Here is a 144179-nt window from a genome sequence, read left to right as displayed (position 1 = left end):
CTGCAGCATTTCACGGGAGAATGCATAACCGGAGTCTGACTGTGAGGATTCATGAGACAAACCTAAAATGAAGGATATTCTTTTTTTTTTTTAAGTATTGGTTGCAAAGCACCAATATCACAAAACACAATGATAGGCTATGGATATGTTCCAGAATTAAGGAGAACGGTAGATTAGATAAAAAGCATTGTATCCATGTTAAATTTACCAAGGATGATAAGTGTATTGTGATTACATAAGGTAATCCCTTTTTAAGGAAGCACACACTGACATATTTTAGGGGTAAAAGGTCATGATGTATATAACTTATCCCCATGTGGTTCAGGAAAGAAAATGTTTTCTTGTGTGTTTGTACGTGGGAGGCAGAGGGTGGTCACACAAATGTAAATGAGGCACAATGTTGACAACAGGTGACTGGATAAAGTGTCAATGTCTATTCATGTTCTATTTTTATTTTTGCAGTTTATGTCTAAGTTTGAGATTATTTCCCCTGTAATGTTGATGCTTATATTCACAGGTTTTATATTTGCAAATGAGTCTTCTGCTAAAGTTTATCTGTCAGCCCCAACTCAATACCAGAGGCACTTTCACAGGCACCAGCGGGCTAGTGTGGAGCAGTGAAACATCTGAGTCGCCCAATGCGCATGTTCCCAGCTGAGGTCAAATGAGGCCATACTCTGCCTTCTGGGTTCAGCTCTGGTCCTGTAAACGAGTGTCCCATCTGCAGTCTATTTAGTGCCACGTTCTTCACATTTTTGCACTTTTTTTGTTGATTCTGTTGTTTCAAACGGCCTCCAATCATAGTGCTGAAGAGCTGTCTAGTGGGCCTAAGCACACAGGAAAGCTTTGATGTGCCTTACAGAAAAAAATACACGTGTTAGGTGAGCTTTGTTTCAAGCATGAGTTACAGTGCTGTTGGCTATGAGTTCAATGTTAATGAATCGACAATATGTATTAATTAAGATGTCTTTAAAAGAAAAACACAGAAAATAAGGTTGTATAGTACATACATTGATTGGACTGAAGAAAATACTGTGAATATACTGTAGAATAATACTGAAGAATAACTATGTCACAAATATTATATGGGATATGAACAACTAAGGTGTCACAATGTGCAACGAAAAACTAATGATTGATGCTTCTCATCTCATGGAAACCTATCCCTACATTTCCCCTGGGAGCCATCGTTCAATATCTGCTCATTCAGCGTTCATGGCAAGGTAAGTGTATAGAATACAACTACCATGAATAACAACAATCAACTGTTTATATATGTGTATTTCTCCACAAATGATAGAATACAATAGCCACTGTTCTGTACCTTATATATTTTTAAAAATATTTTTAGAAGTCATGCTGTTTGTTTATATTCATTCTTCTGAACAGATGAGTGATATCCCCAACATGGATATACGCTAATGAATCTAACTACTAGTGACAAACGTTTGGATTTTATCTTTTCAAAATGCAACCCTGACCATGTTACGGTCCTGATTGATTTAAAGCACTTCCATGGCATCTCTTGGCTCTTCGGTTAGACACTGAAGTCCTTCCCCATGACCCACCAGACACTCCCACAGAGTCCTTGCCTCTGCGTTTCTCCCCTCCAGCGTTCTTTCAGCCCCCAGTCTCACCCACACTCCATCCACCACAGAGCATCTGCACAAGCTTTCCCATGGGACAACTTCTTCATCCCTCACCCTTGACTCGATGAACTATTTTTTTCCTTCAAACCTCAACTTCACAGCTCAGTCTTTGTTCATCAATGAACCCTTGGGCCTGGCACAGAACCTGGCATGTAGAAGATGCTCTTATACTTTTCTCCAACAATCGAAGGGATGAGGCAGGAGGCAAGCGGGAAGGCAAGCCAGAGGCTGAGGATTATCTGGGTCTCTTCTTTTTTTTTTTTTTTTTTTTTTTACAGAGGCAGAGATAGACAGGACAGACAGACAGGAACGGAGAGAGATGAGAAGCATCAATCATTAGTTTTTCGTTGCGCGTTGCGACTTCTTAGTTGTTCATTGATTGCTTTCTCATATGTGCCTTGACCGCGGGCCTTCAGCAGACGGAGTAACCCCTTGCTGGAGCCAGCGACCTTGGGTCCAAGCTGGTGAGCTTTTTGCTCAAGCCAGATGAGCCCGCGCTCAAGCTGGCGACCTCGGGGTCTCGAACCTGGGTCCTCCGCATCCCAGTCCAACGCTCTATCCACTGCGCCACCACCTGGTCAGGCTCTGGGTCTCTTCTGATCAAACACTTGGTCTTAAACTCTTAGTGGAATAAAAACTGCACAGCGGCCTTCTCCTCTCTTCTCAGGCTCTCAGTTCATCAGCACTGAAGTGATTTCTAAACTAGACAAGCGATGGTGACTGGAAAACAGTGAGTCCTGCAAAACGAACCTGAGGAGGTTGCCATGCCTTTCTGTGCCAGGTCCTCATCCATAAAAAGGGTGATAATGTCTGGATCTGGCTGGTTGTGAGTAACCCGCCTGGCACTTAGACACGTGGCAGGGGCCCTCTTCCCTCTCTCCATCTTCAACTCTCTGTAAGGTGTTGACCCTGTCCTCTGAGAACATCCTCAGTACATTGGCTCAGAACAAAAGATCTGAAAAGAAAGATCCAGTTACAGGTATCCATTCCCCCAACCATCCTCCAGCCAAGAGATGTCTGGTGGCCACAGGGGAAGGAACCAAAAAGGAAGTGTCACCGCAAAGTGTTTCCTCAGCTCTCTAGGGGCTGATCACCGTGTCCCTCAGCACAGTGTTTCCTCAGCTCTCCAGGGGCTGATCACCATGTCCCTCAGCAAGGAGGAGCAGAGCTCTTTCCGGGCTGTCACCTGAGCTTTGGCTCCTTTCTACCTTTGAGCAACTAATTCTATTCTCATGGATTCTCTAAAATGATAAGAAAATTGTGGTGAAACCCATATCCTTCCTGTATGCCGAAAAGCCCCTAGCCACATCTTCCCAATGGCCATCACCCCTTTTCCTCTGATTTTCGTTGCAATGAATCAAACTAAGCTCACATAAAAGGTGAGAGAGCGTGCGAGAGAGGGAATACAGAGGGGATATCATAAACCCAGAATCCAACCAGCTACTTCTCACCATCCTGATCTAATCCACCCTCATCTCTTACCTGGTTTATTGCAATACCCCTAGCTGATCTTCCTGATTTCCCCTTGATATCCTAAAATTTTCTCCATGTATATAATAAAATACAGGATACTCAGTTAAATTTGCATTTCAGATGAAAAAATATATATATATTTATTTTATTTTATTTTTTAAATTATTATTATTATTTTTTTACAGAGACAGAGAAAGAGTCAGAGAGAGGAATAGACAGGGACAGACAAACAGGAACAGAGAGAGATGAGAAGCATCAATCATCAGTTTTTCATTGCTCATTGCGACACCTTAGTTGTTCATTGATTGCTTTATCATATGTGCCTTGACCGCAGGCCTTCAGCAGACCGAGTAACCCCTTGCTCGAGCCAGCGACCTTGAGTCCAAGCTGGTGAGCTTTGCTCAAACCAGATGAGCCCGCGCTCAAACTGGCTACCTTGGGGTCTTGAACCTGGGTCCTCGGCATCCCAGTCCAACGCTCTATCCACTGAGCCACTGCCTGGTCAGGCACAAATTTATTTTTAGAATAACTATGTCACAAATATTATATGGGATATACTTCTACTAAAATCTTCATTCATGTGAAATGCCAATTTAACTGGACATTATAAAGTTTTATTTAATAAATTTGGAAACCCTCTCCATGTAGCAACCAGAGTCATTCTTTTAAAATGTAAATTATTAATAGCTCAAAATCCTCCAACAGCTTCTTATCTCTGAGCAAAGTCCTAACCATGATCTGCCTTCCTCGGTATGTCACCCCCTACCACCCCCTGCTTGCCTCTGGGTCCAGCTGTACATTCCGGCTTCCTCGCTGCCCCTTTCCCAGAGAGCTGCATCGTTAGCTCTTGCTTTAGGTTTTTGCTCAGATGATAGCACTCTCTCAGTGAGGCATTTTCTGAGCACCCTTTAGAAACTGGAGCCACCCTTCCTTCTGACGCCTCTCCCTGCTTTTTCTCGGTCACATGAGCCATCTCCACCTTACACAGAGTTACTGGTTTACTCTCTGTCTCCCCACTAAAATGTACGGTCCATGAGGACAGGTACTGCGTTTTGTTCAAGCTGAATACCTGCACCAGAACCCTGCTTGACATATAGTAGACACTCAATAAACATTTGTCGAACTAATGATAAAACCCAAGGGCAAGAAATAACACCCAGGACAGTTCAGAAACAAGGAGGTTTTGCTTTCCTTTCTCAGCAGGCTTGGTCTAATCTTTCTCTACTCACTCATCTTGCTCAAGGTCCCCTTTGGCCTCCTTCCCATGTCTCACCAGGACTTTTCAGGGAGCCATCAAAAGACTGGGATACTCTGATTGTTTCAGTTCACCCTCTATTTCTCCCTCTTTCTCTCTCTCCCTTCTTTTCTCTCACCCATTCTTCCCTATCTCTCTTTGTCACTTATTTTTTTATTGTATAATTCCATTTATATAAAATGCTCAAATAGGTTAACCTATAAAGACAGAAGGTAGATTCATGGTTGGCTAGAGCAGGAGTGGGGGGCTGAGGGCCAGGATGGGGAGTGACTGTTAACAGATATAGGGTTTATTTTGGGGGATGATGAAAATGTTATAAAATGGATTGGAGGAATGGTTGCACAAGTCTGAATATTCCAAAGCCACTGAACTGTATGCTTTAAAAGGGAATTATATGATGAAGCTGTTATTTTAAAAAAGTAATGGGGAAGGAGTCAGGCTACATGACCATATATCAGGGGTCCCCAAACTACGGCCCGCGGGCCACATGCGGCCCCCTGAGGCCATTTATCCGGCCCCCGCTGCACTTCCGGAAGGGGCACCTCTTTCATTGGTGGTCAGTGATAGGAGCATAGTTCCCATTGAAATACTGGTCAGCTTGTTGATTTAAATTTACTTGTTCTTTATTTTAAATATTGTATTTGTTCCCATTTTGTTTTCTTACTTTAAAATAAGATATGTGCAGTGTGCATAAGGATTTGTTGATAGTTTTTTTATAGTCTGGCCCTCCAATGGTCTGAGGGACAGTGAACTGGCCCCCTGTGTAAAAAGTTTGGGGACCCTTGCCATATATAATACATACTCTGACAAATTACAACCAAAATCGGCTGGGAAAAGGCCCCAGAAAGAAGAGCAGGGTCTGTCATAATTAAGAGATTGAGGGCATCTTTTAATAAAGTTTTTAAAACATCAAATAGATTCTTTCAATTTTTAAAAAAGATTTTATTTATTAATTTTAGAGAGAGAGAGAGAAAGGCAGTGGGGAAGGAGCAGGAAGCATCAACTTGTAGTAGTTGCTTCTCATATGTGCCTTGACTGGGCAAGCCCAGGGTTTTGAATTGGCAACCTCAGCATTCCAGGTCTATGCTTTATCCACTGTGCCACTACAGGTCAGGCTCAATTTTTAAATTATCATTTGGGGTGGGGGGGACATAAGACTTCACATCCCCGTCTCCTCTCAAGTCACCCAGCCACCCTCAATCAGAAGAGCTCTCACATGCATGATGCTTATGGACCTGTCTGATTCTACAACTAGACTATGTGCTCCCTGATACATCCTCCAGGGGCAAGTTCTCAGCAGATCTTTTTTTTTTTTTTTTTTTTTTACAGGGACAGAGAGAGAGTCAGAGAGAGGGATAGATAGGGACAGACAGGAATGGAGATATATGAGAAGCATCAATCATCAGTTTTTCATTGAGAGACCTTAGTTGTTCATTGATTGCTTTCTCATATGTGCCTTGACCGCGGGCCTTCAGCAGACTGAGTAACCCCCTGCTTGAGCCAGTGACTTTGGGTTCAAGCTGGTGAGCTTTGCTCAAACCAGATGAGCCCGCGCTCAAGCTGGCGACCTCGGTGTCTTGAACCTGGGTCCTCCACATCCCAGTCCGATGCTCTATTCACTGCGCCACCACCTGGTCAGGCTCAGCAGATCTTTAGTACATGTATGTTGAATAAATAGAGGACCAATCACTTAAAAGTACCTGATCAAGTAATGTCCAACAGCCATGACAACAGATGTGTGAGGCCTCCCTCTTAATGGAACCCAGACTGCCACTTATGCTTTTAATTTTTAAATAAATGAGTTATATTTCTAAAAATATACCTTATTTTCTTAGTATGCCAAGTAGGAAGAGAAATTATTTGGGGGTTCTGACAGCCAAGAACAAATGCCACTAAACATTTTCCTGGTGTCTTTTGCCAGGTTCAAGTTCCCTGCAGAGAATCACCAGTTCTGTGTGTGTGTTAGCCAGGAGAAGATAAGCTTTACATGTGGTAGCCTCCAAATTCTCAGTCACATAAAACAGAAATTTACTCCTTGCCCATGGTACGTGTCCAAAATGAATTGGCAAGAGTTCTGCTGTACTGAGTCTCAGATACTCAGACTGATGGGGCCCTTATGAATTGTAGTTGGGTCATCTGGTCACCCTACTCAGAGCAGGGAAAGAGATGGAGGGACACACCCTGGTTCTTATGTGCATCATTCTAGAAGTGAGGATCATTACTTCCACTTACAACCTTTTGTCCAGAATTGGTCACATGGCTCCACATAATTGCAGGAGGGTTAAGAAATGTGGGAAAGCGGCCCTGGCCGGTTGGCTCAGCGGTAGAGCGTCGGCCTGGCGTGCGGGGGACCCGGGTTCGATTCCCGCCAGGGCACATAGGAGAAGCGCCCATTTGCTTCTCCACCCCCCACCCCCTCCTTCCTCTCTGTCTCTCTCTTCCCCTCCCGCAGCCAAGGCTCCATTGGAGCAAAGATGGCCCGGGCGCTGGGGATGGCTCCTTGGCCTCTGCCCCAGGCGCTAGAGTGGCTCTGGTCGTGGCAGAGCGACGCCCCGGAGGGGCAGAGCATCGCCCCCTGGTGGGCAGAGCTTGGCCCCTGGTGGGCGTGCCGGGTGGATCCCGGTCGGGCGCATGCGGGACTCTGTCTGACTGTCTCTCCCCGTTTCCAGCTTCAGAAAACAAAAAAAGAGAAAAAAAAAGAAAAAAAGAAATGTGGGAAAGCATATAGATATTTGGTAAGAAATAGACGTCTCTCCCCCCAGATACAATCTTGGAGAAGGGAGGGAAAGGCACAGTGGGTAGGGGGTCCGGTCCGTTCAGATAGAGATATTCATCTGCTTACCCACCGCACCTCTCAGGCTCAGAGAACTCAAATGAGCCTTGTCTACACAACAGGAAGTGATAAAATCCAAGTCAGCTCTAAGCAACCGAACCAGGCCAGGTGGCAGTGAGGGAGTAAGATGACTTTCTGGGCAATGCAGTCACCAATTGTGCCCCCCTATTTCCTGATTCCTGATCTCATAGCTGCTATGGAAAATAATACCATTACCTCTTATTTCTCCAGCACCAGCACTTTTCAAAGACCTATTCCCCCCACATGGATGTCATAAAAGGAAAGCAGGGATTATGACCTTTTTACAGAGGAGAAACCAGAGGCTCAGAAAGGTTAAGAGAAGTGCCTAAGGTTGCAGAGCTCATAAGAGGCATTACTGGGACTTCAGCAGCTCTGTTTGCCTTTACTTGGTCCACAGCTCATCGTCACATCATAATTCCTTTGAAGGACTTGGCAGTGGGGAAGGGACGACTGGTCCCCCATGGGGCTCCTCAGTCACGCCACATACATGGGAAACCATCACTGCTGCCTCCCTGTTATAGGTAAACAGGGCAAGATATAAACATTAGGCAAAAGTTAGCTCTGTTCAGGAAACAGCAAGCATGTTATATCACGTGGGCGATGGGGAACTGATGGGGAACAAAGTGTAACGACTTTCAAAGTGGAAAAGGAAACTTCCAAAAATCACACTCTTTCCAGGTCTACGTGGGAGCTAAGTTGTAGAGTTGAACTGGCTGGTTACAAGGAAGGCTGCCCTGAATTTGAATCCCGGCTCTGCCACTAACTTGCTACATAACCTTGAGCAAGTGACAACCAAACTAAATCACAATTTCCACATTTGTAAAATGACTATTGTAACATCCACTTCATAGACTTTTGTGTGGACATAATGGGTAGTGAGATTAAGTGGTACTCAGGAATAGCTATCATTCTGTAAAAGTCTCTGTTTAGAGCCGTTGGATGGGGAGAGAGGAAGCCAGAGGGCCCAGAAGGCTCAGAACGAGAAGCAAAAGGAACTGGAGAGCAGGGGCTTCCTGGTTCCTTTTCCGTTCTCCCTCTCTTCTTCCTCCCTCACACTATTTTATTTTTAGTTATAAAGACAGCAGAGCAACAATATTTCTAAAGTTTAAGAGTAAAGAAGAAAAAAAATGCAAAAGAAACACTGACAACCTCAGTATGGTAACAGAAACATCTGCTTTGTCCCTATTTATAACTAAGTTTGCATTCTTTACTGTGTTTTGAGACTCTTCCTATGTTGCCAGTTAGGTAGAGGATAGGTTATGCTTCAGTATCAAACAACTCCCAAATCTCAGAGGCTTAATATAATAAAGGCTTATTCCTTATTTACCCAATGTCCCTGTGTACCTGAGTGATTCTAACTACCATGTCCACTGAGTGCAGCTACCCATCATGTGGTGACTTAGAGGTAATAATGCTGCTTAAGACTAAGAACTTCCATCTGAAAACATGACCATCTCCTTGACTGTAATGGAGAATTGTCCATGGGCTCTAAAATGCTCCTTCCCAGAAGAACATTTATCACTGCTTACTCATGGGGCCATGCAAGGCAGAGTGTGGGGAGGCCTGGGAAATGGAGTTTTCCGGGTATCCTACAAGAGAACCTTGAGGCCCCGTGAGCTATCTTTTCAACTTCATGTTTCCACGACTTTCTATTACCTGCACACCCCATAATTTATGGTTAGGCATTTAGGTTGTTTCCAATTGTTCAGTATTATAAACATACTTAGCATTTCCCAGTTTCACTGTGTTTATAATTGGAACCACATTGTCATTCATACTGCTATATTGTCAGTTCTGAGTCACCGGCCATTCATATTGTGCCTCAGCTCTCATTCCCATTCACCCAGATCAGCCCCAACGATTTCCCATAGCCCTCAGGTAGGTGATGACCACTCAAATCCTTCTCTTCATTCAGAAATAGGCATTGAGTGCTTGATATATACGAGACAATATGCCTGACATATATCTGGGGATATAGCAGAAAATGAGGTAGGTGTAGTTCCCACGCACACATACTCCTTTATGCTCTCATCCTCTGTCCACACCATGTCTGCTTCCAGGAACCCCGTGGAAACTGCGGAGAGCTCCACACCCAGACAGTCTGCTGGTCTAATGGTAGAGGAAAAAGGGCCGGAGAACGCTCTTACCTTTCACTCTGCCTGGCACTCAACCGCGGGGCTCTGCAGCTGCACTGCTTGGACATGGAGTGTCACACAATCCTTTGTTAATTCTGCTCCTTCTGCTTCTCCCACGAAGCATCCAAACCAGTGAGGCAGCCAGTCCTGGGGTGGTGGAGACTCAAACCCTCCCATCCTCCATGGTCCTCATCTTTATCCTCCTTGGGGAGGATAAAAACCCCAAAGTTGTTATGTATGTCAACTAATGCAAACACATACTTGTGGAGAGGGATGTCACCCACCAGGAACATTGTAGAGTCAAGGCCAGGTCATCTGGACCCCCCTGCAATGGCAGTAACACTCAGGGGACATCACTAAGACAAGTGCTTTCTTCTTTCAGGTTATTTCTCTAGGATAAATTCCCAGGTATGACATAACTGGGTCAAAGTATTAAGATACTTTTTATGGCTCTTAAGTCAAGGTAACAAATTGTTTTCCAGGATTTGCATGGAGTATAAGCACTATCTATGATAATACCAGTTTTTTAACTGTCACCAAGATTAGGAACTATTGTGGTTTTTTTTTTTTTTTGTATTTTTCTGAAGCTAGAAACGGGGAGACAGTCAGACAGACTCCCACATGCACCCGACCAGGATCCACCCGGCACGCCCACCAGGGGGCGATGCTCTTCCCACCAGGGGGCGATGCTCTGCCCCTCCGGGGCGTCGTTCTGTTGCGACCAGAGCCACTCTAGCACCTGGGGCAGAGGCCAAGGAGCCATCCCCAGCACCTGGGCCATCTTTGCTCCAATGGAGCCTTGGCTGTGGGAGGGGAAGAGAGAGACAGAGAGGAAGGAGAGGGGTAGGGGTGGAGAAGCAGATGGGCGCTTCTCCTGTGTGCCCTGGCCGAGAATAGAACCCAGGACTTCTGCACGCCAGGCAGACGCTCTACCACTGAGCCAACCGGCCAGGGCCAGGAACTATTGTTTTAATAATTTGTTTTACAGTATTGCTTAATAATATTTAATAAAACTTGTATAACATTGTTTTGTCACTGTGATGAGCAGAAATCATACTTTTTTCTTGTTTAAATCTGTTTTTCTGTGATTACCGCAGGCTTTAATCTTTTGCCACATTTGTTTATGGTGATATTTCTACTTTGATTTGTGAGCACAGTTGTTGGCTCATTATTTATCCCTTAACCTCTTAAACCAATTTTTATAAATACTTTTTCTACCAAAGACATTAGGTTTCTGGTCGTGGCAATTGTATCTCAGAGCCTCCACCCTACTGCTCCGATTCTGGTCTTTTTGAATTTTTATTTTGGTTATTTTATTTTCATAGTTTTTGCAGAGGTTTTGCATCAGTTTTGCACTGTTTGTGCAGGAGTTTCAACATTTTATTTATTCAAATTCATCAGTCTTTTCCTCTGTGATTTCTTCTTTTTTCTTTTTTGTTTTCATTTCAATGTTTACAAATATATTTCCTGTCCAGAATGTTGATCAATATTTGATTCTCTTTTCTTCTAGTTTGTCTTCTATGATTTGTTTTTTTGATATTTAAACTTTTAACTCAAATTAAACTTACTTTAATGCTGTCCCATTTCTTTTTCCAACAAGTAGGAAACACAAGACTTCATATAATTCCTTAAGTCAAATAAATACATTTTTAAAACCCCAGCACATTAATAAATGAATAAAAAAATAAAAGTGAAGTTTGACCAAAAATCTCTCAGAGCATGTGAGGTCTGGGAATGGGCCTGTGTATAGGAATTTATCCCACCCCATTCCCTTGTGTTTCTGATGAATGAACAGTGTTGGGAATGGCCCATCAATTCAACTCCTTTGCCAACAGAGCCCCTTCAGAGGAACAGAATAAACTCCAATTGGTAAAATCCTTCTTTCTTCTTGAGAATAACACCTACTGAGGTGAGAACTGGTGGGGAAGATGGAAAGTTAGTGTAGATGCCTTTGTTTCAGCACTCAAAAGGCTGTATTGTTTCAAGTTGTCTCTAACAGTTAAATGGTTGGGGGTTTGTGTCACGGATTAATATTGTGATTCACATCATTGGGTGCATTCAGGTCTCTATATTAAGAAGGCTGTGTTGGCCCTGGCTGGTTGGCTCAGCGGTAGAGCGTCGGACTGGCGTGCGGGGGACCCAGGTTCGATTCCCGGCCAGGGCACATAGGAGAAGCGCCCATTTGCTTCTCCACCCCCCCCTCCTTCCTCTCTGTCTCTCTCTTCCCCTCCCGCAGCCAAGGCTCCATTGGAGCAAAGATGGCCCGGGCGCTGGGGATGGCTCCTTGGCCTCTGCCCCAGGCGCTGGAGTGGTGGGCAGAGCGTTGTCCCTGGTGGACGTGCCGGGTGGATCCCGGTCGGGCGCATGTGGGAGTCTGTCTGACTGTCTCTCCCCGTTTCCAGCTTCAGAAAAATACAAAAAAAAAAAAAAAAAAAGAAGGCTGTGTTGTGGCTGCCCCCAGCAAAATCTTTTAAAGTGGAGACAGGGTGAGGGATGAGCCCAAGAGGTGTGTGAGTGCCAGGGATTTCATTACAAAGAACAGAAACTCACTTTGATTTTTTTTTTGTCTTAATTGAGGTGGAGAGATGACTTACTGCTAATATAATAGAGAACTTTAATATATCATTCTAGTCACCAATACAAATTTTACTGTAAAAATAGCTATGAGGGTAAAGTAAATCCAGAGTATCTACGGGAACTCACTTCCTTTGCACCTGAATTTCCGTAGTTGAAAAATAGGATCAGCTTGGGATATTATCCCCCTCATATTAAAAAAAAAAAATGGAAAAGATTATATCACATAAAACCTTGGAGTAATGTATATTCATTTGAATACTTACCTTTTAGTAAGTTAATTAAACTAAATCTCAGGTTATATTTTTCACATAACTCTTCCTTTTAAAATCCTGTCAATGAAACCTCCCAAATATCTACCAATAAGAAATATCATGTGCCTGACCAGGCGGTGGCCCAGTGGATAGAGCATTGGACTGGGATGCAGAGAATCCAGGTTCGAAACCCCAAGGTCACTGGCTTGAGCACAGGCTCATCTGACTAGAGCATGGGGTTGCTGGTTTGAGCATGGGATCATAGACATGACCCCATGGTTGCTGGCTTGAGCCCAAGATCGCTGGCTTGAACAAGGGGTCACTCACTCTCTGGAGTCCCCTGGTCAAGGCACATATGAGAAAACAATAAATGAATAACTAAAGTGCCAATACAAGTTGATGCTTCTCATCTCTCTCACTTTCTGTCTGTCTGTCCCTATCTGTCCATCTCACTGTCTCTCTCTCTCTGTCTCTGTCAAACAAACTATGCATCTGTAAAAAGTAATCAGAAATATCTAAAGAAAGCTGTCATTAATTCCTTATCTCCCTGAATGCACCTGCTGCTTCTTATGTCAAGATAGGAAATCTGATCCCCCTGCTCTGGCTGGCCTTTGTGAGTTGCTTGCACAATCCCCTTGGTCATTTATTTTTTGGAATCCAACTGCAATTATGTGAGAAGCCCAAGTCACATGGAGAGGTCAGATGTAGGCTCTGTGGTTAATAGGACTTGCTGAGCTCCCAGCCAGCAGCAGCGTCAATAGCGAGCCACGTGAACGAGACATCTCAAGCGTCTAGCCCGTCAAGACTTCAGCTGACAGCGGTAGAGCGTCGGCCTAGTGTGCGGAGGACCCGGGTTCGATTCCCGGCCAGGGCACATAGGAGAAGCGCCCATTTGCTTCTCCACCCCTCCGCCGCGCTTTCCTCTCTGTCTCTCTCTTCCCCTCCCGCAGCCGAGGCTCCATTGGAGCAGAGATGGCCCGGGCGCTGGGGATGGCTCTGTGGCCTCTGCCTCAGGCGCTAGAGTGGCTCTGGTCGCAACATGGCGACGCCCAGGATGGGCAGAGCATCGCCCCCTGGTGAGCAGAGCATCGCCCCATGGTGGGCGTGCCGGGTGGATCCCGGTCGGGCGCATGCGGGAGTCTGTCTGACTGTCTCTCCCTGTTTCCAGCTTCAGAAAAATGAAAAAAAAAAAAAAAAAGACTTCAGCTGACTCGAGCTCCAGTTGTTAGCTGACTGCAACAGCATGAAAGGCCCTAAGAAAAGACCATCCAGCTGAACCCAGCCAACACCTACAATTGTGATCAATACAAATAAATTGTTATTTTAATCCTCTGAGTCTTGAGGTAGGTTTTTACAAAGCAATAGAAACCAGAACAAATGTAGGTAGGGTGCCAGATGCTGGGGAGGCTACCAAATACTGCCAGATATTGGTAGAGAACATATTAAATGTGTGATCAATAAATAATAAAGATCAAGTACCATACAATTTTGGAGGAAGCTATCATTTCTGGAGGCCAAGGAGGGCTTCCCTGGAGAAAGTGAGTCTCAAAGGATAGGTAGGCTTTAAAAGGTGAAGCATAATGAGAATATATCTGAAAAAAATAACAACACATGAACAACAATAGCAAACCAAAAGAATGAAGGGTAGGTAAGAACTGTGGGTGGAATTTGTTGAAAACACTCATCTTTTGTCCTGGCCGGATGGCTCAGTTGACCATTGTCCCGATATGCCAGGGTTGCAGGTTCAATCTCTCGTCTGCGCATATAAGAGTCAATCAATAAATATATGGATGAGTGGAGCAATGAATCAATGTTTCTCTCTCACTCACTCTAAAAAAATCAATAAATAAACCAAATTTTAAAAAACACTCAACTTTCAAGATTCAGTGCAAGGCTGCCCTCTACCAGGCACTGATTGCCACTCCCTACCCCTTTCTTCCATTTCTTTATTTTCTGCCTTACCTAAACTAATTTTTCCACTTGTGTAATAGCACCAGGAATACTTTCGCTACTCTCTCTGTCTCTCCTTCTCTCTCTTACTTTTTTAATTTTTCTGTTATGGCTAAGGTAAAGGTAAGTGTCTATAACAAAGAGTTCTCAAAATACAGCGGTTTAACTTATGTAAATGTGTATTTTTCTTTTCCATATAATAGTTATGAGATGAGACCTGCCCCTCACAGTCATTCAAGAACCCAAATCCTTCTAAGTCATTGTTCTGGTATCCCCTTGAGTGATGTCATTAACTGCGTGATATAAACTTGGTTACCATCAGATCCAGCATTGGCCAATCTGGAAGATGGAAGAGAGGAGGAGAAGGCAGGCCTGGTGTCCTGGACCTGGAAGTGGCACACATCACTTTCAGCACATGCCTTTGTCAAGATCTTGGTCACATGGCCTCATGTAGTCCATCTGGGTAACCATATAGAGCAGTAATTCTTTTACTAGGGAGAAAGGAGATTTGGAGCAGGCAGAGACAATCTGTATTCATCTTCTTCTGAGTCTAGGAGCTTCCTTGGGGGTGGGGGGAAGAACCACAGTTTCTTCATCTCTGGTCCCCAGGACTGGGTTTGCTTCCCGACACGTAATAGTGTTCAGTCCATGCCTGCTGAATGGATGAGGCTGTGGCAGTGGCCGAGGCTGGGTATGGTAAATGTTTAAGCCACTGCTGGGACCTGAGAAAGGAGAGAGGACAGATTTGGAAGAATTTAATAGGGAGATGCATGAGGCTTGATGAATTTTGCCCGAAAAGAGAGCTTTAAATGTTATGATCTTTTGTGATCTAAGTTGACAGCTCTTTGGCACAAGTTTAAAGAACTTGAACTGAATACCTCACTTAACAGAAATTTATTGAACACATTCCAAAGTTAACAAATTCCTCAACTGTTTCAAAATCACTTAGAAAAAATCATGCCTCGAGCTGGAAGAGTTTCAAGGTTCTTGTTCAATACTTGCCTCTGCTACCGTTAACAGGTTAGAGCACCTAACTGCACATCTGGGCTTTCACCTGGCGACCATTATACACATTTGACCACACCTTCCAACAATACCTTTCTGGAGTAAGTACTCACAGCTCCCCGCCTCCCATAATGAGAGTGTGTGTGCTCATTTACTAATGTCAAAATACTATCTACTTTCTAGAAATCAGGCTCTGTGGCTAAACACAGTTTTGTCATTCTTCAATATCAGCACAGGTTTTGGAATCAGTAGAGACTGAGTCTGAATTCTGGCTCTGCCGTTTATTACCCATTTTGGTTAAGTTACTTGTTTAAATCTCAATTCCTTTACCTGTGATGCAGGGGTTGTAAAGGAGCTCCATCACCTGGTGTATGAGGATTTAATGAGGTTCTGGGTATAAAGCACTTGGCCCTTAGTAGGTACCCAATAACAATAGCTCTTAAACTGTTATGACAACTAGGCTTTCAGGTCTCTGTGTCCTCTTGAGTGAAAGGATATTAACAAGTACAACAGAAATAATAGCCAGTTATGGTCATTCACAAAACCCAAGTGTGCAAATTAGAATCTTAGTCATTTCTTAAACTGCCCATAATTTCTGAGCCTGTTGTTCTGTTCTGGCTTCTGGAAGACAATCTGATCCCGGTGCATGCAGTCCTACCCCATGACATCTTGGCCAAATTTGGGTTGATTTTCACATTGGAGCTCAGAGCTCCATTTCCACTTTCTCTGTTCCTCCTTGGTCTGGCAGAATCTGAGAACTTTGAGCATTAGCATAGTCACCATGTAGAAGAAAAAGTGTCTTTTGTTGGTCTCCTATCTCCCTAGGAGCCATGCTGTTGTCAGCTACTGATGTCCTGTGGTCTGTGGTGCTCTCTCAGAGATGACAGAGTGGTGACTCTGGTCAGTGGCACATTCTGCTCCATCTCAAAGAGACCGACTTCATCCTTCCCTCACTTCTCAGGAACAGGCCCATCCTTACCTCCTGGGGCAGGCCAAGCTCATTCCCCAAGCAGGCCAGCTTGGGGCTCCCTGCCAGCTAACTAGTGGCTCTCTATGAGCTCATAGAAGCCCTCCAAGCCACACTTGGGCCTGTGAAAAACTAGAGCCCACCTGCTTCCCTTATCGGAAGGTGCAAGACCCATCTGAGCGACTGTAGCTGGGAACCTGAGCTCACACCCCATCAGTTTTCCTCCCTCTTGGATCCCCCTGTCCTTCCCAGAGCAATGCTGTCTTTCCTTCCCTTTCTCCTCACATCAGAACTAATGGTAAGGGAGAGGAGTTATTCTTCCTCTGGAGTTCTGTCTCCTCTTTCTCCTTCCTCCCCCAGCACAAAGTTCCTTTTATATAGGTGGAAAGGATACACACAAATACACACATACACGCTGGAAACCAGTTCTCCAAGTTTGTGCATACTTTCCAGACTGTTTTGTCTCCCATTCACCAGAGAACAGAACGTCTTTGAAATGATAAGCTAGCCAGTCTGCCATTCTTGTTGTTAGCAGGCTTTGTGTGGTGGTTGAAGGGAACGAACATGCTATTTGATGTCTCAGCGATTATTCTGCTGCAAACGAATACTTTGTGTTTGATCCTGTCTCATGCGGTACTTCGCGCTTTACTCTGTGAATATAGTTGAAAGAGGTCTACCAGGCTGCTCACCTGCAGTGGGCAGGACCCTTTCCTTGCGCTCCCTCTATATCCCATGCCAATCTTTTATTTTAATTTAATCAAAGTTACAGATATGTATTATTTTAAAAGTCAAACAATTCCCTAAAATGCTAGAAAAACAGCAGTTTTCTGGTCCCCTCTCCTGTTCTCCACTCCCAGTCTCCTTTTAGCTGATTATTTGGACGTTTTCTTCTATATTGCAAAAGAATGCAATTATATTGCTACTTCTTGAATTTTAGGCACTATTTACTGATTTCCAAGTTTGAGAGATGAAAATTCAGCTCTTTTTAAAGACTCCCATACATACTAACATCTCTTTCGCTCATCAGTATTTAGGGTTGACATTGTTTTGGCAAGATAAATACTAATCACAGGTGGGCCCTACAGTGTACTTTAATTGCCTTTTTTTGTGTGTGTGTGTGTGTGTTTTTCTGAAGTGAGAAGCAGGGAGGCAGAGAGACAGACTCCCGCATACACATGACCTGCATCTACCTAGCATGCCCACTAGGAGGCGATGCTTTGCCCATCTGGGGCATTGCTCCATTGCTCCATCCTCAACACCTGGGCCAACTTTGCTCCAATGGAGCCTTGGCTGCAGGAGGGGAAGAGAGAGATAGAGAGAAAGTAGAGGGGGAAGGATGGGGAAGCAGATGGGCACTTCTCCTGTGTGTCCTGGTCATTGCCTCTTGTTTTCCAACATCTTTTTGTTTTCCCTGTAGTTAATCAGTGCCCCTTTCCTCGCTTTGCCTTATTTTTCTATGTGTTTACTGCTAAATCATTGCCCTTTTCTTGGAGACTGCCCCATGATCCTTCTATCTAAACATATGGCTGGTCCCTCTCTTGGTCTGCAGTACAGCTATTGTCTCATATTAATTCTCTCATCTCTTTTATTTTCTTCCTCCATATTTTTATTTTACCTTCTGGGATATTTTTTAACCTTTTTTTTCTTCTTCTTTTTTTTTTTTACAGGGATAGAGAGAGAGCCAGAGAGAGGGATAGACAGGGACAGACAGACAGGAACGGAGAGAGATGAGAAGCATCAATTTTTCGTTGCGACACCTTAGTTGTTCATTGATTGCTTTCTCATATGTGCCTTGACCGCGGGCCTTCAGCAGACCGAGTAACCCCCTGCTCAAGCCAGCGACCTTGGGTCCAAGCTGGTGAGCTTTGCTCAAACCAGATGAGCCCGCGCTCAAGCTGGCGACCTCGGGGTCTCGAACCTGGGTCCTCTGCATCCTAGTTTGATGCTCTATCCACTGGGTCACCGCCTGGTCAGGCTGAAACTTTTTATTTTAACTTTTATATTGGCTTTTAAATTTTACTGTCATAGTTTATTTTCTAACAGTGGTCTTTGTCTTTGTTTTCCTTTTTCACTTTTTTTTTTTTAAAAAGCAACTTGTTCTTATTTCATGGATTCTATATTATCTCTAATTTCTCTAGGAATATTATTATGATTACCACATTTTAATTTTTTCTTCTATTCTCAGCATTGTCTATTTTATAGATATATATTTTTCCCATTCATTTTGGTCTTTGCCTTTTATCTTGAAGAATGACCTCAATTGCCTAGTGACTGTTGATGTCTGTTGCCTTTCCTTTAATATTTAGGAGTGAGGCTAAAAGTCTGATTCCTCACTGGTAACCTTTACCTCAAATAATAAAGACGGGAGGGGTACCAAATGTCAGTATCTTTAGATATGTTTTTCTGGACTGATCAGAGTCCCTGGAGAAAGTCTTCTAATCTCCCAACTGGCTGCCAGTGTCTGGGGCGGTGTGTGTAGGAAGAGAACTGAAGGTGAAGGGGCTGGGGGCTCTCCTGTATTCAGTGTACAGACTGTCACCGTATCCTCCTGATTTTAGTATGGTACCTTGGCTCCATCAGTGCCTGATGTCCTGTAGTCTGAAGACCTCTGTTGTGTCCTTTCTAGATCATAAACTTTCAGCTTTGTACTTGCTGGGGAGAAGACCTGGGGATCTATCTACTTCCCAAAGAGATGCTCGATCGACCCTCCCATTTGCAGTCCTTCCCTGCTGCGCTCCCCTTTCCGAGACACTGGTGCCTCAATTCCTGGCTTAGATTTCAGCCGAGTGAGCTACCACTGTTCCTCTGCTTTCAGCTTCCACAAAACAGTTACTGTTGTCTCCGTTCCTATTTCCCTTTGCCATTTGGGTTTATACCCTTAAAAAAAAATCCCTTTCCTGTCATTTTCGTAGGGTTCGTGAAGATGGCAGAGATAAAAGCTGTGTTCAGTCTGCCATCCTTAAGCAGAAGTGTCTCATTCTATTTTAGGTCTTCCAGTTTCACTTGGAAATTATCTAGGCTAGACACCATGATATATCTTCTCCAACCTTGCTCCTTCTTCCACTGCTCTGGAATGTCAGCATTAATAACACTCTTATTCTCTATCCACCATGATGGTACCACCATCACCTGGTCCTAGTTCAAACACTTGGTATTCATCCTTAGCCTCTGCCTCCTTCCCGCAATCTTCATCCATCTATCATCAACCCTACTGATCCTATCCCATCCATAGCCGTCATATCAGGTTCCCCATTCTTATCCCCGCTGCCCTGTCCTGTGCAGTCCCAATCCTCTCTCACCTGCTTTATTGGAGCAGTCACGCGGCCTGATTCCCCAGCTCCGGTCTTATCATTTCACCTCTAGTCCATCCTCTAAATCTTCACCAAAATGATCCATCTAACATGCTTGTCTGACTGGCTTGTCTCTCGTAGGCATATTTAAGCAATAATTCTAATTGAAGCAGAGAGGGAGGAAAGCTAATATTTAAAATCATAACAGACTGCAGCTGCAGCTTCCCCTCCGGCATGCATTCCTTCTGAGCACAAGGCTCTTTGTTTGACAAAACACCTGGGTGGATGTGGAAGGTGAACAGTTGAGAATATAAAACAAAGAGATAGTTAAACTCCTCTGCAGAGGACATAAACCAGAATTGGGGAGTTAAAAGGCATCCTGGAAGGGAAGAGAACTGAGTAAATGGGGGTTAGGGGGGGCGATACCATCTCACCATTTCAGGGGGTGGCTGGAGAGAAGTGGGCAGTGGTAGGAGGGGGACAATCACGTAGAGAATAGAAGTATCTAATGCATCTTCCCGAGATTTGGACCAGTCTGCGTCGGTCCAGAACCCTTCTCATTTTGTCCTCAACCCCACTGTCCTTTACCTTACATCAGGGGTCCCCAAACTTTTTACACAGGGGGCCAGTTCACTGTCTCTCAGACCGTTGGAGGGCCGGACTATAAAAAAAACTATGAACAAATTCCTATGCACACTGCACATATCTTATTTTAAAGTAAAAAAACAAAACAGGAACAAATACAATATTTAAAATAAAGAACAAGTAAATTTAAATCAACAAACTGACCAATATTTCAATGGGAACTCTGCTCCTCTCACTGACCACCAATGAAAGAGGTGCCCCTTCCGGAAGTGCCACGGGGGCCGGATAAATGGCCTCAGGGGGCCGCATGTGGCCCGCGGGCCGGGCCTTAGTTTGGGGACCCCTGCCTTACATCTTAATAACGTATATTACATAAACACTGCCCGGTGTGATCCTCCAAGTGGAGGAAAGGGGTTGTTCTGTCTGAATCTGCTCTGCACAGAGAACTAATTGCAGAGGTGGAGGGTGCCCCTGGTGTCTGTGGGAATTCTGGGTAGGATAAAGTTGGAGTCTGCAGATCCTAGGAACAAAAGGGCAGCTTTTTTTTTGGTTTTGTTTTGTTTTGTTTTTGTGGGTAAGCCTCCTGGAAGCAAACATGGGATTTCAAATTAATTATATTTAAATTTCTAAGAGTGTTGACATTTCTCCTCTGTGTGGTATCATCACTATGGCAATAATTTCACAGCTACATTTCCTGTGGGCCAGGACACCAGTTGGGTGCTTTGCATGCACAATCTCTTGTCATTCTCTCTGAATCCCAGGGGCAGAACTGGTGTTAACTCTGTTTACAGCTAAGGACCGATAACTTGCCTGCAGACATAGAGCTGGAGATTGTTAGGGAGTTGGGGTCTCAGCCTTGATCTGTCTCACTGCTATTCAGTGCGCTCTCCTCATTCTTTTTTTTTTTTTTTTTTTTTGTATTTTTCTGAAGCTGGAAACGGGGAGAGACAGTCAGACAGACTCCCGCATGCGCCCGACCGGGATCCACCCGGCACGCTCACCAGGGGCGAAGCTCTGCCCACCAGGGGGCGATGCTCTGCCCCTCCGGGGCGTCGCTCTGCCGAGACCAGAGCCACTCTAGCGCCTGGGGCAGAGGCCAAGGAGCCATCCCCAGCGCCCGGGCCATCTTTGCTCCAATGGAGCCTTGGCTGCGGGAGGGGAAGAGAGAGACAGAGAGGAAGGAGGGGGGGTGTGGAGAAGCAAATGGGCGCTTCTCCTATGTGCCCTGGCCGGGAATCGAACCCGGGTCCCCCACACGCCAGGCCGACGCTCTACCGCTGAGCCAACCGGCCAGGGCCTCTCTTCACTCTTAGATAAATTCTCAGCTACTCCCAAAGGCTCTCCCATTTTCTAATTGTGATCAGATTCAATCTCAAGTCTGAATAAAAATACCAAGTCTATCCACCGTATTTTGCAAATTGGATAAGGTTACTTCAAGGAAGCACAGTGACCCTGTCAAGGGGCCCAGTAGACTAGGACAACATCCCCTTCAATCCAAGCCCACTGCTCTCCTTCCACTGCACCAGTGTCTTGAACTTGTTCTGTAGAACTGGAGATCCAATAAGTGCACCATGAGAAGCATCCTGTGATGAAATAAATAGGGAAATTATTCAGTTAAGTAAAGTTTAACAGGACTTCTCACAATCTTCAATATGTCCATGTTCATTTGATTCTCCAAAACCAAGCATTGGTGTGCCATGTTTCCCAAACTTACTGGAAAAACAGTTTGATGGAACGATCTTAACCTCTTCACACCTACAAGCTGGGGTGTTGTAGAGTAGAGTTTGGGGACTCTGGCTTCCCTTGCAGAGAAGCACTTTGAGGAAATGCAGGCATTGCATTAAGCAGGGGTTTTAGGTGATGCAAATTGACCACATGTAAGGTTGATATTTTCTACAGGAAGAACAGGAACTCCTAAACTCTGCAGGGTCTCATATATTTCCACTGATAGAATTGGGTGAAGACAGATGCTGAAGAGAAGGGATATTGTGAGTGAAGGGAGGAACTCCACAGACTTTGAGAGAAAGGACAGAATCTAGCAGAAGGAATCTGAGGAGAATGAGGCCAGATCTAAAAGATCACATACATAACAGGTAAGGACAACTCCACAGTATTTAAGTGGCAAGGACGACATAAATCTTTATGTTTCTCAAATAAAACCTGGTTCTGAGGCCCACTCCTAATCTCATAATAGTTGGTGCCTGACTGGTGGTAGCACAGTAGATAGAGTATCAACCCAAACACTGAGGTTACCAGATAGAAACCCTGAGGTCACTGACTTGAGTATGGGCTGGCCATCTTGAGCACGGGGTTGCTGGCCTGAGCACGGAATCATCAACATGATCCCAAGGTCGCTGGCTTGAGCATGGGGTCACTGGCTTGGCATGAGCCCCCCCCCCCCATCAAGGCACATATGAGAAGCAGTGCAATTAATGAACAACTAAAGTGAAGCAACTACAAGTTGATGCTTCTCATTCTCTCTCCTCCCTGTCCCTTCCTTCCTCTCTCTCTAAAATCAATCAATAAATTAAAAAAAATTAAATAATGGTTGGCAAGAAGTCTTATACCAGTCTTTTTCTGTGACTTTTCCCCTTCCCTAAGTCATAGCAGAATCCCAGGCTTATCTAGTACAGAACAATAGGGAAAGATAAGCCTCTGGTCATAGTAGACCACTAGCAGGATGACTAGTGTTACTACTGCTGTGCAGATTTGGACTTCAGCTTGGACCAGCACTGCCACTCTAAGCAGAACTCTGAAATGGCCATTCCAGACAGGCCATTCCAGTTACAGGGGTCCCTATGGCAATCAGAGCCATCATTCAATGTCCACAGACATTTAGCTTCCTCACAGAATCTGAAACACTTCTCTTTCGCAGTCTCCACCAGGTTTTCTTGGCAGCTATATACATCCCTCCTACCCTGGAAGCTCTAACTTAACCCCGGGGCACCACTCTCAATTCATTCAATTTAGCTTCTTTAACCAAGTTCCTGAGAGCACATGTCTGGTAACTCTCTCCTGAAGATCAGGATAGCCAGGCTGACCTTAAGCATTTAAGGATACCATGAACTAAAGATGCTCTTGAACAAAGTGAAAACAATGCCTTTTTTTTCCTTTGGCTGATGAATCGATAGTAGGCACCCCTAAATAGCACCATTGAAAAGAGAAGATACTTTTCACCTGACCTGTGGTGGTGCAGTGGATAAAGTGTCAACCTGGAAACGCTGAGGTTGCCAGTTCAAAACCCTGGGCTTGCCTGGTCAAGGCACATATGGGAGTTGATGCTTCCTGCTCCTCCCCCCTTCTCTCTCTCTCTCTCTCTCTCTCTCTCTCTCTCTCCCCCTATAATGAATAAATAAAATCTTTAAAAAAAAAAAAAGAGAAGATACTCTTCAAGAATGCATCGTGTCACAAATATACTGTTTATTTGTTATGATTATATTTGTAGTAAAAGAAAGGAAAAGGTTAGAGACAACTTCAGTGAAACAATGAAGCCCGGGAAGGAAAATTCAGTCCAATCAGAGGTGGATTAAGGTCGGTTGAGGCCCCCGGCGCAGAAGAAAATATTGGGCCTCTTAAAAAAAAGAGAGAGGGAAAATAAAAATACATGTTAACCATATTTTTAAATAAATAAAAATACTATGTACTATTAATGTTAAAATTGCACATATGAAACCAAATTTGGTGTCATTAAAAAAAAGTGTAAAGTTGGGGTTTTGCAGGTCCTTCCGAAGTTAGGGCCCAGGGCCTGCCCTCCGTTAAATTTGCCTTCAAGTCTAGTGACAACCAAGGCCCAGTGAACCTTCCCCCTGTGGGACGGCCATGGAAGTGTTTTTAGATGCCATGAGCATTTAAGTCAGTAGATTGGGAATAAAGCAGATTATCTTCCAAAATGTGGGTGGGCCCCAATCTAACCAGTTGAAAGCTTTAAAAACAAAGAGTGAGGCTCCCTGAAGAAGGAATTTGGCTTCCAGGCTGCAACATAGAAATTCCGCCTGGGTTTCCTGCCTGCAGATTTTAGACTCAAGACTACAACAACTCTTCCCTGAATTTCCATCCTGACAGCTTATTGTACAAATTTCCAACTTGACAGCCCCCATAATCACATAAGCTAAGTCTTTAAAATCATTCTCTATTTGTAACTCTGCCTCTGTCTCTACCTCTACTTCTACCTCCTATTGGTTCTGTTTCCCTGGAAAACCCTGACTAATACAGTTGGTTACAATGACTAAGAGTGGAATATTCAATAAATACAAGAAATAGTTTTTGAAACAAATGTCTCCCCATATGGAAAAAATAAAATCATGTCATATGCCATATATAAATATAAATTCCAGATGGACTGAGGAGCTCATTTTTTAAAAGAGAAGTACAAAACATTAGAAAAATATAAAAATTATTGATTGTGGAGTCCTTCTTAAGAAAGACACAAAATCCAGAAGCCATAAAGAGGAAGATCAGAAGATTTACCTAAAATAAAAATACAAAATGAACCCTGGCCGGTTAGCTCAGTTGGTTAGAGCATCATTCCAAACCTCAGAGGTTGCTGATTCGATCCCTGTCAGGGACATCTCTCTTTCCCTCTCTCTTAAAATCAATAAATTAAAAACAAAATCCAAAATTGAAATTGAGCAAAGGACATCATAACCAAAGTTAAACAAGAGGAGATATAGTGCCTGACCAGGCGGTGGCGCAATGGATAGAGCGTCGGACTGGGATGCTGAGGACCCAGGTTTGAGACCCCAAGGTCACCAGCTTGAGCGCAGGCTCATCTGGTTTGAGCAAAGCTCACCAGCTTGGACCCAAGGTCACTGGCTTGAGCAAGGGGTTACTCAGTCTGCTGAAGGCCCGCGGTCAAGGTACATATGAGAAAGCAATCAATGAACAACTAGGGTGTCGCAACAAAAAACTGATGATTGATGCTTCTCATCTCTCTCCATTCCTGTCTGTCTACCCCTCTTTCTGACTCTCTCTCTCTGTCTCTGTAAAAAAAAAAAAGAAAGAAAAAAAGAAAAGATATAGTAAAAGAAATGATCTACAAATTGATAAGACACAAACAACCCATGAGAAAAGCAGTCAAAAGATGTGGACAGGTATTTCACAAAGTAAATCAAATGGGCAACAAATATATACGAGAAGATGTTTGATCTCATTAGTGAAGGAAATGCAGATAGAACGAGTTATTTTTCTTTCCTCAGACTGTCAAAAGTAAAATAAAAATCACTGATGTATTGTATTACCTTGTCTCTCTCACTATGCCATTGGTGGTAGTATGTATTGGTAAAATCTTTTTTTTTTTTTTTTTTTTTTTTTTTTTTTTTTTTTCTGAAGTTGGAAACGGGGAGGCAGTCAGACAGAATCCGCATGCGCTCGACCAGGATCCACCTGGCATGCCCACCAGGGGGCGATGCTCTGCCCATCTGGGGCCTTGCTCTGTTGCCACCAGAGCATTTCTAGCACCTGAGGCAGAGGCCATGGAGCCATTCTCAGCGCCCGGGCCAACTTTGCTCCAATGGAGCCTTGGCTGCAGGAGGGGAAGAGAGAGACAGAGAGGAAGGAGAGGGGGAGGGGTGGAGAAGCAGAAGGGCACTTCTCCTGTGTGCCCTGGCCAGGAATCGAACCTGGGACTCCTGCACGCCAGGCCGATGCTCTACCACTGAGCCAACCGGCCAGGGCAAATCTTTCTCTTTTTTTAATTTTAATTTTAATTTTAATTTTTTAGTGAGAGGAGGGGAGGCAGAGAGACAGACTCCCACATGTGCTCCAACTGGGATCCACTCAGCAAGCCCACTAGGGGGCAATGCTCTGCCCATCTGGGGCCATTACTCTATTGCTCAGCAATCCAGACATTTTTTTTTAGCACCTGAGCTGAAGGCCACAGAGCCAAGGCCAACTTGCTCGAATCAATCGAGCCATGGCTGCCCGGAGGAAAAAGACAGAGAGAGAGAGAGAGAGAGAGAGAGAGAGAAGGGGAAAGGGAAGGGAAGGCAGAGAGGTAGGGAAGTGGATGGTCACTTCTTCTGTTTGTCCTGACTGGGAATGGAACCCAGGACATCCACATACAGTGTGGACACTCTACCATTGAGCCAACCGACCAAGACCAGTAAGACTTTCAAAGGGGGGCAATTAAGTAGAATTCATTAACATGAAAAGGTAACTCCCTCTGACTCAGCAATTCCACTTCTGAGAATCTAAATATCTGCATAAATGCACAAAGAAGCATGTGCAAGATTGTGCAGTCTATCATCAGAACTGTGAAGTCTATCATGGTCCTTCCTAGCTAAAAGAACACCATCAATGTGCCTTTGTATGCCTTGTCCTGCAAGAATGCTAGACCTCAACTTACTATGATCAATGAAAAAAGCAAATTGTGCAGACTATTACTTTTTGTCTGATTCCATTTATGTAAAACTTCAAAAAAACGACACACATGTATAGTTGCATTCTAAGTGCATATATATGTAGGTAAACGTCTCAGGAAAGGGCTAAAGAACGTATACCAATCTGGGAGGTGGGGAAGAGAGAGGATGATTTGTGTCAAGGAGGCTGTTCATATTTCATTCCATGTACTTCTGTGCTGCTTGATTGTTTCATGACACAATGGGTTAATATATTCCTTGTGGAAGGAGAAGTCTTGAAAAGTGAACTGCCCTGTAGTACACAGAGCAGCATCTCCAACTGCTCCTGGCAGAGGAAGGGGCTATTTCCAGAACTTAAGAGTCACCCCTATCTAGATGCCTTCTCTAGCTGAGTGAGCACAGTTCAGATTGAGGATTTGTGCCCAAGGCTCTCTGAGCTGGGTGTCTATTCTTGTGGACAGGAGCTGGTACTCAAAGTGGGGCATCAGATTTCATACACAAGGTACCCTAGTAATTTCTATTATCCCAAAGGCCTCACCAGTTACCCCCTCCCCCACAAGCATTCCCACCCACCCTGCTGCATCTCAAGCCCAAGGCTGACCTTTTCTAAGGAGTAGTGAAAGAAGTCCTGATGATGGTATTTTTCAGTCCTTCTGAAATCTGACTCCTGGAGGAGCAGAATAAGGTCAACCACAATGAAAAGCCAAACCGAGAATGGGGGCAATGCATAGAGTATGGTGGTGACTGTGGTCTTCATTTCCTCTAGGCAAAGAAACCTCAGGAGGCTGAGGTCAGGGCTTCCTAGCATTTTCTCGCTGAGGCTTATTGAGAAATGTCAATGTTGCCACCCACACCTTGGTTGGAGAGGGAGAGGGGACTCCTTCTCCAGGGATGGGTTGGGGGCTGTGGGAAGAACTTTGTGTGAGACCAAGTACCCTGCAGAGTCAGAAGAGACTGGGAACCAGTTCCTTTTCTGGAAGTTCACAATTTTAATCTTATTCAGAAGTTAACATTTAGGAATAGATTTGAAGAGGTGAGAGATGAAGCCACGTGGATGTCAGAAGGAAGCACGTTCCAGGTTGAGGGAATAGCAGTGCAAAGGCCCTGAGACAGGACTGTGTCTGGTGTGTGGGAAGTACAGCAAGGAAGCCATTATGGTTAGAGCTAAGTGAGCAGAGAAAAAATAGAAGGAGATAAGATGAGAAGGGAAGAGAAAAATGTGGAAAGTGAGCACTGCCTTAATATCTTTTTTAAAAATGGTAGGTGACTTATTAAATAACTGAATATCTTATATGGACTTGGCCTTTTATTCTAAATGAGTTAGGGAGCCATTGGCAGTCTAAGAGCCAGGGAGCAACATGACCTGGCTGACGTTTGACAGGATGGTTCTGACTGCTGGGTTGAGAACAGACTAAAGGAGTAAAGGGGAAAGCAAGGGGGGGGGGGGCAGTGGGATGACAACTGCAGTAGCCCAAGGGAAAGATTGTAGAGCTGAGTTCTTCTTGACAGTCTGGCCAGCATCACCTGGAGGGCCTGTGATGCTCTTTGGGGGACAAGGACTCCTTAGAACAAATGATAAAATGTGTATGCCAGTTCTCCTGTGCATTCCTAATAGAAGTTGCTACTTCTGTTGGTCTGGGGTGGGACCTAGAAATTTGCATTTCTACAAGGTTTCAGGTGAGAATCCTGCTGTTCTGGGAACCACAGTTTAAGAACTACTAACTTCTTCTTCATAGCACTGATGATAATGTGCAATAAATATTTGTTTATGGTACATCCTCAGGAAAGCACCATGCTCACCTCCGTGTCCCTGTGCCAAGTGTGATGTCTGGCACGAATGTCTTGAGCTCAGCTCTGGGCCAGGTATGGTGCTATATTGAATGAAGCTCTTTGGGATCCCTCGTTTGAAGGCTTTGGAGGTTATCGGTGATGGGATTTTCCAGAAAGTGGTTATTAGAGGGAAAGGATTCATTGTAATAGCAATAACAATGGGCGTGACTGACTCCGGTCCGGAGTCTGCCTACGTGTTTTACTCACATCTTCTCCAATGAAATCTTGTAAAACCCTGTGAATCTGCTATCATCACCCCAGTTTTGTGAATGAGAAAACCAAGGCTTGGAGAGTTTAAGAAAATTTCCCAAGGCTACACGGTTAACATATACCAGAACCCAGCCAGGGCTGACCCAGAGCTGGCCTCTGTTTACATCAGACCAATCTCAAGAGGTCACTGATAAGAGGAGATTGCCGTGAAGACTGCAGCTTCCTTACTTGGGGACTGTAAGTTCTTTTCAAAAATTCAGGAAATATGCCATCCTTTTAAAAAATGCCTTCTCTCAGAAATGGGAACCCTGTTAACACAGCACACTCTCTGCCTCCGAACACTTTCTGATAGAGCTCTGGTCCCCGAATAGGTAGCAGTGTCCGCTCCAACATAAATAAGTGTTTTTGCTGACCTGTGTGGTTTTGATCAGTCTCTGAGGGAGCACTTTTCCTCAGCCCTCATGCTCTGCTCAGCCTCCTCCTGCACGAGGTGCCGGATTGTGTTGCAGGGCTTAAGCCAGGTAAGTCCAGCCCAGTTTATCTCTAAATGAAACCCATCCCTCTCACTACAGTAGGAGAAAAATCAAGTCCCAGGACTTCCGGCCTGATCAGCCTCTCTCTTCCCCCCAGCCTCCCCAGAGGATAAAAATAGCCGCCCCTAGGGCCTCACTGCGGTGGAGCGATTGCGCATAGAAGCTGCCTGGCCCGGGACCAGCTGCTCCCCCAGGCGCCAACCACCGGGAGGTTTGGGGTCAGGCCCAGGACCTGCCCATAGGGGCGAGGTGACCCGGGCCGGGCAGAGACACTTGAAAACATCACCAATACAGGGGGAACCTGGAGTAAATAGGACCGCGATGGTAGTTGGTTCACATAAATATGTACATTAGGAGGTTTGGAGATCCTCGCATGGCCTCGCTGGGCTGCCTCTAAAAAAGACCACGTATCCGTCATTCTTAACCTCACTGGGGGACAGGGACTCCCTGCAATACCGGATGAGATGTACTTTTTCGTGGTGCTAAAGCATGCACTTGCATACACAGAGACAGAAGTATGCAGAAACAAGCACACACAGACACATTTTTGCACATAGTATTACCTTTTTAAGAGAAGGGATTGTCAAAACCTGGCATGGACCACAGGTTAAGAACAACCTCAGGTGCGGAACACAGGATGACTATAAAAAATAAAAATTTGTGACGTTTAACAATAAATAGGTTACTAAAGTTTGCTAAGCTCTTTTTGAAGAATAAATGCATATATAGCATATATGCATGAGAACTGAAACGTTAATGTTGACCTCCGATGTTGGGATACAAAGTGATTTATATTTTTCTCCATTTTCTTACAAAACAAAAAAAGCAGGTTTCACTTTTGCAACGAACAAGAGCGGCCTCATTCAGGCATTACCCTGGATCTGGAAGCCCACTCGGCTGCACGCGCGGTCCGGGCCTGCCTGCCCGCAATCCCCGCGGCGGTGAGGGTGTTACACACAATAGACAAGCAAACATCAGGCTGGTGACAACGTGGAGCGGGGGAAGGCTCCTTCAGAGAGGATAACCAGAGAGCGCTTCGCGGGCGCCTGCACTTGAAAATCAAAGCTCTCTGCGTCAAGCCCCGACCGGCCCGCACGAAGCGGGCGATGCGTGCGCGCGCGCGCTCGGGCGGCGGAGACGCGCACGGGCGCGCCCCCGCGGCCAGTCCCCCACAGTGGACGATGCCGCCGAGAAAGCGGCGGCGGCGGCGCGCTCCGGCGGTCTGAAGCAGCGGCCGGCTGCCACGGGCCGGCGGCGCGATGAGCTGGGCGGCCGCCCCCGGCTCGGGGCTGTGAGGGGCTCGGGGCCGGGGGTAGGCGGCGGCGGCACGGCGGGCGGCCAGCGCTCTTTCCTGGCGGCGGCGGCGGCGGTGGCCATGCGCGGGACAGCGCGGCTGGGGCCGCCGCGCCGGGGCTGCCTCCCGGGGGCCCGCGGCCTGAGGGCCCCGCCGCCGCTGCTCCTGCTCGCGCTGCTGCTGCTGCTGCTGCCCGCGCCCGGCGCCGCCGCCGCCCCGGCCCCGCGGCCCCCAGCGCTGCTGCCTGCGGCCGCGGGGCCCAGCGTGAGCCTCTACCTGAGCGAGGACGAGGTGCGCCGGCTCATCGGTGAGTGGGGCCGCCTGCGCCGGGGCGGGCAGGTCCGGCCCGGCCCCTGCGGCTTCCGGCCGTCGGCGGCCCAGTGCGCGCGCGGTGCACCGCGGGCGCGTCCTCTCCTTATTCCCCGGGGCTCCCGGTCCCGTCCCACAGCTCTCCATTCTGTCCCGGAGCCCCGGCCTCCGGGCCCCGGCCTCTGCCTTCCGTGCTGGCTGGGAGGTGTGGTCCCTGCCCGACCCCCGACCCCGGTCATCCTTCTCGCTTCTCCCCTACTCCCTCGCTCCTCCGCTTCGAAAAGACCGGGGGACCCCGAGCCGCTGAGAAATACCCGGGATCCACCCCACTCCATCCTTCAGTCCTTTACCTTGTTCCCCTTACAACTTTTCTTCCCTGACATACCATCTTTCTTTGACCCTTCCTTATGCGTGTCACTTCAGGGCCCAGGATTTTGGATAACTCGAAATCCACGTTTTATGTAGAGTAAATCTGTAAGCCCTTGGCGATGGTTTTGATGCCCCAGCAGAGGCCACACTAGTGAGCTCATACTTTCTGGTTATCATACTTTAAAAAAAAAAAATGAGAGAGAGATTATAAGGGCATTTCATGTTCGTCTGCAAGTCTTGCGACCGATAAGCATACTTTTTAAATAGTGAATGTCCAGGTAGCTTGCATCTTTCAGCTTCTTCGGGACCTTTTTGAATCTTGTCTGAGATGTGTTGGAGTTTGGACTGATCCTGTATTTCTGGGCCACTCCTACTTGGAATACCTTGTAGGGGAAAGGACAGCTTGGCTTTGGGTCAGTTGGTTCTATTCTACTTAATTAACTTTGTCGTTAATTTAAAAAATAATGGTGTTCTCTTGTGGGAACTTTCTGGATTCCGGAAACGACCCCTTAGAGGAAGGTCTGATAGAAATGGCCCCAAATGGGAAGTCTTTGGTAGTAGCAGATGCCTAGACATTTCCTTTTTTTGTGTGTATTATGACAATTTCTTTATTTCATCTCAGGTTTATGGTACATCTGGGTGAGGGGGGAAAATTAGTCTCTTAAGCATCGATTATGGGGTCAGTTTTATTTATTTTTAGTTATAAGACTTCCTTGAGGTCTGTTGAGGAATTGCTTTTAGCAGACTGTTTAGACATTGTTACATACACGGGTTTGCAGTCTTTAACCAAAGAAGAATGCAGTGTTTTTATAATGTCTTGCACTCATAATCCTCTTTTTAGTCTAGCTAGCTGAATCAGCTGAATTTAGGTTAGCTGAATTAAAACTGCAAATTGGGTTAGTACTTGCAATATAAAACTAAGGTTTAGGGAAAATAACTAATGCTTATAAATTGACTCATATCACATTAATTAAAAATTTTTAATGTGTTATGCATAGCATATAAAGGTTTTTGTTGTTGTCGTTGTCAAAGCATGTATATAATTTGTGACTTTGTTTATATGTAAGAAACCAGTTTGGGTGGGAGTAGGGGACAGGGAACAACCAGAGGCTGACATTGATTGAGTTCCTGCCATGTACCTGCCCCTGTGTTTTTATATACATCATTTCCTCTACTTTTCTTGTAACCCAGTGAGGTAGGTATCATTATTCCCATTTTAGAGATGAGTAAAGTAAAGCTTTAAGTAATTTGCTCAAGGTCACACAATTTATAATCGTTTGTTTTTAAAAAAAAATGAACATAGTGTTGACATAGGCTGCAAAGTTTTATTGAATGAAAAGAAGATACTGTTTCTACTATAGAAGTTTGATTATGGCATGGTTGGAAAAGAATGCTTGCTAATTAATACTTAAAATGATGTATTTGTTACCTGATTGATGGGCAGGAATGGGCTCTTGGGAGCAGAGAGAGAGGATTGCCTTGCTGATCACTGTCGCCCACAGACCTGAATAGTATTTTCTCTTAATGTAGATAGAGTTCACCTGCTACTGTGGGTTTCTTGACTGTCCATCCTTCCAGATGTTGGACTCCTTCCACCTCCTTCCCATGTCCCTTATACAGTCTTCCTTTAGAGTTTTTCTTGTCTGCACCTGCGTGCAGAATAGCAAGCAGGTAGGACTGAGGAGTATACCAAGCATCCTGAGTTCTCAGAATGCTGTTTCCTACAGAAACTCTTACGATATTTAAGACTACTTGAAATAATACTTTGTACCATATTTTTGTATCTTTTTGGGTTAAATACCTTCTGAAAGCTGACTTGGGAAACTAACCATCATTTTATAATATTTCTAAGACAATGAGTTTGGAATTTCAAGTAAGAAACTTAGAAATGAAGTTGATAGTACAACTTGATAAATTGAACTAATTGCCCTCAATATAAGACTAAGTTGTTGTTTTAATCGGTTAGTACATGCACATCATTTATAAAAAGGCAGTCTCCTGTCTTTGACCTTTTAATCCTCCAGGCTCTACTTTCCAGTAGGAGCTACTATCTTAAACTAGTTCTGTTTATTTTTTTTCCTGTTTTTTACTTTCCTCTTTCTAAGTCAGTGTGACTTCATAGTGTCATAACTGAGTACTTGCCCTCTTCTCTCCCCCTAAACCCCCAGTATAGCTATGTAACAGTTTCTGGTAGAACCAGCAGTCAGTATTTACATTATGTATTTATTGCTCACTTCTGTGTTAAAAAGTGACCAATGGTTATGTTTTCTCTCTATATACATTTTTGTTTTTCCTGGAGCAAATTGACTTTTAAGCTTTTTGATTAGTTCTTTTAAATGTAACTATGGCTATATTCCCTCAAATACTCCAAGAAATATGTTAAATGCCTTTTGATTTTTTCCCCCAGGTAACACATCGAATCCTCTATCAGTTCCACTTGGTTTCTTTCCCCTTAGAGATTTACCCCTCCAGAGCCTCCCATCCTCTTACTGCAATCTGGACAGTAGGCTTGTTTCTCCAGTGACTTCTGTTCCCTTCTTTTTTTTATCTCAGAGCCTGTGTTTCCTAGATCCTCTGTCTTCCTTTTTCTTCATTTTTTTTTGTTACAGTGTATCCTCCTTAGAAGGGGTGTATGGAAGTCAAATTATTTGATGCCTTGTGTGTCTGAAGGTGTCAATCTAGTCTTCATGCTTTATAGATGATTTGGCTAAATTTAATACCTTAGGTTGAAAATAATTTTTTTTTTTTACAACTTTGATGGCATTTTCACACTGTTTTCTAGTTTCTGATGAAAATCCAAAGCCATTCTGATTCCTTTATTTATTTATTTATTTATTTCCTTTTTCTTTCTTTTTTCTTTGAAGTCTTTTTCTATGGTGCTCTGAAGTTTTATGAACTTCTGTATAGATCCTTCCTCTGTCTGTCCGTCGCCCATCTTATCTTAGTGAATCAATCTAGAGCTGCATATCCTTCAGTTTTCAAAAGTCTGTCATTTCTTTGATAGTATGCTACCCTTCATTGTTGTTTGTTATTAGTGAGACGTGTATTAGTTTGGTTATTGAATCTCCTGGGATTGATCTTCAGGTTTTCTTATGTTGCCGCTTATTTATATTTTTTATTGGAGGTGGGAAGCGGGGAAGAATTTCTTAATTTTGTCTTCTAAACTTTTATTTATTTTTAAAAATTTAATGATGTTTTGAAATTTTAGAAGCTCTTTTTGTTCTCCATATCCATTTCTATTCACTACATTTTCTGTTCTATTCTTATTTTGTGGATTTATTATCTTTCCTTATCTTTGAGGTGTGTGTATGTTGTTTTTAATTTTTCTATATATTTAATACTTTTTTTTTTTTTGTATTTTCTGAAGTTAGAAACGGGGAGGCAGTCTGACAGACTCCCGCATGCACCCGACCGGGATCCACCCGGCATGCCCACCAGGGGGCGATGCTCTGCCCATCTGGGGCGTTGCTCTGTTGCGACCAGAGCCATTCTAGCGCCTGAGGCAGAGGCCATGGAGCCATCCTCAGCACCTTGGCCAACTTTGCTTCAATGGAGCCTCAGCTGCGGGAGGGGAAGAGAGAGACAGAGAGGAAGGAGAGGGGGAGGGGTAGAGAAGCAGATGGGCACTTATCCTGTGTGCCCTGGCCAGGAATCGAACCTGGGACTTCCACACGCCGGGCCGATGCTCTACTGCTGAGCCAACCGGCCAGGGCTTAATACATTTTTTAAAAGATTTTATTTATTCATTTTATAGAGGGGAAGGAGGGAGAGAGAGAGAGACAGAGTAAGAGAGAGAGAGAGAGAGAGAGAGAGGAGGGAAGGAGCAGGAAGCATCAACTCCCATATGTGCCTTGACCAGGCAAGCCCTGGGTTTTGAACCCGCAACCTCAGTGTTCCAGGTTGATGCTTTATCCACTGAGCCACCACAGGTCAGGCTATTTAATACATTTTTAATATCCTGCTTCTTCCAGTGTGCCTGTTAATATCAGGGTTCTTTTTCTGTTTGTTTATATCACAAATGCCTGTTGATCCTTGACTGACTCTAAATAAGAGAGTGATGCTGAAAAGTTGATTAAGAGAGAGAAAGTGTGTGTGCGTGCTGTTAGTCTACTGTGTGACTACCCTTGGGATGCAGGTGGAGTCTACCCAACATATCAGCATTTACACATCTTTGAGACTAACTAGTACCTACAGGACATCTCCAGTTTCCTGTCTCTGGTATGTTTGGTGATGTACCAGCAGTTTGGGTTGGGGTTTAATTTTTGACTTCTGTTACAGTGCTACTGCTAAAGTGGTTTAGTTTCTTCAGAAACAACTTTGGATCTCATGTTGGGCCTGGAGACCCAAATGCTTTGAATACCTCCTTCAGAAGCTCCCCTTTTGTCTGGCCTGAGCCCAGGCTGGCCTTGGGTGGCTCCATTGCTGAGCCCCTCAAGAGTCCTGAGGGGCAGTGACCACTCCTTCAGCTGCTTCTCATCTTGCAAATGTTGTTGAAATGTATGATGTATTGTTGTCTTCTTTCCTTTCTGCTTTGTCTTTGTGGTTTGATGTCTTTGATTGCATTGCTATCATTTAGGGGAGTTTGGGGAGGAAATGGGGGTCAAGGCTAGTGGTCATTCCACAGTGTATAAAGGCAATTCAGATTGGGCTTTGACTGTTGAAGAGCTGGTGCCATGGAGCAGTTGTTTTGTAATAACAATATTAAGAAGACTAGCAGTGGTGGTTGAAGCAGCAGTAGATAGTTTTATTTTATTTTATTTTACTTATTCTTTTAAGTGAGAGAAGGGGAGACAGACAGACTCCCGCATGTACTCCTACCAGGATTTACCCGGCCAGCCCCCTATGTGGGGTGCTCTGCCCATCAAGGGCTGTTGCTTAGCATCTGATCTATTTTTAGTGCCTGAAGTGGAGGCTCCATGGAGTCATCCTCAGTGCCCAGGGCCAACTTGCTTGAATCAATTGAGCCATGGCTGTGGGAGGAGAAGAGAGAGATAGAAGGGGAAGGGGAAGGGGTAGAGAAGCAGATGATTGCTTCTCCTGTGTACCCTGACAGGGAATTGAACCCAGGACATCCACACGCCAGACTGACACTCTACCACTGAGGCATCCGGCCAGGGCCAGTTGACAGTTTTTAGAATGCTTCTGATGTGTTAAATCTTTTGCCTGTGTCAAGTTCAGAGGTAATCCCTGTGTTAGGCATGTACTGTTATTTCTGTTTTACAGATGAAGAAACGGACTTGGAGTAGGTATGTAAACAGTCCAGTTACTTGGGCATGCAGTCCTTATGGAAGTCCATTGGTACAGAGATCCGCACACCTCAGAGGCTTTTCATCCTGTGGCGTCCCTGTGTCCCTAGGCCAGGCGTGGCCAACAGTTTTTGCTCCCAGGCCAGATTAGAAAGAAAACTTTTTTAATGGGCCAGACGAAATATTAAAATTAAAAAGTGTTAAATACAAAAATGATTCATTTAAGTAAACAAAATTTTATTATGTAATTTGTTTATGAATAAATGTGAGTGAAAAAATTTTAATATACAATATTGTTTTAATAAAAATATATTTTATTAAAAATATAATTACATACCGTATAAATATCCAAACTGTATTGCAATCAATGGAAACAATATTTAATTAATATAATGAGCTTGAAAGGGTTATATCGCAAATAAAACAATTTTTTCGTTTTACAAACAGCCTGGACACGTTTTCAGTTATCAACTGCAGCTATTGTCTATGCTACAATGCCACTTGATTCAGCACACTTGACCACAATCATAACGAATTGTTTGACCTTGGGTGCGCTCTGGCAAACTCCGCCTAAAAGAATGTGGGTTTCACATCGCCGCTAAACGTCAAACAGTTCATAGCGAGTACAGATGAGTACAGAAGTAAATCTTCATAATGGAATTTTTTTTAAAAATGAAGTATCACGAATCCATTCGACCAATTATTGGAAGATAACCCTAGATTAGTCACATGCAGAATTCTTTTCTGTGTATCACTATCTTCTTAAATATCTCGATTTTCAATAATCAAAGACGCTTCCACTTCTGAGTAGCTGAGATTTTAAAGTAGCAGAGAATATTAAATATTTAATTGCGGGCTGCATAAATTCATTACTCAGGCAGGATTTGGGGGCCGTATGTTGGCCATGCCTGCCCTAAGCCTTGCTTAATTGCTCTCATTTACTCTTTTTACTCAGCTGCATTATAGGTATCCCTTTCCTTATTTTACTGATAAGGACCTTGATTCTGGGCCTTTTTGGGTAGTAAGGATAGTGTCAGGTCTTGACTCGGTCCTGCCTGAGTTTGGAATCCATACTACCTCCCTGTCAGCTCTGTAGGAGAGATTAACCAAACTACTTGAGGAGTATAATCTGTAAACCTGCTGCTACATGTGCTTGCTTGTGGTCTGGATCATTATCGGCATCCTCCCATGTTCTCTATCTAATTGAGTTTCCTAAGTCCAGAGCCTGTGAAAGGGACATGTTGCTGGAGCAGTAAGTGGTAGGGGCTTGAAAATCAAATGCTAGTAAGTGGGGGGTATGATGTAAACTGGTCATGGCAGTAGTGTTGGTGGTGATAGAGAATCTGAAGGGGACAGCGAGACTCCTAAGAATAGACTCTTCCTCCCACCAATTAGAAATGTACTTTGGATAACTTGCTTCTCTGTTAAAATAAATTACCCTCCCCCAAAGAGTTAAGCATGGTTCACATTTTTTTTCTTCCTTTTCCTAGTGAGAGGAGGGGAGATAAAGAGACAGACTCCTGCATATACTCCAACTGTTATTCATCCGGCAACCCCCTTTTGGGGCCACGTTTGCAACTGAGCTATTTTCAGCACCTGAGGTAGAGGCTCAATGGAGCCATCCTCGGCACCCGTGGCCATTGTGCTTGAACCAATTGAGCTATGAGTGGAAGGGAGAGAGAAAGGGGAGGTGAAGGGGTGGGGAAGCAGATGATCACTTCTCCTGTGTGCCTTGACCAGAAATCGTACCTGGGACATCCACAATCTGGGTCGATGTTTTACCACTGAGCCAACCAGTCAGGGGCAAGCATAGTTCACATTAAAAATAAGGCCAGGAAAAAATTTTGAAGCCCATATTGTAGTAGAAAATAGGGATTCAAAATTATTAAATTTTTCTTGAGGAACTTAGGATTTTGTAGGGAAGACTGTTCTATCTACAACTATAATACTGAGATAAGAGTTATATTGCTGGTTGATATAAGTAAGTTATTGTATGAGTGATGACTTTTGACTATAGAAGGGGGGAGGAGAGAGAGGCTTAGAGAGTTCTAGGAAAGGTGTTCCAAGAAAGGAGACATTTGAGTATCATATTGAAGGATAAATATGGTGGGCAGAAAAGAGAAACAGTTCAAGCCAGGCACAGAAAATAGTATGACCAAAGCCATAGGCCTGTGGAAGCATATGTGTGAAATCAAGGAATAGGAAACATCTAATGTGGCTAAGATGAGAAAAATTGGCAAAGTTAGGGAGTGGTAGAATATAAAGCTGGGAGGCAGGTTGAGATTGGAGTAGAGATTTGAATTTTATCTTATAGGTAATGAGGAGCTGTTCAATTTGGGAAAGGAGAATGCACAGTCAGAACTGAGTTAAAGGAAAGATAGCTTCAGCCCCAGTGGCTTGCAGACTGAAAAGCTGCATCTGGGAAATGGGACAAAGTCAGCCTTGTGATAAGAGGGATTAGCAGTTGAAGGGGTAGGATGGATTTGTGAGGCATTCACAGGGAGTTTGCAGGAGATTTAGTGGAGACTTGAGGGTTAAAGAAAAGGGAGGAGTCACAGAGGAATCCAGAGTTTCAGATTTGGGCAGCTGAATCGAAGGACTTTCCTTTTGGGAAGAGGTTGAGGGAAAGAAAAAGGAGATGAGCCATGTGTTCCTCTTCTCCCAGCATCTTTCTTTCCTCTTCATCCTCATGCCAAGTGGTTGGTGGGGGAGGGCGGTGAGGGTGCTCTCTCTGTTGGTGTGTCTGGCATGACTTAGCACTGCTGAAACCCTGAGGAGGTGGGGTGCTGGTGGAGATGGGTTAGCACCCTGCAGCCAACTCTCAACCCTGGGCGCCCTGGGGGTGGGGTTGGCTGCACTGACGCAGCATCTATTTGAATCCATGTGTTCTTCATTGGGAGAGTGAGGCTGAGTGAGACATTGTGCAATTGTGGGTTTTGAGTTATTTTTTTCTTCTCCTTGCTACACATGTGGGAGAACTCTATTCAATTAGAGCTAAACCTGTCCCCAATGAGTCACATCCTGAGTTGACGAGTTAGTTTTGAAGGTGCTGCCTAAAATACTGTTTGGATTTTAAGGGTCACTTTAGAAACAAATGAAAACATGTAGGTATTTTTTGAGCACCGTAAACTGAGAAGTTCCACAGCATTACTTTTGGGGTTTTAATGCAGTTATGCCAGTGTTCTGAAAAAACTTTCCAGCAAACACACTAAAAACTAAACAAGACGAAAACTTGGACATGAAACAGGGCCATTAACTACTCTGAAATTGTACCACACTTAAAAGTATGCTCTTTTTGAGTTATTCTTGTTGATGTAAATCAAGGACAATATTTCTAATCAAAATGTTATTAAACAGCTTTCATTTATGTAGGGCCTCTTAAAATGTGATGTCCTTTCCCCCCAAAAAATTCATGTGCATTGCTGAGTTACATAATAAGCACTTACCGAAAGGTTCTTTTTACTGTGCCTGGCAAATGACAGTGCTGCGTGATAGAATATTTCTGAAAAATAATTTTATAGATCCTGTTCTTATTCGTAAGAGAGATCTGTAGTATCTTGTTCATAAGTAAATGTGTTCTTGTAAATATGTGTGGTTTAGTAACCTCTTGCTAGATGGCAAGTTCCTCACATGTGTTCTCTTTATTTTATCCACCAGAGGAAGTAGGTGGCATTGACTTTTTTTTTTTTTTAACAGATAAAGCTGAGGCTCTGGGAAATTATAGAATTTACTGGAGATCACAGAGATGTCTGGGGCTCTGTGACTCCAAAGTGCATGCTTTCTCCACTCTGCTGCCTCTGAGGGTTAGTAGTTTACTTGGTCTTTAACCAGAGTCACCTGAGGGATATAAACAAAGAGACAGTTTCTAGACCTATGCTGAGCAGTTTGTTTAGGAGATCTGAGATGCACCACAGCTAATGCAACTTTTTTGAATGCCACATTTCATTGATTATAAGATGTATATAGTTTTTCTACATTTGAACCATCTCTGAAATTGGAACCATTTTTGCAGTCGCTGGAGAGTCATTGGTTAATTGACGGTTTGTTTTTCATTCACAGTAGCACAAAAAATAATGGTGCACTTTATATGAAATATGGTATTATAAATAGATGTTATTATAAAGGAAATATACACATAATTTATGATTTTCCACCTCCCCCCCCCTTTGGAGGGTGCCTGTCATAACATTCAGAGTTGTAAAATTCACTGGTGGTGTTATTTGCTTGTGGAAATGGCTGTGCAGTCATGTCCTTGCAGGGAGTCCAGATGATTGCATTGAAGTATTACCATTAGGATTGAGAGCAAAAGCAGTCCAGTTTTTAGCTAAGAATTGCTGGCAAGGGAAATGTCAGTGGATTTCAGCCTTTTTTATGAAAGCCTTAGGGCCTTTCACTAGACAAAGGCATAGATACCCACACATAATTAAGTTTTGTGTACTCTGCCAGGGGATTTTCGACTTTGGGGGCCTTGCAGGGACCCCTGATGAAAGCTTACACGGGTACATCTGAGTCCCACAAAAGCTGGTTCTGGAAGGGGCATCTGTTACAGTCTGTATTTCACTGTGGGATTCCCTGACCTCCTAGAGGATTTTTAAAACTTTGCATATGTTAAGGTTCATTCTGTTTTATGGGCTTTGACAAATGCACAGTGTCATGTATCCACCAGAGTATCATACAGAATAGTTTTACCACCCTAAAAAATCCCCTGAAGAGAGGGCATTTATATTTAGAAGTATTTCCTTTATTTAAATAAGTTTCTTTTTTAAAAAAATGTATTCATTTTGGAAAATTTCAAACATTCATAAGTGGACACAATAGTATAATGAACCTCTGGGTCCCCATCATCCAGCTTCTGAAATTAATGACAATTTTGTTTTGTCTATACCACTCCATTCCTTACTCCACTCCCTTCCCCCATCCTTCACCTTTGATTATTTTGAAGCAAATGGAACCATAAAATTTTGTAAAGCTTTTTATTTTTTTAGAAGTTTTTTTTAAAAATTTTTATTTTATTTATTCATTTTAGAAAGGAGAGAGGGAGAGAGAGAGACAGAGAGAGAGAGAGAGAGACAGAGAGAGTGAAGGGGGCAGGAGCAGGAAGCATCAACTCCCATATGTGCCTTGACCAGGCAAGCCCAGGGTTTCGAAGGTCAGTTTTTTAGAAGTTTTTAAAAAAAGATTGTATTTATTCATCTTAGAGAAAAGAGAGAGCAAGAGAGAGAAGGGGGGCAGGAGCAGGAAGCATCAACTCCTATATGTGCCTTGACCAGGTAAGGTTTCAAACCAGCGACTGGTCGATCTCTGCGACCTCAGTGTTCCAGGTTGATGCTTTATCCACTGTGCCACTACAGGCCAGGCCTGTAAAGCTTTTTATTATGTATCTCTAAAAATGACGACTCTTTAAAAAAAATTTGTAACCATTATCATACTTAACAATGAACAATAATTAGTAAATATCAAATATCTAGGCTGTTTAGATCTTCCTGATTTATGAATGAATATTTATGTGGACACTCTTGTCTGACACTGCTTTCTCTTTTAACCCTGCCCCCCACTGTACCATGTGTTTAGTTCTCCGTTGCCACGCTCTTTCTCACCCAAGCGTCTGCGTTAGATGAGTGCTCTGCCTCACATACCTTTCCCCAGATCTTTATATGGCAGGAGCCTTCTAGATCTCAACTTAAAATGCCACTTTTCTGGCCCTGGCCAGGGGGCTCAATGGATAAAGCATTGACCCGGTGTGCCAGAGATTGTGGTTTTGATTCCTGGTCAGGGCACATATGAGAAGGAATCAATGAGTACATAACTAAATGGAACAACTACACTGTTCACAAAAATTAGGGGATCAGGGAACGTGCAGATACTCCAGTACTTTGAGCCTTTTGTATAGTGCATTTTCACCAATGAAATAAAAGTTGGGTTTGCATCTCATCTGCATAATCAAACAACTTTCTTTGACTTGTCGTTTGCTTTTCTGATCTTGTTTAATTAAAAAAATCAAATGCTTTTTTTTAATTGCTTCCTATTCATTTTGAAATATCCCCTAATCTTTGTGAGCAGTATAAATGAAACATTGAGTTGATGCTTCTCTCTCTCAATCAATGGGAAAATTTATTTTAAATGCCACTTTCTCAGCAAGTCTTGTCTTTTTAGGGTTGTACCACTCTGTTCTATCGCCCTTATCATCCTGTGTTAAGCCCTTGATACTTTTGTTGTTTCTCTACTCTCTCCTGTCTGCTCCCCCCCAAAAAAAAAGTTTCTTCTTTTTGAATAGAGAACTTTTTGTATTGTTCCACTTCATATTCCTGGCACCTAAAACAGTACCTGTTATGTAGTAGATGGTCAATAAAAGGTCAATGATTGAATAAGAGAATGAATCATGCTTTTTTTAAAATTCATTATCTCATACCTTATGGGAGTCATCATCCTTTTTTTTTTAAATTTATTGATTTTAGAGAGAGAGAGAGGAATATTGATCTGTTCCTCTATGTGCCCTGACTGGGGATCGAATCAGCAACCTCTGCACTTTGGGACGATTCTCCAACCAAATGAGTTATTGGGCCAGGGCGGTTGTCATTCTCTTGATCACTTCTCACTGTCTGATAAGTTATTATCAAAAGGGGAATTGAGCTGAACTTATGAATGGAAGTAAATTAGTTTTTAATAGCTTATTTTCTTTGAGGTTGCTTGATTTTCCCAAGTCTCTGTCCTTTGTACCTCCCTGTCTGAGTAAGGTGCCCCCCCCCCCCCCGTCTTGGCTTCCATAGCTCTCTGTACCCTCTACAAACCAATCTGTTCCACAGTACCCTACACATTCTATCTTGCCTCTCCTGCATTAAGGCCACCTCATACCTTGGCACATAGCAGTCTCTCCGGAGACTCTTAGTCTACAGTTAAAGGATGCGAAGCATTCAAGAGAGATTCTGGCCTTTTCTGGTTATTAAAAGCTGGAAAATATAATTTCTAATCTTTTCATCTGAAATGCCTAACCTGCTCTTAATTCTATGCAATGTATTTTTTCATCTCATAAGTTTGGTTTGGGTCTTTTTTATATTGTCCATGTCTCTACTTTTGATCGTGTGGATTATAGTTGTAATACATAGTTGTTGCAAGTTTTCTCAGTGTCTTTGCTAATTCTAACATCTGTGCCAGTTCTGGGTTGGTTCTACCTCCCTCCCTCCCTCCCTACCTACCAATCAATCATGCCTGGTAGTCTTTGACTAGATGAGAGGTATTGTGACTTTTCCTTGGTGGGTGCCGGATATTTTTGTATTCCTATAAATATTCTCGGCTTTTGTTAAGTTCCTTGTAAACAGTTTCTTCCTTTCAGGTCTTGCTTTTAAGACTTGTTTGATAGGACAAGAGCAGTGGGGCTATTATTCTCTACTACTCTTGTCAGTCAGGACCATTCTGTGTACTGTACTTTATTTGGTGACCTGTGAATCATGAGGCTTTCCAGTCTGGCTGGTGGGAATAGGTGGTATTCCAAATCCTATGTAGGTGCTAGACACTTTATCCTTTCTCTGTGTTTGCTCTGATCAGTACTTAGCTGAAGACTGGAGGGTAACCCTCCGCAGACCCTGGAAGTTCTCTCTCTGCAGCTCTCTCCTCTCTGTTTCTTTTTCCTGCATACTGTCTTTGTCCTTCTGAACTTTCATATATTTATTCTGTTTTTGGTCATTTCAGATGATAGGGTTAATCTGCTCCTGTTATTCTGTGTTGTCCAGAAGTGGAAATGGCCAGGGATTATGTTTTTGATTGTTTGGATCTTTTTTAAAGTTAAACTCCTTATATTATTTGTTAAAAGAGAGAATTTCACCTAATTTAAAGAAAGAAGTTGTAAGGTCTGCGTATGTGTGCATACACAGGTACACAAATATAGGTATATGTATAGTATATAGATAAGATGGTATGGGACAATATTGGATATGGAAACTGCATATTGAGTTTTAATTCCATCTTCTGTATGTAGGTAGGGAAGTGATTAAGGTTTCTGATTGTTGGTTTCTTCATATATAAGATGCTTTTCCACCAACAATAGGATGTCTGTTACCACAGTTGCTATAATGTATATGAAAATACTACATAATCCCCAAGACACTTTATTTTAATTATTGGTGGGGGATTTGTATGTTTTCAGATGAAAACCAAAATCATAGAATGATAGAAAGAGAGGTCATTTGGCTATCACATGGTTGATTGATTGCCTTCAGCAGCAACATTTACCACTCCCTGACCAAACAGTTATTTATTATTGAGTGTATACAGGTCGTATTTTAGGGGTTTGGGAGATATTCTGGTGAGTGAAACAAAGGATGATCTTTGCCTTCATGGAACTGACTTCTAGCAGAGCACTAAGTAAGTGACTTGCCTGAGAAAAGAACTCAAGTTGCTTTGGAACTAGATTCCAAGTTAGCACTTTGCAGTGCTTCCTGCTGCTGGCAGGGTGAAGTAATGTTTGTGAGTTTTTCGTTGTGCTCTGAGACCATGGACAGACCAGCGAACTGTAAGTTACTAATGGCCTCCACAGCTGCTTGTGGAGCATGCTCCTGGTAGGAGTTGCCTATGAAAGAAGTTGATTATGGTTAGTGATTAGAAAGAATAGTGATTATGCCAAACTCTGAGTAAATGACTCCAACTCTGTTACAGGGCCGTACCTGCAGTGCTTGTGTGAGCTGCTCAGATCTTTTTCTTTAGGTAGGGCAGGAACCAATGACAAATTATTTTCCAGAATATCTTTTTACCAGATACTAGAACATTCTGGCACTATGGCAGGACATGTTCATATTTTATGTTATAGTGCTAGAGATTATGTTATGTTTTTGTTCTTTGTTATCTCTGGATAGAATTTGGGACTCACCTTTAACATCTCTGTAGTTGTGGTACAAATCACATCTTTGGGGGAATTCTTTAATGGACTTAAAAAAATGACAAATATAGGTCGTTGGTTTGAAACCTCAGGCTTGCCCTGTCAAGGCAAATATGGGAGTTGATGCTTCCTGTTCCTCCCCCCTTCTCTCTCTCTCTTCCCCCTCCTCCTCCCCTCTCTAAACTGAATAAATAAATAAATATTTTTAAGTATGACATATATTAATTAGATGTGAAATCTTGTTTGCTGATCCTGCATTTTAGTGTCTAGCTCTTTCTGTAATTTCTTACCATCTGCCATAGTACTTTCAGATGGGGAAGGCGACTGCATCATCATCTGAGTCATCCATTTGAAATCAAAAGTGACCATACTGTCCCTCTGATTTCACATAACTTCTCCCAAAGGTGATACACCATCACAGGAATTAGAGAGGCAAACCTAATCACAGCATTGGTGGTGGATAGCTTTGGGCTTCCATTTTCAGGGATCAGGGATTACAGTGAGAGTTACAATCTGAAATGTAATCTCTGGATTTTTGCACCCTGTAGCTTGGTTTGTTATTGCTGTGGCAACTAAGAGCGACTCGAGTGGATTGTTATTAACTAAACTATGGATTTTTACTTCATATCCTGTTTTCTTCCTGAAGTGCAAAGTGGGGAAAGGTGCTTAGTGACTTCAGATGCCTGGCTTTGCTTTGGGAACATCAGGAAATTCCCTTCCTTGAAGCTAACTCCCGAGATGCCTCTCAGGGACTGAACGGGGGTATGTCCTATTACCTTTCCTTTGAAGAGACCAGTTTTAGGTAGGAGATGTGGAGGCACCCTGGAGAAAGGGCAGCGGAGGGTGGTGGCATATTTACCTTGTCTTCTGTTGTCAATCATGCATATCTTCTTCCTCTTAGAAACTCATGTTAGTTCTTTTTATACTGTCTGAGTGCACATGTATATATATCAACCCAGCTCTATCAGGATACAAGGTTACATAAGATGGCTAGGAGGCAAATGCTGAGTGGACAGAGGATTACATGAAAATCTTATTTAATTTACAAGATTATTGTTTAAACAACTATGGTGGTTGAAGATGTATGTGCTTTAAAAAAAAAAATGAAATAATGCCCCCCATGTAACTCTTAGCTAATTTTCCTGGTATAATTTGACTATAGATTTATTGGATTCTGATGGTCAAATTTTTATTATATCTATTTCAGCTTGTTAGTTTCCATAAACTAGAGAAATTTGAAATAAGAGCTCCATATTTATTATCTTTTTGTGTTGACTAAAATGTAGAGGTTTTAGTGGTTTCATATGTAATAATTGATTTTGGTTTTTCCCCGTCTGGTTCAAATACCACACTGTTCCTTAGAAACTAGAAGATTATCTTGACTAAATTTTTTAATCAAGTTTGACTAGCATTTAGAACTAGATGATATCATAGAATAATAGAGTTTTAGCTGACATTTGGAAATCATGGATGATGTCATAGAACAATAGGATTTTGTGACTGAAGGGGGACATTTACATCATCTGGTTTACCTCCCTTGTTTTATAGCTGAGAAAATTGATGCCTGGAGAAGGTGGTTAAATAATTGATTTGCAGAGGTCACTGAGCTACTTATTAGCAAAAACTCTGCTTTAGTTCTCTTTCCATATCACTATTATTTTCTTGTCTTAACTGATTTATGACTTTTATTTAAAATAGTAGCATTTCATCAAAATCCATCTTTGATATAGTCAGTGTTTATCAACAGCCAGCCATTCATGCATTTAACATTTGACTAGTCACCATTTCTAAGACCCAAACAGACATGCAATCAATTCCCTAGAGTGCCTTTCCTAAAGTGCTGTGAAGGCCACTCTTTTAATAAAGGGAGATGGTTTGCTCCTTGACACTAATCAACAATTGTTGTAGCTTTGGGAAACCAGTAGTTTTTTTTCTTTCTTACTTTTCCAAATGAGAGGAGGGGAGATAGACACTCCCACTTGCGCCCCAACTGGGATCCACTCAACAACTCCCATATGGGGCTCTGCCCATCTGGGGCCATGCTAACAACTGATCTATTTTTAGTGTGTAAGGCGGAGGCTCCATGGAGCTGTCCTCAGCACCTGGGACTGAGAGGTTTCTGTGCTCAAATCAATTGAGTCATGGCTAAGGGAGGGGAAGAGAGAGAGAGAGAAAGAGAGAGAGAGAGAGAGAGAAGGAAGGGGGAGGTTTGGAAAAGCAGATGGTCGCCTCTCCTTTGTGCCCTGACCAGAAATTGAACCCAGGACATTCACACTCTGGACCGACACTCTACCACTAAGCCAACTGTCCAAGGCCAGGAAACCAGTACTTAACTTTTAAATCATTTGGAATTTTTTTTTGAATTATTAAACTATTTGAACTTGAGCTAGACAGGCCAGGTTGTGAAGAATATAGACCTGAATTAAGTTTGAACTTAAGATAGCCTAGGGAAAAGGAGAACTTTTCTTAATGAGTGTTGAGAGTTTGCACTTAAGATTGTCTAGGGAAAAAATTTTTTCTTAATAGGTGTTGAGAGTTACCAAAGCAGGGTAACTTTGGTATTTAAACTTGGATTTTGGGTGTTTAAAATTATGAGCCAAATGTCATATTTTCTAACAAGAGAGTAAATTCCTACTTTGCTGGAATTGGGAGTCTGGTAATGGTAACTGAACAGCTGGGTTAGAAGAGAAAAGTTCTGTGCTTTCTAATGAAATGCTACCTCTTCAGTCCAAGGCTGTCCACTGCTGTTCCTGTCTGCCTTCCAGCAGAGCCCTTGCTGCCCCCCATCCACTCTAATCCTCCGGGTCTGTCTCTTTTCTGCTGGCCTTTCACCTTTATCTTGCAGACCTCTGGTTCTGTTTTGAGGTCTCTCCCAACTCTTTTCATAGTGCTGCTTTATCTCTTCAGCTTTACTGACCCCTGATTTTCTCTTGTAAGGGATAGTTTCCTCATAATCCTTTCAAGTCACTGGAAGCCAGTTTTATTACACTCCTCCCCGTTTATGGGTCATGGACTAGCTCTTTTATTTTCTAAAAATAATAATTTGTTGAAGTGAAATGCACATAACTTAAAATTAACCATTTTAAAGTGAACAATTTAGTAACACTGAATGTGTATACATGTAATTACATCCACCATGTCTGTATAGTTTCAAAATATTTCCATTGTTCCAGAGTAAAACTCCTTACCCATTAGGCAGTTTCTTATCTCCCCTTTTTCTTAGCTCCTGCCAGTGGCCAATTTGCATTCCATTTCTGTGAATTTGTCTATTCTGGATATTTTATATTAATGGAATCATACAATGTGAGATCTTTTGTGTCCTGCTTCTTGCATTTAGCATAATGTTTTAGAGCAGGGGTCCCCAAACTACGGCCCGTGGGCCACATGCAGCCCCCTGAGGCCATTTATCCGGCCCCGCCGCACTTCCGGAAGGGGCACCTCTTTCATTGGTGGTCAATGAGAGGAGCATAGTTCCCATTGAAATACTGGTCAGTTTGTTGATTTAAATTTACTTGTTCTTTATTTTAAATATTGTATTTGTTCCCCCTTTTTTTTTTTACTTTAAAATAAGATATGTGCAGTGTGCATAGGGATTTGTTCATAGTTTTTTTTATAGTCCGGCCCTCCAATGGTCTGAGGGACAGTGAACTGGCCCCCTGTGTAAAAAGTTTGGGGACCCCTGTTTTAGAGGTTCATTCACATTGTAACATGTATTAGTACTTTATTCCTTTCTATACTGCTCACAAAAATTAGAGGATATTTCAAAATGAATATGAAGTGATAAAAAAAAGAAGCATTTGACTTTATTTTATTAAGCAGGAACATCAGAAAAGGAAACAAGAAAGTTGTTTGATTATGCAGATGAGATGCAAACCCAACTTTTATTTCATTGGTGAAAATGCACTATACAAAAGGTTCAAAGTACTGGAGTATCTGCACGTTCCCTGATCCCCTAATTTTTGTGAGCAATGTATTTCCCCCTCCTTTTAAGGTGAGAGGAAGGGAGATAGCGAGGTAGACTCCCATATGTGCCTGAATGAGATCCACCTGGCAACCCCTGTCTGGGACTGGTACTCGAATGAGGAACTATTTTTAGCACCTGAGACTGAAGTGCTCAGAGCAGCCGAGCTATCCTCACACCCAGGGCCATGCTTAAACCAATTGAGAGCCACTGGCTGTGGAAGGGAAAACGGAGAGAAAGGGAGAGAACTTATGTGTGCTGTGACTGGGAATCAAACCTAGGACGTCCATATGCTAGGCTGACGCTCTATCCACTGAGGTACTGGCCAGGGCCACTTCATTCCTTTCTATGGCTGAGTAATGCTTTATGAATATACCACAACTTGTGTATTTATTCATCTGTCGATGGACATTAGCACATATTCAAAGTGCTGATGAAGCTATGAAATATTCCCTAATTTTTGTGGACAGTATACTATTATTGTAACGCTGTCATGAACATGTGTATAAATGTACTTGATTGAGTACCTGTTTTCAAGTTTGGATATATACCTAGGAGTGGAATTATTTAATTTCTTGTTTAACTTTTGAGGAACCACCAACTGTTTTTCAGAGTGGCTAAATCATTTTGCATTTTTACCAGCAGTGTACAAAAGTTCTAATTTCTTCACATTCTGGCTTACACTTGTTATTTTCTGGTATTATTTTAAATTGGCACTATCCTAATATGCATGAAGGGATATCTCATTATGGTTTTGATATGCATTTTTCTAATGACTAATGATGTTGAACATCTTTTTATATGTTAGTTGGCCTCTTATGTATCTTCTTTAGAGGAATGTCTATTCAAATCCCTTTTCTACTTTTTAATTGAGTTGTCTATTTGTTGTTGAGTTGTAAGAGTGTTTTTACAATGTTCTGTAGGCAGTTCCTCGTCTTCTTATTGTCTTTTGAAACACAGTAGCATTAGTTTTTTTGGGGGGGTGAGAGGAGGAGAAATAGGCAGACTCCCACTTGTGCCCCCCCTGGGATCCAGCCGGCAACCCATCAGGGGCCATGCTCCTGTATGGAGCTATTTTTTAGCGCCTGAGGCTGATATGCTCCAACAGAGCTAACCTCAGCACCCGGGGCCACACTCAAACCAGTTGAGCCACTGGCTGCAGGAGGAGAAGAGGAGAGAAGGGGGAGAGGGGGAGAGGGAGGGAAAGAGAATTAGACGGTAGCTTCTCCTGTGTGCCCTCATGGGGAATTGAACCCAGAATCCATATGCCAGGCCAACGCTGTATCAACTGAGCCACTGGCCAGAGTTGCCTTTAATTTTTATGAAGTCCAATTTACCTACTTCTGTTGCTCGTGCTTTTCATGCCGCATCTAAGAATCTGTTGCCAAATTCAAGGTCACGACGAAGCCCTATGTTTTTTTCTAAATGGTCTTGGCACCCTTGCCAAAATCAATTGTCTAGAAATATATAGGTTTATTTCTGGACTTGGTCAGCATGTCTGTAGTTATGTCAGTACCACACTGTTTTGGTTTCTGTGGCTCTCTGGTAAGTTTTGAAATGGGGAAGTGTGAATCCCTCAACTGTGTTCTTCCTTTTCAAGATTGTTTGGATCTTGGGCCGCTTGCAATTCCATGTTATTTTGAGAATCTGCTTTTCCATTCCTGCAATCAAACAACAAAAAATTAAAGATAGTTAGAATTTTGATAGCGATTGTACTGATAGTTCGCTTTGGGTAGTATTATCTATCACCTCAACAATATTAAGTCTTCCAGTCCACAAAGATGGAATATCTTTCCATTTATTTAGGCCTTCTTTCCCATGGTATTCTCATTTAGGTAGTGAACAAGGGTAGTCTGAGAATTTCCTTCTCATTTTAGTCCTGTTGTCAATGTTGAATGTGGAAATTCTTCCTGAGCTTTGATCATCTCTTTTCAGTTCCTAGTGCTTTGCCAAATTTTACCTTTCAGTATATTTGGGTAAAGTTGGAAGAAAGTGTTTTGGTCTTTAGTCATTTATCATTACTAGTGTTAAGCTTGATATATCACAGCTGTTACTTTTACCAATGTGACTTTTTTAAAATTGAGTTTTGTTGTTTGAAGGCTTTCTCTCTAGTTCCCACTGGCTTTTATGTATTATTTTAGGCAGTCACTGGATTTTTGTTCAGTGAATTACTGCAGCTGTATGTGTATTTCTTTAAACATTTTTGAAAACTAGTTTTTTTTTTAGTTAACTTAGCTATCATAGAAAATTTAAGAGAAGAAAAAAAATAAAAGCATGCAATAAAAAATAATCCATAACACTGGGGAACAAAATTTTTGTTGCATCCACAAAAACACTTGTTCTTACCTAATTCGAGTGTGCTGATCTCAAATCTGACATTAGTTTTTCTCTGTAAGCTACAGTTTTTTTTGCAATTCAAGATTTTAGGTTTTCATCTTATTGTAAAATTTTCAACATTTAGTTTAACACAATGAAGTTGAATGTCTTCTTGGGCATCATCTTTGTGAAAATATAATAATTTATGTAATGCAGTAAATACACTAATACACTAAAAGATATGATTGCATCAGAATTTGTCTACAATTTTGAAATAGAACATATTAAAACACTTGTTTTAATCATAAAATTTGCACAAAACTTATTTAAATTCTATTCAGGCAAAAATTTGCGTTTGTAGCTCTTGTGTTTGTGTACTTGTTGAGGACAATCTCGTTTGATGCTCCAGCAGTAGTCTGCTCATCACTAACAGCTCCAAGATTTTTGGGAAACTTATCAAGGTGACTGTCCAGGAAGTGAATCTTAACGCTCATGTTATACATCCAATGTCGCAGAAAGCCAACAGCATCCTTTGAACCAGAAGTTCATAGTTTTCTGCTTTTTTGTTGCCAAGGAAGTTCTTTGTAACTGCCATAAAAGACTGCCATGCTACTTTCTCCTCCTTATTCATCTTCCTGGCAAATTCTCCGTCACGTATAAGGGTTCGAATTTGAGGTCCATCGAAAACACCTGCTTTTATCTTCTCGAAAGACAAGGCAGGAAAAGCAGAAATAATATGTTGAAAGCATTCACTTTCTCTATTCAGAGCCTGAACAAACTGCTTCATTAAGCCAAGTTTGATGTGAAGTGGGGGAAAATGATCCTGTCTCGATTAACTACAGGTTTATTCACAATATTTGCATCTCTACTTCCAGAGCTTCATGTTTCGGCCACTCCTTCTGTGTCCAGTGTTTCTCCCGAGCTCAGCTGTCCCACAAACACAGAAAGCAAGGATACTTCGTGAAACCTCTCTGTTGTCCTAGCAGGAAATTTACCATTTTAAGATCCACACAAATGATACAGTTATGCTCCTCATACTTCAGAAAGTCGAGGGCAATTTTTATGTCATTCTTACTAAGTCATTCAATTCGGTTTGGCTAAACTGCTGAGGGGTTAATGACTGCTTGGCATCAGAAGAAGACCCTTCAGATTCTACAACCATTTCCTGATGCATCTTATCAAAATACACTTGATCACTGTATTCATTTTCTTTGTCCTTAGAAGAAATAAAACCATTGAGAACTGGAACCAGGAGTGTCTCAGAGTGTGAGATAGGTCCTATTGCTGAAGGAATATTAGGATATGTGATCATATGCCGTTTTTTTCTTGCCGATGCCCTTTGTATGGATCAGACAGAAATAACAGTCACTGCTGTGGTCCTTAGGTTCATGCCAAACCATGGGAATACCAAAAGGCATTCCTTTGCGTTTTCCTTTTGTCCAGTCATGAAGCATTTCCTCACAATTATGACACACGGTATGAGGAGCCCAATTCTTGTCTTGATCGCCAAGGGGAATTTGAAAATAGGCAATATATGCACATGTCATAAATGATGAAGTCTTGCGCCTTTGACGTTGAAGTGTGTAACAGCCACATATATAACAGAAGGTGTCAGGACTATTCTTACATTTACGCCTACTCAAAGAAGCCATGATTCAATCTTAAAACAAAATAAGAGTGTGTTTTTATCACATAATAATTTTTTACATTTAAAAACAACTACAATTATGTAAAAGTGATGTTTGTAAAACATTAATTGCCTTGTAGTTATGTTCAATCCAAGGTTCGTTGCCCTTTAACTCCAATTTAAAAACCAATGCATGCCATTAACTGTAACAAAAAGAAATTAAAATTGCATAAAAACTAGAGCATGCACCAAAAAACGGACTTCAGATTTGAAATCAACGATGCAGAAATATATAGAAACAGTTCTAAAACCTCATGCAACAGAAAATGAAAAAAAAAATTGTTCCCCACTATAATTGACCATTCATAATCAACCATTGTTAATATTTTTTTGGTGTTTCCTTTCTTTTTTGAGAAATGGAGCACACACTTGGGGCATATGCATATACTTTTTTATTTTTATTTATTTCCTTAAGTGAGAGGTGGGGAGGGAAAGAAATAGATAGACTCCCACATGCATCCGGACTGGGATCCACCTGGTAAGTCCTCCATAGGGCAATGCTCTGCCCCTGGGGCAATTGCTCTATTACGCAGCAACTGAGCTATTTTAGTGCCTGAGGTGACGCTATGGGGCTGTCCTCAGCACCTGGGGCCAACTTTGCTTGAACCAATCAAGCCATGGCAGTGGGAGGGGAAGAGAGAGAGAGAGAGAGAGAGAAAGAGAAAGAAGGGGGAGAGGGAGGGGCAGAGAACAGATGGTTGCGCCTCCTGTGTGTCCTGACTAGGACTCAAACACGGGACTCCCACATGCCTGGCCAATGCTCTACCACTGAGCCAACTGGCCAGAGGGCCCATATACATATACTTTTTAATTTAATCCACTGGACATTTATTATTACCTATTATACGCAAGAACTGTAATAGTGCCTGACATTATTAAAAATTTGCTGTGTATAGTTTGTATCTTGCCTGCTTTTATTTAATGTTACATTCTAAGCAAAATTAAAACTTATTTGTAACAGTCCTGTTTATGGTTTCATAGTCTTTTTCAATGTTTTTTGGTCCTTAAACCTGTCTTCAAAGGGGAAGCTCAATATATATATTTACATAGATGAACAGGGAGAGAGTTGATCCAGTGGATATAGTGGCTTTGGGTATCACCTCCAAAGAAAGAGAAACTATTGTTCTCTGCTTATTAATCAGTGCTCTACTACCAGTCACGTTTTTTATTCATTTTTAAATAGTACTTTGATTGATATGTTTTTTTTTTTTTTTTTTTTTTAAATTTTTTATTTATTTATTTATTTTAGAGAGGAGAGGGACAGAGAGAGAGAGAGAGAGAGAGAGGAGAGACAGAGAGAGAGAAGGGGGGAGGAGCTGGAAGCATCAACTCTCATATGTGCCTTGACCAGGCAAGCCCAGGGTTTCGAACCGGCGACCTCAGCATTTCTAGGTCGACGCTTTATCCACTGCGCCACCACAGGTCAGGCATGTTTTCTTTTTTGCAAGAGAGAGAAAGAGAGAGAGAGGCAGACACAGACAGTAAGAGAGAGCAAGAGGAGAGGCATTAACTCATAGTTGTGGCACTTTAGTTGTTCATTGATTGCTTTCTAATATGTGCCTTGACTGGGGGGCTCCAGCTGAGCCAGTCACCCCTTGCTCAAGACAAGTTTGGGCTTCAAGCCAGCGACTTTGGGCTCAAGCCAGCTACCATGGGGTCATATCTATGACCCCACACTCAAGCTGGTGACCCTGCACTCAAGCCAAATGAGCCTTGTGCTCAAACTGGTGACCTTGGGTTTTGAACTGGGTCCTCAGCATCCCAGGTCGATGCTCTATCCACCTGGTCAGGCTGATTAATATCTTTTTATATAAAAGTTTGTATGTATATTTGGTTTCCTTAGGATGGATGTTTAGAAGTGGAATTATGGGATCAGAGTATAAATATTTATAAAACTTTGATACATATTCACAAACTGCTTGCTTGCTATATATCCTGCCCAAAATTTAGTATTATATTTAAAGAATATAAGTTCTTCTGTTACAACATCAAATACATTATTTTTTTAAAAAAACCTTTAAGGCCTGACCAGGTGGTGGCGCAGTGGATGGAGCGTCGGACTGGGATGCAGAGGACCCAGGTTTGAGACCCTGAGGTTGCCGGCTTGAGCGCGGGCTCATCTGGTTTGAGCAAAAAGCCCACCAGCTTGAACCCAAGGTCGCTGGCTCCAGCAAGGGGTTACTCGGTCTGCTGAAGGCCTGCGGTCAGGGCATATATGGGAAAGCAATCAATGAACAACTAAGGTGTTGCAACGCGCAATGAAAAACTGGTGATTGATGTTTCTCATCTCTCTCCGTTCCTGTCTGTCTGTCCCTGTCTATCCCTCTCTCTGACTCACTCTTTGTCTCTGTAAAAAAAAAAACAAAAAAACAAAAAAACCTTTAAGATTGCTTATTCACTAAAAGTAACAGGCCTTATGGGAAAAATAAGGTTAAGGGCAAACCACTCAAGACCTCTGCAATTTTCAAACCAAGTACTAACAGAAACATAATTGGTACCTTATGAGATAACTTGGACAGCTGAGTCAAACCACTTACAATGGCTGAGGCTGCCTCACAGGAGAGTTGGCCATTAAAACATAACAGGATGGAAATTGCTGGCTTGCACAGTCATGAGGTAGTGCAGGCGAAGGTTTTCTGAGCCAGTGGGGCTGCCATAGAGGTGGCACAGAAGGAAGGACAGCTTGCTGAGGTCCAGGACTGGTGCAGAGGCTGGCAGTGCTGCTCTGAAGAGCAAGCTCAGGTTCAGGTGCAAAGTTTTTCATTTTCCTGCTTGGTAGTAGCTGAGTTGAGTAAGGGTGTTTCCTTTCCCTCTGAAAGTTATAATTCTTTTTTGTTTGTTTGTTTATTTATTCATTTTAGAGAGGAGAGAGAGAGAGAGAGAGAAAGGGGGGAGTAGCAGGAAGCATCAACTCCCATATGTGCCTTGACCAGACTAGTGCAGGTTTCAAACTGGCGACCTCAGCATTCCAGGTCGACACTTTATCCACTGCGCCACCACAGGTCAGCGAAAGTTATAATTCTTGACCTGCTTTTCCATTTCCCCTGGCCTGGGAAAATTCAAATGGGAACCGATACCATTTCTACGCTATACTGGCATTGTTATTTTACTTACTTAGAAGTTAGTTGTTGTTATAGGAACCTGTTTTATGTCAGAACAGACTGTATTTGCTAATTTGATAGGCAAAACTTTGAATCTCATTTTAATGGTTTCTTTGAAAACAATTCAAACCCTTTCCAACTAGGAAGTAATAACCTTAGTTAATAGTGTCTATTTCAAAACAAATGTTTTCAAATCTGTAGTGAGAAAATAGCAATTCTGTTTTTTGACGTTTGAATTACAATTTCAATACCTCAGTCTAGGACAGTGAATTTCAAAATTTTAATCTATTTTGGTGAGTCACAGGGCTCCAAACTGTGAGCAGCTTATGAATATTAATTTATTTGTTGAAGATGGAAGTTATGGTTGTGTAGTGACTCATTCGTGGGTATGACTTCATCTAGGATTATGCAACATTCAGGGCTAACACCAGAGAAGACGGAATAGGAGAGTCAGGTCAGTCAATGTAGGGTGTTTTTCATGGTGGGTATGCATATCTGACATAGCCTGGTGGGAAAAGGTTGAAGGTACTAATAAGTAAATATTAAAGTGATTGGGATTGAGGCTGGTAAGAAGAAAATGAGGAATGATTGGAAGGGGAGAAACCAGAGGATTATGGACACTAGAGATTTGAGCCTAGAGAACAGCTATTTAACAATAAAGGGAAGAGTTAAAGAGTTATTAGCTGTTGAGATATTACAGTTCAAGAATTTGGAGGTAGAGCAATTTACATATTGCTCTTGTTCATAGAAATGGATTGATTTGGTTTAGATCAGGGGTCTCAAACTCGCTGCCCGCAGGCCGCATGCGGCCCGCCGAACAATTTTGTGCAGCCCGCAGACTAATCCACGAAGTTCAAGAAAAGTGTTGCGTAACAGTTGCCTTTTGTAGACCTAGTGCGGCCCGCAGAACGGCTGTGATCTTGCTCTGCGGCCCACATGCTGAGTTGAGTTTGAGACGCCTGGTTTAGATGAAAGTTGTTAGAGTTAAGGAAGAATAAAAGGACCACTGAAGGACAGGTTGGGAGCGGGTTAGTCTCAAGGACATTGGGGTGTTTGCCATAGTAAGTCACAGGAGAAAAAGGATATGTAGAAACCTTATAAACTGGATCCAGAATCCTCAGTGAGGTAGCTGAGATACTGGGGAAGATAGAAGGTGGCATAGTTTGATGGCATATGCCTACATGGACATAGGAGTTTGTTTGTGTTTTTTTTTAAAGATTTTTATTTTATTTTATTTTATTTTATTTATTCATTTTTAGAGAGGAGAGAGACAGGGAGAGAGAGAGAGGAGAGAGAGAGACAGAGAGAGAGAAGGGGGGAGGAGCCGGAAGCATCAACTCCCATATGTGCCTTGACCAGGCAAGCCCAGGGTTTCAAACCGGCGACCTCAGCATTTCCAGGTCGACACTTTATCCACTGTGCCACCACAGGTCAGGCCAACATAGGAGTTTTGATAAGGACACCCAAATAATCCTCTGAAGTGGTCATAGGGATCCAGGGCAGTGCCAAATGAGGGTCAGAGAATGGGTCCTTTGGGCTCTACAGGGCTGGCTATGCTTCAAGAAGGTGAGGAAGGAAGTTATGGAAGTCACAGTGGTATTAGGAGATGATAGTATGTATACAAAAGGGTCATTGATGAGAAGGGGTCAAGAATAGATGACCAGGTAGTAAGCATGCCAGCAAAATTTTGAAGTCCAAATAGGTTTTTGAAGCCTGAGAAAGTTATGTACTACAATCTGCCCAGCCCTCAATTAGAATGTTGTGAACTTGCTCTTATGTGTTCCAAGAGAATGTTTACTAGTTAGGAACCATGGTTTCTATCTAGAGTTCGAGTTGGGTTTGAGTTGGTAGAACAGGAGAAGCCTTGAGCAGTTCAGGTAGAACAGATGTCCCCAGTTTGGAAAGGGAATTGGCTATATCCCTCAGTCTCATGAGAGGTAAGAATTCTAGGACTTAAATCACAAATTATTAAATGACTGAATGGCTTGAGGATGTCCTTGTCTCTTTGGTTTTTGTTTGTTTTTATTGATTGATTTTAGAAAGACGGAGGAAGGGAGAGAGAGAATGAAGCATTCATTTAGTAGTGTATTATTCATTGGTCACTTCCTATATGTGCCCTGATTGGGAATTGAACCCACAACCTTGGTGTTTTGGGACAATGTCCTAACAGACTGAGCTAACCAGCCAGGGCTGGATGTGCTTGCCTTTTTGTTCTTTACTTCTTTTCTACTTACAGCTCTTTTTAACCTAGTTATTTAAGGGAGTTGAATTTACAGAACCCCTAGGTGTTCTTGGTACTTCAAACTGTGTCTGGAAAACTTACTTACACATTGTTGTTATTATTACCAGTAATAACATTATAACTGTTATTTATTAGGACCAGAGTTTTTTATTTCCCTGTGAAAGATGTTTGAAGTTTATGCCTGACCTGTGGTGGCTAAGTGGATAAAGTGTCAACCTGGAAACGCTGAGGTTGCCGGTTCAAAACCCGGGGCTTGCCTGGTCAAGGCACATATGGGAGTTGATGCTTCCCGCTCCTCCCCCCTTCTCTCTCTCTCTCTCTCTCTCTCTCTCTCTCTCTCTCTCTCCCCCTCTCTATAATGAACAAATAAAATCTTAAAAAAAAAAGTTTAAAAAAAATGTTTGAAGTTTAAATTCAAAGTTGTTGATTACTTGTTTAATTAGTTTTTCCTAAAACTTACTATGTTAGTGCTATGGTATGCAAGCTTTTTAATATTAGAACAAAGGTGTAAAAACTGTTGTGGATTCCTTTTCCCTTTTTAAAAAAATTTTAATTAAACTACATAGAATGAAATGCGCTGATTTAAAATATATAGTTGCTTGAGTATAGGAAAATGCATACATTACCCCAACTAGAAATAGAACATTTCCATTATCCCAGGAAGTTCCCTGGTGCCCCTCTGCAATCAATCAGTTCACTAGTTCCCTCCCATTCCCCTTCCTAGGCAACCACACTGATCCAATTTCTATCAGCATAAATAAGTTATGCCTGACCCTGGCCGGTTGGCTCAGCGGTAGAGCGTCGGCCTGCCATGCAGGAGTCCCGGGTTCGATTCCTGGCCAGGGCACACAGGAGAAGCGCCCATTTGCTTCTCCACCCCTCCCCCTCTCCTTCCTCTCTCTCTCTTCCCCTCCCGCAGCCGAGGCTCCATTGGAGCAGAGATGGCCCGGGTGCTGGGGATGGCTCTGTGGCCTCTGCCTCAGGCGCTAGAATGGCTCTGGATGCAACAGAGCGACGCCCCAGAGGGGCAGAACATCGCCCCCTGGTGGGCATGCCGGGTGGATCCCGGTCGGGCGCATGCGGGAGTCTGTCTGACTGCCTCCCTGTTTCCAGCTTCGGAAAAATGAAAAAAAAAAAAAAAAGTTATGCCTGTTTTAGAGCTTTATAAAAATATAGTAGAATTATATAGTGTATACCTTGTGTATAGCTTCTTACACTCACACAGTCTTTGAGATTCATCCCTTTTGTTACAAAAGCTCAATAGTAAATCTTCATTGCTGGATAGTGTTCCATTGTACAAATATACCACAATTGGTTATCCATCTATTGATGGACATTTGTATTTTTTCTGTTTTGGCTGTTCAGAATAAAAGTTCTGTCAACATTCATGTACAACCTTTTTTTTTTTGACATATGTTTTCATTTCTTGTGTATAACGACCTGGGAGTAGAATTACTGGGTCATAGAGTAGTTATATCTTTAACTTTATAAAAAACTGCCAGTTTTGCAAGTAGTTGAACATTTTTACACTTCCAGCAGTGTATGAGAATTGCAATTGCTCTACATCCTTGCCAACATTTAGTCATTCCCGTAGGTGGTAATGGTATTTCATTATGGTTTTAAGTAGTATTTCTCTGATGACTAATGATGTTTAGTACCTTTTGATATACTTGCTGTTCTTACATATCTTTCCTTAAGAATGTCCATTCATATCTTTTGCCCATCTTACTTAAATGAGTTGTCTGATTTTTGTAGATCTTTACATATTCTAGAAGCAAATCCCCCCTTTTTAGGAAAATTAGATGTATTGTGAATATTTTCTCCCAGTTTGTGACTTGAATTTTGTTTTCTTAATAATGTCTTTTGAAAAATGGGCATTTTTAATTTTAATGACAACCAAGCCCTGGCTGGATAGCTCTGTTGGTGAGAGCATCGTCCTGAAGCACAGAAGTTGCCAGTTCGATCCTGACTCAGGGCACATATGGGAACAGATCTATATTCCTGTCTCTCTCTCTCTCTAAAACTGAATAGAAAAAAAAAAAAAGTCAGAAAATTTTTGATGATAGTCAACTCATCAGTTATTTTCTCTTTTGGTTCAAATTGTATGACCGGTCCAACAAATCTTTGATTAATCAGGTTGTAAAAATGGTCACTTATATTTTCTTCCAGAAGCTACATAGTCTTAGCTTTTTCATTTAGGTCTATAAATCTATCTCAAATTAGTTATTGTGTAATAGTATATAACACCTCCCCTCCCTTTATCTAATTGCTTTAGTATCAATTTAATTGAACTTCCTTGGTGTCCTTGTTAACATTTCTTTGGCCTAGTATTTGCTGGTTTATTTTTGAATTCTGTTCATTGATAGGTCTACCTTACACCATACCACCACCCTGTTTTGATGACTATAAGCTCTTCATTATGTTATGATATCAGGTAATGTGAGTCTTCCTACATTGTCTTTTCTTTTTCATGATTGATTTTCTTTGTATTTTTTACTTATTTATTTTATTTTTTATTTTTTTGTTTTCTTTAATGTTTTTTTATTTTTAGTTTTTTGTCTTACTGATTTTGTTTCAAGATGGTTTTGGCTTTAAATTTCATTTTAGGAATAATTTGTGTTTTCAAAAAAATCTGTTGGTGTTTTGATTAGGATTACTTTATATTTTTGTTTTTTAACTTTTATTTATTTTTTAAGTGAAAAGAAGGGAGGTAGTGAGACAGACTCCCACATGTGCCCCGACTGGGATCTGCCAGGCAAACCCCCATCTGGGGCCAATGCTCTAATCAACCAAACTATCCTCAGCACCTGCAGCTGCTTGAACCAACCAAGCCATCTTCAGCACCCGGGGCCAACACTAGAACCAGTGAAGCCACTGGCTGTGGGAGGAGAAGAGAGGGTGAAGGGGGAGAGGGAAGGGAAAAGAAGCAGATGGTCGCTTCTCATGTGTGCCCTGATTGGGAATCGAACCTGGGACTGCTGCATGGTGGGCCAATGCTCTGTCCACTGAGCCACTGGCCAGAACCTTTCTTTTTTTAACCTGGCATGTATTTTAAAATTTTTTTCTTATAACTAGCATTAATCTGAACTAGAGTAAGACTCATACTTCTTTAAAATAAGCAAATTCATGCTCTTCACAATTATTGATTGCTGATTTTTTTTTGTACCCAACTTTCTTGTTGCTTTTTCCTACTTTCTCCCATCTTAATACCTTCTTTCTTCTCCTTTCCTCTCTTTCTCCAGCACCACCAGTCTTCCTAGGTGTTTGCTAGCACTTCCTGTTCTGCCAACAGGGAGAGCCTTTTGCAGAAGACCTCTACCCTTTTCCCATTGCATTCAATACCCTCTTAGAATAAATAAAGCACTGCTACCCAGCCAATGCAGCAGGTTATTTTATGGAAGCCTCAAATCTTATTTCTGAATTGATGATTGTATTAGATTCAGCTCAGAAGTGAGATGATCCTTTTTGAAGAAGTGCCTGTAGCAGTCGTTTTATTTCTGCATTCTTAGGAGGTATGAGATCTCCATCTTGACTCCTCTGCATACCGCGAGGTGTGAGAATCATGTGTAGGCTCAGCAAATATGAAATTTACATTTCAGTTGGTCTCCCCTGTACAGTTTTCCCTCCAGCAGTGGAATTATTCATTACTAGAGGCAATTATTCATTACTAGACTCAACTTAAACAACAGTAAATCAGTTGAGAGAAAGTTTTCCCGGCTTTCATTCTTTAAGTTCTTTTGGATTATCATGGAGAAAGTCTCTGTTTGATTCTTTACCTCTCAGACATTTGCTAATCCCCCTACCTCCCTTTCTGTAAGAATTGAAGCTTGCTTCCTTGATGGATACCAGTATTTAGAGTTTAATAATATTCTTATTTTCCTTTTAATTGATTTTTTGGATTCTTTTGGGTTACCTTGTATTTTTTCACAGCAATTACTGATTTTCTACTGAAGATAGTGATTAAATTTTACCTTTAAAATTTATGTTTCAAGGGGGATAAATGATGATGGATGGAGACTTGACTTGGGGTGGTACACACACAATACTCTGTAAAGATGATGTGTTATAGAATTGTATACCTGAAACCTGTATAATTTTGCTCACCAGTGTCATTCCAATATGTTCACTTAAAAAAATGATAAATTTTTTGTTTTAAGAATCAAATCAATTTTAAAGAAAAATATTAAATACATAATGTAGGGGTATGACAGAATTGGAGAATGTGGTATGTCCTGGAAGTTAGATGTGGCCCTGGTGTAGAAGGTGGTATGGGAATGAGTGAAAGTTGAGAGTTAGTTCTCTAGCATTTCTTAGGCATCCCAATTATTTCTGCTTTATCTGCAGTACTTTTTCTTTTCTTTACTTTTTTTTTAATGTTTTTTATTTATTCACTTTTAGAGAGGAGAGAGAGAAAGAGAGAAAGGGGTGAGGAGCAGGAAGCATCAACTCCTATATGCGCCCTGACCAGGCAAGCCCAGGGTTTCGAGCTGGCAACCTCATTGTTCCAGGTTGACAATTTATCCACTGCGCCACGACAGGCCAGGCTCTTTTTATTTTCTTAAGATTTTATTTACTGCCCTGGCCGGTTGGCTCAGCGGTAGAGCGTCGGCCTAGCGTGTGGAGGACCCGGGTTCGATTCCCGGCCAGGGCACAGAGGAGAAGCGCCCATTTGCTTCTCCACCCCTCCGCCGCGCTTTCCTCTCTGTCTCTCTCTTCCCCTCCCGCAGCCAAGGCTCCATTGGAGCAAAGATGGCCCGGGCGCTGGGCATGGCTCTGTGGCCTCTGCCTCAGGCGCTAGAGTGGCTCTGGTCGCAATATGGCGACGCCCAGGATGGGCAGAGCATCGCCCCCTGGGGGGCAGAGCACCGCCCCTGGTGGGCGTGCCGGGTGGATCCCGGTCGGGCGCATGCGGGCGTCTGTCTGACTGTCTCTCCCTGTTTCCAGCTTCAGAAAAATGGAAAAAAAAAAAAAAAAAAAAAGATTTTATTTACTGACTTTATGCTGACCTGGTGGTAGTACAGTGGATAGATTGTTGACCTGGGACCCTGAACCCCCAGGTTTGAAACCCCGAGATTGCCGACTTGAGCACGGGCTCATCCAACTTGAATGTGAGTTTACCAGCTTGAGTATGGGATCATAGACATGACCCCATGGTCACTGGCTTGAGCCCAAAGGTTGCTGCCTTGAAACCCAGGATTTCTGGCTTGGGCCCAAGGCCACTGGCTTGATCAAGGGGTCACTGGCTTGATGGAGTCCCCCCCCAGCCCCCCATCAAGGCATGTATGAGAAACAATCAATAAACAACTAAAGTGCCACAACTAAGAGTTGTTACTTTTCATTTCTCTCCCTTCCTGTCTGTCTGCCTATCTCTCTCTTTCTCCCTAAAAAATAAGAAAATAAAAGATTTTATTTATTGATTTTAGAGAGGTAGGGAGGAAGGATCGGGGGGAGGAGAGGGAAGCATCAATTCATACTACATAGTTGCTTGTTGTGTCTTGACAAGGCAAGCCTGGGATTTCAAACCAGTGACCTAAGCATTCTAGGTCAATTCTTTATCTACTGCACCATCACAGGTCAGGCCTAACTTGTTGTTTAACAAGTATTTACTGAGCATCTGCTTTGTGCAGAAAACTGTGAGAGTATGAGGAGAAACGTGGTGTGCTCCACCTGTAGCCCCGGTAGGGAAGAGGACACGTATTCGTGCAACAGCTGTTGTGAGTGCACTGTGGTAATGCTGTCAGGGCAGCCAGGGCATCGTGCTGACCGAGCAAGCAGCAAGCAGCAAGCAGAAGTCATTGCTGGCCGGGACCTTGAGCCCTTGGCTGACACTGATGTTCTCACCCAGGCATCTTTCTTCTTTCCATTTGAATCTCTCTTCCTAAATCTCTATCAGTTTTGGGGGGAAAGAGGACTTTTGTTTGTAGGCATTGCACTGGGAAGCACTGTGTCTAAAAGGAAGAGTGTCACATTGGCCCTCAGAAGACAGAGTAGCTACCAGAGTTCTGGATCTAGCATCCCATTTAGCTGGATAACTAACTACTTAATAGTTTTGAGCTCTTCTTTCTTCATCTTTGTTGGTGTTAATGAAACCTGCTGTCCTTTCTGCTTCATAAGCACAGTGGGAGACATTGGCCATGTACATCTATCTGTACACCAGTTTTATTCTCACTCTATTGTTTGTATTTGAAATGCTGCAGGTGAATGATTTTGAGAGAATTTTAGGAGTTTAATTATTTTTTCTCTTATTTTTTCCTAGGTCTTGATGCAGAACTTTATTATGTGAGAAATGACCTTATTAGTCACTACGCTCTATCCTTTAACCTGTTAGTACCCAGTGAGACAAATTTCCTGCACTTCACTTGGCATGCAAAGTCCAAGGTAAGAGCGTGGTAAACCAAGATGCCAGATCAGCACCACCGTGGCCCAGAGGCTGAGGCAAGGCTGTGTCTGAGGGGCGGGTGGCCATCTGCACAAAAGGGCCATAGCAGTACAGGGTCTTTTTAGATTTACATTTTAAATTGTTAGTCTATTCCTCTAGACTTTCTCAAATCTTTTAAAATGAAGGTAGCCATCATTTAAGTGCCTAGCTTAGCACAGGGCACTTGCATCCCATCAGGCTTTTCAAACAGGGATGACAGTCTAGCTTGAAGGGGGGGCATTTGGACCTGAGAATGACTGTGGTGTGGGGTGAAGCGATGTGAGTGGGGGTGGGGGCATTGGCGAGATAGGTGTTTCAGACATAGCTGATATAATGCATACTGTTCTCCTGTTTATGGAAAAACGGCGGAAATGAGGTGCAGCTCCCTCAGGCGTCCCTGCGTGCTATGGCTCAGCTCTTTTAACCAGGAGGGTCCTCTTGCCTGGTTACTTGTTGCTGAATTCTTCACATTTCCTCTGACTGTTTGGGCATCTTGAACATCAGTTTTCTCATAGGTCAGAGATGGGGAGTCCAAGTGTAGAGCCTACTTCCTCCAATCAGCTTTCCATATAGGCTTCTGAGTAGAATTTTACTTGGGAAATAAAAATAACTTTGCTACTGAAAACAAATAAAAGTTATTCTGGAGTGGTTTATTTTTTTTTAAGTATTGTAAAGTGGTGTCTGTCCTATATTTTTGCAAGTTGTTTAAATTTTACCACTTCAATGCAGATTTTTATTTCTACTTAAAAAGCAATAATGGTCATTGGGAAAATTCAGATATTTTCCCAATTGTTATAAGAACTTTTAAGACTTTGTAGATCTATACCTAGAAGTAATCATTGTTTATAGTTTGGTATACTTCAAGGCTCATTATTTTTGCTTTTTAAACAAAATGGGATTTTAGATATATATGTTGTATAGTATTTCCCCCTAATACTGTATCTTGGCATCTTTCCATTTCTCTACCTATAGATTTAATTCATTCTCTTTAGTGACTTTGTAACATGATATTGTATGATATATGGTTATTTAAGGCCATTGACACATGGATTTTTAATAGCATTTTACCGTTTTAAACATTTCCTTTCGCTCCTACACATAGTTTTCTTCACTTCATTTGGCAGGCAGAATCCATGGTAACGTGATGAGAAGTGGTACCTCATCTTTTGTTTTGGTTTCTACTATTGATGAACATAGAAACATGGAAAAATATGTGTGTGAATGTGTGTGTGTATGTATGTATGTGTATAATGTGTGTATGTATGTATATACATTAAGAACATCTTTGTTCAGAAACTTTTGTGCACTTGTGGCATTATTTCTGAACAGTAAATTATCATTAAGAAGTGAGATGATGCCTCACCAGGCAGTGGCGCAGTGGATAGAGCGTCGGACTGGGATGCAGAGGACCCAGATTTGAGACCCCGAGATCACCAGCTTGAGTGCGGGCTCATCTGGCTTGAGCAAAGCTCACCAGCTTGGACTCAAGGTCGCTGGCTTGAGCAAGGGGTTACTTGGTCTGCTGAAGGCCCACAGTCAAGGTACATATGAAAAAGCAATCAATGAACAACTAAGGTGTCGCAATGAAAAACTAATGATTGATGCTTCTCATCTCTCTCCGTTCCTATCTGTCTGTCCCTATCTATCCCTCTGACTCACTCTGTAAAAAAAAAGGAGGTGAGATGATTGGACCAAAGAATGTACATGTTTAAAATTTTGATTGAAAATGCCAAAATGTTTCTCCTTTCCCTCTCCCAAGATAATACCAATGAACTAGCAGTCTTTACAAAGCAAATAAGGTGCATATCTATTTAACTAGATATATCTATATCTGTCTATATCTTTATCTATTTTTTTTTTACCAAGAGAGACAGAGATAGGAAGGGAGAGAGAGATGAGAAGCATAACTCCTAGGCACTTAAGTTGTTCATTGATTGCTTCTCATATGTGCCTTGACTGGAGGAATCCATCTGAGCCAGTGACCCCTTGCTCGAGCCAGTGACCATGTGGTCATGTTTGTGATCTCACATTTAAGCCAGCAACCCTGCGCTCAACCAGTGACCTCAGGGTTTCGACCTGGGACCTCAGTGTCCCAGGTCGGCGCTAAATCTACTCAGCCACCACTGGTCAGATGGGTACTTGTATCTTTTACTCCCTAACACTAAATATTTTAAGTATAAGTAAAAATGATTATATAAATATGCATATGTTCATATTATTGTTACATATATTCATGCATGTCTGTCTACTTTATAGAAACATTATACATACATACAAATACATGCATAAAAACACAGTGGCAGGAATAATGTGACTAAAATTGAGTTAGGTTGGATCCTGAGTAAAGCATGTGTGCCTTGCCATCTGGAGCACCCCGACTGTCTAGCATTGTTGCCTTGGAGTATTCTAATATGGGGGTGGGTGCTCTTTTAGGAGTGGACAGATCTCTTTAGGGTGAAGAATGCAAAAACAGGTCAAGAGAGAAAAATTTGTGTGAAACAATTAAGAACATTTAGTATACGATTATCTGGATATGCTAAAGTGGCAAAATTAGTGGTATAGATAATTCAGAAAAAATTCACCTGAGACATTTTAATGAGATATGTCAGTTTCAATGAGTGTGCACCTGAATTCTTCAAGGAAACTGGACTAACATGTTTTTTGGTATTCTTGCATAACATTGTGTGACTTTATTATTTGGAGGTAAACAATTTTGACATAATTTCAAACATAAAGAAAAGTTATAAGAATAGTACAAAGAATTCTTGTATATCCTTTACCCAGATTCACTAATTGTTACTGGTTTGCTCCATTTGCTTACTTTATCATTCATTCTGTCTTTCCCTCTCCCCGCCCTCATGTGCACACTTTTCTCCCTTGAACTATGTGAAAGTGAACTATAAGCATCATGTTCCTTTACCCCTAAATACATCAGTGTATATTTTCTAAGAACAAGGGCATTCCTTATATAACCAAAGTACAATGACCAAAGTCAGGAAACTTATCATTGATACAGTATTATTATTGTACCACAGTACTCACATTTTGCTAACTATCCCATTTTTTATAGCTCTTTTTTTTTCCTACCTGATTTGGGATTATGAATGCAATTGGTTGATGTTCTTTTAGCCCCCTCTTAATCTGGAACATATCCGTGGCCTCTGTATTTCTTGACCTTGACATTTGGCGGTTATTTTGTAGAAAATTCCTCTATTTGAGTTGTCTGAGGTTTCCTTTCGATTAGATTCAGGAATGTCTTTGTGACACCACAGAAGAGCTATCCTTCACAGTGCACATGACAGCAGCTTGTGCCATTACTGGGATGTTAACTCTGATCACCCAATTCTCTGGGTTTCCCCACTGTCAAGTTTTCCTCTCTGTGATGGACAAGTAATTATGGAGAGATAATTTGAAATTATATCAAATTATATAAAAAAATCCCATTTCTCATCAAACTTTTTTTTAAATTGAGATTATGTTTATTGATTTTACAGAGGTGGTGGGAGGAACGAGAAGTATCAACTTATAGTTGCTTCATTTGAGTTGTTCATTGATTGCTTGTCATATGTGGCTTGATTGGGCAAACCCAGGATTTTGAACTGCTGACCTCTGTGTTCCAGGTTAGCACTCTGTCCACTGTGCCACCACAGTCCAGGCGTCATCACATTTTCAACCACTGGTTTTTGCATCTGTGTTAAGAATAGGTTTTACTTTTCAGCCACTGCTATCATGAAGAGTAGTGTGTTCCCCTCACTGGATGAGGTCAGGTCTGCACTGGGCAACCATTTGGTGGAGTGCTGTAAAAGGAAGCCAGACATTTGTGGAGTAGCTGGTCTTGACTTTTAAGTTCTCCTGCAACTCTGAGATCCATTTTCTGTGAACAGCTTTCAGGCAGAGAGGGTTCTTATGTTCTCCAAAGAATTGATAGGTAATCCTTTGTTACCTTTCCTACCTTGAATGTTGATGAATATAAAAACAAATAATAGCTACATTTTAAAACAGAGAAAAATCTAATGAAATAGTGGAGATTCTATTCCAGCTACGCTATGACCTTGAACAAGGTGTGATTATTTCTGGGCCCACTTAGGAAAAAAAAAGTGATATATTGTAGGAACGTTTCCTGGGCAAGTATATGGGTAAGGACTTGTGACTAAAAATAGCAATATGGGGTGTGGCTATTCCTAAACCTTCTATTTATTCCTTTTTACAAAATACATATGTACTGATGATTTTACTTGGAATGAGTTTCTGGGATCTGACATCACTGTTAGAAGGTGCTTGAGAGGTTTTAGGAGCCTATCAAGGGAGGAAGCTGGAGTAGAAGAGAGTAGATGTAAGGAGGGGCTCAGATGAGCACGTGTTGCATAACTCTATCGTATGTCTGTATTCTTCACATTATCTTGCACGGCATGATTTCTAAACTACTCTCTGGCAGGTATTAAATACTATCATTAGTGCACATTTGGGCTGCTATTGCTGGTATGACATTCCTGGTAAGCTAGAAGTTCCCTGACTTGTTAGAAGTTCACCATCTAGTTACATTACATTGGTAGGCCAGACCCTAGAAGGGATCCTGGATTCCTTCTTGTATATCTAGTTGCTTCTCTCTAATAATTACACCTTAAATTCATGTCCTGCCTCTCTCGGACCCAGTATCTTGTCCTTCGTTTGGACCTTCATTCTTTCTTACCTTTGTATGAAAATGATAAATGGGCTCCTGCCTCTGGATGGGATTTGATGCCCCCAGCACAAAACTGCTCTAGGATTCTCAGTTGCCACCAGAATACAGTTCCAATTTCTTAGAAGTCTTTATGGTCTCATCCCTGCCTTTCTTTTCTGTGTCCTCTCCAGCTAATTGTGTAGTGCCATTGTGTCTGTCTGGCAGTTTCTCGAAAGTCCTGTGCTCTGTTAACGTTGCTGCTGTTTGCTCTGTTAGAAATGTGCTTTCTGCATTATCTCATTAGCTCTTGTTTGTCTCATAAAACCGAACCTGAAGTCCCTTGTCCTGTCTTGTATCAGTGCCCTTCCCTTTACCCACAGTCCTTACTCTTTCCTCCCTCATAGTTCTCATCATACTCCAAGAATATTGTAGTAGCGGTTTCCTTCTCGTGAGTCCCTCCTAGATGCTGAGCACCTCAGGGGTAGGAACCCCTCTGTCTTTCTGTGTCCCCTGTGCATGGTACAGCACCTGGTACTTAGTTACAGGGTCTGCTTAACTGACTGCAGAAGAGATGCGAGTAAAAGCCATCGGGCACAGCTCATCGGACAGCGACCTTCTGAACAGCAGAGCTTTCAGGGTTGTGATGTCCTGCATTAGGTGCTGTGAATTTATTTTCTGTTTTTAGAAGTAGGAAAGCATAGGCTGGGTACATTTGACACTACACACATGGGTTTTTTCAGGTATCTTACTCTGAATAAGGTTGTAATTCTAGGAAAATAGATGGAATTCATGGGTTGACTGTATAGCTAAACTAATTATAAGAATTTAGAGGAAAGTATCTTAAAACTTTTTATAGTAAAAAAAACTAAGGAATGTCTGTGCTAATCTAGTTTCAGGCTTTGGCCACCATTGCTGCTCATAATTCCAGTTTTAGGTCACACTCCGTGTTAATTTTAGCATAGTTGATTAATTAAAGTTTTTTATTTTTAAACTACTCTTTTGACTACAATATATGCACATGGTACAAAATTCAGAGGGCATTAAAGGGGGATAACAGTGAAAAATAAGTCCCTTATACCTTCCTAGTACCACCCCCAAGCTATCCAGCCATTAGTCCCCTGCCCTGAGCCAACCACTATTATTGTGGCTGAATCTAGCCTCCCCTTCTAGAGATTGTCTGTCTGGATAACCGTGTGTGTGTGTGTGTGTGTGTGTGTGTGTGTGTGTGTGTATTTTTGAACAAGTATACTGTTTATTTTTTCAATGTATCCTGGTAAAGTTTCTCATTGCTTATAGAGTTGAACTTTTCCCCCCTTTAGATGACTGTATCAGATATTATATGGTTGTAGTTTGTTTTATTGATCAGTCAAGAGGAAAGTAAGACCCATATTCAGGAGGAATGAGAAGTAGTGTTGACTTGAAATAGGAGTCACGCAGGGGGGCAGGAGAGACAGGGGGAAGGGTTCCCCACCTGACTGTGTAGGCCCTGTGGCGCAGTCATGAGCTTTCAGAAGGAGGGCCATGGCTCCCAAGCTCTAGCACTTTATCAGAAACTCTCAGTTCTTGCTTTTTAAGATTTTACCAGAAGATGAAATGAATGCTTTCAAAGATCTTCAGGCCCCTTTGTATGTCAGCTCACATTGTCGATATCTTAACATTAGTTTTCACACGTTAAAGCTTCTGCTAATAGCTTTGTTCTCCAGTGTTTACACAACTCCATTTTGTCTTGCCAAACAGATTGTGGTCTCCTCAGAGACTGGAGCCGTGTCTTATTTTTGATATGAGTGTCACATTGTCGTAGTGAGGGGTAGATAAATATCATTAGCTAATTGTGTTTCCAGATGGGATGAGAACTCTGATGTTGCTTCTCTTTCACAAGGCCACATACTTTAAAAAAATCAAGAACTACTGGATTGTTTTAACAAATTTTTTTTCTGTATTCCAGAATAGTCTCCAATATCCAGAAAAAACTGCATTCGTTACATGTTGATATATAGTTTAGCTAGCTGAAAGGTAAAAAATTATCAAAGGGTAGCAGAATATTTCCCTTATATACCCCACCCCAAAGCTGTTGTCTGCTTTCAGAAATTTTTCATCCTTGTCAGGAGGGTCTGCAGGGAGCTTGTCCAGAGTTCTGCTGTGTCCCCTGCAGAGAGGATTTTCTAGGAGACTGGCTGCACTTAAACGGTAATTTCAGAGCAATTAAAAGGCTGTTTGGCTGTAGGCGAGTGTATTCACTTTAAATCTGGTATGTTTCAGAGGGAAATGGCTTTACTCATCAGTTGGCTGTTTGCAATTGCCATTTGTTTCCAAGTAAGGGAAGATTCCCAACTATGTTTATTTTTTAGCTTATTCAAATATTTATATTTTCTCTAGTTTCTTTTCTGAATATTTTGGCTCATTCTTTTTTTCTGACAAACAACTGCTGTTCAGATTTCCTTTGTTCTAGTAGATTACAAATGTTAGCTGTAGAACAGATCTGGTTCTTCAAAGTAATATCGGCAAGTGAGATTCTGTAGAGATGGATACATGCCGCAGTACAGAGCTGAGCCCTCCCACCTCCTCATGCCCCTCCCTGCCCAGCTCCCCTCACAAGCTCACTTCTCTCCTTCCTGCCCTCTCTCCACTTGCCATGTGGAGATATGTTGGTGCTGGACCTGGTCCCTGTCCTCAGCACTGTACTCAGGGCCCTTGACCCCATGTGCTGTCCTCTGCTTGCTAGGGGTTCTGGTTCTGGTGCCTGGTTAGCTGTGCCTTTGCTTATAGTACCTGAGACTTACAATAAAGGAGACAGTAAGTATGGGGAAAGAGAATAAGTGTGGCTTTGAATCTGTTACATTTGAGGGCTATAAGATTATTTATTAGGTAGATAAGTCTAGTAGGTAATTGGGCCTATGGGAGAGATTGAAGATTTAGAGAATGAGAAAGAAAAATTGATAGTATAAGAATCCCATCAGTGGTGAAATAAGGTATAACCTAGTGTACTAGAGAGAAGGGTTTATCATTTGGAGAGTAGAATAGATCTCTCCTTGGGACTAGAGTGCAGGGAGTGGATGTTTTGACAGATCTTCCTTGTGCTGAAAAGAAGGGCACAAAGGGTGCTAACTAGAGGGGACAAGAGCATCGTTGTTGAATGAGGAAGCAGGCAGAGCAGCAGATGGTGAAGCAGTGAGGTCCTGTGAGGTTTGGAATGAGAAACTAGGGAGAGAAGGTTGCTGAGGAAAGGGTAGCTGAGCAGGATCAAGGGCCTGCCCTGAGCTTGGGGGTCAGCACTGTGTGAGAGCACCTTCTTTCCTGGGATGTGACTTTCCCTGGCAGTGCTGGGCTGCAGGAGTTGAATGAGGGGCTGTCAGGAGCTGGGGCTGCCCTGTGGGTGAAGGGAGCAAACCAGTTGAGGATGTTGATATGACAGTGTCAATCACATTGTCTTCTTCCATGTACAAACTATGGGAAAGTGAAACCAGGTCACTGGCTGGGCTGGAGAGGGGGGGGAATAGCTTAATTGGCTATTGCATCCCAGCAGTGAGTACAACCCTTGGCTTATAAATGTGCTTCATAAATGCTGGCTGAATTAGAGTTGTGGAGACAGAGAACTGGTTTGTAGGAATCAGAAGTAGTGATGGGATCTTTGATAGAGTGGGATTTTTGCATTGGTTTTGGTTACAGAGCAAGTTCTTTTGTCTGTAGGAATATAGAACATTGAAGCCACCAGGAAGATGTGAGGAGACACAGTGAGCTAAGGACCGAGGCCTCTGCCAAGTTCTATGTCTGTCGTTTATATGGATGGCATGTGAAATAGCTATTGTGAGTAGAATTTGTGAGCTTCAGGATGTAGGTGATTTTGCATGAGGAAGGGATGTCCAGAAATGACCTAATGATCCTGAAAGAATGCTGACCCTACTGCTTGGTCCCTGAGGGTCAGGTGTAGGAACTGAATGATATGCAATGGAGGACACGACTTCTGCGGAAAGCCAGGTTGGGGAACCAGGTGGGGAAGACATTTATGAAGAGGCTAAGAGTATGGGAAGCTGTTGAATAGTGGGATTCTCAAGATGGGGGCTGCCGCAGTGTTCTTGGCAGAGCACAGGAAGGCTGTGTCAGAATCTCTAGGGTCAGGAGTAGGCTGGTGCTTATGGGAAATGCAGCAGGCAATAGGGTAGCTACTCTGGAATGACTGCTGATGTCACTGGAATCTGCATTTATCAGAGGGCTGTGTGCCAGACTGACAGAAGTGTTGCATTAATTATCCTATTTGATCCTCATAATGGGTTTTATTATCTTTATTTTACAACCGAAACTTTTAAAAGTTATTTACCTAAGGCTCACATAGTCTTAATGGTTTCAAATGCAGTTCTTGCTGACTGCCAGTTTATTTTGTGCACTTGTTCTTCATGTATGGTCTTGTTCAGAGATAGCATGGACATAGGGATACAGGCAATGCATTCTCTTACTGTTAAGTCAATGAGAATTGCTGAGAAGCTTGCTAATTCTTGGCCCAGACTTGCTGAGCTGTAGGTCTCCGGCACCCTCTGGCGGCAGTGACTGACAGCATTGTGCCATGCTAGGGTGAGAGTGAATACTTCCTAGCCAAGGTACCACTAAGTCACTGATGTGCAGCAGCAAGAACATTTTCTTTGTTGTGAACATTGCAAATATAGCCATTAACAAATGTACTATACCTATGTAACTGCAAAACAGAAACTGAATATTTGCATATTCCTACAGTGTTTAGGGACTTTCAGGTAGAGTGTGAAATGAGAAACCAGAGAGGGTATTAAATTCATTGAATAGAGCCCCTCTTCTTATCCATGGTCAAACACCCCCTTCCCCAGCCATGCCCAGGCCAGTCCTTTCTCTTACAGTCTAACCCTGGTTGGCAAACTGCGGCTCATGAGCCACATGTGGCTCTTCTACAAAATACTACGTGCGGGCGCTACCTTGATAAGGAAAGTACCTACCTATATAGTTTTAAGTTTTAAAAATTTGGCTCTCAAAAGAAATTTCAATCGTTGTACTGTTGATATTTGGCTCTGTTGACTAATGAGTTTGCTGACCACTGGTCTAGGATGATACTCTATTCAAGTTTCTTTTGATCTTTATGATGTTCCATTTCATTGGCTAATGGTAGCATATAAACACATTTGAATATCTCCCATTGATAAAAAAAGAAAGAAAAGCTTTGGAATCTGTTTCCCTCTCCCCAGCTACTGCCTGGTTCCATTCTTTCTAGTTAAGTTTTTTAAAGAGGATTTACAAGTTTCCAGTTATAAAATACAGCATAGGGAATGTAGTCATTAATGTAATAACTATGTATGATGTCAGTGGGTACTAGACTTATTGGGATGGTCACTTTGTAAGTTATATAAATATCTGATCCTATATTGTACACACCTGAAACTAATATATGTCAACTGTAATTGAAAAATAAAAATGTTAAAAGAATGGCTTGTTGAATCTCTTCCCTGCCATTCTTTCCCAACCTGCCCCTTGGCTTCCACCAATCCCAGCTCTCCACCAAAGCCTCCCTTGTGACCACTGAATGGGAGCTGGGTACTATTCTTATCAGGACCCCTTTGGCAGTACAGAGTAATGTGAAATACAAGGCCTCATTGAAGGTACTGAAAGGTAGCAGCTACTCTGAATTTTAGCTATTGCTTTGCAATTTGAACTGCTTCCATGAACATCTTTCTAAGCTGCAAGACTGTATTGGTTTATTTATTTATTTATATTGATCGATTTTGAGAGAGAGCGAGAGAAACATCGATTTGTTGCTTCACTCATTCATGCCGTCATTGATTGATTCTTGTATGTGCTCAGACCAGGGATTGAACCTGTAACCTTGGCATGTCAGGACAACCCTCCAACCAACTGACCTACCCTACCTGGCTAGGGCCACAACTATTTATTTATTGATGCTGGTTGGTTCTTTTAAATCACTCTATGTAGGACAGATAGTAATAGATAATATTAGTGTTCCAGGAACATCTTCTTAGTCATGTTAGAGTTGAAATTAAGCAGGACTTGTGGAGACAAAATACCTCAGCAAGGCAACTTTAATAACTTCTGCAGAAGGGCGTGCTGCTGCTAGTGAAAGCCGGCCAGCAAGCTGGTGGGCAGGGATGTAGGTTCTGGTTTTATCCCTAACGTAGGCCCTAGGCTGAGTCTTGCCCCATTGGCTGGGGTGGTGACCATGCAATCTTATTCTTTCTCAGTTGGCTATTTTAAATGGCCGCGCGAAGGGGGAGGGAGAGGTGGGGATATAGTTAACTGGATTAGGGGGCTGGGGAATCCTTGAAGAAAAGAGCATGAGGTAAACAAGTTGTTTTTCCTTCAGTCACCTCTTTTCCGTTGTGGATTCTGAATCACTTGAGAAACAGGAGAGTTTAGATGCACATCCGACCATGTGTTGTAAAGTAGCGTACCTTAATTCCGTGGGTTACATAGAGACACCAAGGCAGGATACAGAAGAATTTTTAGGAGGAGATTTATTAATAAGCCGGCTACATATGACTTACACCGGGTAGAGCTAACCCAAATCGTGTCGTGTCTAATATAGCCCAGAGGCTAGTTATATAGACTTGATCACATACAGGTTGGGGGGAAAAGAAGGGGGAGCATGATACAATAATCAATCATTAACAAGCTTACAACATTTGTCTATAGGATCTATAAAAAACATTCCTACATATTAAAACTTACAAGATAACACAATAGTGATGTCGTTTTACATATCAAAGACATTCATAAATCTCTTAGTGTCTACCTCCCATCCCTTTGTCTATGTTATTCTCAGGACTCCAGGGGGGAGGAAGAGTTAAAATCACTGTAGGATATGTAAATATTGTTTCCTAAAGGATCCCATTGAAGGGGAAAGGAAGTTCTCCTTCCATTCTCTAAAGAAAGGAGGGAACAAGAAGCCTGACTTTTCCTCTTTAAAATGGCCTTGCCAATACTGTTTTACAGTTCTTTGGCACCTTATCACACATGAATTTTCTTAATGGGGAAAGGTGGACTAGAAAATCGTAGCTTCGATATTCCATGAGAAATTCATGCCTTGAAATCTGCTTGTTGGAATGAGTCTACCAGCCACGTGAAGCCCACCAGAGCTTGGTGTTGCTTAGCTGGAGAAGGCAGTGGTGGCTAGTCTTGAATTACTCATCTCATGGGCTTTCCAGGGCTTCTATGTCAATGGCTGTGTGGTTCTCAGCAGGGTTTCTGAAATCTATTAAATGGCTGATTTTACAGGAGTCTGGTAGTACAATTCTGGGCGTGAAGTAGAGGGTGGCTTACTGGGTTGAATTTTTATTTAATTGAAAATTTCTAGAACTGTTTATGACAATTTTGATTTTTTAATAGCTAGATTATTTGGACATATGTCAGGCTCATGTATGTGTTCATTAGTTAACGAGCTAATCAGTGAAGTCAAGTTATTAGTGTCCTTTCTGTTATCACAGATCTGGTTTGTTTATTTCTCCGTTTTACAGGTTGAATATAAGCTGGGATTCCAAGTAGACAACTTTGTGGCAATGGACATGCCCCAGGTCAACATTTCTGCTCAGGGGGAAGTTCCACGCACTTTATCAGGTGAGTCTTAAAGACAGTGTTAACATGTTGTTTTCAACCGTGTTCCCCATATCCAAAAGAGAACAGTTTTTATAGTATACTGGTGTGTAGTACATCTTACTTGATAGGCATAAAATATATAAGTACTTTGAAAAATAATTTTTACAAATATTCATTATTTGCACTGTGTTTTAAACCATTACCTCTTTTTCACTGCACCTAGAACTGCCTGTGCTCAGCTCTCCCTCATCTCCTTTTCTGCACTGCTGGCCCTGGCCTCCATATGGATAGGGTCCCTGTGTCTGGTCTGGTTCCCCTTGGCCCGGATGATCTGACCATGTGATATCTGGACCATCAGTGTCCCTCACCTCCATCAACTGAATGCATCCCAGACTCTAGCCAGTGTGCTTGCTGTGTGTGCCATCTGCCCCTGCCTGTCTGTCCGCCCTTGATGCTGCTCTTGCCCCAGCGTTCCCACAGCTCCACACTCCCTGCAGTTCTGATATACGTGCCTGTGCACGTGAAACCATCTTTTCCTTTCTTCGTTGGTGAACCGTTTATTGGGAATATTCTGCAGGTCTCAAAGTCTGTACTGTCCTCCTCCCTCCTTCCCTCCCTCCAGTTGTTAACTCTTCTTTTCTTCCTTCCCCATAGAATCTTGTGTCGATCTGTTTTTGAACAGATCCCATTATCTTGTAATTCTTTGTCTTTGTCTCTCCCTGCTGGCCTCTGGCCACCCTGAGGGCAGGAGCTGTCTTTTTCAGCTCCACCCTCTGCTACTAGCATAGCAGCTGGCATGGGAGAGGCACCCAGGGCATGTCTGAGTAAATTATTTGTGGCACATTCACACCAGTTTAACTACTTTTGAACCAGCCTTTTGAGAAAGGCTTCTGAAGATGTGAGAGTTTAAGAATATGGATTGTTTTAAAATGTGGAAGTATAAACCACCGTGGTGGAGTATAAGCCACAGCGGTGTGGTGGGAGTCCCTCTGGCACTCTGATTCACTCTTATCAGAGGCCCACATTTATCTAAGCTTTAGGAAAGCATAGGATGCCTGATTAATTTTGTGGGCCAGTAAAGATATTCAGAAATGCTCGTGTCTTGCACGTGCTCATACAGGTGGTAGAATGATATATTCTAAATTTGTAGAAAAAGAATCTTAAACTGAAAGATTGAAAAAAATTGATGTGCCCCAAAGTCTATTAATCCCGTTGTAACAATAATTGATTAAAGCCACTAACTGTTTTAGAAAGGCATTTTTTTCATTCACAGTTAAGAATTTATCAGATTTGTTCACAGTTTTATGTTCAGTCTCTTCGTGAATAACAACACAGATTGCATTTTGGTGGTGAATTGTTTTTCCTTTTTTTTTTTTTCTTTCTGAAGCTGGAAACGGGGAGAGACAGACAGACTCCCGCATGTGCCCGACCGGGATCCACCCGGCATGCCCACCAGGGGCAAGGCTCTGCCCACCAGGGGGCGATGCTCTGCCCCTCCGGGGTGTCGCTCCGCTGCGACCAGAGCCACTCTAGCGCCTGGGGCAGAGGCCAAGGAGCCATCCCCAGCGCCCGGGCCATCTTTGCTCCAATGGAGCCTTGGCTGCGGGAGGGGAAGAGAGAGACAGAGAGGAAGGAGGGGGTGGGGGGTGGAGAAGCAGATGGGTGCTTCTCCTATGTGCCCTGGCCGGGAATCGAACCCGGGTCCCCCGCACGCCAGGCCGAAGCTCTACCGCTGAGCCAACTGGCCAGGGCCTGTTTTTCCTTTTACCAAGTAATTTTTATTGTTATTGTCATTGATGTGATTGGTAAGATAGCAGGTTTGCCTTATGATTCTGTATCTTTACTCCATTATAATCAGAGAACTTAGGTGACAAAGTGATACTAAAAATAATGAACAAAACTTAAAAGTATATAGTTATCTCTTCATTTATTTCTTGGTTCTTTAACACTAACTTTGCATCTATAATGAATGAAGTACTTAATGTCTAAGGCTCTGTAGTCTGAAGATAATTCTTCTGAAAGTTTCTGCTTGGTATTTTTATGTAAATGTATTTTTAGTTTGTAGCAAAAATCAATTTAAAAATATTTAATGGGTATTAATGTTGACTTTTAGAAAATTAAAGTAATTTTTCTTGTTATTTTTTTCAAACAGTGTTTCGGGTCGAGCTTTCCTGTACTGGCAAAGTAGATTCTGAAGTTATGATATTAATGCAGCTCAACTTGACAGTAAATTCTTCAAAAAACTTTACAGTCTTAAATTTTAAACGAAGGAAAATGTGCTACAAAAGTAAGGAATTTCTTTACCAAAGTATGTGTCTTATATAGCTATAAGAAGGACAAAAGTAGATTCTATAGTCTTTTTTTATGGATTTGTGACCAAATCTTGATTAAAGTTGCAAATGAGAAAGGGAAGAGAGCTAGCTGGTGAAATGCCAAGGTAACCGCCAGATGGTCTGACAGCCACGACTGCCATTCAGGCCCCGCCCAGCCCTGCTTCTCAAAATCTAGGGTCAGACTGGCTGCGGAATTTTCTATTAAGAATGCAAAATAGTACTGCAGTAGCTGAAGACCTAAAGAAACGTGGTAATTCTGATGAGCCCCAGAGTACCAGAGTGTTAATTGTGTTTCCCTTATAATGTTATATAGAAGCATTATCCTGGACCCAGATAGACCTGTTTTAGAATTACGGCTCAGCTCTTGACACAGGAGATTGGGACAAATTACTTAACCTAAATTTCAGGGGTTTTTTGAATTTGTAAAATGGGCATAATAACCTGTTTTAGAAGTTTGTTTATTTAAAGATAATTGAATCTAGTCTGAAGCTTAGACTACCATTTGCAAATATTTAGTAAATATTAATACTTTTTGCTTTTGAATAATCTATTACTCATGAAATTACAGTGAATATGAAAAAGGAATAAAAAAAATTCCTCTAAACTTACTGAAGTGCTTATTATGTTCTAAGTGCTTTACACACATTAAACTAATTTAATCCTTAACAACAACCCTAGGCAGTGGGTTCTCTCATTATTTCCATTTCTGAGAGGAAGCCATGGCTCAGATAATCTGACCAACTGCCAAGGTCACAGCCTACTGGTACAGCTGGGACACAAACCCATGCTCATAGTCTCGTTGTTAAATTGTCTCAACACATTTCCTAATTGAGGTTCGTGCTGAGTGTTAAGAAAACACCTCAGACCAGCGAGTGAGTTATAATGGCTAATGTCCAGGTACATGTCAGTAAAAAAGCTGTACCGCATTTGAATGGACTTTTTTTTAAAAATGGAGTTAGCTTTGGTGTTTTGGTACATTTTTCTGTTCCAGTGTATTTACTGTGTATCTACTTTCACGTAACTTTAAAGCCAGAGAGGACTTTAGAGACTGTCTTGTTTAACTAGTCATTATATAATTCATATGCAGAGACAGACAGGCCTGGAGAGGCTGCCTAAGCTGCGTACCAGCCAGCGGGGAGTGTATAAAACACTTGGTTCCTGATCCCTGGGGGAGGTGGGTGGGGACTCACCACGGCACTTCACCTTTCAGTGCTTGAAGAATGATGGCTAAATGTGATTTAGTTTGTGTAGCCCACAATGCTAGTATCATATTTGCTAAGGTTAATGATGAGTTGCTATTCACAATGATCCTAGGCCTTCTCCTTTCTTTTTTCCCTCTTTTTTTCAAAATGAGAGGAGGGGAGGTAAAGAGACAGACTCCCACATGCACCCTGTCTGGGATGCACCCAGCAACCCATCTGGGGCTGATGTTCTGCTCACCTGGGGCCATACTGGCAACCCTGCTATTTTTAACACCTGAGGCAGAGGCTCCATGGAGCCATCCTTGGCACCTGGGGTTGATGCACTTGAACCAGTCGAGCTATGGCTGAGGGAGGCGGGGGGGGGGGGGGGGGGAGACAGAGAGAGAGAGAAAAGGAAGGGTGGAGAAGCAGATGTTTGCTTCTCCTATGTGCCCTGACCGGGAATCAAACTTGGTATATCTATACATTGGGCTGACGCTCTACCACTGAGCCAAATGGCCAGGGCCTAGACCTTCTCCTTAACATCAAAATTAACAGTTGGTATAATTTTCTGTCTTAGACCTAAGTTTAATATAGTACCACTCTTTTATTTGGTGGTCATACTAATGACCACCCTAATCATGACTCTTAATTTAATTTGTAATCCTGATATGTTTGTTTATCTGGTTTTTCATCCCACAAGATTTTAAAAACTATCTGCAACAGAAAACATATCTGTACTATATCAAATGTTAATGGGTATTACTGGCAAGAAAAGCTTCCTTTATCAGATGAGGGTGGAAATTACTGGATCAGACAAGTCTGTTATTCTAGAACTCCTTAGGGCCTTTACAGTCTGCTAGTGTGCATTGTGAACCTTCACAGAGTTACAGTATGTGGCTTTCCTTAAACTTCTTGACCTCAGAAACTCCTTGTCATGAGCATCTATAAAGAATACCCTTTAGTTAATGATGTCTCCAGTGATGACTATCAGAATGGTAATCTGTCATTTGTTATCTTGAAACAAATTCCTTGTTACTTAGTTCAGGCTGTGTTCTGATATAACATAAAACTATGTCAGAGAAAATTTAGAAGATATAATTAAATATTTAAGAATTTTTATAGAAAATAATTTCTAAAGCATTTTTTATCTCCTTTTTAATTCAGAACTTGAAGAAGTAAAAACCTCAGCCTTGGACAAAAACACTAGCAGAACTATTTGTAAGTGTTACTATATTATCCTTCTCCATCATTAGGGATGAAAAATGGTTGATTGCAATGAGCATGATTGCATGAAGCTTGGAGGCCTGTGGTTTCCAGTTTGTCAAAGATAAATACCGCCATGCTACTTAATTCATTGATGTTTTGTAGATTGGTATACAGCCAGATGAAACTATTAGAATACTAAACATTTTCTGAAGTAAAATTCATGCATATTTCATAAAAGTGATCTAAAAAACTTTTATAAGCAAGAATTCGTATCACATCATCTCAAATGATTATAATTAAAGTATGAACATGAAATATGTGCAAGGTCTTTTTAACCTATTTAAGCGTAAGGTTAGAAAATCTGATTTGTGACATGGACCTAACCCTCAGCTAATTTCATCCAAGTGAAAATGTAAGTTTAAAGATAGGATACCATGTAATTTAAACCACTACAGTGCAGAAACTCAAAGTAGATTTTTGCTTTTATGGTTTAGATAGTAACCTACACTTCTGTTTCCCTTTTCTGCCATGAATACATCATTGAGAATTACTCTTCCTGAGGTAGTTTTAATAGCAGTATCTTAAAAGATTACTAGATTCTCCTTGTGGACATAAACTTTAAAAAAAATGGAGGTGAATTTCAAATAAGCCAAAGTTGAGAGAATGCTTTGATGAGCCCCCATGTGACCATCACCTTACTCCCCAGGCAAGCTGGCATTTCACCCGTGAATATTTCAGTGTGGTCCTCTTTGTTTTCTCTTCAAGTATGATAGTGCCTGTCATGCCCTTGGCTTGAAACCTTGCATTGATTTGCCACCTAATTTAGGATGAAACCCAAATTTTCTAGGTGTTATTCAATAGAATTATAATGTAAGTACTCCTCAAAACTACTTAAATCTCTGTCTTCCACTCTGCCTGCTCAGTTTTCTCTGTACCTTTGTCTCTGTCTGTTTCTCTCTGTTTGCCTCTGTGTGTCTATGTCTTTTGACTTATTTTCTCTATTGCTAAGGCTTTCTTTTTCTCTTTTTTTAAATAATACAAAACTGAGGATTATTTATTTCATGAGTCTTGTTTTTCTGCTTTTCTCTTTAAAAACAGATAAGCATAATAATTTCTGTTACTTTCAAAAGAGAAAAGGATTAAACATTTGTTTTTGTTCTCTCTTCTTTTGCTCAATTCCTTCCCTGCAACCTGGGCTTTTTTCTGTTTTGTTTTGTTTTTTAATTTATGGGTTGCTGTACTGTATATTCTTTCTCCTATGAATCAGTGGTGGTTGGTGACAGATGTCTATTGAGGAAGTATGAAGGATCTAGAGGTCTGTGCTGTCCAATATGGCACATGTGGCTATTTAACTTTAATTCTAATGAATAGAAGTAAATCTTCAATCCTTCATTTGTCCTTGCTACATTTCAAGTGCTTAATAGTCACAGGTGGCCAGTGGCTACTGTATTGGCCAGCACACCACAGACTTCCATGGATAGCAGTGCAGTAGCTGGTTTATTGTGGGTACCGCTTATCACTTTCATGCTCAGTAACCAAAATTTCTATATAAAACTCTTTTTTAAAAAACTACAACAAAAAATTACAAAATTGTGTGAACTTACATCAACACACTACTGGTAACTGATCTTGCTTATCAAAGAATAGACCCATAAAATGAAAATCTTTTTTTTTTTAAACAAAGAATAGTACTCATTGTGTATATTGGGTCACAAATCAATGGATGAATTTGTTTAAAAAGCTTAATAGGCTTTTTATTTTTATTTCAGATGATCCTGTACATGCAGCTCCAACCACTTCAACACGTGTGTTTTATATCAGCGTAGGGGTTTGCTGTGCAGTCATATTTCTTGTAGCAATAATATTGGCTGTTTTGCACCTGCATAGTATGAAGAGGATTGAACTGGACGACAGGTACCGTACATATTTTTGGGAAGGAAGAACACAAAAGCAGCTCACTGTATTTGCCTGGTAGCCACAGACACCCACGAACACTGGTATGCAGGTTGTAGGGGAAGGCAGGAGGACATTTAAGCTGTAGCCAAAGAAGAAAGAATTACTGTCTTTGTGATTGCTGTCATTGTGCTTCTCTAGTTTTATTTTTTTTAATTTATGAAGTCAGAAGTTACAGTTTATTAGTTGGTGGAGAAGTCAGGATCAAAAAATTTTCCCATCCCCTTTGATATGACCCTATTCCAGACTCCTAGTACCTTGTAAAAATAGCCCTTTTCTTCCTCCTAGTTTGTTTTTCCATAAATATCCACCTGTCTATCACTCATCTATCCTCCCTCCCTCCTTCTCCCCTCCCTCCCTCCTTCTCCCCTCCCTCCCTCCTTCCCTTCCTCCCTTCCTTTTCTCCTTTCTTCCATTCATTCAGTGAACATTTACTGAGAATCTGTTATGATTTTTTTTAGCGAGAGAGAGAGGGACAGACAGACAGGATGGGAGAGAGAGATGAGAAGCATCAATTCTTCATTGCAGTAACTTAGTTGTCCATTGATTGCTTTCTTATATGTGCTTTGACTGGGGGGCTCCAGCAGAGCGAGTGACCCCTTGCTCAAACCAACGACCTTTGGGCTCAAGCCAGCCACCATGGGGTCATGTCTATGATCCCATGCTCAAGCCAGCGCCCCCTCACTCAAGCTGACGACCTTGGGGTTTCGAAACTGGGTCCTCTGCTTCCCAGTCCAATGCTTTATGCACTGCACCATTGTCTGGTCAGGCAGAGGATCTGTTATTTAAATCATTGCTTCTCAACCTGGTCACACATTAGAATCGTTGATAAGCTTTTAAAACACATCAGGCCCTGGCCGGTTGGCTCAGCGGTAGAGCATCGGCCTGGCGTGTGGAAGTCCCGGGTTCGATTCCCGGCCAGGGCACACAGGAGAGGCACCGCCCATCTGCTTCTCCACCCCTCCCCCTCTCTTTCCTCTCTGTCTCTCTCTTCCCCTCCTGCAGCCGAGGCTCCATTGGAGCAAAGATGGCCCGGGCGCTGGGGATGGCTCTATGGCCTCTGCCTCAGGCGCTAGAGTGGCTTTGGTCGCAATAGAGCGACGCCCCGGATGGGCAGAGCATCGCCCCCTGGTGGGCGTGCTGGGTGGATCCCGGTCGGGCACATGCAGGAGTCTGTCTGACTGCCTCCCCATTTCCAGCTTCAGAAAGATACAAAAAAAAAATACACATCAGTATTTGGGTCCCACCTTCCAGAGTTCTGATATAATCGGTCTGGTATGGTATTTGGGCATCATCATTTTTCTTAAAGCTTCCTGGATGATTCTAATGCGTAGCCTTTGAGATATGCTAGGTTAGATATGCTAAGTGCTGGGAATAAAAAAAAATTAATGATATACCTCATGGTTTCAGGTATTTAATCTTTGACATTAACCCATAATTATAAAAGTTTGTAAAGTTGATGATTATGGTATGTGGATTATAGTGTAAGACACAAAGGGTGCCTGTCCCAGCCTGGGCGAGTCAGAGATGACAAGGAGGACATTGAGCTTGGATAGGGTGAGAGGAAAAGATGGAATGATAGACATGTTTATTTCCCCAATCCGTGCTGCTCGTTTCCCTCCTCAGTGGTTCCCAAGTGCTGACTGAAGGTATTCCCAGCCTCAGGGCTCAGCTTTCAAAGCCCTCCTTCGTGTGGAGATGGATCTCCCATATTCATTGAGCCTTCCTCTCTTTCTTACCATATCCTTTCCTAATACTCCGGTCAGGGGATTACTTGCCCCTTCTGCCCTGCGCTTTGCTCGTCAGGACTTTTGGTCATGCTTTCCTTCTGTGCACAGGCTGTCTGCCTGCTCTGCCAGTCTGAACTCCGCTCAGTCTTCAGAGTCCTGTTGCCAGCTCTCCCATGACGTCTTTTCTAAGCCTCCCAACTAGCCATTTCTCCCATTTCTTTTTTTTTTCCTTTTCTTTTTAAGAAAGAGAGGAAGGGAGGCAGGAAGAGAGAAGCATCAATTCGTTCTACTTATTTGTGTATTGATTGCTTCTCATATGTGCCCTGACTGGGGCTGAAGCCAGGGAACTTGGTGTCAAGCCAGCGACCCCAGGATCAAACCAGCGACCTTGGTACTCCAGGATGACATTCTGTCAACTGTGTCCCGGAGCAAGGCACCCAACTACCATTTCTCTCTCCTCTCCTCCTCCCTCTCAGTCTCTTTCTTTTGGGTAGCAATTATTACCCCTTTTCCTCTTGAAATCATTTTTTGCATACCTGTCTCTTTTATTAGAATATAAGCTCTATCCAGTTAGAGAGCAATGTGTGTTACCTATTACTGAACCCCCAGTGCTAACACAGTGTCATTCATACAGTGGGTAAGCACATTTGTGGCGTTAACAAAAATTCCAAGGGGACACAGGCCCTGGTTGAATTTAATACCTGCTCCTAAGTACTTTCTGTTTCTGCTGTTTTGCTTACTTTACCTGAATAGAGAAAGGAGATAAGAATGAAAAGAGAAATGCATGGGTGGTATGTTTCGGAATGGTATGTGTATGTGGAGGTGTTGAAGTTAGAATGAGCATTTATAGAGGAAGAGATGGTCTTTGGAAGCACTGAGGGAGAATGGAGGCAACAGGAGCATTTAGAGAGGAATCAGGATACAAACGGAGTTGGAGGGGTCACCGAAGAATGTGACATTTAGAAGTCAGTCTTTTTCTTTTTTTTTTTTATTAAGTGAGAGACAGGGAGGCAAAGACAAGACTCCTGCATGTGTCTTCCTGGCAAGCCCCTATCAAATGATGCTCTGCCTGTCCAGGCTGCTGCTCCGTTGCTCAACTGAGCCATTTTTTTAGTGCCTGAGGCAAGGCCGTGGAGGCATCCTCAGCAACAGGGACCAACTTTTGTTCTAACCAGTTGAGCCATGGCTGCAGAAGAGGAAGGGGCAGGGGGAGAAAGCAGATGGTCACTTCTCCTGTGTGCCCTGACCAAGAATTGAACCCAGGACTTCCACATGCCGGCCGACACTCTACCAATGAGCCAGCCGGTCAGGGCCAGAAGTCAGTCTTGATGCATACATTTTCCTTGAGTGCTTGCATGTGTGCCAGGGCTGTGACCCCATATAGGCCAGAGAGGTGCAGGAACTTTCAGATTGCTTGGGGTATATACCTCTGCCTGCTAAAATAATCTGCTACCACCCAGGAATCAGTTCCAGTTCTCTCTAGTTTTCAGGTGAAGATTTCCAGACATTGCCTGAATAAATGCAACTTAACGTTATCACTGTTTTCAAAGCATGGCTTAGTGGGTCAGAGCATGAACTCTGGAGCCAGAGCATCTCTGAGTTCTGGTTGTTCTACAGACTTGCTTGATGGTCTAAAGTAAATTATGTAGCCTCTTTATGTCACAGTTTTCTCCATCTATAAAGCAGAGATAATAATGACACATACTGAGGATGTTGTGAAATTTAATGAAATAATACTGTAAACTCTTAGGACACAGCCCCGCATGTACTAAGTGCCATTACTATGGTTTTTGTTTTCAGAAAGGTGCAGTGTGCTTGTGGTGATGGAGTCATTTCTTCTTCAGCTCTTTCTGTGTGATTAGCCATTATTTATTACATGCCTGGTGAACTAACAGTGGTGACTAGATAGTTCCCATCCAGTAATTTAATAACCTTTAGGAAGCGCTTGCTTCTCTATGCACAGGGGCCACTGAAATAACTAACAATGGCTATATTTATTGTTTTCTGTTTACCAGTACTGTACCAAACACTCTACATGCATTATCGTGTTTGACACTCACAATCACTTATGCGTACCGTACTGTTCTTGTTTTAAAGATGAAGAAACAGTCTTAACGAGATTAACTTTTGCAGGCTTGCACTGCTAGGACCAGGGCAGAGCAGCAGGAGAGACTCATTGTTGTAATAGCTGTATTGTAATAACTCAGTATTGTGATCGTGTAAAGAGCACTTGCTGTGTGCCAGGCACTGTTACACATGCTTCACACCTAGTAATCTCCCTAATCCTCACAACAGCCCTGTGAGGTTTGAGGGGACGCATGGCTCCATGCAGTTCCTTGGATGGGGGTGGTAGAGAGTTCTTCAGTTGCAGGCTCTGGAGCCAGAGTCCTGTTACATATACACAGTTTCTTTAGAGACAGAATAAAACTTCCTAAGATGTACTCCTGCCTGGGGTACTTGGGTCCCATGTGTGTAGCTGTCCCTTTCCTGACCCCATAAGATGATCTTTTTAGTTTCAGTGTTATGCCAGGTGAGTGTGCCCCAGGGAGGCAGAGCTTCTGTCCACATTCACGCTCAAGTCCTCTCAGAGAGGACTGATCTGCACCCCGTCCACACTGTAGTCTTTGCCCTGTTCGTTCATGACTGAGGAAAATTTGTTCTTTTTTTGTGGGATACTTGAACTCGTTATTTTGCAATATGTTTATGTTTCATTACCTCCACTACCCCACTGCTCTCACCATTACTAGTAATTCTTTGCCTCTTTCAATAAATATCACCAGCTCACGTCATAACATCTTTTCAAAAATTCTGAATTGGTTCAAGAGTGCCACCTACTGGATAGAAACAGTAGTAAATAATTTGGGGTCTGGGCATTCTATGATCAGTGTATGCTGGCTGCAGGGAATATTTAAGTAGTATTTTTACATATATTATTATATAACTTGAACCTCACAAAAATCCTGGGAGGTAGATTTTTAAAATCCCATGTTATAGGAAGTAAATTGAAGTTCTTTTTTTCCCGTCTTTGGGGATGGAAATGCTTCTTTTCCCTCCACATTATTTAATACTAGATTTTCAACAACTTTGATTTCCAGTGTGATCTCTGAGTAGTACACAAAATTCCCAAAATGGGTACCTTGTGCTTCCTTGTCATTCTAAGGATTGGGGATGCAAATATCAGTAATAACAAAAATAATTAGTAATAACTTGTAAATGCTTTATTATTCTCTCTTCTGTATGCCATTTGATTTTGGATTATCACTGAAAGAAACCTGTCTTTCTACTCCTTTTCTTAAGCAGTCTAACTGAATAGCATGGTTTTTTTCATAAGCAGTGATTCATAGTTCCATAACGTGTCATTACATGAGGTTCAAAATTGCTACTCTCTGTGGTGTCTGAGGATGAGTACCTATGTATATTCCTGATGACTTTGATAAGGAAAACTGCCTAATGATTGTAGAGATAGAAAGGAAAGAAAAAAGTTAGCTCTACATTATGAGGTAGATTAAAGATTTCAATATAGAACATCTATAATGGAGATCCGTACTTTATTGTGATATTCACCAGGGCTTTAACCTAGTTATCATGTCTACATGCATTTCATATGTATGGAGAAAGGAAATTTCTCATTGACGCTGACCTGACAAATATTTCTCTTGTTTGCAGCATCAGTGCCAGCAGCAGTTCCCAAGGGCTATCTCAGCCATCTACTCAGACAACTCAGTATCTGAGAGCAGACACACCCAACAATGCAACTCCTATTACCAGTAAGAGTTAATTTAATTCTAAAGATGATTTGCTAAAGTCATCTGTGCTCTGTCAGTGGTCCTGTGTGGTTAGTTACTTATGGGACTGTGTACCATGCTCTGTACATAGTATCTCACGAGTGCAGACTTGAGCTCCATCTTCAGCTGTGCTTTCTAGAGCATTGAATGCACATTCTAAAATTGGAGTATGAAAACGAAAATTTAAGTTTAATTGCTAGATTTAGTTTTGCAGCGATTTCCGTAGATTAATTATATTAAAGGGGCTACAAAATCACTTCTGTAGAAATTCAAAAGGAAGGTTTTAAGGTCTTTAGGTCAAATAAGCCAATGAGCTGCACAAAGACCAGAGACTTGGATTTTAATAAATTGTTTGATGGTCTAATGGGCTATGGTAAGGACTTTATATTATAGTTTCCTGGTCAGAACGGGACACTAGCTGCTATTAGAATTGAGGGCTTGAGATCTGATTTCTTTTTTTATTATTATTTTAATTATTTTAGAGAGAGGGAAGGAGAGAGTGAGGGAGAGACAAGAACATTGTTCTATTCCTGTGCCCTGACCAGGTATTGAACCAGTAATTTCTGTGCTTCAGGACAATGCTCTAACCAACCGAGCTATCTGGCCAGGGCTGATTTTCTTTTATTTATTTTTTTTTGAAGAGGCTTTTGATAAAAGTTTTTATACTGTAACATGTAGGTATTTAGGGAAAAGTTATTGTTCTTGGAGTAAAATTTAAACATAAAGAGGAATTAGTCACCATAAAAATAAGAAACAGTGTAATCATAAGGATAGCTGTCGCAAGTCAGGGGTCTGCTTGTTGGAGCTATTGATTAATTAGGTTCTTATAAGCAGTTAACTGCTATCTTCCTTGGGCCAGCTGTTTCCTCTAATAAACTAATACTGAGAATATCTGTTCTTCACCCAGTGCCCTGTTGTGGCCTTTCAATACCATTTCCCAGTAAAAAAGAACCAGAATTCTTTGGAGAAATGGATGATTCCAGGACTGGGTCAGGAGTGCACGATAAACCTGGACATGTTGCTGAGCCAGAAATCAGGGAAGCTATGAAAGACTTGAAGAGCTCCCCAAAATGGGCCCATTTGAGCATCTAAAGGAATAATGACTGCATTGGATTGTAACATAAAATGTGTAAAAATCTACAAGGTCATAATGATACCTTTTTAAAAAATTGATCATTATAAGGTAACCAAGGCACCAGTAATACCTTACTCTGGTAACTGGCTACAGAGCTGTATATCAGAGTAACCAGCAGTGCTGGTTCATGAAACAAAATGTTTCTTTACAAAAGACGCTTAGCTAATAAGTGTGGATGGAATGATAGAATTAGAAATTATATTTGTAATCCCAATAAAATATTTGATTCAGGAAAAGATCATCACCCTATGAACAAAGGGAAATGAGGACTTTACCATTTGAGCAATCACTGTCACCACCTGAATCCACTAGTGAAACTTAGCATCACGAAGGTAGGACAAGTACTGTAGATGTTTTGCATTCCCAGATGTGAGGCACCACCCTGGGGTCTTCTTGTTTTCCCTCCTACCTTCAGGAATTACCTTGGATCTAATCAGATTGAATCAAGGCTATAGAACTCATTGACAATTCACAAGAAATACAGAAGTTAAATAATGTTTGAAAACGCAGATGCCAGATATTCTTTGAGATAACTGACTGAGTGTCTTTAATAAGACAGTGGCAAGAAAAAGAAAAGGGAAAGAGGGGCACTCTAAGTTAAAAGAACTTTTAAAAAAGTCATAACAGCAGTTGCCATCACCACCAGCAAAAGAAAGAAAGAAATATATGCTCTTTAGGAAATATGATAGATGTAAAAACAGTCTAGACTAGCCAGCATAAACACATTGTTTTTAATGTTCAGATGTCAAGCTTTGTTCATTAGAGTCAATTTGATTATGGATATAATCTTAAAGAGGCAGATAATTATTAAATGTGCTAAAAACAAAATACTTTTTAAAAAGTCAGTGAGAATATTATTTAAAAAATTTTAAATTTATTAATTTTTATAGAGAAAAGAAGGTAAAGAGAGAAAGAAACATCATTCTGTTTTTCTACTCATTCATGCATTCATTGGATCACTTCTTGAATGTGCCCTGACCAGGGATCGAACCTGCAGTCTTGGTGTACTGGGAATGGCACTCAAACCAGCGGTGCTATCTGACCAGGGCAGGAATACCTTTATTTATTAAAATACTTTTTTAGTTACCATCAATAAAAAATGTCCTTGTTTCTATGGACATTATTTTAAGTACATAGATAAAAAAACATACTTTTATATACAATACTTATTATATATGGTAAAACAAGTACTTAAAAAACTCAATGGAAATACATTAGTTTATAAATAAAAAAGAGAAAAGAGCAGAAAACATTTGAAGGCATAATGGTCAAGAATTTTTTAAAATAACAAAACACAAAGACCACAGATTCAAGAAACACAGAGAACTCCAGGCAGGAATAAACAGATACAAATACATTATACTCACATACCCAGACATATTATCGTCCATCTGCTGATCAGTGCAATCAGGTGTTGTCAGGCTAGTCCGTCCATTATATATGTAGTTCCCCACGCCTTTCATGTAGTTCTAGCAGCTGTTATGATCATTGTCTATCTAAATCCACCAATTCTTCTGGGACTTTCCTTCCCCATACCTCCCAAAGCAGAGAAGTTAGTTATTAGAGATACCATTCCAATTTCCCTTGGATCTTCCTTTTAATCCACCTTTTTTTTTGCAAAATAAATTTTAATTTATGGCTAGAAATTTTGTTTTTGCTGTATGTCAGTATATTAAAAAATGAATGGGAGTTAAGGGAACCTGAAAAACATATGAATCTCACAATGGTATGACCAGGCAGGCTGTATGAATAGAATGTTAGAATGATTAAATTGATTATGTAGTTTGTTAGAAAAGACATTTTTACAAGCATCTCTTCACTTGAAAAGTTTTGTTTGTTTGTTTTTTGTCAGGAGACTATATTAGATCATATTTTGGGAAGTAGACAGTTCGTAATATGGATTAATTCCACAAATCAAAATTTATTTCATTTGGCTGACAGGCAGTTGAAATGGTGATAATGGTAATATTATTTTAGTGCTTCTTATTTTAATTCTGCACTTTAAGATTTTGGGGTAGGTGGAAAAGTGTTTCTTTAAAATTGAGTATGGCCTTCATAAGTAATTCCCCTTGCTCACATGTGTGTCTTTTTCCTTTTGTGATGGTTCATTCTGGTAACTTGGGTCCTGAGGTCCTGACTGAGTTAGCTGACCCTGATGCCTTAATAAGGGTATTTATATTTCTTGGTTTGGCTTTGTTGGCTCCTCAGGTTATCCCACTTTGCGGATAGAGAAGAACGACCTGCGAAGTGTCACTCTTTTGGAGGCCAAAGCTAAGGTGAAGGACATAGCAATATCCAGGGAGAGGATAACTCTGAAAGATGTACTCCAAGAAGGTATTTATTATCTCAAAACCAGGTTTACAAGGCAGATTTAATGTTAGCATTAACAATTTTTTTGTTTCAAATTGTAAGAATTTTATTTTGTGTCTAAAGATAGAAAGCAGTGTATGATTTGTTTCCTTTATAAAACTGATTTTTATTTTTCCCTTGTTTAGGTCTTTAATTTGCCTTAATACAGCTTTAGTATAATTCTTGATTTTCAAGTATGTTAAAACATATACATTAATATTTGTTACATTTAAAGGATATATTCTGTTTAGTTCTTTTTTTAAAATATCAGTACGTAGCAGGCCTGTGAAATATTCTGAGTAATTTTCTTCTGTGACAGACAGTGTGAGTTCTAACAGAAGGGGCATTGCATGGCCTTTGGAATTACACCCAACTTCTAATCCTGTTCCCATGGGATACTATCTGTTTGACCTTGGAGAAATCACTTAATATCTTCTATGTCCCGTATTTGCTTCTGTGAATTTGGACTACATTGTCTACTCTTAGGCTAGCTATGAAGATTAGATAAAGTAATGCATATTAAATGCACTACCACAGGCTAGGTGTTTGGTAGAGTATTGCCTTTTCTCTCCCCACTTGTTGGTCTTTGCTTTCTGTTTTGAGTTTTAGGGTATTGGTTGGAGAGACGCTGAAAGAAGAGGACAGAAATTAATAATAGAATGCTTTATTGAGCTCTTCAAGTTGTTAAATACAGAATTACTCTATTCCCCCTTCTGTAATTCATTTTGGAATGTTTTGGATGCATATGAGTCATTTGAATTTATCTATTGGTTGGGATGCTTTTAGATCAGTCATAGCTAAGTGAGGGTCTTGAACTGTCCCCTAATGGCAAATAGTAATTAGTAAAAGCAGATTTTTTTTTTTGGCAAGTGTTTATTGATGGAATGATTTTAGAGAGAGAGGAAGGAAGAGAGAGAGAGAAGAGAAACATCAGTTTGTTGTTCCACTTATTTATGCATTCATTGGTTGCTTCTTGTATGTGCCCTAACTGGGGATCAAACCTGCAACCTTGGTATATCGGGACAAGGCTCTAACCAACTGAGCTACCTGGCCAAGGCCTTCAAGCAGGTTATTTTGTTATCTTTTTTTGAATGTATGAGACTAGTTCATTTCTGTTCTTTGTCATTACTCTGAAGCTAAGCCTAGAAACTCATCAGTGCCTCTGGATACCCCAGTACTGAGCTTAAGTGTTCCTGGCTTTATCATTAGTTTATTTAGTATAATTCAGAAGGAGTTCTCCTAAACTTGTGAGATATGATATTTTTAAAAGCAAATTATTTGTAGTTATAAGGAACTTCTATCAGTCATTAAAAACAAAGATTTGGGTCTTTTTACTTTAGGGCTATATAGTAATATTGATTACATATGCCCTGGGGTTGTATTTTTTTTAAGTTACATTGTGCCAGAAAGTTTTGTACTTATAATTTTATGAAGGTTATTTTATGATCTCATTAGGTTTTTTTTTTTTTTCCTTTTAGGTACTTTTGGGCGTATTTTCCATGGGATTTTAATAGATGAAAAAGATCCAAATAAAGAAAAACAAGCATTTGTAAAAACAGTTAAAGGTAGGAATTTTTTTATACTATTTCCATAATGCTTTCCTGTCTAAGGTGTCTCATGCCAACTAAATTTGCCACAAATTCTCAGTGGGTGCCACACTTTTATAAATAAGTCCATGCTAGTTTAGCACATATAAAACTATTAAAGAGATTTGGGTTGCTCTCATTAAGGTATAAGAAATAGAAGTTAATACATTAAGACATTAAACATTTGTTAGTTATTTATTACTCAGGTTTCTAGTTAAACTACATCCATTTAACTTCAGTGTTGCTATTTTTTTTTTTAGAGAGAGAGAGATAGGGACAGACTGGAAGGGTGAGCGATGAGAAGCATCAGTTCTTCATTGCAGCATTTTAGTTGTTCATTGATTGCTTTCTCATATGTGCCTTGACCAAGGGGCTCCAGCTGAGCGAGTCATCCCTTGCTCAAGCCAGTGATCTTGGGCTTCAATCCAGTGACCTTTAGACTAAAGCCAGCGACATGGGGTCACGTCTATGATCCCACGCTCAAGCCAGTGACCCCGCACTCAAGCTGGTAAGCCCATGCTCAAACTGGATGAGCCCACACTCAAGCTGGTGACCTCTGGGTTTCATACCTGGGTCCTCTGTGTCCCAATCTGATGCTCTATCCACTGCACCACCTCCTGGTCAGGCTTATTGTTGCTATATCTAATATTGTGGTTTTCCTAGATTAAAATTCTTTGTTTTTTCCATCTTAATAATACATTGTTAAGTAGGGGAAGGTAGAATTGGGCAGAAGGGGGATAAATAGTGATGGAAGGAGACTTGACTTTGGGTGGTGAACACAATACAATATACAGATGATGTATTACAGAATTACCGTATTTTCCCATGTATAAGATGCACCTTTTTTTCGAAAAATTTGGGGTCTAAAATTGGTGCGTCTTATACAGTGGTTATAGAATTTTTTACTTGCATTTCCTGCTTTTTCACACTTGTTTTTGCACTCGTTGTAGATTTTTTTACTTGCATTTCACACTTTTTCGTGCCTGTTGTCTTTTTCAAATTTCAGGCCCCAAAATTAAGGTGCGTCTTATACATGGGAGCATCTTATACATGGAAATTTGATATACATCTGAAACTTATATAATTTTATTAACCAAAGTCACCCCAATAAATTCAATTAAATTAAACATTATTAATAGTTTTCTCTCCCCTTTCTCTACCTGCCTAATTCTGAGCACTATAAAGAAAAAAGATGATCCACTGCACCTTACGTGAATTACCTTCCTCTTGCCCCCCTCCCATTTTTGCTATTACACATAATGATAAAGAAAATATTCGTATCTATGTTTGGGGATTTGTTGGTATAGTTTTGCACATACAGCCATAGTTGTACTTGGCTGCACAAAGAAGTATTTATATTTAACATTCTGAAAGGTATTGCCAGATTGTTTTCTAAAAGGTAACACTAGTTTGTATTTTCATGGACACATTAACCATTTGGAGAAATGTGATACCTACTTTTTCAATTATTGATTTATATAAAATTTTAAATTAGAGATTCCCTATCAAAATATACTGGAATATTATTTATATATTTCCTAATGTTAGAAAATGAAATACTAGTAGGACTTGAAAACATTAGAATTCTAATTACTTATAATTGAAGAGCTTAAATTTTTAGTTAAGCCTATTTGCTTTTATTAAGAGAAAAATATAATTTACAATGTGTTTAATGTCTGATACTTTCTGATAAAGATTGAGATGACAAGATAATTTTGGAAAAACAAATTTAACATTTTGAATGCAACAATTGAGAGCAAAATTAAATTCAGTGTTAATGAATGGCGAGTAAGATGTGACATTTTTATGACATTTACGAAGTTAATTTATAAGAATTTGTTTCTAAATTTAAAAGAACTCATGGAAAGTATGAGGATTTATATTTATTATTTCTAAAAAGTTAGGTTGTACTAATATAACAAAAGTTTTTTGGAATTTGATTTCTTTGAACGTAGCAAAATTGCTAATTTAAGAATGGTACAAACACACACCACTTACACCTTCTATCTTTCTAAGTAACTGGTTTCATTACATTGTTCAGTATTTTATTTACCCACCTTTCCTAGCCCCAAAACTATTTTAAAGGTGAATGTTTATATTAGGTCCCACTAGATTTTCTCATTAGTTTTGAAGGATAATGTGCATATTACTCTTTGTAAATGTAAAATTTGAACCCTGAGTTTAATAACCATTGCCTTTGGTTATACATTTCCCATTTATTTAAGGAAACATTTCTCCTTAGTTGTAATATTTCTTCTGGGGTATGTAAATATTCTATGGACAGTTTAGAACTGGGCTATTATTAATTTGTTCTGATGAAGCTTGAATTAACAAAAGAGATTTCTGTACAGAATTGGGTTGATTTAGGGTTGGAAGGGGAGAAAGAAGGAAATAATAGTGATAAGAAAACACAATGTGGATACTGGGAATGTTTCACAAGATAAGATTTCTCTTTCCGTGTACACTTGAATTATAGTCACTTACTTGTTTCTGCACCTTACCACTGTAATTACAATGTTCTCTTTGAGCTAGACGGAAATGAGAGAAAGCACAGTGAGTCCTCAGCCAAGATACGGTCGTGGTTTGCTTGGGAAGCAGAGAGGAAGTACACTGACCACAGCCCATGCCTTCGGGTTGTTAGATAACGCCACATGATCATCTTTGAGGTTTATTCCTTTACAATGTTATTTTTATTTTGAATTAAACCTACATAGAACTGACAATTCTTTCACAAATGAAGCATGTATACTTCATTACAGGCTACCCAATTGGAAGTGCAGCTTAAAATGCAAAAGATATGTTGTAAAGTGATCATTGACAATACCTTTAGACATAAGCAGGAAATTGTACTTTGGCTCCTTAAAAAATTCATAGTCTTGTACAGACACTTAATATTCCAATATAAATTTCTCAAGATCAAAGTTAGGAATCTGAATTTCACACTAGATTATGAAATTGAATTTCATAAAGTAAATTAATTAGTTTGAGGTTATTAGTGTTAAGTTCTTATTTTCTTTAATAGCTAATTTTTTTTTTCTTGTATTTTTTCTGAAGCTGGAAACGGGGAGAGACAGTCAGACAGACTCCTGCATGCGCCCAACCGGTATCCACCCGGCACGCCCACCAGGGGCGATGCTCTGCCCACCAGGGGGTGATGCTCTGCCCCTCTGGGGCGTCGCTCTGCCGTGACCAGAGCCACTCTAGCGTCTGGGGCAGAGGCCAAGGAGCCATCCCCAGCGCCCAGGCCATCTTTGCTCCAATGGAGCCTTGGCTGCGGGAGGGGAAGAGAGAGACAGAGAGGAAGGAGGGGGGGAGGTGGAGAAGCAAATGGGCGCGTCTCCTATGTGCCCTGGCTGGGAATCGAACCCGGGTCCCCCGCACGCCAGGCCGACACTCTACCGCTGAGCCAACCGGCCAGGGCCAATAGCTAATTTTTTTAACATGTGTTTTTTTTTTTTATCATTTTGTAGCTTTTAGAATGTAAATTATAGTATTTTTTTCAGATGTATACATTCTAAAGGTAAATCTTTCAGTTTAATTTAAAATGAAAAGACTAGGACTAGATGGGGAGAGGAATCTGGAAAAATTATTTTTTTCTTAGAAAAAATAAAATTATTTTTCTTCCAATTCAAAGTTTCCTTAGATCATCATCCTACGCAGGCATCTCTTGCTTTATATAACATGTTTATCAAAGTTGAAAAATATTATGCATAAAATGACATCTTGAAATTACCTTTTGTGTTACTTGGATCTCTGTACCGATTGATGGGAAGGAAGGCAAACTCTTTACCAGTTGGGTGTGGACCTCCAAGTATTATTACTAGTTTTCAATCCTGAAAAGATCCTACCTGCCCCCAAATAGTCTTGACTATAATTTTGTTTACAATTGTTTAGATTACAGAAAGAGTAATAAGGCTCATTCTGCCATTTACCAAATGATTCTAAACTTTCGTGTGAATCACCTTTTCTGAAGAAGTACCAAGTGTTTCGCATTCTTGGCTTTGTCCACTTCTTTGATATTCCTATAGAAGTCTTAACCGAGTGAAGCGGTCTGGAATGGGGAAACTGATAACAAGTAGTGGGAGAGAGGGAGTAACTGATTGATTCCATAGGGTAGACTTGGAAGTAAATGAAATTTGCAATTTCTCAGCTTTGACAGCTCCACGTTTAAGGAATGAATGTGACTTGTACTCATAGTGCCTGAGTTCAATGGTCTTGATTTTGCTGTTGATGCAGCATTTTACTAGACAGGGCTAGGATGTGGGTGTTGGATGTGCCAATCTATATCTCTTTTTCCCTCTTAATGCATTGATCAGAAGCTTTATAAATTACTGTTAACTAGTTTTACTGTTGACATACAAATCAGTTATTGGTTTCTTTGGAAGTTTTTTTAAGGATACACTGTACTCTTAAGTTTGTTTTTGGTATCTAAAGTCATTTTTTTAAAAAGTTGACATACTCATATTTAATGTTATAATGAAAATATACTGTTTACTTAACGGAAATTTTCTTTTCAAACAGTGGAGAAATGTCTCTTCAGTTGTTTTATTTTTCATTGTTTTGTATGAACTCCTTAAAGACGGGGGACAAGAAGGAAATTAGCCCTTTATATGTCTCTTATGGTCTGTTACTAACTTTCTCTCTTTGTTTATGGAACCTTAATTTCTAATTTTTCTGTGGCCAAATTTATCTTTAATGGCTTCTGTTAATGTCCTATTTAATGAAACATTACTGCAATAGAATTTTAAGCGAGACTTATTTAAATTTACTTGTGAAACTTTACCTTATACTCTGACATAATTATTTATTGATAGCAGAAAATATTAGTGTCATATATGTAGTATCATTCACAACAATGTCTTCTTTGTATAGATCAAGCTTCTGAAATTCAGGTGACAATGATGCTCACTGAAAGTTGTAAGCTGCGAGGTCTTCATCACAGGTGAGAGGAACAGCCACCAGCACTGATTAAGCATGGTGACATTATTTACATTTTCATTTTAAGAACATTGTGATGTGTTCTGAATTGAAAGCATTTTGGAATAGGTTGGTTTTCTTCTGAGTATTAAAGTGAAATGCTGTTCGTAGTACAAAATTTGAAGACACAGTAAGTATAAAAAAGACTATGTAAGCCTACATCTGGATAATCATAGCTAAGCTTTGGAGAGTTTATACTAACTATATACACATTTCCCTTTAAAAAATAGGATAGTGATATACATGTGCTAAAAAGCTTTGTTAGGAAATCTTCGAACATAGAGAATGCTAAAGGCAAGCATAATAAACCCAAAATGACTGTCTCTTAAATTCATTGTCAGTTAACAGTTTGCCATTTTTGCTTTGTGTGTATACATATATGTGTATGTGTATCATCTGTCTAGATAGATGATAGGTATTTGTAAGGAAGTATTTTAAAGTCAGACATCTCCACACTTACAATGCATTTCCAGCATGCATTTAAAAAATATTTTTCTATATAATCATATATGTACTGTTATCCTTAACAAGGTTAACATGCTTCTTGATATATCAAAACAATGTGTCTAACTTTTCATGTCAGTCAAGATAAATGTCCACATATAAAAGGGCTACATAGTAGTTCATTAAATGGATGTACCACCACATTTTCTTTAACCAATCTCTTGTTAGGTCATAGTATGATTTTTTTAAAGTTTTTCCTGTTTTCTCCATTGGCTTTAATAATAATAAAAAAATAGTAACAACAACTACCGTTTATTGATCACTTGCTACATGCCAGGCATGTGCTCTTTGATTTATGTGCATTTTCTCTTTTTAATGATCATTAGAACCCTCCTAGGGATCTTTTATTATTATCCCCATTATAGAGAAGAAGATATTGGGCTTAGAGGAGTTAAGGAAATTATCCACAGACCCAGAGCTAGTAAGTAAGAGGCAGGACTCAGAGCCAGATACACCTAACAGCAGAGCCCATACTCCTACATAGCACATTAATATCCATCATAGTATGATTTTTAAAAAGATACTTGTAGTTCTGTGTGAAGGGTTTATTTTAAAATGCTTGATAGTAGTCCTCTTCATAGAGCTGTAACTAAAGCTTTTACCTTCTAAGCCAAAAGGGGCTTAAATGTAGTGTCACAATGTACAGCAGTATCAGTATTGAGGCAAGTTTATTTTTAACCCTATATAGAGTCAGATTAATTGGTAGCCTACTGAAAATTTAGTCACACATGTTTAAAAAATGGAATGGTGACCATCCTTGTTGGAAAATATTTATGGATTTATGGGGGGGGGGGGGGATGATGCTTACAAAAGGCTTCCTGCATTTTACTTTCTCTGTATTTGAGTGGTTACTTGAGTTCTACTATAAAAATAAGACGACTATGCATAGTTTTACTTTTGAATTTTCTTTATACTTTGGTTCATATTTAAAGAATTTGAGCACTTAAAAAGAAGGCAGCATGCCTGACCAGGTGGTGACGCAGTGGATAGAATGTCGGGCTGGGACACAGAGGACCCAGGTTCAAAACCCCAAGGTCGCCGGCTTGAGTGCGGGCTCATCTGGTTTGAGCACAGCTCACCAGCTTGAACCCAGTATTGCTGGCTTGAGCAAGGGGTCACTCGCTCTGCTGTAGCCCCCCAGTCAAGGCACATATGAGAAAGCAATCATGAACAACTAAGGTGCCGCAGTGAAGAATAGATGCTTCTCATTTCTTTCCCTTCCTATCTGGCTGCCCCTATCTGTCCCTCTTTCTGTCACAAAAAACAAACAAACAAACAAAAAAAACCCCAGCAATAATAAGATCAATAAAATAGTAATGAAAGTAAAACTCAGTTTTTTGACTTTGGGATGGTGAAAAAGAAAATAAATAAGCCTAATAGTAAGGAGACAAATGGTTTTGCTGTGATTGAACATAAAACAACTCTTAGCTTCTGGGAAACCAGAGGTGAAAGAAACATTAAAAGCTGCTAAATCTGAGTATTAGAAGGGGAATAAACATAGATGTTCCTTAGGAGAAATAAGTTTTTCTGGCTTCAAATTCTGAGGCAGATGTCTCATTAGGTTCAGTGTACGTACACTTGGGACATTGGTTAATATAGTGAACAGATACACTTTTTAGATTTATTGAAAATAAAAAAGCCAGGAACCTTTGGAAAAAATTGAACACACTGTATTGATGGACTGAAGATGTCCCTTTGGAAGTTTCAGGTCTTAGAGTTTAAGAATGTTACCTTCCGTCAGCCTGATTACATCCAAGAGCGGAACTCATGTGCAGAGGAATGGATGGATAACTTCTCCTTCAGACTGCTTTTGAAAAAACACATTTTGTTTCCTCCAGGAAACAAAACAAGACCTAGGTAATGATTAGTGCAGGAAATGTCCCTTTTGACAGTGTTGGGAGTGCTTGATGCTCTGTTACACTGACTCTAGTTGAAAGAGCCAAAGTGTTTAATACTAGTATATATAATGTTAACCTAGTACTTAGGTCCCTAGCCAGCTTTCTTACCCTGATGAAAGGTCTGCACCACTTCAGCTCAGAAATGGGCAGCAAGGGTAAATGTGGACAAAGACAGGTTTTCCCAGGAAGCAGTTTATAGCCATTGTAGCCCAGAGGTGCTTTGAGTAAAAATGTTCAGATCAAGCATTTGCAGCATTTTCTCACGTGGCTTTAAGCTCCAGTGTTTTCCAGCAACCCAGCAAGATAAATTAGCAGCCCAGTATACCATTAGATGATGGAATAGACAGGCAGACTGAATTGGGTTATTTTAATACTGGGCATTCAGTGATTGGGAAAGTCTTCTAAATGTAACATATAGTTTGATCATAGTTAATTGTGTTTCCTGGCTATAGAGTGATACCAGAACTCCTAGTTTTTAATGAGCAAAACCATTGTAAGTATGTGGAAAACATTGTTCTTTCCACTCATTGCAGTAGTTCATTTCATTTTTTATAGCTATTTAAAAAAAAAATTGTATTTTCTTTATTGATTTTAGAGACAAAAAAAGGGAGGGAGGGAGAGAGAGAGAGACGCATTGATTTGTTGTTTTACTTATTTATGCACTCATTAGTTGATTCTTGTATGTACCCTGACCAGGGATTGAACCTGCAACTTTGGCATGTCAGGAGGACACTCTAACCAACTGAGCTACCCAGCCAGGGCTTCATTTCATTTTTAAGGGGACAGAGGCCTACTACACATTTCTTTTTGACCTCTGATGTCTAAACCTTTCATGCTGTATACATGCATTTGTCTATTCTTTCTTTCATTTAATTCATTAAGTGCCTATTTTGTACTAGGACCTCTCTGCTAGGCATGAGGGATAAAAATGAAATAACTATCTTCAGTGATCATATCATACACAACCTGGTTTTAAATTTCATCTTTTTAAAAACTAGTTTTGTTATGTAATTCCATGTGTAAAACATGTTTACTTCATATTTTAACATTCCATGATTAAAATGAATTGTAAAGTGTTGAAATATTTTAAAGCGTTTTGAAGAGTCTTCTTTTTACTCCTTCCACTGGAATTTGTGAGAATAATTTTTATAATAAGTTAAAATAGCTGCATAAATAAAAAGGTGGCTATCAATCTATTTTTAATTACATCATAAGTGGTTCATATCGAAGTACTCTAACTTGTAGTTTAGTGCTCCATTGGCACAAGGGTGCCTGATGGCAGCCACCTGTCATACTGAAGGTCTTAACGCTCTGACTCCTGGAGGACACTTAGTAAGATGGGGCTCTTGTCTCCATTCCCACAGCATCTCCCCTTCCTCTGCATTGTTTTCCTCTGCAGCACCTGCTTCTGTCTCATCCACCCCTCTCAGATCCCAGGCCTTCCTCTTTATCCTCCTTTCCTTTATAAAATGGGCAGAATGAGGGGCAGCCATTTGAACTAGGAAACATTTTCATGTACTTGTTGCCGTTCCCAGAGGAGATTTTAATCCCCTAATGATAGAAGAAATGACTTGATCTTATCTAGCAAATTTATTGTGCCTGGATTAAATGCCTTAAACTCTGCTCAGTGAATTTCAGTATGAGGAAAGGAGCAGAGAGAAATAATGGGGGTGGGGGTGAGTAAAGGGATTGGGCAACTAACTCTTAATATCACCCCTGAAGTGCTCATTTAAACCCAGGTGCATACTTGCCGTAGTCATTTGAGTGTGCATGGACTTGCTGTGAAAAGAGGCTGTGTCATCTCCCCTGCACTCTCTTTTGTTCCCCTGGGAGGAAGTCCAGAGGAAAGTGTAAAATACGGTTTTTATTCCTTATGTACTACTATGGTTGCTGTTTGACCATGACAGATGACCTAACCTAGCATGCATTTCCCACCTGTAAAGTGGAGCTGACCATCACTGCAGCCCCCAGGCTGTAACAAACAGAACCTTACGGAGAGGTACCTACAGGTTCTCTGATTTCTGAGGCTGCCCTTTCCCAGCTCCGCAGGCCAGTGTTTTTTCTGTTAGTAACGCCTGCACAGTCTCCCTGTGCACTCTTGGTCAGGCCAGAATTGTGTGATGGTAATTTCAAAAGAGATTCATGCTCAACTGAGACAGTTTAGGAAACACAGAAAAGCCAGTTAGAAATCATCCAAAGTCTCACAACTCAATTCAACAACCTTAAATCTTGGCATATTTCTGTGCAGAGTTTTATTTATTTTTCTCTTGCTTTCCTATGTGATCAGCTTTTACCCATACTCCTTTAGCTCTTCTTTGTGAGCGTTTTCTTGGTACATACTACCTATTATGTGGGTGTACTCTCCGTTACTTAGCTTTGGACATTCAAGTTGTTTGCAACTTTTTGCTATTAATATGCATTAATTCTCCTTGTTCATGTAGCTTTTTATTTCCTTATTGAACATCTTCAAAAGCAGAATATGCTAAGTTAAGGAAGAGGAATGTTTTTATGGCTATGTTATTTCTGTGTTTATTGAATATTAGAAGCTTTTTTTTTTTTTACAGGGACAGAGAGAGAGTCAGAGAGAGGGATAGATAGGGACAGACAGACAGGAATGGAGAGAGATGAGAAGCATCAATCATCAGTTTTTCATTGCGACACCTTAGTTGTTTATTGATTGCTTTCTCATATGTGCCTTGACTGTGGAGCTACAGCAGACCGAGTGACCCCTTGCTCAAGCCAGCGACCCTAGGTCCAAGCTGGTGAGCTTTGCCCAAACCAGATGAGCTCGCGCTCAAGCTGGCGACCTCGGGGTCTCGAACCTGGGTCCTCTGCATCCCATTCCGACGCTTTATCCATTGCACCACTGCCTGGTCAGGCAGATGCTTGTTTTTTATGGTATAGAATTTGAGGTATAAGGTGTAAAAATAAGAGGTTTGTTAGTTTTGCCTTATAGGGATTTTCAGTGTAGTGGGAGGATGAGGTAATTATATAAAAACTTACATAACTATGGTGAAAATTCGCAGGTTTTTTTTCAGATACCAATAGAAAAGGTGTCATTAGGCAATAGGATGAAATTTGCCATAGAAATTAAAAAAGGATGAAGATTATTTACCACATGTTTCACTTTGTTTGCACATTATGTCAACATTTCTTGGTTAATGGGATTCTTATGTTAGAGGTATGGAAACTGAGGCCGAAGCACTTGGTCCCACATGTTTATTGGTAAATTATGGATTTGGAAATCGGATTCTGAATACCATGTGCCCTGCTAAGACCATCTTGCCTTTTTTGACAGTTTCATCCTCTTAGATATTCTTTCCACAGTGTGCATTGGGCTTTTTTTAGGTGTGATGATAGACAAAATGGGATATTATCATACTGTGCTGATCATCAAACATTTGTCTCTGATGTCCTTTAGAGCAGGGGTAGTCAACCTTTTTATACCTACTGCCCACTTTTGTATCTCTGTTAGTAGTAAAATTTTCTAACTGCCCACCGGTTCCACAGTAATGGTGATTTATAAAGTAGGGAAGTAACTTTACTTTATAAAATTTATAAAGCAGAGTTATACCAAGTTAAAGCATATTATAATAATTACTTACCAAGTACTTTATGTTGGATTTTCACTAAGTTTGGCAGAATAAATCTTTATAAAACTTACTGTAGTTAAATCTATCTTTTTATTTATACTTTGGTTGCTCTGCTACCGCCCACCATGAAAGCTGGAATGCCCACTAGTGGGCGGTAAGGACCAGGTTGACTACCACTGCTTTAGAGTAAAAAGTTAAGTGTGACTAGAATGTGTCTTCAGAGGACTCAGTCCACAGGAAACAACTTTAAGTTTATAACTTTTCCCTGTCAAGAAGTGCATATATGGGAAACATTAAAGTCTGGTTTAAAAGAGCATTATAATTTTACATTTTATCATGTTTTTAAGTATATTAGAGATTTTCTTGTTTTATTTAAGGTTATCTTTATCTTATTGCTCTTTATTACAATTAAGTCCCTGAGATGTTAGATTTCACTGTGTTTCTCCTGATTATTTTACAGAAATCTTCTTCCTATTACTCATGTGTGTATAGAAGAAGGAGAAAGACCCATGGTGATATTGCCTTACATGAATTGGGGGAATCTAAAATTGTTTTTACGGCAGTGCAAATTAGTAGAAGCCAATAATCCTCAGGTGAGAAAAATTTGCCAAATATTAGTTATTTACCAGTAGCTTTTGATATCTTTGAAAGTATATGTTTACATTCTTAAATATAAACTGTGTAAAGGCCTGAGAGAAGTTGTTCAAAGTGAATCAGATGTTTATAACCTGCTGGTTTGGAGGAAGATTGTTTTATGATTCCTGCTTACAGGTGTACACTTTGCTGATGCTGAAATTTTTCCTTGTATACCATTGTGTGTTTATTCAGAATCACCTCAAGGCTGCTGTAATACCCTCTCAGTCATTTTTCTGATACCTTTTTTTTTTTTTTTAAAGCAAGTGGAGGGAGACAGGAAGGGAGAGAGAGAAGAGAAGCATCAACTCATAGTTGCTTCATTTTAGTTAGGTATTGATTGCTTCTCATATGTTCCTTGACTGGGGGGCTTCAGCTGAGCCAGTGACCCTTTGCTCAAGGCAGTGACCCCTTGCTCAAGCCAGCAATTTTGGGATCATGTTGGTGATCTCATGCTCAAGCCGTTGACCCTGTGGCTCAAGCTGGTAAGCCTGTACTCAAACCGATGAACACATGCTCAAGCCGGTGACCTCTAGACTCAAGCAGCTGTCTGTGATCCCATGTTCAAACCAGCGAACCATACTTAAGCCAAATGAGCCCGTGCTGAAGCTGGTGACCTTGGGGTTTCGAAGGTCGCTCTATATACTGCATTATTTGGTCCATATTCAGAGCCATTTGTTCATATTGTACCAAAAGCTAGTGATGACTGGAGGGTATATTTTTAATGTATTTAAGAGGTTAGTCATCTAAGAGATTTTTCTCTTCACTGCTTGTGCACATAGCTGTGTAGCATTTGGTCAGATTCCAAACACTTATGATGGTAGTGGTGGTAAAGCCTGATAGGTGTTTTGCTGCACTAATCTTACAGCCCCATTAAGTTGGTTTCAAGGTTTATAATAATGTATTTGTTACAGTTGCCAGGAGAAAGTAGATTCAAAGGTTGCATTGAGTATTTGGCTTAGTATGTATATTTGAAATGCTTTGTAAATTGGCAAGATTAAAGCCGGGTTCCTAACAAGTGGTTTAGGCTGAAGCCCACGAGCATCACCTGGGGAAGAATTTCATTCCTCAGCCCGCAGTGCTGGCATACTGGCTCCAGAGTGGCATGTTAGCAGAGAGCTATAGGCTTGTATACATGTGAAAAAAGTCCCTTGGGGATAAGCTAATAAAAGCTATTTTAAAAGAAAAGTAGTTATTGAGTAATAAGCATTTGAAATATTACCTTGTGAATTAGCACTGAACAGATTCTTATGAGCAGCTACAATACATGTTGGATGTTAGGGAGATACACCTAACAGGTGAGAGAAGTAAATGGTAAATTACAGAATGGGAAGGACGATAATAGATATAAGTACAGGGAACATATTCTTAGTAAAAAGTAGCTTTTTTTTTTAAAACAGTGTGACGGTATTAAAAGTATTTGGGGATGGAGTAGGATTGCAGAATAGAATAAGCAGCTGCCATCATAATTTTGTGCTAACTGCAAACATCATCTTCTGTTACCACAGGCAATTTCTCAGCAAGACTTGGTACACATGGCTATTCAGATTGCCTGTGGAATGAGCTACCTGGCCAGAAGGGAAGTCATCCACAAAGACCTGGCTGCTAGGAACTGTGTGTAGGTGCCACAGGCTCATCTCTGTCTTTGATGTTTAGTATTCCTTGGAAGTGGGGTTCCTCCTAGAAGTCAAAGTGGGAATTATGTTGTATTTAAGAGTCACCACGATCCATATTTTTTAAATACTCTGATTGCATTTGATATTTATGTCTTTACCTTTCAGCATTGATGACACACTTCAAGTTAAGATCACAGACAATGCCCTCTCCAGAGACTTGTTCCCCATGGACTACCACTGTCTGGGGGACAATGAAAACAGGCCAGTCCGATGGATGGCTCTGGAGAGTCTGGTTAATAATGAGTTCTCCAGCGCGAGCGATGTGGTGAGTGCTGGGGCCCCGGGGAGCCACAAAATGAAAGTGAGGCTGTTTCCATTTTTTTTTAATTTTTTTAAATCTAGTAACTTTTCCCTGAAATTTTTCATTGAGAAAGCAAGTATAGTTAGCTGCCAGTCAGCCAGTTAATGGAGAGAAGCTGTGACCCAGACCATGGCCCATCACTGTACATAATCTCACTTCATCCCCATGGTAGCCCTGTGCGGGGCACTGTTAACACTGTGCGGTGCTGCTGTTATCTCAGTGCTAAAGGGGACAGCATTGACGCTTAGAGAGGTCTCGAAGCATTTGATTATTTTTCTTTTCCTGTTTAAGTCTCAGAATGACCAAGTGGTTCCCAGATCATAAAGATTTATTGTTTTCTTTTTAAAAATGATTTCTTCTAAGGATTGTGTCCTGTGTAATTTATGATGCCTCAGATGTCACCCTTGCCCTTTGCCCGTTTCTTGGTGATTCTGCCCACTCAAGCAGATCCTGTTGTGGGGTTCTTTATACTTAGTGATGGCTAGTTTCAGAAACCACCTACACTTGTGGGCATTTTGCAGGCACTTCTAATGGTTTTTAACTTCTGTCACTTTTTGGTCTGATTTGAAAGATTTATTTATTTTCCTGCCTCTTGCTTGCTGCACTTCATTATTGTAGTGAACATTTAGAAATCAGGTTAAACTGCCGATAAGGTATAAGTACAGGGGGCTATGGGAACATATCCTTGGTTCATAGTAGCCTTTTTTTAAAAACAAACAAACAAACAAACAAACAAACAAACACTTAGTGTGTAGGTATAAAGAAGAATTTTGGGAAGGCATGGGATTTGGAATAAAATAAGCAGCTGCCATGATAATTTTGTGCTAACTGCAAACACTGAATGATCACTCAGTGATATCGGTTAGTGTTACATGTAAAATCTTAATGGGGCCACCATTCAACTTAACTACACTCAGTAATTGAAAGTATACTGCTCACAAAAATGAGAGGATATTTCAAAATGAATATGAAGCAATAAAAAAATATGACCTTTTTTATTAAATAAGAACATCAGAAAACGAACAAGTCAAAGAATGTTGTTCAATTATGCAAATGAATGCAAACCCAACTTTTATTTCATGGTGAAAATGCACTATACAAAAGGCTGAAAGTACTGGAGTATCTGCACGTTCCCTGATCCCCTAATTTTTGTGAGCATTGTATTTAAAATTTCTATATTGAAAAGCTGACAATTTAAAATCCTTGAAATGAGAATGATTTCATAAGGGGAAAACCCTCTTTTGTTAATTAAAACCTACAGTTTTCCCCCCAGAAGCTAGGTTAGCTATTTGATATATTGTGCCTTTTTCACATAACAAGGGTCTTGATAAAATGTGTCCAAATGATATGGTGAAGAATTTACTTATATTGTTTTCTGACCTTTTTTTCTATTGAGGTCTTTTATTGTGCATATCTTCAACATACTTTCATTTAAAATCAAGCGCTCTCAGCCCTGGCTGGTTGGCTCAGTGGTAGAGCATTGGCTCGGTGTATGGATGTCCCAGGTTCCATTTCTGGTCAGGGCACACAGGAGAAGCGCCCATCTGCTTCTCTACCCCTCCCCCTCTCATTTCTCTCTCTCTCTCTCTCTGTCTCTCTCTCTCTCTCTGCCTCTCTCTCTCTGTCTCTCTCTCTGTCTCTCTCTCTCTCTCTTGCCCTACTGCAACCATGGCTCGATTGGAGCGAGTTGATCCTGGGCACTGAGCATGGCTCCATGGCCTCTGCCTCAGGCGCTAAGAGGAACTCGGATGCTGAGTGTCAGAGGATGGAGCAATGCCTCAGATCAGAGCATCGCCCCCTAATGGGCTTGCCATGTGGATCCCAGTCTGGGCACGTGCAGGAGGCTGTCTCCTCTCACTGAATAAAAAAAATAAAAAATCAACCACTCTCTGAAAAAAATAATTACTTGACACACCAGATGGGCAGAGTGATCAGGCAGGGATGCTTTGCTTCGCCAGCAGCTGCAGAAGTTAACAGTGAATAGAGACTTGCTTCGTGTTGCTAAATCATTCCCAGCCAGAGGCAATGGGGCATGTTAAAGGGCGGGTAGAGAAATGCATTCGGACTCCTAGATTCTGAATCTAAGCGCTCATCTTGTATAGCAGTGGGGAGCTAGGCCTAGTGAGTTTTTTCAGAGCTTTCATAATAGAATAAAACTTCTCTAACTTTAAAGTCAAGAAGTTAAAATTTTGAGGAAAACAGTACAAATATGCAAATCAACTCACTCAGTTTTAATGGCTATCTAATGAAAACCTGGAATTTGGAGGGGGAGCGGAGGAAGGGGTTGCTTTTTCATTTTTTATTTTTCTCGAATGTAAAGCGGGAAAACAGAGTGGCTTTAGGCCAGCACACAGCTGCTATATGAATGGCAGTAAGGACCAATTTGTACTGTTTGATAAGACACTTGCTTTGGGGGTTGCCAAAACATTATTTAGAAGTTAGCTGTTTCTTTACCAGTTTCTACATTAAGCACAGCTGTTTTTATGGTGGGGTGGGGTGGATTTAACTTTGGTTTTAGAACATAGTTTTAAAAAACAGTATCAGTTGAATTAGAGCTATATGGTTTTCATATTTACTCCTTTAGTAGGAAACTCTACTCTGAACATTTTTAAATATAGAAAAATAGAAGAAATTTTTCTTAGTGTTTTTTTGAAAATCTCATTTTATAGTTGATTTAAAAGGTTAATTCACTCATGTCTTCGAGATGTTGTTTTTTCAGTGGTTGATTTAAAATATATGTGGTTTTGTGACTCATTGAAATGTATAGCATAGTTGATTTAGTAGAAATTAGTTGTCAGTTGAGATAAACCCAAAACTAATGTAATGGGCAGGAAATAGAAAATATTTCTTAGATGACAGTCTACAAGTATGCCACGTAACTACAAGACTAGGGATTGTTTGATTCTTCCTTATCGAAAAGAGTATTGATAGCTAATATTTCAGAGGGGTGTGCAGGATGGCCACTGGTTCTGGTTGCTTGTACAGTGAGAGTCCCCCAAATGTGCAGTGCTTCATTTAATGGACTTAATTCTGTAAATACGTATTCCATTTTATACTCAAGCACTGATATGAACTGTTTTTATAACACAAAAAAGTTTCAGAGGAACTCCAGAGCGAATATTAAATTAGACATACAGTTTTTGTTTTTCTTTTTTTTTTTTAAGGTGAGAGGAGGGAGAATAGTGAAGCAGACTGCCATGTGCACCCCAACGGGGATCCACCTGGCAACCCCATCTTGGGCCCATGCTCCAGTACTAAGCTATTTTTAGCACCTGAGGCTGATGAGTACTTGACCAACCAAGCCATCTTTAGTGCCCAGGGCCAATGCACTCAAACCAATGGAGCCATGGCTGGCTGTGGAAAGGGAAGAGAAAGAGAGCAGAGAAAGGGGGAGGGTTAGAGAAGCAGGTGGTCACTTCTCCTGTGTGCCCTGACCAGGAATCAAACCCAGGATGTCCATAAGCCAGGCTGATGCTCTGTCCAGTGAGCCACCAGCCAGCACCAACATACACTTTCAATCAGTGAGACTGTAGTTAGTAATATATATATAAGGTCTACCGGAAAGTTCTGTCCGTTTTTGGAATAAAACAAAATACAAATTTTTCTTACCGTCAATAAACTTTATTAAATAATATAATTGCATTATGAATGATTTCTTGCCGGCGTGAGGACAATTTGTATATCCCATTTTTGAAAAATGTTTTATCTTTTGATGCGAAAAATTGAACCAGTGCTTGTTTGATATCTTCTTCATTTTTGAATTTTTTGCCCTTCAAAAAATTTTGTAAGGACAAAAACAAGTGATAGTCGGAGGGTGCTAAGTCCGGGGAATATGGTGGATGCGACAGACATGCTTCCGTAGCATTTCTTCCTTGTTGAAATTCGTAAAAATTACAGTGGCGTAAATGAACTTTATCAGTAGCCATGGGTACACTATCGCTTCATATATAAGACTAACGTGAATCAACTTTGTTTTAGTTAATTTGCTACGTCAGTATGTATACATTAAGTCAGGGGTCCCCAAACTTTTTACGCAGGGGGCCAGTTCACTGTCCCTCAGACCATTGGACTATAAAAAAAACTATGAACAAATCCCTATGCACACTGCACATATCTTATTTTAAAGTAAAAAACAAAACGGGAACAAATACAATATTTAAAATAAAGAACAAGTAACTTTAAATCAACAAACTGGCCAGTATTTCAATGGGAACTATGCTCCTCTCACTGACCACCGATGAAAGAGGTGCCCCTTCTGGAAGTGCGGTGGGGGCTGGATAAATGGCCTCAGGGGGCCGCATGCGGCCCGCAGGCCGTAGTTTGGGGACCCCTGCATTAAGTGATAAAAATAGAGAGGCACACATGCGCCAAATAAACATGTGCTTACATGTCGAAACTTGTGATAGAAACGGCCAGAACTTTCTGGTAGACCTTATATTTCTAAGCAATGTGATCTATAACTCTTCATCTGTGTACACTGCCCTATATTAATTGCTGAAGGCCATATTGAAGATACATGGCTTAATTAAGCAAATATTTCAAAATTATATTTAAAATTAGTTATTTTTATGGTGATGGTATTTTATACATTTTGCAACAGTTCACACATTTTACATAAGAATCCACCTTCCATCAGAATGTAGTCATACCAAATACCTTGTTGCTACTTGATCATTTGATAGCTGTACTTTATTAAAAATCATGAACTTAATGGTAAGCAAATTAACTGAATTACTTTAAAATCATAATTATTTCTAGTGTGTTTTGACATAAACTTACTTGAAATGTCTGTGTGACCCAAATTCTTCTGAGCTGTTCTTAGACTGTGATGGTGAGACTACACATTTATTTATATTTATCATGGTTTGACTCCTAAAATGTTCAAATTTTTCTTCCTTAGATTCTTATAAATTAATTTCCTTTAAAATTGTGTGAGTGTGTGTGTGTGTGTGTGTGTGTGTGTGTGTGTGTGTGTGTATTCCCTCCTCTCCCCAAATACCTTTTGCCTTGGATAATTGAGATTTAAAGAAATAGGAACACCCTTCTGTTTCCTGTGACTGTGATGTGGCTATTAGTGTAAAAGTCCTACTTTTTAGTTTAGTGGGATTTAATAGTTTCTGAGTTCTTATATTAAAGCACAAATGCTAAAAGATTGCTTTTTAACATTTGTATTGAAAATGTGAAACAAATGAACAAACAAATGAAACAGAAACAAACTCATAGACATATAAAACAAACTAATAGTTGCCAGAAAGAGAGGGAGGCTGGGGATGCAGAAAATGGGAAGGGAATGAAGAAATACAAACTTCCAGTTATGTGTTTTAGGGATACAATGTACCTCATAGGGAATATAATCAATAATATTGTTATATCAGTGTGGTGACAGATGGTTACCAGACTTACTGTGGTGATCACTTAAGGTGTATAAATGTTGCATCACTGTGTTGTACACCTGAAACTAATATAGTTAAAAATCTATTTAAAACACAATTCAAGGCCCTGGCCGGTTGGCTCAGTGGTAGAGCGTCGGCCTGGCGTGCAGAAGTCCTGAGTTTGATTCCTGGCCAGGGCATACAGGAGAAGTGCCCATTTGCTTCTCCACCCCTCCCCCTCTCCTTCCTCTCTGTCTCTCTCTTCCCCTCTCACAGCGAGGTTCCGTTGGAGCAAAGATGGCCCGGGCCCTGGGGATGGCTCCTTGGCCTCTGCCCCAGGCGCTAGAGTGGCTCTGGTTGCAACAGAGCGATGCCCCAGAGGGGCAGAGCATCGCCCACTGGTGAGCAGAGCGTCGCCCCCTGGTGGGCGTGCCGGGTGGATCCCGGCGCATGCGGGAGACTGTCTGACTGTCTCTCCCCATTTCCAGCTTCAGAAAAATACAAAAAAAAACCAACCAACCAAACAAAAAAACCACAATTCAAAGAAAGAAAATATATGTATGCGTAATTGTTATGCTCTGTTCTCACTTTATGGAGTTGGGAATTTAAAAGCTACATTTAATAGTTTACTTTTGCTGAAACATTTCATGCAAAATCATATGCAAAACAACTAATATCCATTCCTATTGGATCTCTACACATGTAAAATATATATTTTAGCTACAAATGTAACACCTAATTATATTGCTCAGAAGGGACATTTTTTTTTTGTCCTTAAAAGACTTGCCCTGGCTGGACAACTCAGTTGGCTTAAGCCTCATCCTAATACACAAAGGTTGTGGGTCTGATCCCTGGTCAGGGCACATACCAAACCAGACTGATGTTTCTGTCTCTCTCTTTCTCAAGTTAAATAAAAAAGACTTCACATTTTTGCAATTCTTTTTTTTTTTTTTTTTTGCTGATTGTTAGTTTTTTGTTTTTAATGTGTCTCCAATAAGCAACATCATCTGCCCATCCCCACATGGGAAATGGGTCATGAGTGAAGGTGGCCCAACAACCAGTTGGGAGTTGGAGGCAGAGAGGTGGGAGGCCTGCAGGCTCAAACCCCCACATTGGATGTTATGTTTGGAGGAACCCCGCCCCCACCCAGGGTAGGTTAGATTTTGTCTACTAGGCCACAGGCCCCTGAGAACAGTGGAGAGTACTGAGGCCCTGGGGCCCTGTCTTAGGACAGTTAGAAATTTGGAGGCCTGCCAGCCCCCAAGAGCAGTTAGAAATCAGGGGAGGTCGATCCTTGTCCCTGGTGGTTAGAAGCTCCAGGCTGTTAGAGATGGGCTGCCTATGCCTCAGCCCCCAGATGTTAGAGATTTGCCAGGGTCAGGGGGACTGGAACCCCTGTTTTGGAAGGAAGTAGTTATGAGATTGAGGGAATGCTCTGAGCTTCCCAGACAAGAACTGCAAGTTAGGGAGGGCCAGGGCTGTTTGGGACTGTCCCAGAGGAGCTGGGTGTCCTGCCTGGGTGATGCCGCTGTCACTGCGGTTTCTCTGTCTTCGTAGTCCTGGCTTCCTCCTTGGCAGGAGGTGGGGACCTCTGGGGGGAAGCTGAAGTGGTGGGGTTGGGGCTCCTTGACTCTGACTGAGCATCTATCCCGGCATGCTCCTTCTGGATGAGGTCCTCCAGCTCCTTCTTCCATCCGAGGAGGTCGGCTAAAGCCAGACAGCCCTGATCACAGTCACCCAGCCAGGCCACATCCCTGTAGGCCTTCTTGGAGTCAAAGTCCATGCCCCCTCCGAGGCCCATCATCATTCCCAGGAAGGGGTCAGTCTGGCCAGTTTTTTCCTTGTTGATGAGCAGGCGTGGTGTAGAGAGAGGTGCCCTGGGGGGATGGTGAGCTGAGTGCTGAGGACCTGTCCTAGCTTCCCCAGCCCCCAGCCCCTGCAATTCTTTATAGTTAAAAACTCTACATGAGTTGTTTGGAATTGTATTGTTGTTTTCCCTCCTATAAATAATACAGTGTGTCTCTGGGTTGTATTTTCACAGTTTTTAATGGGAAGATTAAAATATTTTAATATGTCAAGATTTTTATTATGTTAATATCAGCTCTTAACTATTGACCTTAGGAAACATGTACAACTAGATCTGACTAGTTATAAATCTCTTTCTAATATTATTTTAAGATATGATATCATGGGCATTCTTAAGAATTTCTGGCTATTGTTTTTATTCTGTTTTCATCAGATGTGAATACCACCATAGGTTTTTTTACTTTCTTTTCCTTTATTTGAAAATAATATTTTGATTTATATCTTCTTTGAATAATTTAGCTAATTATAGTAGCTAACAATTCTGCTAGTATGTGACTATCTTGTATTAAAAGACTAAATGCAATCAAGAATGCACAATGTACAAGTAAGAGTTTCTTTCTTGTTGGTTTTCTTGTCTTTATGGTATTACATTGAGTTTTAAAAGCATTTTCTTGGGAAAGAACAAGTCAAGCAAATGATTTTAATGCTAATCTTATCAGTGTGGTTTATGGCCATGAGGAGATTTTTAAAAGGTATTTGAACAGTTTTTTGGGTGCTGGGAAAATTAAAATGTGTTCCTGTACCTTCATGCTATTTATTTTGTAAACATTAAATGTTACATAGAAAGGGGAAAATCTGTATAGTTATCAAGATAGTACATTTATAGCAGAGTGCTTCTTATTACCAGTGTTTGCCCAGTCCCACGGAAATCCCATTGCCACACCCTGAGCAGACTTGAGTAGGGGAAACTCAGATTTGTAACACACCCATGAAGAGCGGTGTCCTGAACTACTCTACTATCAAAGACAAAACTGTAGTTTTCAGAGAATGCTTATTTTTTGAAGTATAGTAAACTTTATATTATTTCTCCATTTTTAATTTTAGAATAATGCTTAGATGCCAAATAATTGTTTCCATTATAGTTGCAGATTTTACACATCTACAATCTTAGACTTATTATTTAAATATAAAATTAATATTAAGAGCAGTTGATATAAAGAAAGACATTAAAAAAAACTAGAGAAGTGATGGTATCATTCAGACATTAGGAAATGTAGATTTACAGTTTAATATTAAGAAGTTATGCCTGACCAGGCAGTGGCACAGTGGATAGAATGTCAGACTGGGACACAGAGGACCCAGGTTCAAAACCCCGAGGTTGCTGGTTTGAGCCACAGGCTCACCAGCTTGAACACGGGGTTGCTGGCTTGAGTGTGGGATCATAGGCATGACCCCATGGTTGCTGACTCGAGGCCAAGGTTGCTGGCTTGAGCAAGGGGTCATTCGCTCTGCTGGCGCCCCCCCCCCGCCCCCCCTCAAAGTACATATGAGGAAGCAACCAATGAACAACTAGGAGCTGCAATGAAGAATTAGTGCTTCTCATCTCTCTCCCTTCTTGTCTCTCTGTCCCTGTCTGTCCTTCTCTCTCTCTCTCTTTGTCTCTGTCGCTTAAATATATTAAGAAGTTGTTTAATTTTATTTAATAACATTATTTTTATAGCTCTAATATTTCCTGGGAATGAGGAATAAGTGGGTTTATTTCAGGAACAGTTCATATATTTTCAGAGGTTACCAGTTGCTGTCTTTTGATTGAGTAGTTGCCCTTGATGTATTTCCTATGTTTGTGTCTCCCTAAGAGTAGATATTTTTCTTAAGAGATCTTGTTAATATTCCTGCCCTGCCCTTTGTATTTAACATTCCCTTCAGATAGACCCAGTGTCTGGTGGAGCAGTGTCTGCACATCTGTACAGTGGAGAGAAGTGCCCTAAATAGCGGAAATATGGGATGGCCTGGTAGGCATCCAGTATTAGCTCTTCTGTCTTTCCTAATCAGAATCTAGGACAGATCTGTAGGTGAATAGTCTTTTTTCAGTCACGTGTGACATCCTGTGTCTAAAGAGATTATTTAAGTTGAGTTTGCAACATGTACTAAATTTGACACCCGATGCAATCAGTGCATTTTATATATAGTCATTGTACATCTGGGTACATTTGTTTAGCTAGAATAAGAAACTGTTTGCCACAGTGATAAATCTGGAGGCATATTAAGAGTTATAGGTAACAGTGAACACTGAAGAATTATTAAAAGGACCCAACGCCTTCAAGGGTTACTTGTATAAATTTATTGGATCTTAAAATTTTAATAGTAAAACTTTTTCAAAGTAACATGATCCTATAGGTGTATATTTCAGTTATAGCTATTGAAAAGGCCTAGAAAATATATGTCTGAAAAATTAAAATTCACAGAATAATAAACTTCAAAAACTGGATATTTAGGAAGGGATATATATCATACTAACAAGGCTCGTACCGTATGTACAGTGGACTACCAGTTTTGAAAACTTGTGAAAATTGCTTAATGTTAATAAATTGAATAAACCCAATTTTCCACTGCTAGGGACATTTCTTCATGATATTTTGATCTTCGAAGTGAAGTCCTAAAGTGAGTTGGTGAAGAAAGCTTCTTCCCCTGTTTTTCATAGTCTCTGTCCTTACCTTCTAGCTTTTTAACTTCTATACTGCTCACAAAAATTAGGGGATATTTCAAAATAAATATGAAGCGATAAAAAAAGAAGCATTTGATTTTTTGTTGTTAAACAAGAACATCAGAAAAGCAAATGACAAGTCAAAGAAAGTTGTTCGACTATGCAAATGAGATGCAAAACAAACTTATTTCATTGGTGAAAATGCGCTATACAAAAGGCGGAAAGTACTGGAGTATCTGCACATTCCCTGATCCCCTAATTTTGTGAGCAGTGTATTTTCCACTGTACATTTTCTTATATTCTACATTTCAGCCAGTCTGGGATTCCTGCTTGGTCCAAACATACCAGGTTCTTTTATGACCTGTGATGTTGTCTTCTTTGGATTCCCCAGATAATTTTGTACATACCTAACACCACCTATTTCTCACATCCTGCCTCACATATTTGTGGACAAGTCATTCTTCCTGGAATGGGCAGTGGTAACTCTGCCTTACTTATTTTCCTTTAGCAGATGTTCCATAGTTACAGAATTGAAGTTGACATAAATATACAGTGTGTCCATAAAGTCATGGTGCACTTTTGACTGGTCACAGGAAAGCAACAAAAGATGATAGAAAAGTGAAATCTGCACCAAATAAAATGAAAACTCTCCCAGTCCCAGTTTCATACCTATTCAGTGCAGTTTGATGTGGGCTCATGCACAGATTTTTTAGGGCTCCTTAGGTAGCTATCCCGTATAGCCTCTCACGCAGGGGTCTTCAAACTTTTTATAAAAACCGCCCATTTTTTCAATGCTGGTCAACCTGTTCCCTACCACACAACCAAACAGCGCTGCGATTGGCCCACCATGAAAGCTGGACCGCCCACTACTGGGCGGTAGAGACCAGGTTGACCAGCACTGCAAAAGTGGGCGGTTTTTATAAAAAGTTTGATGACCCCTGACACTGACTGATGGCCTACCAGAACAGGGTTTCTCCACCAAACTGCCTGTTTCCTTCAACTGCTTATCCCACTGAGTCATGTTATTCCTATGTGGTGGCGCTTCGTTATAAACACGCTGCACTTTGGTCACAAATTTGAATTTAGCGAGCCACAGAACACACTGAACTTTCCTCTGTACCGTCCACATCTCGACTGGCATGGCTATGGGCTGCTCCGCTGTATACACAGTGTTACGTCATCATCTGCGCATGCGTACATGCTGCCACATCCTACAGAAACTGGGAGGATTTTCCTTTTATTTGATGATTTCACATTTCTCTCGTCTTTTGTTGCTTTCCTGTGACTGGTCAAAGGTGCACCATGACTTTACAGACACACTGTATATACATTTTGGTTCATTTATTTTAAGAACATTCACAGCCAGGAGTGCTAATCTTATCCTTGGAAAGCTGTGTTACTTGACTGTGTAAGAGAATGCTGAATGGCCTCACACTGTCTTCCTCTCCTGTTTCCGTGCTGAATCCTCACATTTCTCCTCATCTCATTCTTACAGACTTCGCATCACAGATCCCATATGTTCTTTTGACCATAGCTGTTATTTGAGTAAATCAGCAGTTGTCAACCTTTTTCTTTTTCTTTTCTTTTTTTTTTTTTTTTTTTTACAAAGACAGAGAATCAGAGAGAGGGATAGACAGGGACAGACAGGAACAGAGAGAGAGATGAGAAGCATCAATCATCAGTTTTTCTTTGTGACACCTCAGTTGTTCATTGATTGCTTTCTCATATGTGCCTTGACCGCGGGCCTTCAGCAGACTGAGTCACCCCTTGCTCAATCCAGTGACCTCGGGGTCTCAAACCTGGGTTCTTCCATATCCCAGTCCGATGCTCTATCCACTGCGCCACCGCCTGGTCAGGCAACCTTTTTCATCTTCACAGCACACATAAACTAATTACTAAAATTCTGTGGTACACTAAAAAATATATTTTTTACTGATCTAACAAAATAATACATAGATATAATTTTGATTTTCACTGGACTGCTATGGTTGTATTGGCTGTTGTCATTTTTTTTTCAACTTGACAGTTTAAGGTAACAGAAGTCAATGTCAATAGGTATTGCATGTTTTAAAAATTCTTGTGGCATACCAGTTGAAAATTGCTGGAGCAAATGATTTATTAATTCACCTTTGTGGCCTGGTTCCCCCAGCCCCCTTTAATTATTAGACATACTGCATAGATGTCTACTCTGCCTTTTTACCCAGGGCCCCTGTTTTTGATAACTTGAGTGCAATCTTTGATTAGTGCTTTTGTTTAGTAAATCCTAAGTCACTGTGAAGATGCAAACAAGACTTAGGATAGCAGGTAGAATATCTGGTTTGGGGAAAATTTGATGACTGATGTTGAGTTCAAGATACTGATAGGTGGAATGTGGGTCTGCAGTTTTGGAAAGGCATAGAAGCAGATTATTAGAAATTAGACATCAGATTTTGAAAAGTGATGATTGGATGAACAAGAGTACTTGATCCCTGAAGCAGTGAAATATAGAGAGAAGAAAACCAAGGGGGTAGGGAATGTTTATTTTTAATTAGTGAGAAAAGAAAGAAAGAAAACAAAAATACAAAGAGAATCCAGAGAATTCTGTGTCACAGAAACCAAGGAAAGAAATAGTTTCAAGAAGAATCTAGTCTATAAACATATCTGCAGTGTTCAGAAAGAATGAGGAAATAATTGGGGTGGTGGCTTTTGAACAAGCAGGTTTAGTAAATCATTAAAGAGAGATGTGATTGTTGAGGGCTCTGTGGAAGTTGAGACAGTGTTGGCAATAAATAGATTATACTTTGAAGTTCTGCTATGCAGAAGAATGAAAGGATCATCGCTTGATGGGACAGCAGGATCAAGAGAGGCTTTATTTTGTTATTTTTGTCTTTTGTTTTATTATATGGGGTGGTTTGTTTTGTATTTTAGGCCAGGGAAGCAATTGGGAGAGGGACATTGGACATGTTGGTTATTTGAGGGGAGGCCCAAGAGATGATGAGTGAATGCAGCGAGGCATCCAGGTAAAGGAACAGTCATGGGACAGGAGGAAGTATACCTCCTTTCTGAGACAGGAGTAAAACAAAAGCTAGAAGGAGAGAGAAAATACAGAAAATTCTTGAAGAAGGATCTCTCATTGAGCTGTTGGACAGCATCACTTTGCTGAATATATGTGTAATTGAGGTCCCCGAAGACATGGAGTAGAGGCTGCAGGGTGGACAGAAAGAATAAGGAAGAAATAACAACTGAAATGTTTTTAAATTTGTTGAAAACTATAAACCCACAAATTTAAGAACTCAACAAACCCCAAATACAGGAATTCTGAAGAAACTAAACCACAGTGCATTATAACCAAATTCTTCAAAACTGGCCATAAAGAGGGAAAAAAACCATGTTCCTATATTAACAGAGGATCCAAGGAAAGTATGGCAGCAAATTTCTCATTGGATGCAGTACAACGGAGAAGACAGTAAAGCAACATCTTTAAAGTACTGTAAGAAAAAACTATTAACATATACAATTCTATACCCAGGGAAAGTATCTCTCAAAAATGAGGGCGAAATAAAGACTTTTTTAGAAATATAATAGCTAAAGGAATTCATCACCAGCAGACCCATACTATGAAATATTAGAGGAAATTCTTTAGGAACCAAAAATACTCCATGGAAATATGGATCTATACAAAGGGACAAAGGGTACCAGAAATGGTAACTACATAGGTAATATGTAAGATTTTCTTCTTATTATTTAAATCTCTTTAAAAGATAATTGGAAACATCTCAGTGCCTCTCTCTCAGTAATTCATCAGGTAGAAAATCAGTAAGTTGAGTGACAGTTATCAACCAACATGGATCTACTTAACAAATCCAGAACATTCTTTTCCAACAATAGCAGAATGCATATTCTTTTCAAGTGTACACGGAATATTTACTAAGCTAGACCTTATTCTGGGCAATAAAACAAATCAATAAATTTAAAAGGATTTGATTCATACAAAGGAGGGTTTTGTGAACACAATGTAATTAATTTAAAAATCAAATACAGGAATCTAGAATATCCCAGGTATTTAGAAACTAAATAATACATTTCCAGATAACTCATGTGTCAAAGAAGAAAGCAAAAGGGAAAATATATAATATTTAGAATTGAATTTAAAACACATTTCAAAAATTTTGGGATGGTGCTTAAGGGGGACATACAGGGTGGGGCAAAGTAGGTTTAAAGTGTGAGTACATGAAACAACTTATTTTATTAATTACTAGCTGTACTCGGCCACGTGTTGCTGTGGCTCAGTCTGGTTAAATGGAAAAGAAAGAAAGAGAAAGCGCACGTTTCTAATACTATGTTTAATTTCACAATGCTTCTGGGTATACAATATTTTTTGTTGTTCCATTGTCTGTGCAGATATAGAGATTGTCTGGTTTGCCGACTCTCAAACACGCAACATATAATTGTTCATGTGAGAAGCAATCCATGACTAGATCTAAACCGCACAATTCTAAAGATTGGCCCTAAGCTTTGTTGATGGTGATTGCAAATGCCAATCAAATTGGGAACTGCAGTCTCTTAAGTTGAAATGGCATATCTGTTGGAATCATAGGAATGCGAGGAATGAGGACATCTTCACCTTTGAAAGGTCCTGTCAAGATTGTTGCTTCTACAACATTGCTCATTAATTTTTTTACTGCAAGCCACATGCCATTGCAAAGCTTTGGCTGGTTGATATTTCGTAACATGATAATTGGCACGCTTATTTTCAATTGCAGTACGTGCGGTGGCATCCCTGGCAGATCAAGTGAATTCAAAAATTCTGTTGGATAATTAACCACTTCGTCTGCTTCCACAACAGTGTCGACGGACTTGTGACTGCCTCACTTTGAATGTTAGACTGAATAATGTTAAGTTCGTAGACCTCTTTGTTCTTGGCCGCAAAAATAGCTCGTTCACTCAGCCAATTGTGATTCTTATAATTGGTTTGAATATTGCGAAATACTTTTTCAACCAGTTCTTCTTTTGATGTCACTAAATTGCAGAAGTTATGAGGCAATGAAATTCATCCTGAGGTCAGATCAACTGGCACCTTTCCGTTCCTAATTTCCAGCAATTGATGTGAGAATATCTCAGCTGATTGATCGTTTTGCAGCTGGACTCGCATATTTGTAGTTAATTTTAATGTCTTTACGTGTTGCCACCAAGTAGAGTATTCCAGGCAAGCATTTATTTCATCCGTTGGTGTCGATCGAGGAATTACAGGTAATGTTTGCCTGAAATCTCCTGCAAGCAATATTAATGTGTTCCCAAATGGTCCAATGTTTTTACGCAAATCTTACAATGATACATCAAGAGCCTTAAGCGATTTTTTGTGCGCCATTGTGCATTCATCCCAAACAGTAAGTTTGCATTTCTACAATACTTTTCCCGTGCCAGATGCTTTGGAAATGTTGCACGTGGGAGTTTCAATGAATTGCATGTTCAATGGCAATTTCAAAGCAGAATGAGCTGTTCTTCCACCTGAAAGCAATGTCGCAGCTATTCTGGACGACACAAGGGGCTAAGGCTATGTCATTTGGGGATCGAATTGCTGCCAGAATCAATCTAATTAGGAATGTTTTACCATTTCCTCCTGGCACATCTAAGTAGATTTCTCCAATCCCATTATTGACAGTTTGCATTATTTGATCGTAAATGCCTTTTTGCTCAAGCGTTAGCTTAGGAATATTTGATTGCACATACAACAAAAGATCACCTGTGTTGTAATTTTGTTTACGACACAATTCTACATCAAACGAAGCAGCAGCAGATTGATTCGGTGATGACATTCCCAATTGATTGAGGACTTTGTTCGTGATTTCTAAGCACAAATCTTCAATCATCATCAACACTTCTTTGTAGATTTCTGCTGTGAAATCCATGTTCATATTTGAATTTTCCTTGCGTATTTGATGGAAAATATCTTCAGCCGTGTGCGATTTATATTTCTCCCATAACATTGAAATGGAATCGTAAAATATTTAGTACAGTGGTACCTTGCAATATGAACAGACCAACATACAAATGTTTTAAGATACGAGCTGTGACTCTGTATTTTTGTTCAAGATCCGAGCGAAATTCTGATACGAGTTGTGATTCAAGAAGCTGCCACTAGTTGGCGTGTTGGCGCATGGATCCAGTATGGGCAGTTTGACATGCTAGTTGACTGACTTATGAGCTCAGTTACAGAACGAATTAAATTCGTATCTCAAGGTACCACTGTATAATGTGTGTTGCTTTTACGTCCAACAGATGGCGCTGTTTTTCAAAAAAAGCATGTTTTTACCTGTCACAGGTGTGACATCTATATAATAGTAGGTATATAAAAACATAAAAACGCGCATGTTCGAATGCAACATGTCAAAATTTCAAAGCAATCGATGAAGATCTTTCAGAGATTTAAGATTTTAAACAAACGAACATTTACATTTTTATTTATATAGATTATATTTTCTATACGAATAACTGTAAACCTACTTTTGCCCTATCTATTATTAAACATCAATATTAAAAAAGAAAAAATCTCAAATTAGTGGTCTTAGTTTTCACCTTAATAAGCTAGAAAAAGTACAAATTAAATTCCAAGTAAGTAAATGAAGGGAAATAAAGATTATGTAGAAGTCAGTGAAATGTGAAACAGAAAAACAATAAATTGTTGAAACCAATGCTTAATTCTTTCATTATATCATTAATGATAAATCTCTTGCCAGACTAATTAGGAAAATAAGTTGTAAATTAATATATGACACATGAGAGGTAATATTACAGATTGTCACAGTTATTACATAGCAGAATATTATAAACAACTTTTTTCCTAATAAATTCAGACACATAGGTAAAATGGACAAATTCTTTGGAAGATAAAAATTTTCAAAGCTCACTGAAGTGTAGTGGATAACCAGAATAGCCCTGTATTTATGAAAGAAATTGAATTTTTATTTAAAAGCCTGTCCTAAAAGAAAACTCTGGGTCCATAGTGAAGTTAGGGCACTGTTGAGTGCCTCCAAACATTTCAAGAAGAGATCATAAAAACTACAAATTTTCAGAAAATTGAGGAATGAATACTTTCTAATTCATCTTAACGAGGGCAGCATTACCTGAAACAACACCAGACCAACGATCAGAAGAAAACTACAGCTCATTATTCTTCATGATCATAGACTCAAAAATTTTAACCAAAAGTTTGGCAAATAGAATCCAAAAATATTTTTAAAAAATAGTATGACCACATAGGCTTTATCTCAAGAATAACATTTGTTTTACCACTTGAAAATCAAATAGGACAATTTACTATATTAATATATTAAAGATAAACAAACAAGTATATCATCTCAATAGATGCAGGAAAGTATTGGAAGAGAGTTCAAAATTCATTCCTAATAAAAAATGATAGCACCTGGGTATAGAACTTCCTCAGTCTGATAAAGGGCATCTACAAAAATGAAAACCTATAGCTAATATTATACTTAATGTGGTAAGACTGAGTTCTCTTGACCTAGTAACAGAAACAAGGAAGCCCATTCTCATCACTTCTCTAGTATTGTACTTGAGGTTTCAGCCAGTGCACTAAGGCAAGAAAAAGAAATAAAAAATTGGATAGGAAAAAGTAGCTGTTTGTGGATATGATCACCTATGAGGAAAATCCAATGTGATGTACAAAATAGCTCCTAGAACTAACAAATGAGTTTAATAAGATTACAGGATACAAGAGCAATAATCAGTTATATTTCTATATACTAATAATGGAAAATCAGAAAATAAAGTTTTTCAAAACATGAAAGCATCAAAAATATGAAGTTCTTAGGAATATATCTGATGAAATATGTGACCTACAGAATGAAAATATAAAACATTCTACAGAGAAATTAAAGACCAATATAAATGGAGAGGTAGACCTTATTTATTGGTTAGAAAACTCAAAATATTAAGATGTTCATTCTCTCCAAGTTGATCTATAAATTCAACACAGTCCTAAAGAAAATCTTGTCAGGCTATTTGTTTTCATTTTTTGGTAAAAATTGACAAGTTGATTTCAAAAATAGATATAAACATGCAAAGGACTTAGAATAGCCAAAACAACTTTGAAAAGTTAACAAAGTTGGAGGTCTGATTACAAATTACAGTAAACAAGACAATGTGGTGTTGGCATTAAAGTAGACAGATGGATCAATGGGACCAGAATAAAGTATCTAATTAATAATTGGCCCACATATGTATGAACAACTAATTTGCAACAAAAGTTCAAAGGCAATTCAGTGGAGAAAGGTTTCTCTTTTAAACACACAGCCCTGGAGCAACTGGATATCCAGCTACAGAAAATGAACTTCAATCCCATACCTTGCTCCATATACAAAAGTTAACTCAAAATAGACTATAGACCAAATGTAAGGTCTAAAACTATAAAACCTATGAAAGAGACATAGAAAATCTTGGGCTTTTGCGTTAAACAAATATTTCATAGATAATACACCAAGATGTATTAAAGTACAAGTTAGACTATCGAAATTTATAATTTGTGCTTTCTGAAATACAGTGTTAAGAGAAAAGACAAGTCACACTTGGAGAAAATATTTACAAATCATATATCTGATAAAGGACATATATATATGCAGAATATATAAAAGAACTCTCAAAACTCAGTAATAGAAAAGCAATCCAGTATTAAAATGGGCAAAATATTTGAACAGACACTTCACCAGCCAAGATGTACAAATAGCATGTAAGCACATGAAAATATGGTTATTGGCATTAGTCATTAGGAAAATGTAAACCAACCACAAATACACACCCATTCAATATGACTAAAATTGAGAGGATTGAAGTGCTTGCAAAGATATGGAGGGCATACAGGTCTCTTACACTGCTGGTAGAAATCTAATATGGTACTTTCATTTTGGAAAACAGTTTGGCAGTTTCTTGAGAAGTTAAATACATATGTACCATAGCCATTTTGCTGGTAGATAAATGAAAGCATATGTCCTTACCACTACTTGTGCACAAATGTTTATAGCTTTATTTTTAGTAGCTGAACCTGTAAATAATCCAGATGTCCATCAACAGGTAAATGGATAAACAAATCGCTATATTCATACAGTGGACTACTTAATTCGACAATGCAAAGGGATGAATTGTTGAAACATTCTGTACCATGAATGAATCTCAGAATTGTCATTCTGAGTGAAAGAAGCTAGGCAAGAAAAAAAGTGTCCAGTTTAAGTGATTACATTTATATAATTGTAGAAAATCCAGACTAATCTACAATGACAGAAAGTTACTTGGGGATGGTAGAGGTGAGAGGAAGAGATTAGAGCAGGGCGTACCTTTGGAGGCGACAGATACGTTTGTTATCTTGATTCTGGCAGTGGTTTCAAGGGTATAGACATGTCAGGATTTAAGATACACAATATTTTATGTGCAGTTCCTTGTATGTCAGCCACACAACAATAAACAAAGCTGTCTTTGCTATATGACCACCTAACATATCTAACACCAGTTCCTAAATTTGTTGGATCTTAAGATGCACCTAGGACTCTAGTTAAAAATACTGCATTCCAGGCTTTGGAACTTTTAGGCTAGGACGGGGGGATCCATACTTTAAACATACACCCCAAATGGCTCTTCTCATTAGTCAAGCTTGGCAAGCACTTGGCCCAAAACAAAGTAATTGCAAAATCTGAGCCCATTTCCATGAGAAAGTTGTGTTAGGTTCCTAATATTAACAGAAAGGCCTAGCTGAAAAACACTTAATTATGCTTTTACTGGGGTCAGATGAAATAACTGAAAATTGGACAAAAAAGTCTTCTCATCGTATATAGTACACCGAGGCCAGCATTGTATTATAAATTCCTAAAGTAACAGAATGGAAATCTCTTAAAAGCCCCAACTTTAGTGAACACTACATTATACACTAAAAATAATTTTATTTATATAGTTTTGACAAGTCACATCAGAATATGTTGCTAGTGAAAAAAATGTTTTGTATCCAATATATTAAGAAGCTTTAAGGTAACAGGTTGGGAAAGGAGATATAAGATAAATAATGTTTGTTATTCTCTAAATATTCTTTAAATGGACACAGTGTTACTAAACAGGTTGGTTGTTGCAAGGAAGTTTTATGTACTTTCAGCAAGTAAGGGAGATGGGATTCATAACCAAAGGTCTGCAGGGAGGGTTAGCCATTTCTTATATCCACTATTTGGTCAATTACATGTTGATTTCTTCTTTGCAGTTGGCTGTACTTATCTGGTTGAGTTCCTGTCAGGTCATCCTGTTTACAGCTGTATCTGCATAGTATTCTACTTCATTTTAACATTTAGAAAGAATAGCATTTAGTAAGAATGTCCCAGACCTTGAGACCCTTCTAACAGTAGCAACAGCCTTTTATAAAACTCTGGAAAAAACAACTTGACCTTCTTATCATGCCCTTTCCAATGACGTCAAACAAAAGGAAATTATAGAGTAAGTCTTTCTAAATTTTAAATGGTTCAGTTATCAAAAGACTTTAGAAAGCAAGTTTTCCGCAAATCATCCTAGTGCTATTGGTCTTGATTTTTTTTAAAGGGTTGGTGAGCCAACATGTAATAAATAACTTGTTGGCTTTTAAGGAAATGAAACCACAGTGTACCCTTTGGCTTTATTGTCCTTTTTTGGTGTTTATTGGTATTGCGATTTTTAATAGAACATTAGATGAAGGCCCAGCGATAATAATGTGGACAAAACAACATGAAAGAAGTAATTTTTTGAAGTTGGCTTATTGTGCTGTTATGGTACCTGTATGCATTTCAGGTCTCAGACATCACCAGCATTACTATGAAAGTCCTCTATAGTGTGAAGTTGTTAGAATGTTTCTCCCTTGTCAGTGGGTCCAGTTTTCCCTGGACAAAGTGGCAGTATCCATTTGTTTCTACTTCGCATTGTTTATTCCTCCAAAATCTTCTTTGGATTGGTTATGTCTTCCCCACAGCTTCTACCACAGTCAGTGAATAAGAACAGACTCATCTCCTGAAGAAGGGGTGAGAACTCCCTTCTAACCAGTTTCACCTCTTTTGGCTCTGTTCTCTGTAGTAAACCACCTTCCCTATGGAAATTGGACACTTTAAAAACCATTACATGTACTAATCACGTTTAGAACTAAAAGTTCATAGAGCGTAAGGTATTAAGGTAGACAAACACCTATACGTAAGCAAACAGCTTCGTTTAACTTTTATTAATTTGACTTTTTTTTTCATTTTTAAGCAGAATAGGACATTCCCCTTAAGCCAGTAGGTTTAAGCAAAATTCTAGTAGGCTCTGTCTCTATGAATTTAAAATTTGTACACCCATCTCCATAAGTTCCCTGTCTCCTCCACCACCTCCACCCCCACCAAAAACACAGACCTCAAGGATGGGGTTGTTCCTCCCTAATGGTCACTGTTAATGAAAAAGATAATAAATTCCAAAAGGCTGAACTGTTGCGTTTTGGTATTTAGGGTAATGCTAGCCTTAAAATGAACTGAGACGTATTCCCTTCTGAAAGAGCCTAGGTAAGAGTGTGTTGTGGGTTGAATTGTGTGTGCCCACACACAATAGGTTGAAGTCCTAACCCCCAGGACCTCAGCATATGACCTTATTTGGAAACAAGGTCATTGGAGATAAAATGTTAAGATGAAGTGATACTCATTTAGGGTGGTCTTGAATCCAACGTGACTAACATCCTTACAAGAAGAGACAACATTCGACAGGAGAATGGCATGAGGACAGAGGCAGAGTTTGAAATGTTGTAGTTGCAAAACAGGTAACATTAAGGATCACCAGCAAACCACCAGAGCTAAGGAATTGGCAAGGCAAGATGTGCCACACAGGCCTCAGCTAGGGCACAGCCCTGCTGACACCTCAGTTTTGGACTTCAAGCCTGCAGAACTGTGAGACACTAAATTCTGTGGTTTAAGTCACCCGTTTGTTGTGCTTTGTTGTGGCAGCCCTAGGAAACTCAGACCAACTGGTATTACTTCTTCCTTTCAAGTTTGATAGAATTCACCCAGTGAGACTGCTTGGACTCAGAGTTTTTTGTGGAAAGATTTTTAATTATGAACTCAATTTCTTTAATAGATATAGGGCTATAAAGATTTTCTATTCTTGTGTCTGTTTTGGTAATTTGTGTATTTCAAGGAATTTGTTCATCTAAGTTGTTAAGTTTATAGACATAAAATTGAGTTCGTAATATTTTTTGATATCTGTAGGATCTGTAATGCCATTCCCTCTCTCATTCCTGATAGTGGTAATTTGTGTCTTTTTATTTGATCAGTCTACCTTAGTGGTTCTCAACTGGAGCAGTTTATCCCCCATCTCACACTCACACACACACACACACACACACACACACACACACACACACACACACCCTTTGGCCAGGGGACATCTGGCAATATCTGGAGGCATTTTCAGTTATCACAACACAGGGCATCTAGTGGTAGAGAGGGTTGAGAACTGTGTTCTAGAGTTTACTATGTAGACCAGGGGTAGTTAACCTTTTTATACCTACCGCCCACTTTTCTATCTCTGTTAGTAGTAAAATTTTCTAACCGCCCACCAGTTCAACAGTAATGGTGATTATAAAGTAGGAAAGTAACTTTACTTTATAAAATTTATAAAGCAGAGTTACAGCAAGTTAAAGCAAATAATAATAATTACTTACCAAGTACTTTGGTCAGATTTTCTCTTGTTTGGCAGAATAAATCTTTATAAAACAACTTACTATAGTTAAATCTATCTTTTTATTTATACTTTGGTTGCTCCGCTACCACTCACCATGAAAGCTGAACGCCCACTAGTGGGTGGTAGGGACCAGGTTGAGTACCACTGATCCTAGACCTACTTTCAATAATATTATGCCACGTCATGTTTAATATAAGCAGCTTACAGTGTAATATTTTCACTCATCCCTTTCCATCCTTAGTGCTATTGTGGGCATACGGCGTATTCTCTATATACAGTGTTCCGTAAAGTCATGGGGCACTTTTGACCGGTCACAGGAAAGCAACAAAAGACAATAGAAAAGTGAAATCTGCACCAAATAAAAGGAAAACTCTCCCAGTTTCATACCTATTCAGTGCAGTTTGATGTGGGCTCACGCACAGATTTTTTAGGGCTCCTTAGGTAGCTATCCCATATAGCCTCTACAGACTGTCACTGACTGATGGCCTACCAGAACAGGGTTTCTCCACCAAACTGCTGGTTTCCTTCAACTGCTTATCCCACCGAGTAATGTTACTCCTATGTGGTGGCGCTTCGTTATAAACACGCCGATATTCACGTTGCACTTTGGTCACGGATTCGAATTTAGCGAGCCACAGAACACACTGAACTTTCCTCTGTACCGTTCACATCTTGACTGGCATGGCCGTGGGCTGCTCTGCTGTATACACGGTGTTACGTCATCATCTGCACATGCGCACATGCTGCCACATCATCCTACAGAAACTGGGAGGGTTTTCCTTTTATATGTGCAGAATTCACATTTCTATCATCTTTTGTTGCTTTCCTGTGACTGGTCAAAAGTGCACCATGACTTTACGGACACACTGTATTATAAACCCCACAAAATATTGTTGCTGTTTTTGTTTTAAACTATCTAAGAAGGAAATTTTTACATGAGGAAAAAATATCTAGTTTTGTTACATGTTTTCAGGACTTCTTCATTCTTTGTGTGGGTCCAGATTTTACTCTGGTGTGTTTTTTTTTTCTACATGAAGAACTTCTCTCATGTTCTTGCAATGCAGGGTTGCTGGTGACATGCTCTCAGCTTTTATTTCTCTGAAAATCTCTGTATTTTGGTTATATTTTTGAAGTATATTTTGGTTTGGTATAGTATTCTCCACTAGCAGTTTTTGTTGTTTTGTTTTTCCTGTATTTTTCTGAAGTTGGAAACAGGGAGGCAGTCAGACAGACTCCCGCATGTGCCCGACCGGAATCCACCCAGCACGCCCACCAGGGGGCGACGCTCTGCCCATCAGGGGCGTCGCTCTATTGCAACCAGAGCCATTCTAGCGCCTGAGGCAGAGGCCACAGAGCCATCCTCAGCACCCAGGCCAACTCTGCTCCAATGGAGCCTTGGCTGCGGGAGGGGAAGAGAGAGAGAGGAAGGAGAGGGGGAGGGGTGGAGAAGCAGATGGGCTCTTCTCCTGTGTGCCCTGGCCAGGAATTGAACCCAGGACTCCTGCACGCCAGGCCATCGCTCTACCACTGAGCCAACCGGCCAGGGCCTCTCCACTAGCAGTTTTTAAAATAGCCCTGGCCAATTGGCTCAGTGGTAGAGCGTCAGCCCAGCATGTGAATGTCTCTGGTTCGATTCCCAGTCAGGGCACACAAAGAAAGTGCTCATTTGTTTCTCCACTCTTCCCCCTTTCGCTTCTCTCTTTCTCTCTCTCTTCTCCCCTCCCCTCCTGCAGACAAGGCTCCATTAGAACAAGTTGGCCCCAGTCGCTGCGGGTGGCGTTATAGCCTCTGCCTCAGGCGTTAGAAAATGGCTCCGGTTGCAATGGAACAAGGGCCCCAAATGGGCAGAGCATCACCCCCTAGGGGACTTGGCCAGGTGAATCCTGGTCAGGGCACATGCAGGAGGAGTCTGTCTAGACCTTCCCTCTTCTAACTAAATGAAAAAAATAAAATATACTGTAGTCTATATTATTTCATTGTTTTCTTGTTTACATCGATTATAATAAGAAATAAAGCCATTGTTCATTAAGGTTATTTATTTATTTATTTTTATTAAGTGAGAAGCAGAGAGTCAGAGACAGACTCCCACATGCTCCCAGACCAAGATCCAACCAGCAAGCCCCCTACCAGGGGATGCTCTGCCCTTCTGGGCTGCTGCTCCATTGCTCAGCAGCTGAGATATTTTAGCTCCTAAGGTGAGGCCATGAAGCCATCCTCAGTGCCCGGGACCAACTTTTGCTCAAACCATTTGAGCTATGGCTGCGGGAGGAGAAGAGAGAGAGAAAGAGAGAGATATGAGGGGGCAGGGGGAAGAAGAGTGGAGAAGCAGGTGGTCTCTTCTGCATGCCCTGACTGGGAATCAAACTCTGGGACTTCCAAACGCCAGGCCAACGCTCAACCACTGAGCCAGCCGGCCAGGGCCAATATAAAGTTTTTTAAAAACTGTGTATTTTAGGGAGTATTTCTGGATCATGTTATTGAAAAATAATAACAAAATTTAATGCACTGTGCTTAGATTTTATAAATGAACCTGTTTTTGCTTTTTTTTTTACCCCCTTTTCCATTTTCTCATTTACTCAAAAAATTTTTCTGTCAAGTTACTTCTCTGAGCCTCAATTTTTTCACCTGTAAAGTCAGCTGCCAATGGTTTTCACAGGTTGTTGTGAAAGTTAAGCAAGACAAGGGATTCAAGACATCTAAAACTTTAAGACTCATAAATACATGGTATACATGTGGCAGCAGCTCAGCGGGAGTCCCTGTGGTGCATCGTTCCCAGCACCAGGGCAGCAGCTCGGTGTGGACACACTGCCTGCCCTCCACACGCTCCCAGGAGCCAGTGACGCGGTTGGGTCGGTGTGGACACACTGCCTGCCCTCCACACGCTCCCAGGAGCCAGTGACGCGGTTGGGTCGGTGTGGACACACTGCCTGCCCTCCACACGCTCCCAGGAGCCAGTGACGCGGTTGGGTCGGTGTGGACACACTGCCTGCCCTCCACACGCTCCCAGGAGCCAGTGACGCGGTTGGGTCGGTGTGGACACACTGCCTGCCCTCCACACGCTCCCAGGAGCCAGTGACGCGGTTGGGTCGGTGTGGACACACTGCCTGCCCTCCACACGCTCCCAGGAGCCAGTGACGTGGTTGGGTCGGTGTGGACACACTGCCTGCCCTCCACACGCTCCCAGGAGCCAGTGATGCGGTTGGGTCGGGAGTGAGCAGTTGCCATGCTGCCATGCGTATAATTTCGACCTCTGCCAATAGTTCACATGTTGCTTTTAAATAAATCTGATCTGTTCAAGCAAGGTTGGAAGATATTTTCTCAGGATACTTTCACCTGTTAATTTAAAATATTTGAATATAGTAAAAATCCATGACATCTTCCCTCCAGTTAGGCTAAAGTTATAGTCATTTTCCATTTCTCAGTTGTGCATACGAGCTACAGTATTTAAAGTAACAAATTTTCACGTTAGGAAAATCTATAACAGTTTTGGGTGGTGGGGCTTATAATCAACAGTAAAAGCAGTTCTTTCCAATGGATCAAATTACCTTAGAATGTACATTAATAATCACATTAAAGGGTGCCTTCATTAAAATGCCTTTCTCTGTCCCAGCAAGATAAATTAACCGGGGATGGTAGGTAGTATTTTGCTTTCCTTAAGAGAACTTGATCTGCTCTTCTTGGCCCATACATGGCCAGAGACAGCAGCACTCTGACAAGTGTTTTAAATGTCCCCTCCTCTGTTGCTACTCTCTCCTTAGTGGGCCTTCGGAGTGACGCTGTGGGAGCTCATGACTCTGGGCCAAACGCCCTATGTGGACATCGACCCCTTTGAGATGGCCGCGTACCTGAAAGATGGTTACCGAATAGCCCAGCCTATCAACTGTCCTGATGAACTGTAAGTTTTTCTGAGTTTGAAGACGTGGGTTTCATTCTCTCTACAATGTTGGTATGGAAAAAGAGCAGGCGTCCAGAGACTTCCCTTTTGTGAATAAATACTCTTCGGACTTGAATTAGACTCTTCTAGAAAACCACAACATTAGCTGCACTTGTTCACTCTTCAATACATTTGACATTAGGGCTTTCTGCATCTTAAATTTGTAGTGATTACTCCAAGAGGCTAAGTTACGTAGTGAGAAAACAGTGAGTATTATGTGGGTTATTCTGTGTAGGGTAACGACTGACTTGTTTATAAAGCCTTAAGGACATCCTTAATTTTAAAAAGTCGTTCTCATTGCCATCTTGCTGTGTCAGTTGACGTACAAGGAAGATGTTTGGGGCTAGCAAGTGAGAAAGTTCCTGTTTCCTGCTTTCATCACGTAGCTAATCTTCCCTGTAGTGGGATTGAGGTGGGCTGGAGGCTCGCCAGGGGTGATGAGGTGGACAGGCGAGTGTGGCCTCAGTTCTGGAATCCCCTGGAGGTGTCTCCACCATGACAAGGTGACAACTGCACACTGATTTTACTGTAGATCCAAGGTTATTAGAGCTTAGAGAAGCTTCCTCTTCCTTCAGTTCTTCCCCTCAGAGTGTTAAGTGCAGGATAACACAGGTATTTACATGGAATATCCGTATTTGCTGATATATTTTAATATGCTCTCACGAAGAAGTGAAATCCACACAGAAATCCCAGGTAACTCGTTTTAGCTTCTTTATTTTAGAACTTCCAACAGATAGTAATATTGACTGATTTTTAATATGTCCTCCTCTCCACACCCACATGTCGACAGAAGCATAACTGTCATTGATTTGACTGCAAAGTTCCAAGTACTGTGTCATCACTAGCTAAATTTTCCGTTTTTGTCACCCCACAGATTTGCTGTGATGGCTTGTTGCTGGGCCTTAGACCCAGAAGAGAGGCCCAAGTTCCAGCAGCTGGTACAGTGTCTCACCGAGTTCCACGCAGCCCTGGGGGCCTATGTGTGACTCCTGGCCCGGTCTCACAGCACTGGGCGGGAGGTGCCCGGCGGGCTCCCTCGCGGCTAGTCACGGACGCTTTACCCACCACGCCGCGCTGCAGAAGCACAGCCACTTCCAGAACCCCGTGCCTTAGGAGTGCTTTAGAACCTGAACTTTCTAAGACAGACTTAATACGGAATATTTTCTAGATATCACTTTTATTAGGTTGAACTGAAAAAGGTTTTTGTAAATTTTTTGGCCAAAAAAATTTTAAAACATAGTTACTTTGGACTAGGGGTACATTCTTAAAAAATAAATAAACAGTTTTTTAAATTGTTTAAACACTTGGAATAGCTGTCTTAGTGCCAACTGCTTTTTTATTTTTTTACTTCATCAAGGTAATGTTTTAAAAATATTTATCACTGGTCTTGGGAATGGTTTGTCTTTGAGATGCAGTACTTTTTCTTAGGAAAAGAAAAATAACATAAAAAGAAGTCTGGTTTGCCTTGTACAGGAAAAGGCAGTATTAGAGGAAGAAAACAAAGCTAGAGTAAAAAAAAGAAATTTAAAAAATACTGATTAGAAACAGAAATTGCCCTTTTGTGGAAAATTATTTCTTTATTTTATTTTTAATGAAAAAGAGTTGTTTTTTTTATTTTGGAGGAAGTAGGAGTTGAGTTCGTGAAACAGCTTAAATTTGGCAGAAATTAGCCTTTCCATGAGCCAGAAGTGAGTTTGGGGCAGGTCAGTAATAAGGAATGGTGATTCTGTTTATTTATACTGTCTGGGAAAGGTGACAATATTATGCAATTTCAGGAAGTGAAGTCACGTTTCTATGGTTAAGAATCCCTTTTATTGCACCTAGAATAGTGCTATGCACAGAGTGGGTGCTTGAGTTGTGGGTTAAAAAACGTAAACTGGTAAATTTTGTGCATATCTTCAAAGCTGGCTTAAGTATAAAATTGTGTTTTTTTTAAAACTTGAAGAATTAAAGGATTTGTTTTATATTATGGCAGTATTGGCAATATCATTCCTAATCAGTGATTAGGTGAGTCTTTGAACATGCAACAGGTAGAAACCATGTTTCATTTCATGGGTGTTACACTCAGTCCCCCATACAATTACAGCTAACTCTACTCAGACTCCTGATTTGATAAAAAGTTGGAATTAGATTACAAAGAAGTAATATAACACTGAACCTGTTCTCTGAAACTATTACATTAGGGGTGTGGATGTACTGATGCTTGGTTATAGTTGGCCTAATGCAAAGTTGAATGGACCTCCTGGGTAGATAGGTCTGAAGGTGCCTCCCCTACTCCCATCCTCATAGGTGTACAAGGAGAATGCACAGCAGTTGGAGGCTTTTGCTGTTATAGACACTTTTTTTTTTTTACAGGGACAGAGAGAGGGATAGATAGGGACAGACAGACAGGAATGGAGAGAGAAGAGAAGCATCAATCATCAGTTTTTCGTTGTGACACCTTAGTTGTTCATTGATTGCTTTCTCATGAGTGCCTTGACTGTGGGCCTTCAGCACACTGAGTAACCCCTTGCTTGAGCCAGCGACCTTGGGTTCAAGCTGGTGAGCTTTTTTGATCACACCAGATGAGCTCGCGCTCAAGCTGGCGACCTTGGGGTCTCGAACCTGGGTCCTCCGCATCCCAGTCCGACACTCTATCCACTGCACCACTGCCTGGTCAGGCTATAGACACTTTTTAAATGAGCACATTTGCAAAAATAGCTCACACAGTACATGCTCTAGCAGGCCAAGTGCATGATTTTTCTATGTACCATTTGTTAACACTGGGTCTTTGGTTTTTTGAAGTACCCAGTCCCTTGAATGGCCAGTTTTCGAGAAGCTCTTTGAACTGTTTGTAAGTTACAGATGATTTTATGCACAGCCTGCAATCTTAGAAGGTATTCGATCAACAAATATTATTTAGCACTAACCACGGTATTATGCACAACTCTAGCATCCCTTCCCACATTTAGTGCATTCTTTATTGTGTTCAGGTTTGTGCATTGTTTGGAAATCACAGTTCTCTGTACAAGGTCAGTTCAGAAGAAAAAGTGCTGGCATCTGACTTCTGTCCCAAAATAGCAAGGAGTAGAAGGTGCTCTCTGTTAGCTGGGATGTGTGCTGCTTTTAACCTTACCATTTTGTGTTTGTAAGCTGTTTTATGTATATATATTTATATTTGTTTTAGAAGGTGGTTTAAGAGTGTAAATAGTTTTTTCTTGCTGAGCTACTTGGAATCATTGACTGGGGAGGGAAAGAGCAGTTAGAAGGTTTTCATGGTGGGCTTCTTCCAGTTGTTTTGTCGTGGATAGTGAATGTTACCAAGCAGACTTTGTAGAAAATGTTATTCTTATAGGAAAGAAGCAGTTTGACAACACACTGATATATTTATTATAAGGGTGCTCTAGTCATCTAGAGCTGTATTATATTCTGTTCTTCCTTCTAACATCCCTATTACAAGAATATTTTACTTTTAGAAGCAATGAGGATTGGGCTTTTTATTCAATATATATACATGGAGTATTTGGCTGTCGGGATATGCAGGGAACAAGACAAATCAGCTTCTTTCATTTCTAGATCTTAAATTCTGGCTAGGAGAATCAGATAATAAGCATAAGACTTTAGTAAGTGCTATGAAAAAAAATAGTGTTATCATAGAGATGTAATATTTAGCCAGGCTTCTCTGAGCAGGTAGCATTTGAGCTGAGATCAGAATGATGAGGCAGCAATGAGAAGGAGCATAATTGCAGAGGTCTTAAAGCAGGAACACACTGGCCTAGAGTTGCAGCCCTTCCTGTTTATCCTCCAGCTGCTGCTGGAAGGAGAGGCTATAGATCGGTGTGGCTAGAGTGTAGTCAGGGAAGGGACGGCTCCAGAGGAGGTCTGGGACACACAGGAGCGGACGGCCGGTCTTACAAGCCATGGGACACATTTGTATTTTGTTCTACATGCAGTGGAATTTCAAGGATTTTTTTCAGTAGGGGATTGATTGATATGATCTGAGTTATAATTTTAAAAAGATTATGCCAACTCTTTCATGAAGATTGCATTGTAGGGAGGCAAAGAAGGAAATAATGAGACTTTTAAGGAACTGTTGCATAGTTTAGAAAAGAAAAGATAGTGGTTTGGGAGATTGGAAGGGGCAGATTGGAGATATGTTTTTAAGGTAACAGACAGGACCTGGATCCAGCGGATGTTGGAGGGTGGAGTGGAGAAGGAAAGAGAGTGATGATGAGGATGACTAGTTTGTTTGGGGCTTCAGCATCTGATTGTGTGGGCAGACTGCAGAGTGAGATGGAAGAAACTCCATGAGGAATGGGGTTTTGCTTTGGCAGGGGCATCAGTAATTTGTGGCAGGCTATGTCTGAGTTGCCAATTGGTCATCTAAATAGAGTTTTTGAGTAGATAAATGAGAGTGCAGCCCAGGGAAGAGGTCTCATTGAACATATAAATGTAGATGTATAACATACGCACTATAGTTAGAGTCGTAGTACTAGATGAACTTACTTTGGGAGATGGCGTAAATGAAGAGGAGATTCTAGGAGTGAGTCCTAAACACACCAGCCTTTTATGGTCTAGTGAAGGAAGAAGAGATAACAAGCAAACAAATGAAAAAAAGACTGAGAAGAAGCCACTGTTGTTGGAAAAGCAACAGCAATAAAATACAACAACAAAAACAAAACAAAACAGGAAAAAGGTGTCATGGAAGCCCAGGGAAGAAACTATTTCAAAACAAAGAAGCCCTGTAGGACCAGGCATTATGGAGGGTGTTGACAAAGTAGGAGAGATTGGAGCAAGTTGAAGTGTGAACACAAGGTGAGCAAGTGCAGATCCTACTGTATTTGACACTGTTGAAAAGTTCCCTGTGAAAGGAAATGGAGAGGTAACTAGAGAAGATCAAAGAAGGTATTTTTGGTCAGGAGTTGAGGACAGGGCACGTTTGTTTTCCAGATGAAGATATGGGTACCAGAAAATGTTTCCAGGCTATTGGGGATGGTCCAGTAGAGGGAGAAAAATATTTTTTGCCATTTGGTCCACATGCGTGAAGGCCTCTCCCCTCCACCCCGGTTCCTTTGGTTGTGGTAAAGGTAAACTTTTTAATGGGGAAATAATGTATATATACATTATACAAGGTGTATACAGACTTGAAACATTCCCACCGTGTGAAAATCTGTTCAGTTGACTAACCTAGAACCTCAGACCCATCACTGTTGTCTTGCCAGCCACCATCTTTTGCCCATTGCCTCCATAACTGCTTAACTGGCCTTGGCCCTTAACCTGAACCCGCCCATCTGGCCTCTGCCAGAGTAACACTTCCCAGACAGAGCTGCTGTCTCACTTGAAACTCTTCAGCACTTGCCCAGAGCCTTCAGGTTAGTGGTGAGAACTCCTGGGGGCAGAGTCCCCACTCCTCTCCGCAGCTGCACCTGCTTCCCCGCCAGCTCGCTCTGCCGTAGCGCATCGCGCTGCTTCACGTGTGCTTTCTTTTGCAGGCGCTGCTCCTCTGAGAATGCCATGCTTCACTGTAGATTGCCCGGTGCTGGGAGGCCCCCTGCCACCTCACCCTGCTCCTGCAGGAGCCTCTCAGCCTCTGCCCCGGGTGGAGGCATAAATATATCCTGTATATTATTTTACATAAGGAATTTTATTATATATATATATTTTAATACTTGGCTGTGTATTCTTTAGGGATGGAAACTTGTGTTTTACTCAGAAACTTGCGTTTCCATTGCTTAATTAGCACTTTTTTTTTTCTTTTCATTTTTCTGAAGCTGGAAACAGGAAGAGACAGTCAGACAGACTCCCGCATGCGCCCGACCAGGATCCACCTGGCACGCCCACCAGGGGGCAACGCTCTGCCCATCCTGGGCATCGCCATGTTGCGACCAGAGCCACTCTAGTGCCTGAGGCAGAGGCCACAGAGCCATCCCCAGCGCCCGGGCCATCTTTGCTCCAATGGAGCCTTGGCTGCGGGAGGGGAAGAGAGAGACAGAGAGGAAGGTGCGACGGAGGGGTGGAGAAGCAAATGGGCGCTTCTCCTGTGTGCCCTGGCCGGGAACCGAACCCGGGTCTTCCGCACGCTAGGCCGACGCTCTACCACTGAGCCAACCGGCCAGGGCTAATTAGCACTTGACACATGGCGGGGTTGAATATTTAATGAATTAATGAGCAAAAACATCTAAATTTACATAAGAGCAATTAGGCTTAAAAGAAAAAATCTAATTCCTTAAAACATTACCTCATATTTAAAATAGTCTTCTATCACCAGTGTGATATTTATATTCAGTTTTGAAGAGTTTATGTGTTCTGTCATATAAACCAATAAGGCATGAAATAAAAAGATATATTGGTAGGGAAGACCATATTCTCTACCCTAGTGCTGGCTTAAGTAACTCCCCCATCCTCACTTCCCAATACCCATTTTACTTCATTTTCCTACTTTTTCTTTGGCCACAGGAATAATTAACCTGGTTACAACTTCTGCCTCATACTTCTCAATAAGGTTAGCTTTATCTGGAGTTGTACATGAAGTAATTCGTTGACTTTGGGAGATTGTTTTCTGGGTGATAGCCTCCCATGCCCTTCACTCACCCCAGTGCCATACAATAAAAAGAGGTGATGCTTGACCAGGCGGTGGCGCAGTAGATAGAGCGTCGGACTGGGATGTGGAAGGACCCAGGTTCGATACCCCGAGGTTGCCAGCTTGAGCATGGGCTCATCTGGCTTGAGCAAAAAGCTCTCCAGCTTAGACCCAAGGTTGCTGGCTCGAGCAAGGGGTTACTCAGTCTGCTGAAAGCCCATGGTCAAGGCACATATGAGAAAGCAATCAATGAACAACTAAGGTGTCACAACGAAAAACTGATGATTGATGCTTCTCATCTCTCTCCATTCCTGTCTGTCTGTCCCTATCTATCCCTCTCTCTGACTCTGTAAAAAAAAAAAAAAAGTGATGATTTATGGGGCTATAAAAGAAAAATTTAAACAGTTGCTTTTTTTTGTGGCAGAGACAGAGAGAGGGATAGGGACAGACAGACAGGAATGGAGAGAGAGATGAGAAACATCAGTTCTTCGTTGCGGTTCCTTAGTTGTCCATTGAAGCCTTGCTCAACCCTGATGAGCTCGTGCTCAAGCTGGCGACCTCGGGGTCTTGAACCTGGGTCCTCCGCATCCCAGTCTGATGCTTTATCCACTGCACCACCGCCTGGTCAGGTTAAACAGTTGCTTCTTAATAATTTGTTTCTACATTTTTGCCTTTACTGTTTCAGGGTAACATTGAATTTAATTTTCTGGGACACATGAACATATTGTATAAATGTACTGACACTACAGTCATGTACCACTTAACTGACGCAGATACCTTCTGAGAATTGTGTCACTAGGAGATGTCATCATTGTGCAAACATCATAGAGCTAGGGTCCCCAAACATTTTACACAGGGGGCCAGTTCACTGTCCCTCAGACTGTTGGAGGGCCGGACTATAAAAAAAACTATGAAGAAATCCCTATGTACACTGCACATATTTTAAAGTAAAAAAACAAAATGGGAACAAATATATTATTTAAAATAAAGAACAAGTAAATTTAAATCAACAAACTGACCAGTATTTCAATGGGAACTATGAGCCTGCTTTTGGCTAATGAGATGGTCAATGTCTGGTTCCATATTTGTCACTGCTAGCCGTAACAAGTGATATGACGTGCTTCCAGAGCTGTGACGCGTGCGTCCCGCGCCACCAGAAGTAGTACTGTGCGTGAGCAACGCTGCGCTTTGTGGCGCCGCCACATACAGTACTCCAGGAGCACAGGATGCATCCGCTGACCACCAATGAAAGAGGTGCCCCTTCCGGAAGTGCGGCGGGGGCCGAATAAATGGCCTCGGGGCCACATGCGGCCTGTGGGGCCGTAGTTTGGGGACCCCTGTCATAGAGCCTTGGTCAGTAAACTGCAGCTCGTGAGCCACATGCAGCTCTTTGGCCCCTTGAGTGCAGGCGCAAAGGCCAGCTTAGGAGTACCCTAATTAAGTTAATAATAACAGTGTACCTACCCTATATAGTTTAAGTTTAAAAAATTTGGCTCTCAAATTTCAATCATTGTACTGTTGATATTTGGCTCTGTTGACTAATGAGTTTGCCAACCACTGTCATAGAGCATGCTTACACAAACCTAGGTGGTGTAGCCGGCTGTTGTAAATGTGTGTGCTGTGCTTTGGTATGACTGGCAGCGTGGTAGGTTTGTTTATACCAGCATTTCCACAGACACAAGTTATGCATTATGCTATGTACAACCTTAAGACAGCACCTATGTCACTAGGTGATAGACATCTTTCAGCTCCAGTTTTATCTTATAGGACCACGTTGTATACATGGTCTGCTTTTGACAGAAATACCGTCATGCCACACATGACTCTACATACATTTTATGTCTAAGTAAACTGAATCTGTGGGCCTCTGTTTTCTTTCTGACAGTGATGTTCTTTAAGTACTTAAGGCCAGCCAGGCCAAGAGCTCAATGGAAGATGTCTCCTAACGCTTTAAAGAACATGTTTAGGCCCTGGCCGGTTGGCTCAGTGGTAGAGCATCGGCCTGGCATGCAGAAGTCCCGGGTTCGATTCCTGGCCAGGGCACACAGGAGAAGTGCCTATCTGCTTCTCCACCCCTCCCCCTCTCCTTCCTCTCTGTCTCTCTCTTCCCCTCCCACAGCCGAGGCTCCATTGGAGCAAAGATGGCCCGGGCGCTGGGGAGGGCTCCTTGGCCTCTGCCCCAGGCGCTAGAGTGGCTCTGGTCTCGGCAGAGCGACGCCCCGGAGGGGCAGAGCATTGCCCCCTGGTGGGCAGAGCGTCACCCCCTGGTGGGCGTGCCGGGTGGATCCCGGTCGGGCGCATGTGGGAGTCTGTCTGACTGTCTCTCCCCGTTTCCAGCTTCAGAAAAATACAAAACAAAACAACAAAAAAAACAAAACAAAACATGTTTAGCCTGACGCGCAGTGGATAGAGCGTTGGACTGGGATGCAGAGGACCCAGGTTCGAGACCTTGAGGTTGCCAGTTTGAGTGTAGGCTCATCTGGTTTGAGCAAAGCTCACCAGCTTGGACCCAAGGTCTCTGGCTCCAGCAAGGGGTTACTCAGTCTGCTGTAGCCCCACGGTCAAGGCACCTATGAGAAAGCAATCAATGAACAACTAAGGTGTTGCAATGAAAAACTAATGATTGATACTTCTCATCTCTCTCCATTCCTGTCTGTCTGTCCCTATATATCCCTCTCTCTGACTCCCTCTCTGTCTCTGTAAAAAAAAAAAAAATTAAAGGACAGATGTTTAAAACTTAAGAAAAAAAGGGAATTGATGGTATTTGAAACTATTCCTCTTTGAGCAAGTAATAATATGCCACTTGTTTATACTTGGTTTATCAGTATTTCAAAACTAAAAAACCTAAAGCATTTCTTTGTGTGTGTATTTTTCCGAAGTGGGAAGCAGGGGGGAGGCAGAGAGACAGACTCCCCATGCGCCCGACCGGGATCCACCCGGCATGCCCACCAGGAGGCGATGCTCTGCCCCATCTGGGGTGTTGCTCTGCTGTAATCGGAGCCATTCTAGCGCCTGAGGCAGAGGCCATGGAGCCGACCTCAGCACCTGGGCCAACTTTGCTCCAATGGAGCCTTGGCTGTGGGAGGGGAAATAGAGAGATAGAAAGAAAGGAGAGGGAGAAGGGTAGAGAAGCAGATGGACGCTTCTCCTGTGTGCTCTGACCAGGAATTGAACCTGGGACTTCCACACGCCAGGCCGATGCTCTACCACTGAGCCAACTGGCCACATACCAAAACTAAAGCATTTTTTAGTGATTTACTTTTAGAAAGGGAAAAGTACTCCCTGGTGATACATCAAAATTGGGGGA

General features: G+C 41.1%; 1 protein-coding gene across 2 annotated transcripts; it reads left to right on the top strand.

Annotated features, from left to right (window-relative positions):
• The first annotated feature begins 30079 nt into the window (after positions 1 to 30079).
• RYK (receptor like tyrosine kinase) lies at positions 30080 to 136282 on the top strand. 2 transcript variants are annotated; one of them, XM_066350319.1, is made up of 15 exons: positions 30080 to 30521; positions 64571 to 64692; positions 76877 to 76976; positions 79108 to 79242; positions 81637 to 81690; positions 83448 to 83592; positions 89028 to 89129; positions 92482 to 92615; positions 94109 to 94195; positions 99089 to 99158; positions 105649 to 105781; positions 107330 to 107439; positions 107603 to 107762; positions 134138 to 134274; positions 135188 to 136282. In XM_066350319.1, the coding sequence occupies exons 1-15, from the start codon at positions 30296 to 30298 to the stop codon at positions 135297 to 135299; spliced, it is 1827 nt and encodes a 608-aa protein (XP_066206416.1). In that variant the 5' UTR covers positions 30080 to 30295; the 3' UTR covers positions 135300 to 136282. The 2 variants fall into 2 exon arrangements, with proteins under 2 accessions (XP_066206416.1, XP_066206415.1); XM_066350318.1 differs by having other exon boundaries at positions 30153 to 30521; positions 89028 to 89128; positions 92490 to 92615.
• Positions 136283 to 144179: the final 7897 nt, after the last annotated feature.

The sequence above is a fragment of the Saccopteryx leptura genome, chromosome 10, assembly GCF_036850995.1.
Source record: "Saccopteryx leptura isolate mSacLep1 chromosome 10, mSacLep1_pri_phased_curated, whole genome shotgun sequence".
In the NCBI taxonomy this organism is placed as follows: Eukaryota; Metazoa; Chordata; class Mammalia; order Chiroptera; family Emballonuridae; genus Saccopteryx; species Saccopteryx leptura.
The sequence above is the reverse complement of the archived record's forward strand: the minus strand, read 5'-3'. Positions and strand labels throughout refer to the sequence as shown.

Coding starts and splice junctions, on each gene's coding strand:
- RYK (XM_066350319.1), top strand. CDS start 30,296: ATGCGCGGGACAGCGCGGCTGGGGCCGCCGCGCCGGGGCTGCCTCCCG. Junction 107,763..134,137: donor TCTCCAGCGCGAGCGATGTG/GTGAGTGCTGGG, acceptor CTCTCTCCTTAG/TGGGCCTTCGGAGTGACGCT. Junction 134,275..135,187: donor ATCAACTGTCCTGATGAACT/GTAAGTTTTTCT, acceptor GTCACCCCACAG/ATTTGCTGTGATGGCTTGTT.